This window comes from Canis lupus, chromosome 17 (genome assembly GCF_048164855.1).
Source record: "Canis lupus baileyi chromosome 17, mCanLup2.hap1, whole genome shotgun sequence".
Classification (NCBI taxonomy): domain Eukaryota; kingdom Metazoa; phylum Chordata; class Mammalia; order Carnivora; family Canidae; genus Canis; species Canis lupus.
The window spans coordinates 49,715,195-49,859,373 of record NC_132854.1 but is presented as its reverse complement, the minus strand read 5'-3'; the positions used below and the strand labels follow the sequence as shown (position 1 = coordinate 49,859,373).

The 144,179-nt window shown below is 35.0% G+C and overlaps 2 long non-coding RNA genes across 13 annotated transcripts; one reads left to right on the top strand and one right to left on the bottom strand.

Annotated features, from left to right (window-relative positions):
• Nucleotides 1-45,533: 45,533 nt before the first annotated feature.
• Nucleotides 45,534-57,725, bottom strand: LOC140608078 (uncharacterized). 2 transcript variants are annotated; one of them, XR_012010053.1, is made up of 5 exons: nt 57,629-57,725; nt 50,782-50,839; nt 49,645-49,685; nt 46,840-46,957; nt 45,534-45,734 (listed from the first exon to the last, which is right to left on the bottom strand). It is a non-coding gene; the product is annotated as an uncharacterized lncRNA (long non-coding RNA). The 2 variants fall into 2 exon arrangements; XR_012010052.1 differs by lacking the exon at nt 57,629-57,725 and adding an exon at nt 57,026-57,622.
• A 223-nt stretch (nt 57,726-57,948) lies between these two features.
• Nucleotides 57,949-114,147, top strand: LOC140608415 (uncharacterized). Of its 11 annotated transcripts, XR_012010440.1 has the most exons (8): nt 61,522-61,569; nt 68,316-68,553; nt 71,264-71,400; nt 81,056-81,169; nt 83,266-83,374; nt 83,832-84,015; nt 112,668-112,791; nt 113,906-114,147. It is a non-coding gene; the product is annotated as an uncharacterized lncRNA (long non-coding RNA). The 11 variants fall into 11 exon arrangements; XR_012010443.1 differs by lacking the exons at nt 61,522-61,569; nt 68,316-68,553 and adding an exon at nt 57,949-58,099 and having other exon boundaries at nt 71,267-71,400; nt 113,906-114,145; XR_012010441.1 differs by lacking the exons at nt 61,522-61,569; nt 68,316-68,553 and adding an exon at nt 57,955-58,099 and having other exon boundaries at nt 113,906-114,145.
• Nucleotides 114,148-144,179: the final 30,032 nt, after the last annotated feature.

Below are 144,179 nucleotides of genomic sequence, written 5' to 3'. Positions count from 1 at the left end.
ACAGGCAGAGGGAGAAGCAGGCTCCATGCAGGGAGCCCGACATGGGACTCAATCTTGGGTCTCCAGGATCATGCCCTGGGCTGAAGGTGGCTCTAAACCGCTGAGCCACCGAGGCAGCCCCCCTTATATCTTTCAATTCACTACATTAACCACTGTTTTGATATTTTAAAACCTTGATTTCTTGCAAGAGAGCTTTCTTGATGATCATATGTGTAAGTATCTTGGTAAAGAAGCATGAACAAAATCTGAACACAGTTGTATGTAGTAATAATGCACAAAATATTGCACATAATATAGAATCTACTTTTATTCAAGCACTTAAGGCATAGGCTGAGTACACAATGTTTGGATTTAAACTTGTATATTATGTACTAACAGCTTAGGTCCTTTTCCTTAGTACTTCCAAGGAGAATAGAATGATTTTCTTTCTTTATGTGAATGTCATGGAAATTAGAAGTTTCAGATAAATCATAAATATTCAGCATAGTTATATTATGGAAGGAAAATTTTATGATTATTGTAATTCATGAAATGTGTTCTCGGAATAACCATTGACCAAATCCTGTAAATGCAGCAGTGTTTGCTAAGGACAGCAAAACCAATACAAAGCAGCATAAATACCCAGACATTATCTAAAACATAAGGCTTGACTATAATTCATAATATTGTGAGATAGTTTCCTTTGTGACCCTTGTTTACACAAATGTTAACAGAAATGTAATTGCTCTACTCGTAATTTTTCTTTGAAAGATTCTAAGCATGTAGCACAGGATCCACAATGGAAAGGATGGCAAAGGCTATGACAAGAACATATAGAGCAGAAAAGATTTTCAACTCAAAATTTTAGTATTTAAAAGATGTCCAACCTCTTCATTAAGCAAGGAAAAGCTAATCAATGATAATTTTCATTGATAATACTGGCAAATAAATTAAAGATTAATAACATCCAATGCTGGTGAGGGTATCAAAATGGGCACTCTCATACTTTTCTGATGGAAATGCCAATTACAGAAATCTTTTGGGAAACTAAACTGGCAGACTCTAAAATTGAAATATGCATTCCATTAAACTCAATGTTCCCACTTTGAAATAAAAATATGAAAGAAAAGCCTTATCATATAAACATTTCCTGCAGAATTCCTTGATGTGATAAAAACTAAAAGTATCTAAAATACCCACCAACAGAGGAATGACTAAGAAATTATGGCATATTTATAAGAATTTGATATTATATTGTCATTAAAGAAAAAAATAAATTTCTATATAAATATAATGTTCTTTTAAAGAAGCAAGATGCAGAGTGATGTAGGTAATAGATGACATTTTTAGAAAATATTTTTGTGAGTATATATATGCTTTCTATGCTTAAATGGACATAGAAAATTACCTAGAAGGATGTACTTTATACAGTCAAGATTATTTCGTTGTGGTGTGAGAGAGGGAAATGGAGAGATGAGAGCTGAATTTTTATGTACTTTTTTTTATTTTAGCCATTCCAATGAGCATATTATGCTTTTGGAGTTCTAAAGGACAATCCAATAGAGCATAATTCTTGATTTTTAATAAAATATGCTTACAAATCTTACAAATATTGTAGTGTATAAGACTTGGTTTCTTGTGTAAAAGGAAGAAAAATTTTCTCTTTCATTTCACAATTAATTGAATATCAATCCAATAGCTGATATTGAGCTACCAAGGTTTATGAAATCTTCAAAATTGCCTGGGAACCTTCAGAGGCAAGTAATGCTTCCTTTAAGGGCATTTTAGCTATTTGGATGAGAGTTAACAGATTGTAGCTGTTGGAACATTGTGATCTAGTCTGAGTGATAAAGTGAAGCACTATAGTTCATGGCAATAAATGCCACCTGCAGTGACTTTATCAGTCAACTAATATTAAGAACATATTCGAGGGCACAGTATCATTTCTCAGTACTTGACATCCAGGCACGAAATATTTTCTAATGTTTATTAGCACCATATCACTTGATGGAAAAGGTGGTTTTGTTGGCTTCAGAGTGCTTTTTCCCAGAACCATAACAACTGCTGCCTTTGACAACGTAGAACTTCAGATTTTGTAAAACCACCAAATGTTTAACTTGAGTTACATGCATGAACCGATATTTCATGAGTACTTGCAGCTTTATAATTTACTGCAATGTAAGGCATGTGCAGAAAACATTTTTTTAATTTTATAGTTTAAAAATAATTAAAATAATCAGAATATTTAAAAAAAAATAAATATATAAAACTTACCATTCTAGGTATAAATATGACCTACATTGCCATTGATTAATAACATTCCAAATTGTTCAATAGTGAGAGAAAATATATAAGATCCTCATTAAGTTAAAATAAATCCCATAGGACAAAAATAGCAAATACTTTGAAAAAATGTGTTGTCAAACCTATCCATGTGTTCAAAAGCTTGATTGAAAATAGATGGTGATAATGATATCCTGAAAGACATTTTTGGATCCTCCTTCAGTTTGAATATTGACTTTAGAAAGCTCTTGCTTCCAAACATCCTTGTGCATAGACTGACTTTTCACACCATGCTTCTCATAGTACTAATTAACTCCTGTGAATGTAACTTGTTAAATGTATGCTTTGGTAGGTTATAGCAACTCTTCATACAATATTTCTCTCTGAGCTTCTGATTTCTATTCCTTTTCCTATTCTTTCTCTTATACCTCCAACTCTCTTAGTGGATATTTTCAGCGCAGCTAACTCAAACCTCTATTAGTGGTTGACAATGTTTATTCTAATCTACCCTTGTGCCAGAGATAAAGATTTTACCCTACAATTTTCATTAATTGTAACATTAATTAATTTCATTAATTGTAATTAATCAAAACATTTATTTACTTCTGCCAATTTATCCTATTTTTCTATTCTCTCGATTGCATAATGATTTTTGCTTGTATTCCAGTTTCTTTAATTATTTGTATGTTTCCTACATTTCCTAGAGAAGATATGATATAACTTACATACTCCTTTTTATTTGTATTTGCTTGCTTGCATTTTGTGAAATATGCTTGAGTAATAATTATGTGGATAGGGAGTATAAACCGTGTGCAGAGCACAAGAAAAATCCTTAAGTAAATATTCGAATTTAGTTTATCCACAATATTCAAGAATGACAAGTTCAAATACAGGGGAAATCCTTAATTAACAAAAATATTAATATCCCTGTTTCAGGTTTAAATGAAGAAGGTGAAGAGTCCTAAAAAAATGTACTTTGTTTAATCTCCCTAAAGGCTGTTGCCTGCTTTTTGAGATTGGACCGTAATTTATATGACTTTTTTTTTAAGATATCTTAATTGATAAATAACTATCATTTATATAATTAACTGCAACTCTGCAAATAAAAGCTCAAAACTATTCTAGCAAGTCCATTAGGAATCTGGTTTTCCTTCCTAGTTATAACACATATGCATTTCAGTTTAATCAATTTACAAATGCAGTTCTGAGGCTACAAAAATAAAGTACAGCCTCTAGTCATTGCTCCTCAAAGAAAGAACCCCTCAGGGCAAGCTGTCAGTTTACATTGTAGTGAAAAAAAAAAAAAAAGTTTTAAAAGCATCAGCCTCCAAGTAATAAGCGCATAGGAAACTATAATATAAAACCCATATCACAGAATTATCTTGATTTGTGTGAGTAGCACAGATAGAATTACCTAAGGGGATATGGAGTACCATTGAAACAGAAAACACTAAGTCTCAAATTGTGCTTTACAATAGTTTGCAACAAAGAGGCCTCGCTCAAGAGGGTCATAAATGGACTTAATGGGAGTCAGTAATTCATCTACTGCATGTTGAAACATCTAATTGTTGTTTATGTTGATGTAATTGCTATGATGAAAGTGGGGGTGGGGGACCCCAAACCACATTTTCAGAATATTAGACTCTTCTGAATTTAGAGTGTCTTATTAAATTAAAGATGAATAATAAGTTGGTTTGACTGGCTACTAAATTCTTTTTAAAATTTTGCACAATAAGATATGCTTTGTAATAAGAGACAACAGACAGAGAGAGAGAGAACAATGGCAAACGATGAATAATGCTCTCTGGAAGGCTGATTACTACTGATAGGTCCCTCTTTATCTTCTCTGATTTTCTTATTCATAATTTAGGTTCATTTAAAAACACTTGATGTTATGTTATTGAATCAAAATTATGACTGTGAAAACCAGATTGCATGGATGGGGAGGAAAATAGGGAACATGACAATAGTACATCAACAATCTCCTTTTCTACATTATAGTCAAACACTCTCATTAAATGTGAACTTCGGAATAAAAATTAGATGAAGCTTACTGTAATAATGGAAACCAGGAAAGGATGATAGTCACACCATGAAATTAATGTTTATACAATTGGATTTATACTCTATGACAAAAAGTAAAAATTCCCTCAGAAGTTCAGAACATGAAATTCTGTTGTGAAGTTTCAAGTTACCTAAAACAACATGTCTAAAAAACACCACATGACACAAAATGCTTAGTTCGCAGCCCCAGTGGTTATATATAAGAGTCATGAACTCATTGCCCCAAATAACTAATCATGGTATAAAATAAGACAAAGTATGTAATAAGTACAAGAAAAAAACAACTATTTAGGAACGCTTTAACAAATTTGCTCTTTGAAAGAAAAAATCTAAAATGCATAAGAATATATCTTAGAATAATATAATTTATTAAACTTTTTGACATTAATAGATACATAAGGTAGCATATAGATATATAAAATGATAGTTACATAAAATGATTTGTAAAAAGTTTTGCATATAAATAGAGGATACAATTTTCCACAATAAAATCAATAAATAAAACTGCAGTGATAATCCAAATTAATGTGAAAACAATATAAAAGGCCACATTCCTTGAGCTGCATTGTAATAAAACTAGAATTCAATAGTGAACAATTAATTATAAATCACCAAGTTATTGAACAATAGGTATCACCCTGTAGATTAATAGCCCAGAGAAAATCCAAAATATTTTAATATATTTTTATCAAAGGAACTCTCAAACTTCTTGACTTACTTTTTAGTTAGCTCTAACTTTTAAAGAACAAATAGTATCTATCCATAGATACAGTTTGAGAGCATTGAAAAAAAATTCTATGATATGTTCAAAATCCTAGTTTTAATGGAGAGAAAAAAAAAAAGCAAACTACACCAATCTTATTTATCTGTAGATTTTGAGGCCGGAACAATGGGGAGACTAGTATAGCTTTAATAACTCCTACCATTAGGAAGATGCCTAATGGCTACTGTGTGGAGGATAATAGGAGTGCAAAGGTTCTTGCACATAGAGAAGCACAGAGCTGTTGAAGTCATGTTGTCTGGGAGCAAGATGGTTAGCAGTGGAAGTCATAAGTTGTGGTTGGGTACTGGATATAGTTTAAAGATAAAGCTAAGTTGATTCTCTGAATAATTGGCTGCAGAGAGTCAGAGAGATCAGAGACAAATGGCTTTCCATATTTTATAAAATAATGACTAATTTGATTAGCTATGGGCTATATAAGATTAGACCCCACTTGCTGGGCCCAACTCAGCTCCTCTTCTTCTGGGCTGGTGCCTAACATCCCAACTTCATTGGCCTTTCACTTCCTAGAATGCAGTCTTAATTAAGTCTTTCTTCAACTGGGTGTTTTGGCCTATTTCTCAGATGATTATCTTCAGTTCTTGTCCTGGCTGTTTTTGTTGTTGTGATTGTTATTACATCATTCTGTAGGTCTCAGCTTAAATGTGTTATCTAGCAAAGACTTCCAGGGTATTATATTAAGTATAATCTGCTCTTACTCTTCTTCACCTTTTGCCAAAATCATTATCGTAACATATTAATTGATTTCTTTGCAATACTTTAAATTTTTGAGTCATTTATTTCTAGATTTGATTTCTTACCTTATTTTGCCTGTCTCACCAAATACTGGTAAATTCCATGAAGGCAGAAACTAATTCTGAATTAAGTTCTTAGTATATATTGGGTACCTGCTGAGCGGTTGGCCTATAATTGGCCCTCAGAAAACATGTAAGTAAATGAATAAACCCAAACAAAATTGGACAAATTGAATATCTATTCTTGATTAATAAAAAAGAGCTAATTAGTAATAGAGTTATAAGTTACTTTAAGTGATAAAGAACCTTTACCTAGGGCAAGTTTTTAAAATTATAAACACATGGAGAAAATTGGCATGTCCCTAATTGAGAAAATATATTTTTGTACAAAGAATTCAATTCTTCTTAAGTTATCTGAGAAATCAAGACAAAATCAATTCAAGCTCACCATGGGATATTTTCACCCCAAACCTGACAAAGGATTGTGAGGTTAATGTGAAAAATAAATGAACAAGTATTTATATTGAATAATCAAACAAAAAGAGAGCATCATCAAGAGGTTTGCCAGAGAGTAAAATACAGTACAAAGATGTAATAATTAAAATGTGATCCACATGGGAAAAAAAAAGAAGAAATAGACCATAATAAGTTCATGTATGTAATGGATAAAGGAAACTTAAATTTCTAGCAAACTTTCAGTGAAAAATTCCTGGATTAATAACTCATCTAAATGAAAACTAATAAAGTTGAATACCTACTTATACTATAAGAAATTCTGAATGGATCTGAGAGTTAAATATGAAATGAATCAATCCATCAATCAAATGAGATTATTAATATAATCTATCAGTGGGAAGAACTTTCTATGCTCAAGAAAAGAAATTATACACACACAGGCATATTTATACATATTTAAGTCAAATATATTTTAGTTTCATTATTGAAACATTTGTAAGTCAGTGTTACATATAATATTAAGCAAATAATACACTCAACCAGTTAGAAATACATATGACAAAGGATTAATTTCAAAGGACATGAATTTTGTTTTAATATGAAGAAGACAAACTCTTCAGAATAAAAATGGACAGGTAACATGTATAAGCAATTCAGAAAATTAGATTTAATTGTCAAATGTCTACACTGAATGTACTATACTTAACTAGTAAGTGATACATTAAGGTGAGATATTTCTTTCATACAAAAGGTTAAAAATCAAAGATAATGATATTATACCATTAATGAGTAGATAGTGAATTATTCTTTGTAATAACTGACACATATCCAAGTTGTCTTCACATCTGAACTACAACTATACTGAAAATGAGTCACTGAGTGTTAAATAAACATTCCTTAGACTACTTAGTAAGGAGGAACACTAATAAGTAGAAACAAAGTGCTTTTAATACCACAACCACGTTCTTAATCATTATGTTTTATACTGTTTATAATTTTTCCCTGAAAACTCTATTATAATGCACCAAAATATTAACCATGCTTGTATTGGAGAGGAGGGGAGAAAATAATTGGTAAGAGAGGAATATGTATTTCATTACATCGATACAAATTTAAGGATGTAATTTTTTAAATGTATTGTTATCTAAGCATTATAAATATAATTGCCTTGAAAATAAAAAGTAGATCTTCCCATATATGTTTTCAACTATGATTATCTTGGAGGGTAGAAACGCAGGTTTTAATTTTTGATCCTTTAAAAAGTTATTATTTAAAAATTTTTCCAGAAGGAGCATATGATGCTTTAAGACATATTTAAAGAAAATGGATACATTTAAAATTTTCTTTTTAAATTTAAATTTGTAGAATAATGTGTAGGAGTCACTAAATTCACAAGTACAGCATGCTTCAGCCGCAGATAATTCCTGTACAGGTTTACATTTTCAAGAGCTGTTTGAATGATTTTGGCTGCATCTCAAGCACAGGAGAAGGGCAAGGAGAAGCAGCAAGAGCTTCACAAAAGTATTTATTGACCTTTACAAGAGCAGTGACACCATCAGGTGAATGGAGATCTGGCAACTTCTAAAGCATTTGCATCACTGAGAATTACACCAAGATTGTGAGAGTTCATTATGATGATTTTGACAGCTGTGTGAACTACAGGAATCCCTTCATCACCCCACCTTTCATGTCCTAGCCTCATTCTTCTCTTTACTCTTCCATAGATCTTTTAGTTTGGCATTTAAAACTTTGAACTGGTGACGTTTGTTTTATTTTTCCAACCTTGTATCTCATGACTGCAGAAAAAGAAACTGCTTCTAGAGCAGTCATCTATGATTCTCCAAATATTCTATCAAAAAACTGCCTTTTCTCTTCTCACTCCTGACATTCTAACAATTTTTCAAAGTCAAAGTGTGATCCTACTCGTTTGGTATTTCCTTCCGATTTTGATAACCTTACTGTATCTGCCCTCCCAAAATAAATATAGTATAATCCAGTATATAAAATATTTAATACAAGGCCCAGAAAGATTGAAAACAGTTGTGAATATATTCTTTTAAATATGCTGGAAATCTCACATTAAATGCAAATAACAGCAAAAAGAAGTGAATGAAATAAACGGCACTAATTATTATTATATTCTTTCTTATACCTCCTTGATTTCTGTTTATGTCTTTTCAACCACATTTCTCAAGAATGGTTTTTCTTTGCTGCTACCATTTCTTATATACACAATCAATGAGTTACTCCAAACTAGATTAATTCATTTCCTTCACTTGAATTAACAGTCCTGGAAAAAGTTAACAAATGAGGCTTTTCTAAACTTTCAATTTTGTGTTGTCTCAGTAGAATTGAATATAGTTGACTACTTCTTCCTTCTTGAAACCCACTATTTCTTTGGACTTGGTGATACTTCCCCTTTTATTATGGTTATTTTCTGTCACATTCAAAGAATATTTGTCTTCCTCCACAACCTCTAAGTGCTATTCCCTTAACCCCTATCAACCGTGACTGTCTCATAAGACAGTCTCTTCCAAACACACAACTGTGGTTTTCACATAGAAGTTAAAGATTTGCAATTTTATCTTCAGCTGAGATTTTTTTCCCAGGGCTCCAGATTTATATTTCGACTGTTGTCTTGGTCTCACCACTTTAACACTCCAAAATCTCCCCAAACTAGTAAGTCAAGAATTGAATAATGCTCTTCCTCATTTCTCCCTGAGAGCCATTTCTCTTCTAGTGTGTCCTGTCATGATGAATGGCAGGTACTCTTAGGTGAGACAAAAAACAAAGAGTTGTTTGTGACAACTTTTCCTTCTTTTCCCATATCTGTGTGCAATGTTGTCCTGTTAATTTCATTTTCTAATTGTGTGTTGAATTCATTTTTTTCCATGTCTAATATTGTATCCAAACCTGCTGCTCTTGTTCATGCACTATTGCAATAGCCTCCCAATTTCTTTTTTTGTTTGTTTGTTTTTGTTTTTGTTTTTTTTTTTTAGCCTCCCAATTTCTTGATTGCTTCTATTCTAGCCTTAGCTACTGTACTCTTCTCTCTTAGATATTCTTCTCCAGTCATTTAGAGCTGTGGTTATAGTTGTGCAGGTTGTGTTTTGGACAACTTTAGATAGCATCCTTCACTTAGTAGTCTTGTTTATATAAGTATTTGACCATTTTCCTGCAAATGTCATTAAATTGTCTTGGAGAAAGGACCCCTTTGCTTGATTTACACAAAGTCACCCTTTGAGCTAGTAGTTGAGTGCATGTCCCTTGCTCTTTTGCTTAAAGCCATTCAATTTCTCCTCATTTATTAAGGGTTAGGTGTAACATACTAAACATGCATGCACTAGAAATTTTCACACATGGACTGACCCTGCCTTTCTTTCCTATTTTATTTTATACCATACTCCCCTTATTCTCTTTGGCTCTATCATCTTGACCTTTTTAAACTCCATGAAACGTTATCCACTCTGCGGTCACTTTGCGTTTTCACCTTTAACTTCTGCTCATGGAGTGCTCTTCCCTCTCTGTTCACCTAATTAACTGTAGTCTTTCTTTACATCTCAGCTCTACTTTCAGTTCCCCAAGAGGATATTCTCCAATTTTCTGTCTGGGTCAAATTTCTCTGTTATGTTCTCTGATTGATCCACAAAACTCCCTACTCATAATATTTAGCACAGTTAATAATTTCAAAAATTTGTATGGTTTTTTTTAAGCTTTATTTTTTAAAAGGTTTATTTATTTATTCATGATAGACATAGAGAGAGAGAGAGAGAGAGAGGCAGAGACACAGGAGGAGGGAGAAGCAGGCTCCATGCCGGGAGCCCGACTTGATCCCGGGACTCCAGGATCGCACCCTGGGCCAAAGGCAGGCGCTAAACAGCAGAGCCACCCAGGGATCCCCCTTGTATGGGTTTTTGATTAACATAATGTATTCCTTTCTAAACTGGAACATTCATGAGGGACAGTGACCATGTCAGTTTTGCACAACACTGTATCCCTAATTCTACCCAGTTCCTAGACCCACATAGATTGGGCCTCAATAAATATGGAAGGAAGGAAGGAAGGAAGGAAGGAAGGAAGGAAGGAAGGAAGGAAGGAAGGAAGGGTCTTTGCTACAAACCGTTGTTATGAGTGATAGAGATGGATAACTGAATTATATAAAAAGTTTTATTAGAAGTTTTCTGAAAATAATGGCATTAGTTAGAGAATAGATATTTATGTAAAATTTAGCATATAGAGAACATAAATAGGTAAAGGTTTCTATTTAATGCAGTTTACAAAGTAATTTTATGTTAAAACCATGATAAACTATTTAGAATTCCTCACACAGATATGAAATCGAAACTTTTCAATTGTGCATAATGTACTTTGAAATTAAAAAAAAAAAACATGTTATTGACAATAGACTGGCTTTAACTACTTAACACATTAAATATGTTTCACACATTTTCCATTGAGTATACTTATTTTTTTCATATAAAGTTTCCTAAGAAGACTTTCATTAAAATTTTACACTTCAGTAGCTGGAACATTAATAACAGGTGAAGATATCTTTTCATTATCCATTTTGGCTTCAGAAAATTAGTAAGAATGTTATATTTGAATAATACTCAATTTTTGTGGATGCTAATGAAATAAGAATTCAACCTGCCTGTGACTTCATTTTTCTTTATTATGATTAAATAATGTGTTAAAAATAAATGCTATGTAAATTCATTATATAAGATAGGTTTCCTTTAGATTTAAAACCTGCAAAATTAGAAAGATGCAATAAATTTATTAAAGGGATTACTAGGATTTTTATTGGCCAATAAAATGGACAGTATATTCTAATGTACATTCTTCTAATTGCTCAATAAATGTATACAAATTTAATATATAAAAATATTATCATACATGTATTTATGTACATATCTGCCATATATATATGTAACTATAGTCTATGCTATGTCATAGACTGGGTTATTCAGCACTAACTGCTTTCAGATAGCTTACAGTTTCATTAAAGAGACATGAAAGACTGCCATAACCAAGGTAAAGGGCCAAAAACATGAGATAATCCCATCTTAAGATCCTTGGAAGTCTAAGTTACCTATTAGAACCTAGAAAACCATCATGGTCCTTGACTGATTTGTTTGTTTTGAGGAGACCATGCAATTATTGAGTAAAAGGACCTTCATAGAAAAAGCAGATAAATAGAAAAAAATTAATAAACGAATCTTAGTTCAAGGTAAGGCTAAAGAAAGGATTTGAGAAAAATGTAAACACCATATTCATATTTAAATACAAAAAGCAAAAGTCATACTTCTAAGCAAAATTCTCTTAAGTGAAAATTTTTTTAAATGAAGTAGAAATCCGAAAGTAGACCCTCAGGGCTGAGTTCCTCAGTAATCCAGAATATCTGTAGCATTCTATTTAAAAATAAATGTGTCATTCCTTGACACATTTACTTCTTCATCTTGATCAGAATTTATACTAGCAGGACTTAGTAGTAGGTTAATAATAGGTTTTCTTTAGAGCCAGCAAGAAAACTTGAGTCAGTCTTGAAAAAAGGATCCTCAAAGAATATAGAAAGTAATGGTTGCTTTAAAGGAGAATAAAAGGCAGCTTTGGTACAGAAATAAGAGAGAATGTGTTGCCACCTTGGGGCTGAGAAGTAGCCCTTGGGCCTACTGGTATATAAACCCACAAGATTAGGAACTGCAAAGACAAATAGCTCCCCAAAGCCTATAAAGATTATGGAGAATTGAAGGCTACAGCCAAGCTAAGAACTATTCATGAATGATCAGCAATGCTCTTGCAAAAGATACACTAATTGACAGAGAAGGAGGGAAATTGTTAATGCTTTTTTGACAGAATGGCATCTGACGAGCCAGTGAGCACAAAAACAAGATAAAGGTCAATAAAACTGCAGTTCAATCCACCAATCATACAAATGTCAGATTTGGAAGCCCAATGTTGTTAGTTTAAGTGCCAAAGAAAATTCTGAAATCAACGTACTTGAGTGTGATCTGTAACCTGACATAATGCAATACGTGAATCTTCTCTTATATCAAGTGGCAACATATTTGAGATGTGTTATGTACTTTATAAGCTATGTAAGATGAAGATTTTATTTTAAAAAAAGCTAATCAAATGAAAATTTTAGAAAACCCACAGAACACCACATAATAGGATAAATTAATATAATGTTTATATATCTGTCAATATATTTTAATATGTTAACACCTTTAAGGTTAAATTCAGTAAAGTGAGTTTCAATGACGGAGGTGAGTTTTATGGGGACCTGAAGGATTATGGAGATAGACAGATGGCTAAATAAATAATAAATAAAAAGATAGACTATTAGGTAAAAAGGAGATACTCCCCAAAAACAAAATATTGCCTCCACTTAAATAGTTTTTCAATGACTATTAACTCCCAAATCAACTGCCAGGCTCTTATACTGGGAAAATGCAAAAACAGCTTTCTTTTGTTTAAAAAAAATCACTCTTACACATGTTCCCTTTAGAAGAATCTCTTTGTTAAGTGATTCTTTCCTACTGTTAACCCTTTGAAAAAATAAAATAGAATATTAGTTTTCTATTCTTTGAAGAGTTTATTTATTTATTCATGAGAAACACAGAGGCAGAAGCAGAGGGAGAAGCAGGCTCCCCGCAGAGAGCCAGATGTGGGACTCATCCCCAGACCAGAGATCAGAACTGAAGGCAGACACTCAACCACTGAGCCACCCAGGCGTCCCATCTTCTGTTTGTTGATCTCATCATTCATTGGTTCTAGCATATTTGGGACTTTTTCAAGATGTAGAATGTAGCAGGGCATCATTTGAGTATTCACCTTTCTCATAATGTTTATTGATGCCCTTCGATTTGTATTAATAGCATCTGAATTGGCAACTTTATTCATCATGAAGTGAATGTCAATACAAACCTTTGCTACCGCCCTGGTGTCTGATGTCCCTGAGTGGGCCCAGCTGCCTCCAGCTTTTGTACTCAGCACCCTCTATATGCTTATTCCCCGAAGTAGAGGGATTTTCTTGATCTCTAGTTTGTACCCTCTAGCCTATTTGTATGGGGTTCTTAGAACCGGTTTTGCCTTTTCGAGAGAGAGAGAGAGAGAACAGAGAGCGAGCAGAAAATTTTCCAAAAAAGCTTCAAGAACTGGTTGGGTATTACTTCTACCAAAACAAATTTTATAAAACCTTTCAACAGATGACTATCTTACTATATTTAAGACTTGTATACTTTTATGTATTTGTCAGTAAATGATACCTATGGACACTGGGATCTGGAAGGAAGACCATTCTCAAGGAAGACAGTCAATCCCACAACTAGGTTGGTTTATCTCAGATTCAGCCGTAATCTTCCTCAGATTATTCTATCTCCATACTATTTTGTCTCGCACATAGGACATAATAATATGTCTGTAGTTTTCAAAAACACTTGGGTCATGTTTCCGTATTGAGTCTTTGTCTTGTAACATTGTATAATTTATCTATTTATAAATATGTCTCAATCATGGGCTTCTCTAGGGTAGAGATATCTTTTCCCTTAATATCCACATCATGTAAGAGACAATGTGGTAAATATTTAATAGACTGCTAAAAGGATGCATGTCTGAAGTGTACAGCAATGACAATAATACTGGAAGAAATAAAATTAAATCTTTGTTATAAAAGTACTTAGATAACCAGATCTATTACATCTTAAAGTAATTACTGAATTTCGATAAGAGATCCATATCAAAGAGTTATCCTTTTTCTTTCATAGAACAGTTGTCTTTTCTTTTTGTTGAATCATTAATACATGTTGCTTAATTTCATAGCTAAGAGAAAATTACTATCAGAATTTTATTTCTAAATATCCATTCAGTTATTCTCTATGTATGTTACATACATGTGTGTATATATATATTGTGCAAATTCTAATTTATTATCTGATTTTTTAACGTAAAAATAAAATCCATGTTTTTCCCCCCGTGTCATTATCTTCACAATGTAATTTATAAACTTTGCTCTTAAGAAGTCTTTTATAGTTCATGTAACCAAAAATGAACTAATCACATATTGATGTATGTTTAGGTTTCTTAATCTTTCCATTTTTTTGAATAGTGTGTTGATGAATGTAACACAAGCTTTGACCTGAGCCTTATTCTTTCATGATAAATAGCTCTAAATGTATTGGTGGGCAAATGATATACATTTTTTAAAAATCTTAATATACATTACTAAATATATAAGTATGCTATCAATTTAAAAATTCCTAACAGCAGTTTATCTCTCACTTTCTATTTCCCTCATCTACTCATGCTCAGAAATACACACTTATATTGATCTATTCTTCAGATTATTGCACACTACAATCATTGAGTATCATTTGCTTTATTTTAGTTTTTCTTATTTCCCCTCCATCCAGACTCTCCAATCCTATCTCTCTCCCTTACACAGATACCCTTTTGAATATATTTGATGTGTGTATTTCTAAGGATATATTGAATATATTTGATGTATGTCCTTAGAAATACACACCTCTAAAATATTTCATGCCCCTTTGTATTTTTGACCTAAAGAAGTGATATCTTGCTATGAAGCTCATTCTTTTTTTATTCAATTACTCTCAACAATATGTTCTATAAAATCTATTGGTACTTCTGAGAGTTCATTCTTCTAGCACTGCATCCTTTATATTTGCTTCTCCAGTTCCTTTAGTAATAGGGAACCCAGTTGTCTCCAACCCCTTCCACCTGGAAGAGTGATGCAATAAATGTACAAATATACTTTATACAGAGCAATACGAATAGTTTTTAGGACAAATATTCATAATAGGGTAGTCATAGGTTTTAGATATATTTAGTTTGAATGATTTATCACACAATTTTCTCTAAGATGGATAATTGTCTAACTATGCTTCACTCTTAACTGCAAGATATTCATAGTTCCTTTCCCCCCATCTTTATCAAAACTTGATGTTATCCGACTTTCTCTTTTTTGCCAACTTGATGTATATAAAGTGGTATCTGATTGCCTTCTTATTTGCATTACCTTAATTAACAGTGGGAATGAACACTTCTTTATAAATGTGTTAGTAATCTTATTTTCAGTGTCTGCTAACTCTTATAGCTGAAATTGTTGAGCATCTTGCAGGGCAGCCCAGACCTGTTACACAGCTTTCTCTTGTGTGAGGCCCCAGTCAAAACTAGCAGACTTTCAGGCCACTTGCTAACTGGCTCAGAATATAAAACCAAGTGAGGGAGGGGATCCCTGGGTGGCGCAGCGGTTTGGCGCCTGCCTTTGGCCCAGGGCGCGATCCTGGAGACCCAGGATCGAATCCCACGTCAGGCTCCCGGTGCATGGAGCCTGCTTCTCCCTCTGCCTGTGTCTCTGCCTCTCTCTCTCTCTCTCTCTGTGTGTGACTATCATAAATAAATAAAATTAAAAAAAAAAAAAAAAAAAAAAACCAAGTGAGGGATACATTTCCACAAAAATCCAAAGAGGCCCACTAGCCACTGCTTCTTTTTTTCTTATGAAAGCAGAACAGATGCAACAAACTATCCTTCACCTTAGAAAAAATGTCTCAAAATGCCCCACATTGCAGGCCTCCTGGAAATTGTACTAAGGTAAAAGTCCCCTAAATTTTTGTGGAATGTATTTCTCACCTTTTGACATGCAAATGTTTTAACAATAAGTCTAGATAGTAGCTACTTCTTGCTCATTATACCTAATCAGCATAATATCATCAATATAATAGACTGGTATAATATCTTGTAAAAGGGAAAAGCAATCAAGCTCCCTACAGACTAAATCATTACTCAGAGCTGGAGGTAACCCTGAGGGAGGACAGTGGAGGTATATTGCTGGCCCTGCTGGCTGAGAGCAAACTGCTTCTTGTGATCTTTACTACCACTCCTCAAGGAAAAAAAAAAACATTTGCCAGATGGATAGCTACATACCAGGTACCAAGGGATGTGTTAATTTCCTGAAGCAATGAAGCCACATCTGGAATAGCAGCTGCAACTGGAGTCACCACCATTTGGTTAATTTTATAAAATTCCAATGTCATTCCACAAATCCATCTGTTTTCTGCATGGGACAAATAAGGTAATTTGAATAGGGATGTAGTGGGTATCAGCACCTCTGCAACTTTCTAGTCCATGATGGTGGCATTAATTTCTGAAATACTTCCAAAAATGTGATATAGCTTTTAGTTTACTATTAATCCTAAATAGAGACAGTTCTAGTGGTTCCCACATCACTTTTCCTACCACAGCAGTCCTCACCCCACAGATAAGGGATCCTGGCAGTTGCTAAGTATGTCTATTCCAATTATACATTCTGCAACTGGGGAAATAACTATAAGATGGTCTTGAGGACCCAATGGGCCCAGTGCAAGATTAATCTGACCTTAAACTCCATTGATCATTTGACACCCCCCCCCCATAAACTTTTGCTCTGAGTTATAAACCACAATGACATATGGATCTCCTGGAATTAGTGTCACTTAAGAACCAGTGTCTAGCAATCCTCAGAAAAATCTGGATATTTCCTTTTCCCTTGTTTGTAGTAAATGTACTAAAAGGCCATATGTCCCTTTTAAGAAGTCTAGGAGAAAAATCAACAGTATGAATTTTTGGCAATGCATCTGGACTCTTTCCCAAAGGAAGCCGGCCTTTTCTGGGTCTGTAAACTGGTTCACATCTGGGAATTGACCGAGTGAACATGGTTCTCCATTTTGGTGATTCAAGGTACTCAACATAGAACTCTTCCATTACACTTCATTAAGCAAGAATTTCATAGACTCCCTATCTCTTTCTCCACTATTCTTGTTACTGCTCTGACTCCACTGTCCATTTTGGTAACCAGACCCACCTTGTCTTTGGCAGTTGAGCTCTGCTCCTTGTTCTCTGGCACCCTGACATCAGTTATCCCCCTTTCACGTAAGGATCACTGTCCACTAGCAGCACCATCCACTGTAATTTCTGGCCCATATAAAAGAGAAACCAAAGACCACTTCAAAGAGTGAAGCTGGGGCTCACCTCAGAAATTATTTTTCAAGGTAATATGAGAGGCAGCAAGGCGTCAGGAGGGCCACACTCCTTCCGGAGGTTCTGAGGGATTACCCATTCCTTTCTCTTCTAACTCATTGTTGCTATTGTCTTTCCTTGGCTCCTGGCCCCATCTGTCTTTCCTTGACTCACTTTGATCCATCTTTATATCACTTTCTTTATGGATTTGTGTATGAAAACTCCTTCTGTCTCTCTCTCATTTATGATGGCATTTAGAGTCCACCTTGATAATCCAGGATAACCACTTCAAGATCCTTAACTACATTTTTTTTTTTTTGCCATATAAAGTAATAGTCACCAAAGGTGATATTTACAGGTTCAGAAACTGGGTTATGACATGTATTTTGAGGGATCACCATTCAGCCCCCTATACTCATATTATTTATAAGGCCCTATACCAGTCAGTTTCACCATTTTGCTTAAAGCATGGCATTGTCATTTTGCCTTAGTATTTGATAAGAAAAGTTGTCTGTCTGTATCAACTCATTTTATTAGGTTATAAATAATATTTCATTTTTAATTGACTATTGATGGTAGAAAAAACACAGATGGCGGGACGCCTGGGTGGCTTAGCAGTTGAGCGTCTGTCTTCAGCTCCAGGCATGATCCCAGGTCCTGGGATCGAGTTCCACATCAGACTCCCTGTGAAGAGCCTGCTTTTCCCTCTGCCTGTGTCTCTGCCTCTCTTTCTGTATTTCTTATGAATAAATAAATAAAATCTTTAAAAAAAAAGAAAAATACAGATGGCTTCATAAGTTGATCTTGCACAATAGGATATTTGCTAAATTTTCTATAGCTCTATAAATATATTTTGATCTAGTTGAGTTTTCTATATAGATAATCATATCATCTACAAATAGAACTTTGACTTTTCTATACCAATCCTAATAACTGTTATATCTTATTTTAAAAGATAATGTTGCTGGCTATAAATTTTAATCCTATGTTTATTAGTAGTTGCAATAGTGAGAATTCTTATCTTGTTCAGGACCCACAGGAAATATTTCCAACAATTTTCTATTAAGAATCATGTTTGTGGGCAGCCCAGGTAGCTCAGCGGTTAAGCGCTGCCTTCAGCCCAGGGCATGATCCTGGAGTCTCAGGATCAAGTCCCACATCGGGCTCCCTGCATGGAGCCTGCTTCTCCCTCTGCCTGTGTCTCTGCCTCTCTCTCTCTCTCTCTCTGTGTCTCTCATAAATAAATAAATAAATAAATAAATAAATAAATAAATAAATACAATGTTTAAAAAAAAAAAAAGAATCATGTTTTTTAGTCAAACACATAGAAGCAGAAAGTATAATGGTAGTTACCAAGGACTGGGCTGGGCAGGGGGGAAATGATGAGATGTCAGTCAAAGCATACAACATATCAACTACACAAGAAAGATAAATTCTGGTGATCTGTACAATACAGGGCCTCAGATTAATAATACTGTATTGCATATACTGAAAAATTCACCAGGGAGGTAAATTTTATGTTAAATGCTCTTACCACAAAAGGAAAAACAAAAAGAAAATCATTTTTCTTATTAATTTTTAATATACACATTAGGTCAAGTTAAGAAAGTCTCTTTTTATTCTTGGTTGTGTTTTTGTTGTTTGGTTTTATTTTTTTGGTTTCAAGGATATTAATCACATTATTATAATTTTGTATATAGATTTCTTTTTATTATGTTATTGGGCGTATTTCTTTCTGAGAGGTAAATTTATTTTTTTAAGATTTTATTTATTTATAATAAATATATAATATATAAATATATAAATATAAATAATAAAATTTATAATAATAATATAAAGAGACACAGGCAGAGGGAGAAGCAGGTTCCATGCAGGGAGCCCGATGTGGGACTCGATCCTGGGACTCCAGGATCACACCCGCTGGGCTGAAGGCAGGCGCTAAACCACTGAGCCACCCAGGGATCCCTGAGAGGTAAGTTTAAAACTGTAATACTTTATTTGTTCTTTTTCCCTCTCTAACTTTAGTTCTGTATTTATAAAATTGGGGGCTATATATTAACAATTTAAAAATGTAACTTCTTAATCTATTTTTCTATTCACATGTATTTAAAGTATTACTACTCATGATACTTTTAGGTTAAATTATGTTTCATTTGATATTAAAATTTCTACAATGAGTTATTTTGGGGGCTTATATTTGCCTGTTGTATCTAGCTATAACAATTTATTTATTTATTTATTTATTTATTTATTTATTTATTTATTTATAAAGATTTTATTTATTCATTCATGAGAGACACAGAGACAGAGACAGAGACAGAGGGGCAGAGACATAGGCAAAGGGAGAAGCAGGCTCCATGTAGGGAACCTGATGTGGAACTTGATCTCAGGACTCTAGGATCATGCCCTGGGCTGAAGGCAAATGCATAACCACTGAGCCACCCAGGCATCTCTACCTATCACAATTTAGATTCAGAATTTTGTATCTTTTTTTGCTCAATGAATTTCTTACAGACAACATATTACTGGATTTCTGGCCCCCACTTCTCATATACAGCTCTTCTGATTGATGGGGTCACCCTATGTAGTAGGCTAAATGATGGCCCTCAAAAAGATGTCTACATCCTAACCTAGGACTTGTGAATATTATTGTTCATAGCAAAGATGGAATTAAGTTAAGATTATAGAAAAGAGGAGCTTATTCTGGATTATCCATGTGGGTTCTGAATGAAATATAAAAATCATTAAACTGTTTTGTGTCCATTTTCTTATATCCTAAATGGGAATATTAGTGCCTAGCTAGTCTTCCTGATAGCTTCTTAGTTATTAAGATTCAGTGGTTAATTGGCCCCAAGTCATTTGGCTCTACCCCAACATGGCCCCTCTTCCGAAATCTACAACCTTAGCTTAAAACCTTGGAAAACATAGGCTTACATATTAGATATAGAGATGCTGATTGTAGAAAGAAAAACACTCTTATTCTGAGGTTAATTTATATGAAAAGTTAGTCATGAAATACATGAAATAACTGGGATAAATATGGAATGTATATATAAGTACAACAATATGGTAAAATAGGTATGGTAAAAGTATTCAAAGCATAAAATGCAGCAGAAATATAGTAACCTAAGCAAACCAATATGAAATAAATGAATATGATAGAGTACCCATTACAATTACTTATGGTATTTCATTGAAGACAAAGATTTGTTACAAACACAAAGAGTAGCCATGAACCTCAGTAACCAACATAGAAGCAACTTCATCAAAAACTATTAATATTATACTCTACATACCGCCACGCATTTCATAAATGCCTTGGAATAATCGTAGATCACAAATGTAACTATGTCATTGGATTTTTAAAAAAATAAAATTATGATATGACATTTGGATGAAGAAGAGGAAAAATTAAAACCTACATGTTTTAATGATCGAGAAGTGATAGAAAATTATTTTATTCTTGTTGGTTTTATCTCTTCTCAGTTATACAGAACAACATAATTAAATAATAAAAACTATTAAAAGTATGGTTTTTAGTACCATAAAATTTATGTTTCTTGGAATTTGAAATAATTAAACATATGTAGAGTACATGTTTTATCTCTAAGTAGATGAAAGCTTCATGAAAATATAAGAGCTAAATTAATTGAAAACTGTTAAATTTAAATTAAAAATGTTTAATATGTCATAAAAGGATGGGAACATATGCCCACATTTATACAAGTCTGTGAAGTTCAAATCATAGTGAGATCTTAAAATGGCACACTTAAACATAATTTGGTTAGTGTTCATAGATTTTTTTTATGTATATAGAAGTTTCAAATTTATACATAAACATAGGTAAATCTAGCCAGAAAAAAAATATTGCTAAGGATGCATTTGCAGAAAGTACTACTGCAAATAAATAAATATATATAAAGGTTTTATGTTCTTGGCAGATTTCAGTCTAAGCAATATGTAGCGTAAAGCCATATGCATATTACTAAATATCCACCATATTCACTATTTTTTGAAACTTGGTAACACTTACTCCTTAATTAAAATGGGCTATGCACTGTTATATTTTTTTATTTATTAATATATTTAATATTTAAAATAACCCTGTAAGATATCATCCACATTTTACAAATGAGGAAATAGTGAGAAAAAAGTTAAATAACAGCCGAATTCACACAAACTAGAAACAGTTGCCCAGATTCAAAGATTGGTAATTGGGTTCTAGAATAGACACCCTTTGTCATTTTGTGACATGGGCTTTGCAGGCTTTTAACAATTAGAGTCAGTTCTCCAGTAAAATGTTGATAGAGACAAAGTTTACAGTCCACACACTCAACATTTTTGTCAAACCCCTCTGCTCCCATAACTCGAAGTTGCTCTGAGGTTGCTGCCCTTTCTAATTACTCCCATGGTGATAATTAATAAGAGAAGTATCACTAATTGCTACATTTGTATTTAATAATCATACTAGAGATGTACCAACAGATTCAAAGAAATAGATCTGAAACTGTTAAATTTGAGATGCCATGCAAGTCAATAGGGATGATAAAGATAGAAGCTTGGCCGGTACATAACTCTAAGCAGATCTTATTTAGTTCTCTTGGACTACACCATAGTATTATTTAATTTTTTAAATTTATTTATATTATTTGGCTAGCACTGAAAGTATAATATTCTTGCATATTTGTGTTAATCAGGGTTCTTCAGAGAAACAAATCTAACAGTCCAGTTCAAGGATAGGAAAAGCTGATGTATGTAGCAGCTCAATCAGACAGGTAGGCAGGCAGGGAGGGAATAAATCCTTCCTTCCTCCACCTTTTGTCCTGTGCAGGCCCTCAGTGGATTAGCTGATGCTTTACATGAGGAAGGGTAATTTACTTTACTGAGTCAACCAATTTAAATGATAATCTCATCTGGAAATAGCCTCACAAACACACCAAGAAATAATGTTTAATCTGAATACACTGTGTCCTACTCACATAGACAAATAAAATTAACTCTTAGAAGTCTATCCCTTGTCAACTTGGAACTCATATGAATCTCCTTAAGCCATATTTTTTTTCCAAATAAATAAAAGAACAAGGTCATCATTCTGCCTAACATGTCACAGCTATCCAGCTTAAATTAAAAGTGCAATAATCCCCCTCCAGAAGAGAGGAAATAAAGTCCTTGAGTGATATTTAATCTTCAATTTGGTGCCTCTTAAGTTAAATAAATAGTACAATGTAAAATTAACAGTAATTAATGCAGTGATGTAAAGTCAATACATCTTTTATATCCGATGTTACATAATAAAGGAATAGGAGACAAGGAAAACAAATAAATCTAATCTGTGGGAGTCACATGCTCATGGTTAGTTACTGACAACTACCTTCTTTCATTACTCACTCTGTAGTCCCATTGATTTCAGCAAGCCTCAGGAAGTTGTGGTTCTTTACTGGGCATGGTGATCCAAACTTTCATTCCTGAAGAATTTTTGCCATTGGCAGTATTGTCTGGATTGAATTGCTATATTTTTCTATTGACCTTAATTGCAGAGCATGGTAATACTAAGAGATCCCCTAAGGAACCTCTTGTATTCCAAACGTCCTCTTCCTTTACCTACACTGGAGTAGTAGTTCAATTTCCCTTGGAAGTCAGAATCATTCCCCCCAGTCAGTACAGCATCTTCCTTATTTGCCTGATGATTCAGAGGCATGAGAAACTCAAACTGCTTGAGTGGCAGTCTTTACTTTTAGTTTAACAGATTATTTTTGTGTCTCCTGGTAGAAGCATTCCTCCCCCTAGGACTAAGACTTTTGGGACAGCAGAACATAAATTCGTGAGAAAAGCAAAAATTTTTGCTGCTTCAGGATGGTGGGGAACATGATGAGACCGGTGAATTCCATGAGCCATGTGGCAGCACATATTTTGTGGTGAAGTGAGTTCTCATGGTTAAGCATTCAGTCTCTACTAAGACCCAATAGCAGGCAAAAGCTATTCCTCAAAAGTAGAATAGTTATTTGCTGAGGATGACAGTTTTACTTCAAAATCCTAAGGGTCTGTCTTGCAATGCACTTAAAACAGCGTGCCAAGGGCTTCAAAAGCATTTCTATCTGCCACCAATTCTTAAAGCACCATAGAACTGCTGGATCCTATGACCCAAACTACAGAAAATCTTGTTCTGTTGCAAAGCCTTCTCTTTTTCTGGGTCCCACTCGAAACTATGAGATTTTCAGGTCCTTTGGTAAATGCACCGGAGTAACACATCCAAATGAGGAATATGTTGCCTCCAAAATCCAAAGAGCTCCACTAGGCATTGTGTTTCCTTTTTGGTTGTAGGAGGGACCAGGTGCAACAACCTATCCTTCATTTTAGAAGAGATATCTCAACATCACCCATACCAGAGGGCTCTTGAAAATTTCACTGAGGCAAAAGTTCCCTGAACTTCTATTGGATTTTTCACCCTTGATATGCAAATATATCACTATTAAGTCTAGAGTAGTCGCTCCTTCTTGCTCACTAGCTGCAGTCAGCATGTCATCAGTGTAGTGCACTAGTGTGACATTTTGTGGAAGAGAGAGGTGATCAAAATCTCTGTGAACTACATAATGACATAGGGCTAGTGATTTGACCTAATCCTGAGGTAAGACAGTGAAGGTGTATTGCTGGCCTTGTCAGCTAAAAACAACTGCTTTTGGTGGACCTTACAGAAAAGGTAGAGAAAAAGGCATTTGTCAGATCAATAACTGCATACTAGGTACCATGGGATGTGTTAATTTGCTTAAGCAATTAAACTGCATCTGGTACAGAAGCTTCAATTTGAGTCTCCACCTGGTTTAGTTTACAGTAATCCAATGCCAATCTCCAAGATCCATCTGTCTTCCACACAGGCTAATTAGGAGAGCTGAGTGAGGATGTAGTGGGAATCACCACCATCTTTTAAGTCCTTGACGGTGGCACTAATCTCTGTAATGGCCCTGGGAATGGAGCATTGCTTCTGTGAAGGCTGAGAATTCCCATAATCTGCTGTCTGGAAACTGGAGGCCCAATAAAGCCAGTAGTATAATTCTAGTCTGAGTCCAAAGGCCTAAGGACTATGGGAACAAAGGGTTTTATCCAAGTCCAAGAGCAGAAAACTAATGTCCCATCTCAAGCAGGCAGGCAAGAAGGAATCATGCCCATCCGTAGTGCTGGGGAGGCATTACGGAGTTCAGCTGTTCAAATGTTAGTCTCATCCAGAAATACCCACACAGACAACTCAGAAATAATCTTTAAACTGTGTACCCTGTGACCCAATCACACTGACACACAAAATTAACTATCACAGTATTTTAATGGCTATACAAATGCATAATTTAACCAGTTTTCCCAGCATTTAGGGGGAAAATGTATTTAACCAATGTCTAAAATAACTGTACCCTTGAAGTGGAACCATACTAAGACATTACCTGAAATGGTTACATGTCATTTTGCAATTGCACATAAAATCATATTTCTTAAGTGTCTTGTCTAAATTCAGTATTTGAACGTGCCACCCTCACCCTTGAAATAAGCTATACTCTGACTAATGGAGACACAGTAGCCATCACACAGACAGGCTTTTCAAATGAGGCTCATGTCCCTGCAAGTTTGAACAGCTCCAGTGTGTACAACGAAAGGCTTGTGACCTTTGCTATTGGGGAAAAAAAAAAAAAAGTCTGTTGACTCTTGTGCTCATTATTTCACACATACAGCCAGTTGGATTAAGGTTTCCTAGAATGGAAATACCAGTTTTCAACACAAAGTGATTTTTTTTCTGTTGCAGAAATGTGCTCTTTCTCTTACTGAGAGCCATTTTTTTTTAACTTCTGTGTAATAAACTTCAAAACTACAATGTATCTTCAGAAATAGGAATAGATAATTCAGCTTATCAAATCATATTTTTCTATGACTTCCAGGTCAGATAGTAATGAGAGAAATCAGCAGGTTCATAAAAATAATTTTACTTCACTTATTCTAAAATTTGTTTTAAATCTCTATAAAAATCCTGTGCTGCTCTTTTCAAATATACATACTTGAAATATACATATGTATTTAACATATACACTTTATGTTTTTTTCTGATAATTCTCATTGTTTTTAAAATGTATATTTTCTGTTTCCCTTTGTTTACAAAATGCATACTGTATTGATTCCCAAATGAATAGTACAGTTTTTTTCTTGTGGGAATCCTAGAGATTCTTTCCCCTGTGGATCTTAAAACATTTTCTGAAACATCCGAGGGGAGATGTTTCATCCTGGATTATACAAATATATAAGAGAAAACCTATAAATCGTATTTATGAACTGATGATAAAGAGGCATCCAGTTGACTGTAAAGATACCCTTAATTTCTTTCTACATGCAGATTGAAAAAAAAAAAAAAAAACAATGCCAATATTGTATACAAAAAAAAAAAAAAAAAGGAATCCTAGCATGTGGTATTATTTCCAAAATAGCAGCTGCTTGAACAGAGGTATCCAGTTCTCTTATTCCAAGATCTCTGTTGAAATACCAAATGTAATTTTCCAAGAAAACAAGAAAAATCCCATTTCAGCCATAGAAACAGAAGAAAAGTTTGTCTCATATCCCAAAACCTTTGGGCTTGAAATGAAAATGATAGCAGAGAAAATACTGGGGAGAGGACTCACTCTCCTGACATAAGCACCAGAGAGGAATCATGGAAAATGAGGGAAGAAAAGAGGAGGCTTTTGTGCAACTTCAGGTTCACCACTTTTTCAGTTGAAATCTACATACACACACCCTTGATTTGGAAGGAAAAGCTCAGGGAAGTGGTCCAGGTATAAGGAATGAATCTCTTGGGATCTCAGTGTGCAGAAACAGCTTTTCTTGCAGGTCTACATTTTGTGTGGTGGCTATCACGTTCAGGAAGCTGGTAGATTTTGTCCAGAGCTACCTCTTGATGTAGTGGCCTTGTTCTGTTAGCCTAATCAAGAAGGAGCCTGGATGTGGCCAAAAATGAAGAGGCTAGGACAAAGGATGGTGAAATATCTAACATTTCCTGGCTCTCTCACTTCACCAAACAGAAATAAAGATTTTTATGCTGTTTGGAAAGCTCATGGCCCTAAACCATTCTCCTCAATGTTTAATTTACAACAAGTAAACCATTCAGCTTAATGCCTATGTCTACATTTCTGAGAACAGTTAGGTAAAAAGGGAGAGGACAAGAGGGAAATAATTCATCATATTGATGAGTTAGAATCAGGTCTGAAGAGTATATTCTTTGTTTAAACATGAGTAAGCAAAAAGAATAAGTAAAGAGAAAGTGGAACCAGTGAATCATGAGAGTGGAGTCTCAAGGAAGCTAAGGAAAAAGTGTTTCAAGAAGAAAACTTTTCCTGGCCTGCATGGGTGGCTCAGTGGTTGAGCGTCTGCCTTTGGCTCACATCGTGATCCTGGGGTCCTGGAATCGAGTCCCACATCAGGTTCCCCGCAGGGAGCCTGCTTCTCCCTCTGCCTATGTCTCTGCCTCTCTCTCTTTCTGTGTTTCTCATGAATAAATAAAATATATTTTTTTTTTAAAAAAAGAAGAAAACTTTTCTTCTTACAAAGAGTTGTCAACTGATTCAGATACTGGGAAGGATATAAGGACTAAACACATTTGTGCATTTAGGGGAACCAGATCCATGGTAATTTATTCAGGGGGGGTTTTAGTGGAGTGATAGGAGCAGAAGCTAGGTTAGAGAGAATTAAGGAGTTGGTGGGAGGTATGCTGGGGGTTAAAAAGTGCTTCTCTCCAAGATGTCCTGAGATTAGAGATTTCTACCATTTGGAAATGTACTGTTTTGTTAAAGGGGGATAGCTCACAATGTATACATATGTTGAATGATCCCATTGCACACTTTAAATATCTTAAAATGTTATTTGTCAGTTGTACCTCAGTAAACCAATAAAAAAGAGGAATAACTGTTGGGTGACCAGAGATATATGTGGTTATGAATACATGAGTGCATATATGCATATAATTATATGTGAAAATATAAACATGTATAAAAATCTAAATTGTTTTAGTGGAACACTTATTTCCTTGAACGTGCTTTAGTAAAAAAATCTTTTTCATCTATGCTTTAGAATAACAACCAACAAAGAATAAAAGTAATCTGCTCAGTTATATATAGTCATAAAAATGAAACTAAAGCTACTAAACCCCTCTTCTACTTACTTCTCATGGTGTAAGGCTCTCAATTAGTGGAAAATCCACCATATGCTTATATCCTTCATTTGAGCTTAACTCCTATTGTGTCAAATTTATAAAATAAATTTAATTTAAAATTTACAGACCATATGTTGAGTTAAACTTGAAATCTCCTAGGACGCCTACAATAAGATAAATATTCAAATTGGTGAAGTAAGTTTCCACAGCATAACCCCTACTTCTCCTTATTGCATATCCAACCATTTTTATCCAAGCTGCAGTGCATAAAATAGACATCATATCATCCTAGGCCTGCCAATCATTTTGCTCTAATTGTTGCAGAAAACTTAATGTGAATTTACCTCTGCTAAAATTGTTACTCCACAAAGAGTTTCTCAAAGTACTTTATCAAGATTCTGTGGTATAGAACTTGACGATGTAAAATGACATTCTAAAATAGAGTCACTTCCTGAAGAAGCAGAGCTTTCACCCTCGTTTGAGTTATCATCACTCAAAGTTGAGAGAGAAAAGCAAAAGAAATAATTATCTTGCATGAATGAGCAGATTTCTCTTATTTAGCAAACTCTATTGGTGACCTCAGTTTGCCTACATTTTGCACACAAATGAGCTGAGTACCTTCTTGCAGGGAGGTGTTGGGAAAGTAATAAGAAATAAACGACTGAGGGGATCTCGGGGTGGCTCAGTGGTTTAGCATCTGTCTTTGCCCAGGGTGTGACCCCGGGGTCCTAGGATCCCGGGATCGAGTCCCACATTGGACTCCCTGCGTGGAGCCTGCTTTTCCCTCTGCTTGTGTCTCTGTCTCTCTCTTTCTCTCTCTGTGTCTCTCATGGTGAAATAAATAAAATCTTAAAAAAAAAAGAAATAAACAACTGAGGGTTAGGGTAAAGAGAACTAGAGGTGGAGGTAAAGAAAAACTCCCTCTTTAGACTTCGTAGAAAAAAAAAATCTTAAACCAATCTGATACCTTTTTCTGATGAAAATAATATATTTCTTTGAATATAGAAGCTGTTACAGTTGCTAAGAGAACACACTTGTATTGTTTTTGAAAGAATACAGGAAGTATCTGTGTGAGGTCTTTCTTCAGCCAATCCAAGCTGCAGGCAAACTGGCCTATCACTTGAGTTTTATGTACTGGAATTTTCTGGAATATATGGGTATTACAGGAGCCCCTGACAAGTCTCAATATGATAATCACAGTGCAGATGTCTTGGACTTTGGGATAAGGCCATGTCCTCCTCAGGAGATGCTATTCCATGGTTGAAAAGCAGCTCCATGCTTGCAATGGGGCCTCGACAGAGCCTAAATGCTGGACCATGGGCCACTACACAATGACAATATCCAAACAGCCCACGGTGGTCCTGGTATTATCTGATTTTACAAATTTGAAAAATAAATAAAAAACAATGAGAGTATCAACTGTTTTTTCGCTAAAAGGATAATCAATGTTTTCCACTGAGTGCTGCATTTCCTCTCACTCTGCCTATTTTCCCCGTTTCTATCCTACAAAAGAGTGTATCAATGGCAGCCAATGTTTCAATTTAGGTGTTGGGGTAGGATTGTGGTTCCATTGACATCAACCAGGTATAACATGATGACTAATATACAAAGAAATGTGTATCCTGAGGGGCAAAAGGAAGAATTGTACTTACCTATTCTTATTTTCCATTCCAGATCCACTCTCCATTGTTCTCCACAACTTTCTTGGCTCCTAGAAGTGTCCTCTATCTATAGATTCAAATGAGTTCCCTTACCTTATAACCGGATGGATTCAGAACTCCGCTCTAGCTATACTCTCTGAGTTTAGAGCTGTGGTGGCCACAGCTTTGCATGGCTGCTTCTTGTGGAATGTTCCAGCAGGCCATGTCTTTCCTTTAACCCTGCCTAAATATGTGTGAAAGCTCCTTTCTTAAACTCTCCTTAATTACCTTTTGAGGGTACCATCTGTTTTCTGATGGTCTCTAACAGAAGCAGCTGTTTTGATACAGCTGTAACAAAATGGCTGGTAAAAAATGTAAAGAAATTGTTCTTATGAATTACATCAGATAAAAACTGCACATCCCCTTAACTTCATGGTATCTCCAAGCCTTGCCCTACTTCTTACACTCCACTTCTTCTCAGACCGTTGGCCCACATCTCTCCACACTATAAGCTGTCAAGAATTCTCATTGCATCCTTGATCCCAGTGTTTCTGAGAGTTAGGGACGTGATGAACATGTAGTGAGGGGAAATTCAGGAGTGCAGTGAGGATGTCTGTTATGTACATGACATGGCCACTTAAAAAAACTAAAAAACTAAAAAAAACTTAATTTTTCAAGGTCTAAGCAGAATAATTCCAAGCCAAAGTTGTCGCTGTGCCAAAACAGCGACATCCAAATGTCACATACTATACTTAGAAGTGTTTCAAGATATTATTATCCAGGAACATAAATAGATAGACTAACTTCTATTAAACATACTATGAAATCAAGAAAAGGGAAGTTTCAGCCTTCAATTATGGCATGTAAGCTTCTAAAGAAGAGTAGGATTGTGAAAGGGTCTTGTCTGATGAGAATACATTTTCTTCGCGGATTTTTGCTGGGATACAAATCCACCATAACACCTTGATAGTATTAGAAATGCCTTTATTTACTTTTCAATGTTTATTTGATCCTGACTGCTTAAAAATTCATATGCACTTGGTCAAGCATATGCAAGAAAAAAAAAAACAAGTTTAGAATAGGTGAGTAAACACGGAGCATGTGAACTTTTATAAAGCAGAAGATGTGTTGAATTTAGATCAACTCTATTTTTGTAAAAGTTTATAACTATTTGCCAGCTTCTTTAAAAGCAAACACAAGCAAACATACATTTTCCATAGTTCTTATTAAACTTTGCTTGTACCTTTCAGGTGAGTTTATCATTTTTGTTTCTGACAGGTGGTATCTGTGGAACCATGATTTAATTGCATGCTTTTTAAACTGACAACCGATGGGCTGAAAGTTAGGGCTTGATAATACAGAAAGATCTTTGCACTCACTTTGCTCTGAATACCAACCTAACTTTTCTTTCTTTACATACTTTAAGCTCTTTCACTATACAATTCCAGTTTTGCGGCACAGAGCAATAAAACCATTATAGGCATATCTGCTTTCTTGGAATCTTTTTGTTAGAGTATTTGAGGCAAAATTTTTTTTTCCACACATGCCATTAAAATCAATTCATGTTTCTGTGTACGGTTGAAATTGGACCTCAATCGACTCTAAATAACAGTGAAATGGAAAGCTGATCTCCATCCACCATTTTAAACTTAATCTTTTTAATGGGGTCTTTGATCTCCTTTTGATCTTATTTTTTTTTTAGAGTTCTGCATTTGTAAACCACTTTCCTCAGTGCTTGATTTGACATATTTATAAAGCTGAAAAAAAATAAGTGCTGCGATAGAGAAATAATTGCCAGTAGCTTAACTTTTTTCTCCTCAAGTTTGTCATGCTTTTCCTCTCTCAATCCAAACTTACCCTCCTAGGCTTGCTCTCTCTCTCTTCTCTCCCTTCCTCCTTCCTGCCCGTAACTCACTCAATGTTACTCTTACTCTCTCTGTTACTTGAGTAAAATTTCACTTGTATGAGGATCCAACTAATACTATAGTGGTTGAGTCTGATGCAAACATGAGACATATATTTCAGGTACCTGGATCACACTCCCTCCTCCATAGTCTTCTAGTTCAGTGAAATTTAGAGGAAATTACTAAACTGATATTCACATATAATTCAATACACATCTAAAATAGATTGAAGAACTATTTACAAATGGCTCTTTTTCCTCTTACCACAGTTGTTTTAGTTTGAAGACTAGTCCTATAGAGTTCACGGTTAAACGTTCTTAGGACCATGCCACATTTTGAGGAATTTTTACCTGTGATTAATTTTTATGTAATTGTTCAACAGATAGGAGTCCTCCAAAAAAATGTTTTTATATGTAATTATATGCATAACTGTATTAATTATAGCACATAATAGATGCATAATAATGTATACACTTATTATAGATAATTAAATTACTGATTAAGCACATCATTGTATCTCTAGCGATCTCAAAATAAAATTCACTTTTATTATTAAACGATTCTAGGGATGCCTGGGTGGCTCAGTGGTTGAGCATCTGCTTTCAGCTCAGGGCATGATCCTGGAGTCCCAGGATCAAGTCCCACATCAGATTTCCTACTTTTCCCTCTGCTTGTGTCTCTGCCTTTCTTTCTATGTCTCTCATGAATAAATAAATAAAATCTTTATAAATAATAAATAAATAAATAAATAAATAAATAAATAAATAAATAAATAAATTTAGTCACGTACAAATTAACCAGCAGTGTGGCTTTTAACAATTGATAATTCTCTTACCTTCTCAGGGTTTCCTGATTTGTCAACAGGGAATAATGTGGCTCCTATGAATTTATTCGCTGAATTTAAATACAGAATATATGTGGCCAATTTTTGCAAAACGTCTGCACAGCTGAGCACAAACTAAGTGGTGGTGGCGGTGGTGATGGTGGTGGTGGCAGTGTATGTTGTCCTGATTTTGGCTCTCCATCTTTCCAGCAACTCCCCAAGGTAATTTAGAACTGAAGAGATGGATGTTTCCAATTGCTGCTGTAATAAGTGACCACAAACTTACTGGCTTAAAACCATTCAACTTTATTATCTGTAAGCTCTGAATGTTAGCAATCTAAACTGGGCCGTAATTGGACTAAAATCAAGATGTCAGACTTTTATTCATTCTGGAGGCTGGAGGGGAGAATCTGTCCCCTTGCCTTTTCCAGCCTGTAGGGGCCGCCTGCATCACTTTACGCATGTCGCTATGCTCCATCTTCAGGCCAACACACCTGGATCTCTCTATGCCTTTCTTCCAGACTCATACCTTCCTCTGACTCTCTCTTCTGCTTCCCTCTTCCACTTTAAGGACTCTGATTACATTAAGTCCACCTGAAGAATTCGGAATAATGTCTGATCTCCAGTCCTTTTACTTAATCACATTGGCAAAGTCCCTTTACTATGTGAGGTAATATCTTCACAGGTCGCAGGGATTATGAATAGGTGTTTTTGAGGGATCATTTTGTCCCAAGAGACCTCTCCCAGCTTACAAAAACTTCAGCTGCATCTTACATTGTAAGATGTAAGAAATGTAGAAATTTCATTTCCTATGAAATGCCTGTTTTTATGTTTTGCTTGATATGTCTATTTTTCTTATTTATTCAATTATTTATAAATTCTGGATAGTAATCTTATTCCAGTTACAACTGCTTAAATGTGTGTTCCTAGTTTGAAACTGATCTTTCAATTATCTTCCTTGACAAAAGATTGTGAAGTCATTCTCCTGTATTTTCTTGTATTTTAAACTTTTGCCTTCATTATTTAAGTTTTTGCCTTCCACTCAAACCTACAAAGACAAGATAAACACTACAAAATATCTCTCTAATCATGCTGCCAGAAGAACCTTAGTCTTCCAGACTTGCATACAAATTTGTTTTGTGGAAGATAATGAAATGAAGATCCCTGATTGGAAATGAACCTAAACATTCTACTTCCTGTTTTTTTTTTTTTCTTTTTCTATAGAGGGGCATACAGAATACCATACTACTGATGTATTGAGTGAGTCAGATGACCTGAATGAGTGACAGGTGCTACAAAGACTGTCGAGGTAGCCATCAGCACACGGGTTAAGATGTCCTGTAAATAGATGAGTTCATCAAGGAAAATCGCGAGAAGGCTGAGAAGGAGCAATCAAAGAAGGCGTAAGAGAAGATCCAGAAGAGCTTAACATTGAGAATGCTAAGGAAATTTTGGGTTCAAGGAAGAGGTTGTGGTGTACAATATTAAACACTCCCTGGAGACTTGACAAATGAAAACTCAGAATTCATTGCATATAGCAACAAAAATTTAGTACTAGTCTTCCCAAAAGCTCATTCAGTGAATGACTATGAGATGACATTGATATTGCCATGATCTGTACAATAAATGGAAAAAGAGGAAGCAGATATAGGGACTTGGATGTCTTTTTCAAGTAGCTTGGCAGTGCCAGGGAGTAGAGAGGGAAATAAAACTGGAGAAAGCTTGAAGTATAAAAACAAATGGAAAAGATATTAGGAGTTTGCAAAAATGCAAGTAGATAAAGAGAGAACTTATGGGAAAAAATAGGAGAAGTTCTAATAACTGGAATGAAATTCTTGAGGTAGCATTTATGGGATCTAGAGAACAAGTGGAGGAGTTAGCTTTAGTCAAATGAGACATTTACTATCACAAAGAGGGAAGTTAGTTATAATTCACCATCACTTTTACAGATGGGGTGTCAGAAATTTGAAGGAGTTCTTATCTGAGTGTTTCTATATTTCTGTGAAGTGGGAGACAAGATTTTCTGCTGAGAATGAGTGGGAAGGTATTAGGTTAGGACGGTTGAGGAGATAAGAAATGGTTTGATCAGATATTATGGAAAATGGAGAAAAACCTTATCAGAACAGAGAATTGGTGAGCCGGGTAAATGGCCCTATTGAGCTCAGAGAACATTAATTTATAGAGGCAATTTTCTGAGGATTTTGTGATTTTCTCCAGTTGGATTCAACTGCCCAGGTATAGGAACAAAGAAATCAGTCTGTTGGATTGCTTCAGCTTTGGTTTGTTAGGTGGGTTCCAAAATGGAAATTGAAAATGGAATTGAAAATATTAACAAAGATGTGGTTGAAGAAATTAATCAGAGTGTATAGGCTTACAAGGAAGAAAGTAAAGCTGACATATAAGATAGACAGTATATCACAGAAGTGAATCCAAATTAACCTGATTGAATAAAAATAATGCTTGTTTTGGATACACTTACTCCCCTTGGTCTATTTCTAGAAACATTAGAAAATTAGGGAATACTGAAGACACATGTATGCCTTCTCTATCAATTTCTTTGATTTGTTTAGTCATGTTCTTCCTAATGTCCTTCTGATGAGAGAATGTGAGTACATATTTACAAAAAGCATCATGACATATTTTCTAAACTATTAGTTCCTTTTCCCTGGATCACTAATCAATGCTATATTGTCCTTAGATCTTCCTTCAGCAAGTTTCTTGTGTGACACTTTTAATCTGGCGTTCAAGCTCATGTAACCAAGAATACATATTAAGGGGTAACATAATTTTAGAAAATCATTACCCCCTTGATCGACAAAATCTCATAACTTTAAATCAGATTAATGTCACTTCTGACATTTCTTTGTGAGATCAAATGTATTTTGGTCATTTATTCTCATTCAGTATATATTCTTACTCTCCTATAAACCCTTGCTGAAGTTTAGTTGATTAAGGTAGTGATTCAGAACTCACTGTAAGACACAGGTAAGTGTTGGAGGCTTCACATAAGATCCTTAAATTGGCTTGCACAGCAGTGGGAAGCTTGCTAGGACAGGACTCAGCTTACTGTGCGGCTGAGAAATGGTGCAAGAACAGAGGATTTTACTAACATTGCCCTTCAAAATCCTTACCAAGGTGTTAAATTACTACTTCTAAGGAAGTACCTTTGCTGTTGTACAGGCAATACCTTCAGATTGTGATCTGTCCTTCTGATTCCTGTGATGTTATTATACATTAACCAAACCAATTCTGATTTTATTTGCACGCTCTTGCACAGATTCCATCCCACCAGTATAAACAGAGAAGCCTAATGAAAACTGTATGATTTACTCTGGAGTTGAAAATATCCTCGCCCTCACATTTTGTATCTTCATCCTTCTTACAGATTATGAAATATTCAGTATTTTTATCCTGAGACACATTGCTCTTAACATATTTGGCACAGAAGGTTATCTTTAAAATCCCCTCTAAATCTCCCAAATTAATGTTCTGTGTAGTGAGCACCTGCCAGCTTTGATACAGTTATGGGATTAGACATTTTTGAATGATTTTTGACTCTGAAGGTTGTTTGCATGCTGTTACCAAATCTGGCTGTGTTTCAGCTCCAGTATCTCCTGTTTCATAAAGGATTTTCTGTGAACCTAATAAATGTTTTCATCTAATTTTATAATTATCATACCTAGGAAGTGCCTTTATTAGAGCTCGACACTTTCCTGCATATAAACTGTGGCCCCTGTAATTGACTTTAACCAAGTAAGTACTAATCCACAGTATTTCCTTGGAGGTGGGCTTGGTGGCTGGGGATGCTCTTTATTAAACCTCTTTTTCTCAAATAAAATAAATAAAAGTTTATTTAACTTCTATATATCAAAGTAGATGTCATAATGAGACAAAGTTAATTCAGCATCCATATGCTGTAACAGGTTATAATAATATTATTAAATGGGGAACTAAAACTGTTCAGAGAGAAAAATGTTAAGAAAAAAACACTAAGTCTGATGACAACAATACATTGTGTGTAACTTGCACATCACCATTCAAAGACTCTCAGGCCCATGTAGGCATATGGCTCATTCATCTTGCTCTATTTCCTAAACTAATGAAAGAATGTATTTTACTTTCTGAGACAAATTTTATCTCAAATAATCTGTATAAATTCGTTTCATGGGGTTTCTGGATCCTCTTGTAACATGGAAGAATTGTTCATCTGAAGACGAGTGCTCTCACAGTCAATCTGCATAATATTTTCTTAATAAACATTGAATATATTGAAATGAATATGTATGTTATATGATAACCAAAGAAAAAAAGAAAAAACTCATTTAGCTCCTTGTAAAAAAGCTAACATTAAAATATATGTAAGTAGAAATTGAGAATGAACATTAAAATTTGATTTGTAGACTCTATTTCTTGTATATCTAAAAAATATATTCAAAAATATTCCCAACTCCTTTATCAAAGCAGGTGGTTAGACCAGAGAGAGTATATCTCTCTCACATCTCCATTTAACTTAGTGGGACTAATTTCCCCCAATTTTATTTCATCAAGATTCCATTATCTTTAACTTATGGCAACAAGTTTTTAGTTTTGATTCTTAAACTATGGATACTGAGCTCTCCTCAAAATTGGTACCTGCAATTGAAGCTACCATATATGGAGTAAGTAAAATAACTAATTAAAATTTAATAAAACCAATGTCGTAAATTCAAGTAGGGTATCCCTGAATATCTGGGACAAATAAGTGAACTGGCAATTGCACTATAATCTACAATAAACAATGAGTATAATGGGGGTAAATAATGTGATGCTATTAGAGCGTAAGAGATTTTCAACCCACGGTACAGGGATCAGAGGCAGATTAGTGAGGAGGTGGAGTCTTTGCTGAATTCTGTAGTAGTTGTCCAGGTGAGGGGCGGCCAATTCTGATCAATAGAACACGCCGAATGATCACATGACAAGAAAATCAGCTTTGTGCAACAAGATAGTTCGTAGATGCACCTTTCATTGAGATGGGAATCGATACACGGTAGCATGAAAAGTGTGTGAATTTCCTTAAACTATTTTAGCCTGTAAACATTTAGAATGTGGGAATCATTGGGTCTCAAATCCCATGATGCTACATCTGAACTAGAAAAAGAAATGACTGCAAAGTAATATTTGTTACCAACATACCCATTTAAATTAACGATGTGTTGTCGTTTTCCCATCATACCAATTTCTTCCCTGCCCCTCACGGAACAGTTATCTCAATCTGTGTTTATTTTGCTCACGCTACTTCCTAGAAATGATCACCCCTTCTGAACTTGTGCAAAATGATGCATATGCATACACACGGTTCCTGTTAGACTCGAGTCCAGTTCTAATGCAGCCATTAACGAATCTTCAATTCTCACAGGTGAGAGCTTTGTTCCCCCCAACCCCACTCTTCTATTTCTCTCTTGCCTAGTGAAAGAGGACAGCATTTGAGCCATGCTACCACTCCATAGGTGATGCTAGACTCTGATGACACAGAGTAGAAAACCAAAAAACCTCACTCTCCCACATGGTTCCTTTTGGCCATGAGGTGTGCCATGAGGGGTCCATCCAAGTCGCTGGAGAGCTTTCCAGAACTCTCATGCTTCAAGCCCCAGGCCTGGGAATGTCTGTTAAGAAATAGGGTGGAAATTTGAAAATAAATAAATAAATAAATAAAAGTTCTCCAAGCTATGTTAATGTATTCTCCTTCAGTTAAGCTCCTTCTAACAGTTTAAGAGCCACTGGTTCTGAGCTGCAGAAACATTTGGAGAGCTACGCGTCAAGGGTCATAAACTTAGACGGTAAATAAGAAGGAGAAACCACAATTTGGAGTAAACATTCAAAGGTCATAATCTAACATTTATTTTTGGATCAAAGTGTAGTAGGGACTCATTAGAAGTCTGCAAAGAAAGAGGCAACATGAATAGCCATTTTAGGGACGTGGTGTAAAATGTCATAAGCAAAGAGAAAGCTATAGTTTTGAAAGCTTATTATAAGGCAGAGATGGACCTCACCCTGGGGAAAATGCTGTCAAGTCAGGAACTTTACAATACCATAGTAGGTATATGAAAATAGTAGGAGATGAGTTTGTTTCCAAAAAGATTTGAATTTGAAGCCCGGTCCCTTTGTTTATATGCCGTGTGACCATGAACTAACTACTTTCCTACTCTGAGCTTGCCTTATAACAGGTTAGACATATTGAATATAAATACACGTCACAATACTAAAATCAGATCATGCATATTCAAGAAATGGGAGTTTTTGTTAAAAGCTTTATTTTCAATATCCTGTGAAAAATAACAATAGGGCCATACTAGGAACATTGGACGATAGAAAAGTTATAAAGGGTATGCTTCATTTTGCACAACTTAAAATCTCTATGTGGGGACTCAACACAGACAAAACATCTAATCCTGTTTTTAAAATATGTTGAAATACGCAGTGCTCTCAGGTGTCACTGCCAGCACCAAAGCCATACTCTAAGTATTTGACTTCTCTATAACCTATAGCAATCCGAAAAGGAGCATCTTCCCTTCTCCACTGGGGAGAAAACCAAGTGCAAAGAGAAGAAGCGTTTTGCATCTGGCCACACAACCACTAAGCTGGGAGTCTGGGATCTGAACCAGAGACCATCTGCCTTCACTGCCCATCCTTTTCCACCATGATCCATACCTGAAATAATTGTTTGTATTTAAGTATTAATCTTTCCTGTCTACTCTATTCCCACCTAAGTTTAGCCCTTATTTTCTTTCAAATTATTTATTATAAGACACTTTCTTTTTTTTTTTCCATGAGAGATACAGAGAGAGAGAGAGAGAGGCAGAGACACAGGCAGAGGGAGAAGCAGACTCCCCACAAGGAGCCTGATGTGGGACTCGATCCCAGGACCCCAGGATCCCACCTTGAGCCAAAGGCAGATGCTCAACCTCTGAGCCACCCAGACATGCCTACAAAACACTTTCTAATTAGTCTCTCCAAACCTCTAGTTTTATGTCCATTTGCTTCTTCCTATACCTATGTATTGAGTAACTACTACATGCCTGGCACTGTTTAGGTACAGAGGATACAGAAGTTGCTCTGTCTTTTTGTTGTTGGGGCAGCCAGTCTAGCAGAGGAGACACAGCAAGCACATAAGCAAATGTGAAGTACATGGATGTACAGTATCTAGTCTAGGATGATAAGAGTGATAAATACAAATTGAGCAGGGTAGGAGGATTGAAAGTTAGAAGTTACCATGGAGTGATTATTTATAATAAAGTTAGGGGAATTGGAACAGACACTTGAGAGAAGTGAGGAAATGAGCCATGCTTAATTCCAGGGAGCCAGTGTTCCCTCGAGCAGGAATAGCAGGACAGCGTGTATGTGTGCTCTGGGTGCTAAAGGAGCAGTGTGGGTGGAGCAGAATTTTTGAGAGGGGGTGGGGGAACAAATGACAAAGATCAGGAGATAGTAGGGACTAGACCTGGAGTCTTAAAGGCCAGAAGAAGGATTTTGGCTTTTACTCTGAGTTGAGAAGCCACTGCAAAGTATTAATTAGAGAAATGACACCATCCAGCCTCTATTTTAGAAAAACAAAAAACAAAAAACAAAAAAACAAACAAACAAAAAAAAACAAACACCAGTCTATGCTGTTTTTAAATGAAATGTTTCTAGCTTCCTTTCCAAGATACAACATCAATGAAGCTTCTTTCTTACTCATAACCCAACAGTACCTCATCCTCCCAGCCCACTGGTTTCAGCTTCTCTGTAGTAGTGGCAATTGTGTCAGTGGTGATAGTGGTCAGAATAACAGTTCCCACTCCATGACCACTAGCCCTATTGATCTCTTGATCTACAGAGTTTTTGGTCTTTCACAAATGTCATTCTTCTGGAGAATCCTCTATTTCTAATGGAATATCCATTTTCATCTCAATAGACACTGATTGTTCTTCTACACAATAGTTTTGGAAATCCTGTTCTGCAGAGTTAAGATAAAACTCTTGGCATTCATCCTGTTTTCGTTCCTTTTGTTTTTCTCCCAGGGGATGGACTTCTTTTTATCCAGATCCTATAACTAAGTTCTTTCGTTCTTCAAATTGCTCAAATTCTACTCTATCTAGGAAGAGTTACTTGATTTTTCTTCTTGAAAGTAATCACTTTCTCTTGTGATCTCCCATGATGCAGATTCATACACTTTTTTTTTTTTTTTAGCTTAGTCTTACATCCTCTATGGGGGTTAAATTCATGACCCTGAAATCAACAGTTGCATGCTCTACTGACTGAGCCAGCCAGGTGCCCCTTGTACCTTTTTATATGCCACTTAATACTGGTTATATTCTGTCCTGCACAAGATCATCCACATCTTATTTCTAGAGCAAGGATCCATAGGGGAAGGCTGTGTGCCTAATTCATCTTTATTCCTAATACAGTGTCTTAAACTCAACAGGAAATAGATGACTATGTCAACAGTCAGTTAAGTCTTAATGTGATCATATCTATTCTGATTGTGTTTATCATTTATCTCCATGATTCAGTTGTAACCTCTTTTAAGTAAGAACGTACATTTGTCCCTTTCATATGTTCCTCATGTGCTCCATGTGGACATCTGTTGCTTTCCTTCAAGTCTTCAAAAGTTTATCAACTGAATAGTCAATTAATCCTCCAGGATGGAGAAATTTGCCAGCGCATTAAAAGATTTAAATCATCCCTAGAGCTCCATGCTGAAAGAGAGACTTCTTAGTTTCCAAATGTTTGTGGAATGCCTCGTGCACTGAAGAGAGAGAGCCAGATAGTGAGAACAGGTTCAAAGGCGTTCTCCAGTGGCTCTCTAAAAAGCTGAGATGCCACAATTGGGGTCAGAAACCTTAATCTTTGCTATCAGAGTTTTTATTGCTCTGGCGTGTTTTGATGCACTCCAGAGGGAACTGTCATCTTGCTTATTCCACAGGTTGGGAAACAGGCTTGTAGAGAGTATGTTGAAATAAGAGAAAGAGGTGAAATGAAATCTTGATTTTATTCAGTCTTAGAATATCATATGAAAGTGTAATACCTGGATTATTCAATTTTAGAGGTGTAGGTAAGTTGCAGAAAAAATCAATTAATTATGATATATAAATATATTTTTAGCTTTGATATTTTTACATTTCGTGTACAAACTAATGCTGTGTATCAAATAAGTTTAGCATAAAACTAAATAAAGGGAAGCCCCAGTGGCTCAGAGGTTTAGTGCCACCTTCAGCCCAGGGTGTGATCCTGGAGACCTGGGATGGAGTCCCAGGTCAGGCTCCCTGCATGGAACCTGCTTCTCCCTCTGCCTCTGTCTCTGCCTCTCTCTCCTTCTGTGTCTCTCATGAATTAGTAAATAAAAAAATATTAAAAAAAAAAATAAATAAAACTAAATAAATACAAAGTAACGTTTTCCTAAGACATTACATCAAATAATTAAGAACAAAACCTACATCTCCATAATGAAGTTACTGCCAACCTGCAAATAAACACAGGTAAATGATAATGAAAATGAAAATGAAAATGAAAAATGTCAGTTCGTGGTTTAGGTAGACCACAGCCTAATCATTTTATGTACAAATATTAGCTTTACTATTTAAGTCATACATTACTATAGTCTTATTATTTGCTCATCTACTGCCATACATCTCCACTTGACCCCTTAAGCCTTGTTTGAGATTCAGCCAAAGGGATGCTAAATGATTCACTGTCAGGTTTCCTGCATCCAGGAAAAAGTCAAAAGGTGGGATAGAAGGCAGATGTAAATTTGGAAAAGATTGAGAGATTCAAGAGTTCAGTCTAGATCATGGAAGTAAGAGCACAGATGAGAAAGGAAAATTTATTCAAAGATGCTTAGAGCAAGTGAGAATGATGCAATGTTTGGTCCAAGTGGTAAAATTATATGTCCTAGCAATGTCGGTCTGCCAAAATATTAGAAGTTTAGAAGTACTGTACTTTTTTTCTCCTTTAGAATCATTTGGGTTTACAATTCCATTAAGAGAATCATTTGGGTTTACAATTCCAATAAGAGAAAAATAGGAGTTTATTGAAAATTTGAATGGCGTAACTTAGTTCTTTTATAATCTAAGGGAGATAGCAATGATTTTTTTGGAGCAGAAAGAAAGGATAAAATGTATTTCATTTGATGGAAGTAAACTTAGAAAGGAATAACTTTACTAGAGTTATAAGAGAGAAGAAATTGGCTTATACTTAGCACAGAAAATAATGGGAGTATTAAAATACTTTTTTTTTTTAAGAGAATGAAGGAAACACTAAATCTCTTTGAATACTTACCTTTGGATTTATTTATCTGATCTATAATGAGGCTTCATCTTGAACTTGTTTCTCCTAATCTGGTAGTCTTTTTTCACTTAACATGCTGGTATCTTGTTATCTATAATTCATTAAACTACTGCTGTGTAAATATTAACTAACTTTTTTTGAAAGCCCTAGAAAACAGAAATAATTCTTCCTTATAATAAAATTCATTGGCTGCTGCTTTTTACTTTTTTCCTACTGTGTTCTTTCAGTTCTGAAAAAAATTAAATAAATACATAAATAAAGTGCCAGCGTATCTCAGGGTAATGTGGGAAGAATAAAAGACAACTGAACGCTCTGCTTTTTCTTGTCCCTTGTATGAAATGCAAATTTGTCCCATTTATCCTTGTAATTTTAGAAGACTAAATGTTACTTCGGTATGCCCCATCGAAACTTTTTATAAAATAGCTTTTTTTTTTCTTAATATTATGGTTTAGAGATTTGCATCTGGTTCTAGAAAGGCAGTATGACATTCATCTTGCATTCTTTAAGGTTTAGGGTACTCCTAATTTAAAAGGAGACTGAAGTAAGGTAGAAACAGGGGTATCGATATTTTTTAAATTTTTCTAACTTGGCAATTATTCAATAATGGTTATTCCCTTATCTGTAATTTTGAAATAAAATAGGAAAAGAAAATAAGTTTAAAAATAATTTAAAATGATGTGTTACTGGAAATTATTTTTTGTCAGTAATATAAATACATTCTTTACACTAAGTTAGGTTTTTATCAGATAAGACAGGCACTTTTTTTTTATCTCAGCAGTAACCAGACAATTGTTATCTACAGCAGTAACAATTGTCTGGCCTTGAAATAAATTCATGGTAACTACAGAGCATTACAGATGATTGCATATTCCTAGGGTTGGATGTGAGTCCTGGGCTGGAGAAGCTTAGATTAGAAACATTTCTCCAGAAGTGCGAGAGTGCAAAGTGGGAGGATTCGAGTCTTCATAGGTTGTGCTGGTTTAACGTGAAGGCTTTTTCATCCTGAGCTTATGAAACTGTGTACTAAGAATTGAAATTTCTTGAAATGTAAGGAGGCTAGGTTGGTTATGAGATTTTGAGCCTATGAAAGTTCAGATAAATATAGGAGATAAGTTCAAGCCAGCCAATAACAGATACATACTTAATGATTGAGCTTCTCTTTAGGCAAAGTCCTGTGCAAGGTGCTGGAGACCATCACAGATGAATGGACCATTTTCCTTCTTAGAAAGCTTTAAAATTGTTGAGGGAGACAACTCGGAAGGCATCAAAACCCAAAAGAGGGTGCATAGTAAAGATGCACTTCAAAGGCATATACAATCCATTTTTGCATATAAGCAGTCTTAAACAATATAGCATTCAGTAGCACCTTCTGAAGTAAAAGGAATGTCAAGTATAATTCTAAACACCTAGAATTTTAACTTTAAATTCTTTTTTTGTGTGTATGGAATAAAAAAAAAAAAAACTGCCCTCTAGATTTTTAACATCCTATCATTTTTTAGTGTTGTCCTTATCATCATCCATTTGTTTCCCCTTCTATTTACTAGGCTTCTCTGATTCTCAAGTCCCTACAGGAAAAATGAGGAGATGATTATGCTATTTGTAACACTTCGACAGTGACAGGGTAACTAATGGCACGAAAGAGTTAATTAATCGTGTTCTCTGATGTGCCTTCTGATTTCGAAAGTGTTGTTTTGGATTTAATTATTTCCCATTATGTGATTTCATTCATTTAGGGAATAAGTTGAGAAGACTCATGCTTAAAATCCATTTACATAGACAAGTATGAAGGGAAAAAAACAACGCAAGAAAGGGCCTGATTAAGCACAAAAGAAATAATGAAGACCATTGAGAACAAAGACTTCCAAACCTTTCGCATCATGGAATCTTTTCAAATACCTATCACATCATCTGTGAAAATTGTAAGTAGAAATTCCTTCACTTGTATCCAGAAATATGGACAGACTTCAGATAGAAATAGAATAAATTGAGTGAGTTGGAGAGCTAACTCTCTCACTCCTCTCTCATCTTGTATGACAAGGGACAATGATCTTTTATACCTTGTCATACAAGAGCTTTTAAATGATCTTATAGCAGATCATTTTAATTTCTCTCTCTCTCTCTATTCACCACTATAACATTTGGTATTTTATGTGGTTCAGTTTCAAACAACCTCTATGTAGGGAAAAGGCTAAAGGCATTTTACTGGAGAAGCACAGGTGGTCTTTATGCTTTCATTCGCTAGCTTTCAGGGAATCCTAAATTCTGTTGAAAAGCATTTTACGATGAGGGGTGCTCTTTGGGAAATAAGTTTTCTTGAGGGACACAGCTGATTTTGAAAAAAAATATTATTTAGCCCATAAAATTAAGTATAGATCAAGTGTTATGCCAACAATGGATCTACCCTCTGCGGGTTTTTTTGTTTGTTTTTGTTTTTGGTTTTTTTTTTTTTTTTTTTTTGCTATGAAGTCTTTAATTCTGTGTTTCATGTGTCTAAACCCAGAGAGACACATTGGGCCAGAATATCAGTTATCATTTGCAGTTAGTGTGATTTTAAAAGAGAGTCAAGAAAATCAAATTCTTTAGAATGTGCATGTAATTTTATTTTATTTTTTTAAGATTTTATTTATTTATTCATGAGAGACCCAGAGAGACAGAGACAACGGCAGAGGGAGAAGCAGGCTCCCCATGAAGAGCCCAATGTGACACTTGATCCCAGGACCATGGGATTACGCCCTGAGCCAAAGGCAGATGCTCAACCACTAAACCACCAGGCATCCCTGTACATGTAATTTTAGACTAAAACAATTTTACTCACTTTCATCGTCTACCTTGTTAAATGTGTTAGGGCACAATTAACTTTTGAATTCTTCAACATTTTAAATGTTTATTCAGAAGGCAAAATATGATCAATAAAGGTTTGTTTTACTTTGAAACCAGAATGTTTGGCTGCTGCTTCTTCTTCTTCTTTTTTTTTTTTTTTTTTTTTTACTTTTTATTTAAATTTCCATTAGTTAACTAACAGTGTAATATTAGTTTCAGGTATTCAGTATAGTGATTTAACACTTCCATATGTCACCCGGTGCTCATCACAACAAGTGCACTCCTTAATCCCCAATCATCAATTTCACTCATTCCTCTGACCACCACCCCTCTGGTAACCATCAACTTATTCTCTATTGTTAAGAGTCTGTTTCTTGGTTTGTCTCTCTCTTTCTCCCTCTCTCTCCTTTCTCCTTTGCTTGTTTGTTTTGTTTCCTAACTTCCACACAGGAGTGCAGTCATAATGGTATTTGAATGGCTTTAAATCTCAGCTATTCCATGTTCTGTAAATTCAGGCAATTATTTTTTTTTAAGATTTTATTTATTTACTCATGTAGACAGAGAGAGAGAGAGAGAGAGAGGCAGAGACATAGGCAGAGGGAGAAGCAGGCTCCGTGCCAGGAGCCCTATGTGGGCCTCAATCCCAGGTCTCCATGATCACACCCTGGGCCAAAGGCAGGCGCTGAACTGCTGAGCCACCCAGGGATCCCCGAACTCAGGCAATTATCCTAAATATCTGTGATTCAGCTCTGTGCCTGAAAAAAAGATATTGGAAAGAATAATAATAATACCTATCTCACACTTTGAAGATGAAATTAGTGTGATTGTGTGTGAGCAAGAAAGAGAAAATATATGTATATGTGTATCAGTATATTTGAGGGAGACAGAGAATGAGAAAAAGAATTTACAAGAATACAGACACAGAATGAGCTCTAATTTTCATTGAAACTCTGTAAAAAAAAAAAAAAAAAAAAGCCCTAAAAACAAACAAACAAACAAAACAAAAAGCCCTGCTTTTTTTAAAAAAAATGCAAATTAAATACACGAATTGATATTGGCAGTCATTCTCTAAAAGAGGCTTATTCTGGTCATTTTAGTAATCTAATAATGTAATCTCTCATTCTATAAATTTATAAGAATCTTTTTATCCTTTCCTACCAGAAATATGTTGAAGGATCTACATTATGTTTATATGGACATATACATAAACATATACATACTATTATTCTTTTTACAAAAATGAAGCCCTTTCTGGCGTAAACCTGTATATTGATACCTATATCTACTAATATCCACATTTCAATATCTCTATACATATTTTTCCTACTGCTGGATAACAAATTACCACATGTTTATCAGTTTAAATGTAACACGTTATCACAATGTGTAGATCAGGAGTCTATGCATGGCTTAGATGAGCCCTCTGCTCCCGGGAGTAAACAAGGTGCTGATGGGGGCTAGGGTCTCATGTGACACTCAAGATTGTCTTTCAAGCTCGTGTACTTGTTAGTAGAATTCAGTCCTTGCTGCTAGATATCTCATGGTGGCTTGTTTCTTCAAGACTGACAAGAAAGTCTGATTTTTGATCTTTTCACCCTCTTTTAAGGGTTTTGCCTGATTAAGTCAGGCCCACCAGGGATAATCCTTTGATTGTGTTAAAGTCAATTAATCAGGGATTTGACTTACATCGAAAATTTTTTTCAGCTTTGCCATCTGATGTATCATAATCATGGCAGTAATAGCCCATCACCTTTGCCCATATGATATTGGTTATCAGTAATTGAAAGTTTCTACCTACACTCATGGGGAATGGGATTATACGAGGTCGTGGATCATTGAGGATCTTAGAATTATGCCTACCAGAACTTTTCCGCCACCTGGATTAGCATATTTGAACTTCTTGTTGCTTCACTGGTTATTGAGTTTGTCACTCTGTTCTGACTCAGCTTTCTTCTTTCTTTTCCAATTTTGATTTAGGCTTTAAAAAAAAAAAAGATTTTATTTATCGACTCATTTATTCATTCATTCATTTATTCGAGAGAGAGAGATAAAGACAGAGAGCAAGTGTAGGGTGTAGGGCGACGGGGTGAGGAGCAGAGGGAAAGGAACAAGCAGACTCCTTGCTGAGCATGGATCCCCACCAGGAGCCAATCCCACAACCTGAGACCACCACCTGAGCCAAAATCAAGAGTCAGATGCTTAACTGACTGAGTGACCTGAGCATCCCTGACTTAGGCTTTTGAACGAACATATAAAAATGGGATCCCTGGGTGGCGCAGCAGTTTGGCACCTGCCTTTGGCCCAGGGCGCGATCCTGGAGACCCGGGATCGAATCCCATGACGGGCTCCCTGCATGGAGCCTGCTTCTTCCTCTGCCTGTCTCTCTCTCTCTCTCTCTCTCTCTGTGACTATCATGAATAAATAAATAAAATCTTTAAAAAATAATAATAAATAAATAAAATTACATAAGTAAGAATCCTATTATAACATATGTGCACCATATGAAATGTTTGAAATGTTAGGCAAGACTCAGCTATGTGTGTCTGTTTTACATGTGCTTATCATGGAGTAGAAGTCGTACAGTAACATGTAAAAGTAAAACAGATTATGTCACTTTCATATTAGATAATTTTAACAATGATTGTAAACTTTTGGTGCTTTTTGTCTGACTTTTTTGGTAAATAATGAAATCAGTTGTGAGGTATTATTAGTGATTTAATTACTTAGAGGCAAGCATTTGTTGCTATCCTCTCAAGCATCTAGACCAGTTTAATTGAAGAATATATTCAGTTTTCAATGAGTCCTGATAAAAAGAAATACCATTTGAAACTACTTATCTCTGTGAATCAGATTTCTCAAAACTGCAGTTCAAACAAGACCTAGAAATGTCTGACCTATCAGCAACAATAGTTCGCGAACGCTAGGTCCCTGACGTGGCCATTATTTTCTAGTTATATTATTCACTACAAGGATTATAAGTATAACCTTAAAGGTAAATATATGATCATAAGATTTGGCATATATCAACGGCAGGGGCAGTGAATGAGATGTATATTTTGAATGAGATATCAGTTGATTAAAGGGTCTATTGCTTTAAAAATGTTTGAAAGCCATAAAAGAGTTTGAACAATGATAGTATTAGAAAGACAGGATCCATAGCTAGTAAACAAATCTAGGAAAGTCAGGGGTTCTCATCAAATAATAATTAAATTCAAATATCTCTTTGATGGGACTTATGAAAGCTATTTTATAATCTGACCATGTCCATCCAATCAGATAAAAGGACTACTGATATCATCTTACTCCAGCTAAGGGCTTCATGGCACAATTAAGGCCCTGTTGGTACTCATGCTCTCCTACAATGATGTATGATCACGTATCTTGTGTAGCTGAGTAATCCATATATCTAAATAAATAACTCTCCTACCACCAAGATCAGACTGTATGCATTTTATCAGACAAGGTCAGGTCTTTCAGCTGTAGTTTCCAGTCAGCATAGGGTTTGTGATATGATTTTCCAAACACAGCAAATCACTTAGTATATGCTTCATAAGTGACAAATACTCCTGCCCTGGAACAGAGCCAGTAAAGCACCTACATCTAAACATCCTAAAGTTGTTAGGTTTCTTACTGTGCTTCTGTTTTTCAGTCTTATTGAAGCACACTAAATCACACACATTTAGAGAGTACAGTTTGATCAGGCTTGACCTATGTACATTCCACAACCAAGAACACAAATATATCTAGCAGCCTCAAAAATTTTCTTGAACCCTTGGTAATAGCTCAACCCACCTCCTCACAGAGCTACTGATCTATTTTCTTTCATCATAAATATTAATGATTAACATTTCTGGACATTTATATAAATGAATCATAGCATATGTGCTTTTTCCGTGCCCAGCTTCTTTCACTCAGCTGCTTATTTTAAGATTCATCCACATTGTGGTAAGCATCAATAGTTCATTCCTCTTTATTGCTGAGTGGTACTCCACTGAATGGATATAAAACATGTTTTACTATTTTTTAGGATATATCTTATAGATATATTTTAATGTAAACATCCAGAAAGCTACCTGATTATTTTGTAATGGATGCAGAGTATTAAATAGCATGAAGATACCCATTGTAATCCCTTGGTGCTGCAATAAACTTATTAGTACACAAATCTTTGGTGCATGTGGACATTTCCATAGAACAAATGTCAGGGGGTGGATGGGTTATCTCAAATGGTATGCCCAATTGAATTTAGATAGATCATGTAATACGACTTCAAAAAAAAAACGTGTACTATAAAAAATTCTGTATGTACTCTTGTCTCTAAAGGAATAATAACCAGAGTTTTAATAGTCATGCAAATGCATTCATGACACTGTATGGCATGGGATCAAATGAAATGCAATCCGAAGGATGAGACAGGGGAGTATTTTCTTTCTTTTAAAAAGATTGAAGTGGAAGCTCTAATGAAATACAATGGAACTCTAGCACAGTGATGATCAATAGCAATTATGTTTATAAAATGGCCCTAAAGTACTAAGAAGTTCTCTCAAGTGTCTTCTGAATATTCAAAGGCATTTAATAATAATTTAACTTAGTTTTAATATTCATTGCATTTCAAATATTTTTAGAATTCTTTTGGAATTTTATTATTTAAAATAATTGACTCACGAGACTTTCTGGTTAATCTCTTGCCGTTGGTCAACAGCCAACTGTTTGGAAAAAAAGATAGAAAAAAAAAAAGCAAACAAATAATATGAGAGGTTTTTCAATTTGGCTATATTTTACCAAGTTGGGACTATTTGATTTTGGGTGATTTCTTGTACTGTTTTTTCTAGTCTCATGAACCAATACAACTGCATAAGGTCAAAGTCAGATTTATTTAAATTACTTGGGTTAGTCAAACTTATTTGTCCATCTAGTGAAATAATTGTTTTTGACACACTTTTTTTTTTTTAATTTGAGACAGAAAGGGAGAGCAAGTGGGGCGGGGGGAGCAGAGGGAGAGGGAGAAGCAGACTCCTCATCACACATGGGGCCAGACGGGGGGCTCCATCCCGCAACCCTGAGGTCCCTCACTGGGCTGAAACCAAGAGTGTGTCACTTAACCGACTGAGCCATCCAACATATTCTTAGTAATTCTTCCTATGTGTTTTTTATTAGGCCTATCTCTGTCTCTATCTCTTTGTATCTATCTCTGAATCTCTGTCTCTCTGTCTCTCTCTCTCTCTCTCTGTCTTTCTCTCACACACGTTAGGACCATGTGTTAGTCCTCTGTCCAGTGGATGAGTATTCTAAGACTTTTGTTTAGTCCAATGGGGTTGACAATGTCCCACCCCTCTTTGAAAACAAAATGACATCCTAATTAAAACTCCAGAATAAAAAAAGCATTCACTTCTTATATTTCTCTTTTTCTGTTGATACAGGAAAGAGACAGTTTTCCAGTATACTATCCTCTGTAGCATTTGGGTGGGCAAGCAATCAGTGGTCTTTGTTTTGTATTTTTTGACAGCAAGGCATTATATGGGGGAGATAGACTCCATTCTAATTCCTTACCCTTTCTCCAAGTTTTATAACTAAATAACCTTTTTAAATAAAATATTGCAACAGTCCTGCATTTTGAGGATGAAAGTGCTGTTTTCTAAAAGGTCAATTCAATCTGGGAAATGTTTTCGGTTTAGACAATACATTATACACTGCAGAAACCCGTGGCAATTTTCAGCACCACTAACAACGGGAAGTAAACTTCAGTCATTCACAGTAAGATGGCAATGTGGTGACATTTGAAGCCTGGACGTGGCTTCTTACATTCATTGTAGGTGACTGATGCTCTGTGGCAGAGGCCTTTTCCAACGGCAGATGAATTCTAGATATAAATGAAAAAAGATGATCAGAACAATTTACAAAATGAGTGAGACCCCATCATCTGAGTGACAATATTCTTCCTTTACAGCAGGCAAGGATTAAAATACATCAAATTAATAAATCCCTAGGAAACCAATAATCTCACATTTGCTGAACAATTGTATCTTCTAGTAGTTATTATCTTTGAATTACAGTGAGCCACTATCTTTGTTTCATTTTCCAGATATATGTCCTTGTCCATCAAAAACTATGGCAGTTGTACTACACAGCTAGGCAATAAATTTATGAAACATCTCTCTGAAGTGCATGCTTGTTTCATAATCCTGATTCCATATCTTTATTTACTTCAAAATATATGGAACTGTCAGCATGAGGGTCAGAAGATTACAGCACTTTCTTTGTTTCTTTGCTAGTGTTTTTTATTTAACTTGAAAAATAAGCTGCAGCACCAAGGGAGTGATGAAATAAAGGATATATAGAGTCACAATGGCATAAAAACGGTAAACACACAACTGCAGATAAACCGTAAGAAAGATCATTGTATCAAATCATAAAAAAAAAAAAACATGTTTACTTCAGTAACTCACACAAAGAACTCATAGAGGTAACTCACACACCACTTTTTTTAAATTCATAGAAAATAGGAAATGATATATAAGAGCTTTAACATGAACAGACAAAGCTTTCTCTTTTTTCTCATGGTATTGCCTGGCTTCGATCTTAAGACATTGTGAATAGGATTCTCTTTGATATTTGGTGATGGCCTAATTTAGCATTTAATCTACCTGGGCTTAGAAACAGCAACACTCATAAATTAGCACATCACTTAAATAACATGAAAAAATTATCAATAACTAAGTAGGCAATTTTAAATTCAGGAGCAATTCCTTGTGAAACCAACAGAAGTGGGCATACAGATGGGCACCAACAACACATTCTTACTATAGAGTGCTTTGATTTGGAACTACTTACCATTTTAGAGTTCAAAATATCCTTTAGCTTAATTCTACCAATTAAGAAAGCAGGCTTTTTTTTTAATCTTCTTGACATATATGATATTGCATGAATTAAATATGTTGAAATCAATTTTATTACATGGTAAATTTCCCGAGGTGATGGAAACATATCAACTCTACACTGCTATGATTAATTTCTATAAATATTTGATGGAGTGTGTGTGGGGGGGGGAGACCGGGGAATATTTGTTATTGTTTTATGTCATTTGATTTTTAAAATACTGCTGTCATTATCCATAATTTACTAATACACAATTATGACTTCTGATTTTTCATCCAATCTGTATACATCCAAATCTGTGTAACATTTTGCCAATCTTTGATTCATCTATACAATTTTTAAAAGATACTGGCTTTTACAATTTGCCAAGGATTTCCATAACAAGAGTAAATACATTAAACATCCTTCAGGCTCCTCTGATAATTTATCAGCATTTCCCTAGGACCGAGGAGAGTTATTCAATTTCTTGGAGCCTTGGTTTGTAAAGAGTCTGGTTCACAACCTTATTATCTGGTTTCACCACTTACATTATGTTCCGCGTCTTTGGGGAAGCTATGTTGGGCATTCAATACACTTAGAGGTGAGTATAATTTTCATTCACAAGCAAAGCACAAATACGAAATGCCTGGAGGCTCTTTGTTCTCCATACTTAGAACTAAGTAAAGTGTTCAGAGAGTCTTAAGAGACTTTCAGGTCAAAGCTTCACTGATAATATTTTCTGAGCAAAATGCAATTGGTTTAGGAGCAGTTACCACTGCTACTAATTAATAATGACCTTTTGCTCCATTTTTTTTTTTTCTAATCGGTTATATTATTCTCCGGAGCTTAGTCCTACCATTTTAACGTTCCTAGTTTGCAATGGTCTCAATGTTTGTGTACTCCCAAAATTTATGTTAAAATCTAATACCCAAGGTGAGGATGTCAGAAGGTGGAGCTTTTGGGAAGTGATTAGATCATGAGAGTCCAGCCCTCATGAATGGTATTAGTATCCTTTTTAAAGAGGCTCTCCTTATTAAAGAAAAGGTCCCTTGCCCCTTCTATCACCTAAGAACACAAGAATTCTGCAACCTGGAAGAGGTCCCTCACTAGGCCATGCTGGTGCTCTGAGCTTGGGTTTTCAGCTTTCAGAACTGTGAGAAATAAATTTCTGCTATTGATAAGCTATTCTGTTACTTTGTTGTAGCAGCCTGAACAGACTAAGACAGTTGGATAACTAACTAGCATTTGAGACATAATGAAATGCAAAGAAAACTAATGACTCTTACTTCCCCTCCCCTATGTCCATCTCCTATCTCCTGACCTTTCACAATCTCAGTAAGTGGCATCACCTTTATTTACCAGATCATTTTTATTCTGCCCTTTGTCTCATATCCCATACCCAGTTCAACAGTATATTCTTTGGAATTTATTTCCAAAATAGGTCTTAAATTTTATTGTTACCACTGTCCTGTTCAAGACACCACCATCTCTCTTCTAAATGTCTGCAATGGTCTCCTGACTGGTTTCCCTTTGTCCATTCTTGCTCTCTTCTGGTCCCTCTGCTCTGTCTGTAGATTAAACCCTACCATGCCATCCTTCAATTTAAAACTCTCTAGCAGATCTTCATTATTACGAAAATAAAATCCAAAGCATTTATGGTGCCAAGTATCTCTTTTACCTCTCTCCTCCATCTCCCATTCACTGTATTCTGGCCATGGGGCCTCTTTTGTGCTTACACACATGGAGTAGGGCCCCCCTTACAGGACATTTGTAATTGTTGTCCTTTTTAGAGCAGCTTTAGAATTCACTCTCTCACATTACATTTCATCTTATTAGCATATATCTGCACTTAGTGCTATGTCTTATTAGACTATTTAAAAGATATGTAAACTCCTTGAAATCATCTATCACACTCTACATTGTTTATATAAAACTTAGAAGATGTTGAGTAAATATTTGTTGACTGAATGATTAACTCACAAAATTCATCTTGGGGCCATTTGGGAAAAGAAACATTGTCTTTCAAAACATTGCACGTGTTCTATTTCGGGAAACTAATAGATTTAAGGGAAAGCCTATTGAATTGAGAAATGTATTATGTTGGCAGAGTTGCATATACATCTCTATAGAAAAACTACTTTGTAATAAAAGGAACCAAAAGTATTAAATTGTTAATTCCACTCTCAAAATTATATTACTGTTTGCAGCAATGCATTTGAGTTTTTAAAATAATAAACATAGTAAAATATCTTGTTCAGTAGAAAATAAGTGTTTTCTTATGGAATATGTTAAATTGAACAAACAGGAAAACCATCTTTATGTCTTGCATCTGGGCTAAAGAATATATTGACACTTGTAACTTGTATAAGCTATTGTTTTGGTTTTGGTGGGGTTTTTTTTGGGGGGGAGGATTTTATTTATTTATTCATGAGAGACACAGAGAGAGGCAGAGACATAGGCAGAGGGAGAAGCAAGTTCCCTGTAGGGAGCCTAATGTAGACTCGATCCCAGGACCCCAGGATCATGACCTGAGCCAAAGGCAGATGCTCAACCACTGAGCCACCCAGGCGTCCCAAACCATTGTTTTTTAATTTCCGATTTTGTCAATAACATGATTAACCATACAGTCTTAAGTTAATGCTGGATCAACACTTATCTATTTAAACTTGCTAGTTTTTAAAAAATAAAGAATATTGCTACTGAAGGAAATATTTCCAAAGAAAAAAATACAATTATTATATAAATGTATCAGCACAAAAGGGTGTGCCTTGGCTCTTGGCACCTACATAATAAAGAATTAGAGATCTCTGCCCAGAGCAAAAGTAGAAGACAGTTTTATTAAAGACAGGATACTCTCAAGGTGGGAAAATGGACAGGCCCAGAGGTGGATCTTTTCCTTTTATGTGAGTGGGGGTCTTGTGTCATGGACAGGTTGGTCTCTAATGGAGGCAGCTTCCAATCTTTTGGGGGAGTCCTCCTACAAGTTGGGAGGGGGACTTTTTGACCCTACACAGTTTGTACAGGAATCATCATGGTAGCCTTCTTCCATGGTGCGGGGGGGAAGGGCTATGACCTCAAGCAATGATTATAGTGAGTGTAGGGGTTACCCTGAGACAGAGGTGGAAAAGGAGAAAGCATACTCTGGACCTGTGGCTATTGTCCTGTTAGCCCCAGTGTCTTGGAAGCCACAAGGTCAGAATGTTATAAGTCACAAAGTCAGGGTGTTGTGCTCTCAGGCTTCTGATGAGATACCTATACATCACCATCCTTGCTTCCAGCTGGTGTCTAACCACCTACTTTACTGTCCCCCCCTCAAGAATTTAGGACTCTATAATCTCCCTGGTCAAGAGATGAAGGTTTCTTAGGACTTTCCTTCCACTGCTCATACCTAGCTTCTTCTACCTAACAAACATAGTATATACTAGATAAAATGCATTGTTGAATTTTGTGCCTAAGATATCTATTTCTCATAACTTCATTATGAATCTCTTTTGAAGCATAACTTTTTTGCTTATCTTCACGAAATTTTTCATTTATCTCTAAAGCAAATCATGCTATACTGAGGATTTTAAGATGGGCAATATGATGAGAATATCTAATCCATGTTTATAACACCATATGTATAATACCATATATGTATTGCATATAGACAGTACGTCTATCACATATACAATGGTATTATGTAGGTAAATAATATGTATAAAAATCTTTCTACATAGAAGAATAACTGAACTCAAAACACACTAATCTCTGTACTGAAATGAAGCATTTCATTTTAACATAAATAAAAATCATACTTAAGGAGAAAGTTCCAGCTAGATGAATTTAAAGTGCTGAATATGTTCAATTCAAAATAATATCTGGATTTGAGCCTAAAGCATTTTCAGCAGATCACATATTGGACAAAATTCTATAATCACCATACCAATGCTTCTTGGTATTTTGTTCATCTAAGAGGGGGTGACATATATTGATAGTGTCTATCAAATTGTCACCATTAACCAAATAATTAAATTCGATCGTATTTTTGTTTTTAAAAATTTCTGCTAGCTAACCCATTATTATTTAGTAGCCATATAAGAAGTGTTAATCATAAGCTATATTGTTTCTCATACTGTCAGCTCAAAACCTGTTTCTGTTATAAAATAATCCAGACATTTTCCTTTACCCGATGAAGCCTTACCCTGACCTCACCCTAAGCCTCAGGTCACTTTCTGAATTTGCTACTTTTTGCTTTGAGGACTCTGTGACAATGAGCTAGTGAAGGGTTTCAATTGTCCATTATAGAAACTGACATCAACCTTTACTCAGCAGCTACCAGTTTTTTTTATTAGACAAGTTGAGTACCAACCGATTTGGCCATTCATCTGTCTTGACCTTAGGAATCCCATGATCTATTAGACATTGCCACAGAACTCTGTAGCTGTAGACACTGATTGCTCTTGTGGTTTTAATGCCTATTATAGTATAGCAATTATGTCCCTTTTGTCTCTAATAGGAATTCTAGGGAGTTTGTGTTTTGTTTTCTAACATCTATGAAAGGTAACTCCAGCTTACTAAGGTCACTTACCACAGTGCTTCTCAAAAATGCCAGTTCCTCTATTCCCTCTGTTGGTACAATTGATATGAGATTTCTGCAGGGAGATGGTCTGATCCTTCACAAGAGAACCTACTTATATGGCACATTTTGGGATCTTTCATAAAAAATCAATTCTGATTCTGATATATATATTTTTTTCTGATATATATTTTTTCTGATATATATATATATATATATATATATATATATATATATATATATATATCTTGATATAAGCTATTTGCCCAACATGGGGCTTGAACTCATGACCCCAGAGATCAAGAGTTACATGCTCTACTGACCAAACCAGTCAAGCACCCCCAATTCTAACAATCTTATATTCTTGAGACTCCCTATACATCTTATAACTTGCCAAAAATATCTGGATCTCTCTCCTAACTCACTATGGCTCATTGTCCCTCTGAGGTTTCAGAGAGCCATCCAACAAAATCTTGAGACCAATTTAGGTCCCCATGCTAAAACTCTAATTTCTGAATCGTGTTTACATGCTCCCAAATTTGTAAAACTTCTATCAAGACTTAAATTCTTTGTGACTTGGTAAAACATCCTGTGATCCAATACCAAATATATTTACAGGGTTACTAACATTACCTTTTGGTTAGGTCCTGAAATTCTTTCAGCATGTGGGCTATTCCTCTCAGAGCTCCGGTTCTGCAAAGACTTTGCTGTGGTTACCAAGCTGGAAACACTAGGGGTAAAAATTTAGAATCCAAAGAGAACAAGAATCTCCAGTAAGGGTACGCCTTTAGGAGAAAAGAGGCCACTCTGCTCACTCAAAGTGAAGAGGACTGTTCTTCCTGGCCAGGAAGATTCAGATGATGTAAGGAGCACATGAGTTTCAGGCTCAGCCAGTCAAATATTCCTACATAGAAGATAGAAATCTCCAGGATCTTTTTTTTTTTTCCTAGTAGAGCCCTGACTTAGACAGTGGAGGCTTTTCAAAGCTATATATTCCGTTTCCTTTGAGGCTCTTTGTAGCTGTGTAAATAATGGGTTCAATTTTAAGCAGTTTGGCCTGTGCTTGCAAGAAATGAGTTTCTCCTTCAGAATTGCCCGTTTTCACAGAATATCTTCCTTAGCAGTTGGCTTTCCTGACCATCATATTCTTTTTCAAAACCTCCTAATACTGTCATAAGAATAGAGCACAATTTATAAATAACCATTGTCTCCATATCATTTAATCACCACAGTTACCTTTCATGATGCTTCCTCTGTCACCTGCAACTCATTGCAATTAACCTCAGGCAAAAGCATAGTAATTATGATGTCACTGCATGTCAGGTCTTATCACAACCTCACTGACCACCAGCAATTAAGTCTTTATTGCCATTGCATTGGTGGGCAGTCTAACTTCGATATGGTTCTATGTCAGCAATTATCATCAGTGCTAAGTAGAATCTCTCATTATCATAAACAGAGAAGCCTGAGAATGGGAGACACAGGGTGAGAGCATAATGTGAGGCATTGTGAGTTTGTACTTGCACAGTTAATCAGGGCCCTTACATTTGTGAAACAAATACAGTTGAGGCAGATAGAATATGAAGTGGTGCAAAAGAGGCACCTGATTCAGTTAGTATCTCAAAAATGTCTCGTGAGTGTATTTGAGGAGACATGATAATAATATGAGGGATTTTTCATCTTATAATGTCAAGTGAGGAAAAGCAGGTATGAAATTTCATGTACATTTAATATATATTGGAAATACTAACTGCTATTTTTGTTCCTACCAAAATGACCTCATTGTACCTTCACTATCAAAACCGTTTCTTGAGCTCATTCTTTCATCGAATTAAAAGCATTCAATACCAAAAGATAATGTAAAATAATCTTTACAGACATAGCAGGGTCACATTTTTTGAAAGCTGAGATTTCTGAATAGCTACCATAGGTATTTGAAAATGAAAATAGCTAAACCCTGGAGGAAGCTAAATGTAGATTTCAAGCAATTAATAATAAATATGAGAGAAACTCATATTCCTCATTTTGGACTTGACCAGCTTTTTCTGAGCTGGAGAAGAAGGAGCTTTGAAGTGGTAGAAGGAAGTAAAGACATAAAAATATGCAAAGAAAAGAGATACCTAGAATCATCAGAGTGATTCCACCAAGAAGACATCTATCCTCAAAGGTGTGGCCAAACTTTCAAGTTTTGCAATCAGAAAGTAGAAAGTAGCTAGCTATTTCTATTTCAGCCTGAGTCAGGCTGAAACTCTAGGAAGCAGCATACCTGAGGCTATGGTTTATAAGTAGCATGTTCTATCTGAAGTTAAAAGAAGGTACCAACTACTGGCAACAACTGCATATCACCTCCATATTACCATATTACCTTTCAACAAAGCAGAATACAGTGGCCAGGTACCACTTTGTATGTATCTGGGGCTGTCTTATGGAAAGTCCCTTCAACTGAGATTGAGAAGCAACGAGTTGTTTTTTCCTATTCACTTTAAAATTGAATGGGAGGGAGGTGGGCGAGGGGTGGGGGTGACTGGGTGACGGCACTGAGGGTGGCACTTAATGGGATGAGCACTGGGTGTTATGCTATTATGTTGGCAAATTGAACTCCAATAAAAATAAATAAATAAATAAATAAATAAATAAATAAATAAATAAATAAGAAAAAAATTAAAAGCCAAAACAAACAAACAAACAAAAAAAACCCTAAAAAGTCTGGAGACAAGACTAGATATACTGCCTTTGAGAAGTAAAAGTTTGAGCACGAATAGAGGCTGGCATTTAAGGTTTGATGGGGAGGTAGTGGTGGCAATGGCCTGGGGAACAGCCACCATGAGGCTGGAAAAGCCAGTAGGTGACACATTGCCTGCCCAGGGTCTTGCATGCTCTTTTTGTAGGAATCTGGGCTTCAGCTTAAGGGCTGCACAGACTCCCTGAAGAAATTTCTATTCTGTTTAATTTTTAAAAATATTTTAATAGCTTTTGTTAGGTAAAATTGATGTATGATAAACTGTACATACTTAAGTGTACAATTTGATACATTTTGTCATGTGTATACACCAATGAAGCTGTCACCTCTATCAGTAATGAGTATATCCATCACTCTCCCCCAAAATAAATAATAAAATAAAATAAAATGAAATAAAATAAAATGGAATGGGTATGATTCTAATATATTATTAAACTTAACAGAGTCTTTCCCCTGGTGAAACAAGACCTAAGACAGAACGGCTATGTCTTAATAGTTTTCTAGGGAAGTTATAGACACACCCACTAGTTCTAACCAAACCAATAGCTTGGAGGGCCAAGGGAAGTTAGATGCCAGCCTACTGAAAAAGAAACTTGGATTGACTTGTCTTACCCAAAAGGGACCAAGTACAAGCCTGAAATAAATACATCAAATTCTCTGTCATCAGGCAGGACAGAGGCTAGAGTTAGAAGTGCAAGTCTGTTAAGGAGAAATAAAAAAAAATACAATTATTTCACACTTGAGTTCGCATGAATGTAAAATTCATATTTGCTACATTTAGTGAGATGTCAACTATGGAAAAACATGCATATTAAGATATAGGAGAAACTACAACTGAAATCAAGAGGTTGCATTTATCTTCCAAATTTTTTAACGCAAATACATTCATTTTATTATCAGAAGAAGGTTTTGTAAAGAACTTTGAATATGATTTTATTTTTTTCTTTGAAATATTAAAATGCCTGAGGAATTCAGCGTGGTTATAGACTGTGCTAGTTATTTTGGTGCTCCACAAAAAAAAATCTAACATTGGAGGGCACAAGTAAGTTTAACTTTACACAATTTCAGGACATAAAAATCATGTAAAATTTACTAAGCAAGGCCATGGAAGTCCCCACTGGCATGATGGATTTTTATAATGATATAATCTTTAATGAATTATACTTCCAGTTAACAAAATTTTAATAAGAAATTTCTTTTGCTTGCATTGTTATTAATTCTCTCATCTGAATTGCCTTGGGCATGTCTGCCGTAAAATTGTTCAACGTAATATTTCTTTCTGTGTCAATCATACAGTACATGCAAATCTCCCAACCATGAATAAAACAAACTTCATTTTCTTCAAAACACATACCTAGCTTTCAGAAAAATATTTACATTGAAAATTAAGATGTGCCGAAAGAAAACCATGACTCGTGTTTAATGGACTAATAGAGTTCTAACCACAAACGCATTACCTTATACTACTTTCTGCTACTTTTTAGAAATGAACATAGATGGAATCTACATTTTACTTTTCACATTAACTCCCTTTTTCGATCATGCATTTGTTAGCTTTAATTTAGTTCATACTTCTATGAAAGCATTTGTGTAGCTTCCATTTCCATCAATGACTAAAATAGACCACAGAAGATTGTAGAACACCTGCCAATAACAAAAATAGTGATGGGAGAAAAATTCAGGAATTGTTCATTATCGTCTATTTTCTGAGTCCTAACACTTTAATTTACGATTCCCTGTCAAAAGTTCATATCAAACAGAAGCAAAACCAGCGAATCACTTAAGTAGTAATTAGTGAAAGCTTATTGCACACACACCAAAAGACAGCTTGCAAACTGGGAACACTCAAACCAAAAAAATGAATGAGGCGCAGAGGTATATTGTTATAAGGCAGTTTTATAGTGTGAAGGCAGTGAGTGTTTAATTTTTTCGGTGATTGGTTACAATATTAGAATTTTCTGACATGAAAGAGAGTCAATTAGTGGTGACTTCATATCAATTTGGAGGACCTATTTAAGTTTTGCTAATGATTGTCAGACACATAAGCAAGAAGAGACTCAGGTCAAGTTGACTTCATTTGTCTTATAAAATAAGTGGAATTATACTTCACTTATATGACTAACTGGTTTTGTGTGCATAGGGAATTTTTAAGTATGCTTTTCATTTGTATTTAACTTTAACAGTGTCCTCGTTTTGGTCAAGTTCTCAGCAGGCTGAGAGCATGATCAACCAGTAGCATTGCTCTCAGTTACCCAGTTGGTGTAGTCTGGGTGAAGACTCATGTATTAGCTGTTGCCATGAGATGAGCTGGAGGCTTAGGTGGGAGGGTCACGTATGCAGTCACCATCTTCATTGTTTATGTGGTGAATGTCGACTTCATCCAGTTGCCTGATCCCTATGGACAGATGCCATTTGGTGTGTGAGTGGCTACCAACAGGTATTTAAAAAACCCTCCAGAATGCACAAAGGAGAGGTTAATATGAGGTCTATAAGGAGAACACTTGCCAAGAATTTAAAAATTCCCCAGAGCAGAGGTTACCAGGAGCCAAGGTTGGACAAATTGAACTAGATCTATAGAAGAGGTATCATTTATCTGATGAAAAAAATTTTCTAGTCTTTAAGATGCTTTAGATTTCGGATAACAATTGTGATAAATGATTTGTCAACATAGAAACCTTTTTCACCAATTATAGCACACACATCTCTTTGTTGAGCAGTAAGGACATCAAGGACTCTCCTGTTTCAGAATATCACTGAAGATAAACCATTTATTTCAGTTTGTACTGCTTGGAGAGCATTTAGGGGATTGTTGAAGGTTTTTTCAGTAGTTGCAGAAATATTAATAAGTGGCGTTTCTAATTCATCACCTTCTAATTGAGGAAAAAGCCTTCCGGCAAATGTGTAGAAACCAGAGCTTTTTTGAATAACAGGGTTTGGAAGCTCATGAGACTCTCACTTATGAGGAGTCATTTTATATACAAATGATCCTGAGTTTAGAACCTGGCCAGCATTTACGGATTCATCTCTAGTCATTTGAGGTGCAAGATAACCTAAATCACAGTGTCCACTTGAATAGGAAAACTGTGTATCTAATTACCACTGAGGATGAATAATCCAGTACTGTTAAGAGAGACCATTAGCATGGATCCCGTGACCCGCTAATCAGAGAAGAGGTGGAGGTCATAGCTATTCTTTGTCATATAGGTATCAGCACACTCCCATCTTAAAGGGCTGGTGTTTAAATTTTAATTGAAACAAGAACAGCAAAAAATTCCTATGAATTTGGTCTAGCAGTCCATTGTCATATAATTGTTTATAAATGATTGATTTTGTTTCTAATGGTGCCCTCAATATTGGTCTCTCTAAAAAGTGATTATTACTTATACTATAAGTGATTATTACTTATACTTATTACTTATAATTACTCTTATTACTTTATATAATGGAGGCATTATGGAAGCATTCCATTTATCTAGTGATTTTTCATTGAACCAGTGTATAGCTTCACTAATTTCCTTGAAAATTTAATTAAAGGTATATTGTTGTCATTATCTAATTGTAAATATGTTCCATTGTATATAGGAATCTAGTCTTCTTCATCTGAATCAAACTATGGGGTTTGGTTACAGAGTGAGTGTGGAACATGCTCCAGATCAGTTCCGGTACCATTAAGGTTTTCTATTAATAAGGACAGGATACAAGCAATGAATTTAACAGTGGTTATGGCCCATGCCTTGACTTCTGAGGCTTCTTCCCAATATCAGATTAGTCAACCATAAAGTTGCATGGCCAAGAAAAGTATATTGGACCTTTTCATAAAGCTGTATTCCTGAATTAGTCATCCAAATATATATAGGAGCTTGTTATAATATTAATTGGGATTTAAACAGCTACAAGACCAACAATCATTTTAACTAGTAGAAAAGCTACTCCTTGACTGGTAAACCTCAGTGGGCATTCAGTCTAAGTGGGAAGAGTTCTCAACATAAAGAAAAGCATAAATTTAAACATTTTGAGTTACTTTGCAAGGCAGTAATAACATAATAATCACTGTAAAATTAAGTCCTGGAAAAAAAAAAGGAATTTTACAGAAACTTGTTCCATGATCTTGGACAGAAGCTGTCTATATTATGTTATTATTTTTTTAATCCTTAATTTCAAGTCAGCTGTAAGGTGGCAAATCCAAAGTCCAGGGACGCTCTCTTTAATTGAGCGATATGGACAAAGTTAGATGGACCCGATAATTCACTATGTGACAAGTTAAGAAAAAAACTAGTAGGGCCCTTGCCACCAAGACTCAAGTGCTATTTTTCATTGATGTCTCTTCCAGAATAGCCACCCTCCAGGTTTCAGTGTACACAGTATGAAGTCCCCAACATGTGGGGATCTTTGAAAGCCTCTAAGACCTATTAAAAACAGGAGATCCCCCAGGTGGCTCAGTGGTTAGCACCTTCAGCATGGGGCGTGATCCTGGAGTCTCAGGACTGAGTCCCACATCAGGCTCCCTGCATGGGGCCTGCTTCTTCCTCTATCTGTCTCTGCCTCTCTCTCTCTCTGTCTCTCATGAATAAATAAAATCATAAATAAATAAATAAATAAATAAATAAATAAATAAATAAATAAATAAATACAAACAGTATAGTGCTTTATAGTATTTGGGTCAAATCAGAATTCACAAGAACAGGTTGTATATGGGTTCTATCATTAAGGACACTGGTCCCCAGTGATGATCTCATATAGTGTCAATTTATGTTTCCCAAAAGGTGCTGACCTTAAAGTCATAAGGGCTAATAATAACACTTCAAACCATGGTGATTCTGTGGTTTCAGTTGGTTTGCTGATTTCAGTTTCAAAATACCATTGGTTCAATTTCCCCTGAAGACTGAGGATGACAGGGACAATGATAGTGCCACAGTGTCTGAATAACCTTGTTCAACTGTTTTATGTCCTGTTCAGTAAAGTGAGTGCTTCAATCACTTGAAATTTTGCATGGAGTTCCCCATAGTGGGAAAACATTTTCTAATTTCTTTGCTATGGTAGCAGCATCAGCTTTCTGACAGGAAAAGCTTCTACCCATCTAGAAAATAGACACAACATTATAAGTACATGCTGATATCTTATATTAGGAGGCAATTGAATGAATTTCAATGGTAAATGTTCAGATGGTCCTGATAGGGAGGGACCAATGCCCGGAGGTACTTCAATAGTTTTATGTGGGTTTGTGGCTGACAGGTTGACTGATTATAAACCTGTCATGCCAGATTAAAACAATCACCCCACAATTGTTTTATATATAAAACAATCATCTCTCTACTGATAGATATATTTAAATATATAAATTAAGTAGGCTCCACGCTGGGTTTGGAGCTTGAATGTGAGGCCTGAACTCACAACTCTGAGATCAAGACCTGAGCTGAGATCAAGAGTGGAATGCTCAACCAACTGAGCCACCGAGCCACCAATATTTTCTATAATTTGGGTCATATTGTTAATTACATGGTGGGTTGTCATGTGAAATGCTCATAAGAGTGGCAATGTGAGAGATTCGGGAAGCAACAGACAGCGCTTTTTTCATTAAATTTGCAGCCTTCTGGGTGCCATTTTTGTTTTTCGATATCTGACACAATTTTTCATCTGTTACACAAGTTGTCAGAGTAACCTGATTTGGATCTATCTTATGAAGTTCAGTTAAATTACAGAGTTTGGGTGCATCAAAAATGTCTCAGCAGCCTTCCCATGAAAGTCAGCCATAGCATTTGCCTGATACTCTGACCAGCATGCATGAACCTCAATTTTGATAACAGCAATTTGTGAAGGTAATAACAATGCAGAGAGGAGATCAGCAACCTAAGATCCATTTTGATAGGTGCACCATTTGATGTTTAAAATCCTTTCTGTTTCCAGAGGCATACCAAAGTCATAGACCACTCTGAAAGCATACCTGCTGTGAGTGTAAACACTTGAAGCTTTGTCTTTTGCTAATTCATGCTTGAGTGATGGCAAAGAATTCTGCAGGCTGAGCTGAGTTAAACTTTCTAATAATTCATATTTAGTAGTTCTAGCATATGCAGCTTGATATTTCCCTTCAGGATTTTTGGCCTAAGAGCCATCACTATAGATTACTAAGTCTGGATTAGCTAAAGGAGTTTTTTGTAAGTCTAATAGAGGAGTCCGATTTGGGGAGACCAATTCAACAGTTCCTGATTTAGAAAGCAGATTTCTTCAGAGGAATTTGCAGGAGCAGTGTCACCCAAGAGAAAGGCAGGGTTTTCAGAAAAAGGGCTGAGGACAGAGGTTATAGGTTCTGATAAGGGGATGCTTTAAACTCGATTGGCTGGTCCCACCACTGAAAGATTTTTATTACTCCCAGGAAACTCTTGATATATCATGGTGAGTTTTTAAAGTGGAAAGAATCACTCTCGGACCTACTAACACAGTGCAGGCCTCTATATGTTTCAAATTCCATCCCATTCTCTTTCCCACTTTGGCTATTCCACAACTTTATCATTCTTCTTATGTTTTCCTTCATTGCAGCAGACAACAGTGTTTTCTTCATAGAGCTATTAAATTTTTCAAAAAAAGTAATTTCCTGTGTTTCCACTTTCAAGTGAACCAATAAAAATAATGATAAAATCCTTACTTTTCTTCCAGTTTCACCAGTATTTTCCTTTTTCTGTTCCTGGCCAAGGAGTTCTTCTAACCAGATTTTAATTTCCTTCCCCTCCTGTCACAATTGTGTTTTTTCTTCCCCTGAGTTAAATCCTTTTTATTTAAATGTACAACTCTGATACATACTACCCTTCAAGTTAAATATTTCTCAAACTTTTATAGAAAACAAGTTAAATGCACCATTCCTTATTTTCAGATAGCTCTTTAGTTAGTTACTGCCCCAAATCTCTTCCTCCTGTTCAACCAATGTACTTGATACGCATAGTGTGTTTACTATAAACTTCTCTTTATCCACAAAGAAGCCCTCTGCTACCTTATTGAACTACACAGTCAGTTTTCCACCCTTACTGCTGTATCTGTTTGTGATTGACTCACACTGTCCTCTCTGCTCAAAATGCTCTCACTTCCTTTCTCAGCCTGGCTAATTTCTTGGTAACCTAGATATCCATCTGGCAAACACTTACTTGGCATGCCTTGGGGGGTAATCTACTACATTCCAGACCTGTCTTTCTTTGGTTGCTGTCCTTATGAGAGTCATTTAAAAATCTATAGTACCTGGGACATATATGACAGTTAATAAATATTTTTAAATGAATGGAGGGAAATGCAATTCTGATACAAACTATGAATATCCGTGAAAACATTTTGGGGGAAATGACATCTAAATTGAGACCTGAGGCTTGAATGGGAATTCATAGATGTAAGGAAGAGTTTGGACAGAAAAAGTTTCAGAGGGAAAGCATGTTTGTGGGGCCTGGAAAAGAGAATAATAAAAGTGATGTGTTCAAGAAATTGAGCTAGATAAAGCCAATTGTCAAGAGCTGTTTAAAGGAGACAAATAAGAGTTGTCTTTGACAGGGTGTTGGGAGCGAATAGAGGGCTGAGTCAAATAGGTTTGAAGATAGAGAAATGATTCATTCAGTTTTAAACATTCTCAGTTTATGGAAAATATGCATTAGAGATGTAGAAGAGGCAATTGGAACTATGGACATGCAGCTCTAAAAAGATGCTTGAGCTATTGATCTAAATTCGGAAGCCATAGGCTTATGCTTAGAGGGAAAGAAATTTCCAGTAATGAGGAGATCAAGGGTGTGGCCAAAATGTCATGTATAGGAGAAAAGAGGAGCAATTCTTCCAGCTTTTCAGAATCTCTTTTACTAATGGAAGGATCAGAAGCCTTAGTGAGAGTATGACTTTTTTACTTTTACCCAGATAATGCTGGGCTAAAGTGAGAACTTTCAAAACTTTGATGATGATGACAATGATGATGATGATCTCAATGATGATTTCTTACTCTAACTTCTACATATCACAATCAAGATTTTTTCAAGCTTCATATTTTTATTATCAGTCACAAAGAAGTCTAACAACGAAGAGACCATGAGCCACATGGGTCAGCTACCTGGTTACTGAAGTTGTTCATCAAAAGATTAGACTCAAACATCATTTATCAAACAAATTCTTCTCTGTAATCCCTGGTATTAAATAGGTATCCTTTCCTCAGGCAACATTATTATTCTCTGCTGGCCATTGCCAGAGTGTTGGCTACTTTTTATTCTAATTACTCCTCATTGATGAGGGATCCTCCCAGACTCTGTGAAGGCAGGGACTCTGGTTTTCTCCTTACCATCCAGCCAAATGGTTGGCACTAGGTAAACTCTTATTAAACCGATTAATTTTAGCTCTTGATGTCCAGCATATCCTAATGCAAACAGAATCAGCCACCATCAGCCACCCGTCTTAAGATATTTATTTATTTGTCCTCCATATTTTTGCCTTTTAGGTCTTCCATTGAATTTTCAATCCAGTGCTATCACTTCCCAAGACTTCAAAAATTTTGTTTTTCCATGTAATCTTTGGGTCTTTTAGTTTCTTAAGCATATATTTTTTCTTAGTTAATATAAATCATTCCATGATAAAAGACAATTTTTTTACAATAAGGTGAGGTAGTATCAGAATGAAGAAGAGTAAGAAGAAGGGAAACCCCAAAGGCAGAAGGGATAGCTACCTTCCTCAGTCCTGCAGTAGGGTAAACATGCTCTATCTAGTGGGCTGAAGCAAAGCGTTCCTCCAATTTTAGGCAGATTTTCCAATCAGAGAAAAGTTCCTCTATCAGAGGAACTGGGTTGAACAATATAAAGCAATAGGAGGGAGTTACTGGGAACGCTAGGTGGCCCCAAGGTCCAAAAGATCTTAAGTGAAGGAAGCCAGGTGACATGATTTTCTCTGCCACAAAGAATGAGCAGCTGCCAGAGAAGCCAGTGGCAGGAGGAGAAATTTGAAATGTAGGCATTGTAGACCTAGAGTCCTGACACCAACACCTACCAGATTGTGACGTTAGTAAATAATTTAATCTCTGTAAACCTCTGTTGAGGTTTACTGAGGTGATCATTTTATTTTTGCAATAAATAATGTTTGCATTAAATGTTTGGCTACTATTAGCATTGATAATATGATGACTAACATTTACATGATGAAAAAATAGAGCTTTCTGTCTCCCTTCTTCTTTTCCAGCCACCAAGATTGGAATCATGGAAGAGTAATTTCAAATTCTATTTGCTAATACAAAGAAAAGTTATGATATTCCTGTTGAACACTGTTCTCATGGAATTTGGCATAGTATGGAGTCCTGTGTTGGTGTCAGTACAGTCACCACCAGGAGCTAGGAAGAGGTCAGCTCTGACAAGTAACTGAGATTGCAAGGACACTGCCTTCACCCTCCCCACCAAATGCCCTTATTAACATGCACAAGGTCTGCAAATTCTTTCATAGAAATTACATTACATTAGCGGCACCTTGCGGATTTTTTTTTCCTACTCTAAAAGCACAAGTAACTAATCTTATATGATTTTCAGTTTGTCTTGTTTTTTCCTCCCTCGCCAGCAAACATTATTTTATCCTGTTTGTTTATGGCTACTTTTCCAAACTTTTGAAGTTATTTTGATGTCTGATATGGTGCTGTCTTTCCAAAGTGTTACCCATTTCACCCAACTTGAGCTAATCAACACTTTGTAAGCATATGTTTTTTATGAAATCTTGTTACAACAAAGAAGAAAGTGAGAAGACTGAAAAAGGTTTCTGAACATCAGACAGATATATAATCATAAATAAAATTCTGCAGCACTGTTTCAAAAATATATCAGTTTCTTTAGAATAGTGGAACATTAAGCACTCTTGTGGCATTGTGAGATATCTACTTTTGTCCAAGCAAAACAGTATATAATCAAGTAAACACCTACACTCAGCTGCAAGTATTTTAATGCTTGATTCAAAGTATCAATATTTAAAAATCCAACTTTCTTTTTTAGTATATGTGCTGCCAAAGTGAGCTCTAAAAATCCAACGCTTAATAATTATGTGTATATAGACACACACATACACAAATACTTACAGATATATAAAATTTTCAATTCAACATTAAAAGAATGTGTGTGTGTTTTACTCTAGTGTTTAAGCATTCCCCCAAAATTAAAATGCTCATTTTCATACCTTATTCCTATCTCTCTTTGACTTACAAGATAGAGGAAGAAAAATATAAGGAGAGAGCATACCAAATTTGGTCTCAAACACGCTTGCCTTTAAATACTGGCTTTAGCACTTAGCTGAATGACCTTTTTCAAATTACTTAACCTCTCTTATCTTCAGTTTTCTCATCCACATGTGGGGATAGTAATACCTTTCTCATAGGGTTTCTGAAAAATTAATTAGATAGTCTATCCACAGTGCCTGCCACATAATAGGTACTTACGACATGGAAACTATAATTATTATTAGAAAAAAGACTTCTGGAGAATTTGCATAAGCAAGCCATTTGGCAACAATACAATTTCATGGTCTTATAAAACTTATCACAACAGTTATCAGCTAGACAAAAACAAAGTCAACCCTAGTCAATCAATTTTCTGACATAACACTTTATTCAAAATGAAGAAAATAGAGAATGAGTCTACAATTGGAATATTTTCCTGCTTTGCTCTCTCCCCATAAACAATGATAATTATTTTGATTACATTTCCGTATAGTAGGTGATTGTTATTTTGGCATGATTTTAGGCTCAAAATCCTTCCTGACCCAAAAGATTTTCTTCTACTTAAAATTTTCTTTTTTTCTTTTTTTTAAGATTTTTTATTTTTATTTATTCATGAGAGACACAGAGGGAGAGAGAGAGAGGCAGAGACATAGGCAGAGGGAGAAGCAGGCTCCACGCAGGGAGCCCAATGTGGGACTTGATCCTGGGACTCCAGGATCACACCCTGGGCCGAAGGCAGGCGCTAAACCACTGAGCCACCCAGGAATCCCCAAAATTTTCAACCATTGTATTATTGTTTGTGATTAAGGATTACTTCAGATGAAATTTAATATGTAAAATACATTATAAAAAGCTAGAATTATGACCAGGATCCATAATAATATATGCATAGAATTAGATGAACAGATTTTTTGAAAATGTTTCCTAGGGCAGACAAATTATGGTGACGGGGTAAAGATGATTTTTATTGTTGGGGGAGGGGATAATGGAGGAGGAATTGATATTCACAATCAATAATCACACCAAGGGAGGATGGTTAACTATATGTTCCAAAATTATGAATAACAAACTGGCCTAAGAAAACCACTAAGAATTCAGACTGAATCCTTTACCTCCATATACATAAAACCTCCAGATGACCCTGTTAATTATAATGAGATACCAAGAAGATAAATTTCCAATTACACCAACAAGCTAGGTCCATATATCATAATGACAGAACCAAAGACTTGGTACTTTTGGCTATGTAAAACTTAAAAACAAGCATTTTGATGTAAAACATCAGATATCAAAATATGAAAATAAACTTTATTATAAAAATGGCAGCATATCCTATACAAGAGGTAAAACTATTGACTTGACTAATGAACTCAGCTTGAGTAATTTATGAATAAATGCAATTGGAATACCTTATGCCCTGATAAAGAATAGACGAGATAGCCTAGATCCTACAACCTTAACAGATATGAGATGGCTGTATTTTTACCTGGATCCATAGAGTGAGGATTAATTTGTAAAGTTATTGTTTCATTGTTAGGACAAATCTATGAAGACATAAGTAAGAATTAAAATTAGACTAACAATCAGAATTAGAGTAAGGATGAAACAAAATATCTAACTTAAATCTATGATGTCAGCTTTTTTAAAAACTCACTTTAATATGAAGGTAAAAATCAGCTTTAATTAGTATATAGTGATGTTTCTATATTTTTTAAAAGATTTTATTTATTTATTCATGAAAGACAAAGAGAAAGAGTCAAAGACACAGGCAGAGGGAGAAGCAGGCTCCATGCAGGAGCCCAATGCAAGATTCGATCCCGGAACCCCAGGATCATGCCCTGAGCCGAAGGCAGAGAGGCTCAACCACTGAGCCACCCAGGTGTCCCATAATGTTTCTATTTTGAGTGCAATTGATTTTTTTTTTTTTTTTAAGAAGGCTCCACACCCAGCATGGAGCCCAACACAGGACCTGAACTCATGACCGTGAGATGAACAATGTATCTGGAATCAACAACAGACACTTAATTGACTGAGGCAACCAAGCACCCCAAGTACAATTGATTATTTAAGGTATCGAAAATGTTTAGTGTTTAGTACTACTTAATGCTAATAAATTGTACATTAAACAAAGTACAGAAGAAAAAAAAAGAAAAGAAAAAAACAATTGAGTATCTACTTCTTATCATAAAGACTTGGAAATTAAAAAACATATGTTCAATCATTATAACTTACAACATGACTAAGTTATATGTACAAAAATTTCTACCTGTAGAATTATTTCCATAGAATAAATTATCAGATAGAGGTATAAGCCAAAGATATGATCAGTATTGGAGTTTTTGTTTTATATTGCTAAATAGTTCTCCAAAAATCATGTTTTCATGTGTAATCTCCCAGCTGTATGTAAACCTACCTAATTTACACTTAGCTTATTCCTGACCCTTACTAGAACTTACTTTTTTGGAGGTGGGGGGCTTCTACATCGGTAATCTCCTCTCTCCTGGCCCCTTTCTCTGTTAGCAACCATCCTTAAGTCTTTCCATCTTGAAAAGGGAATCCTTGTCAGACCACCTGTTTCTCCCTTTCAGAGTTGGCAAATGCATCTTTGTTCACTGTCTCTACTTCCTTACTTCCCTCAATTCTCTATTCAAACCATCACTATGCCAGTGAAATACCCTGAATGCTCTGGGACATTTTTGTCAAGTTTGGTTTGACTTCTTAGTGACTATAGGCTCCCTTAACCATTTCTCTCTACTTGAAATGCCACCTCACTTTTGTTCTGTGATGTCTTTTTTCTCCTGGTTTAAGAAGAAATGCTTGAGGAATGTTTGTCAAAAGATCAAAAAGGTCTTAATTTACTAATTTCTTAAAATTAGTATTTTAAGCTTCACTTACAGATACTTAATCCCAGTTATCTTGTCAAAATTGGAATAGTGAGTACCTAACTATTTATATAAGTGATTTGCAAATAGTAAATGCTGAAGTGTTGCAGCATCAAAGTTTCTCAAACTGTGTGCTGCGGAAAATGAAATGAATAATCCATGCTACATTAGATGATGTCTTATAAAGGACATTGTTATAAAATAAGTTTACGGAATGTTGAGTTAAACAAGTAAGAGCAGATTTCTTTTTCTTTAGGAGTGAACTGAGCCTTTAATATGCAAACACCCAATTTACTATTCAGCTTTTTTGTTCCCCTAAACTAATTTAAAAGTGCAACCCTTATTGCATGAAACTCATTGTAATTATCTAGTTAGTAATGACCCAGGAAACCAAGTTCTGCAAACGTTGATCTAGAAGAAAGAAGAAATTGTGTACACGTAGGTTCATATCCTAACTTAGCCTATTTTTCTGGCTTTGTGATCTTTGGTAAATATATTTAACTGCTTAAAGTTTCAAGTTCATTATCTCTGAAGGAAGGCTAATAAGGGATAGATTAAAAGACTGTAGTGAGGGTTAAATTTGTTAATATAATGAGACTTGGATATAATTATAGTGCAAAGAAATTAGTTTCTTTCTCTCTTCTCCACACTATGAAATGGAAAATTTTTGAAAATAGGTTTAACATTTGACAAATTTGATAAGAAAGTAAGCTGATTTTATATTTTGTTTACCCTTTCTATTTCATTTACCCCTCACTCTATATATTTCAACCCCAGTCTAAGCACAACTATTCTTAAAAAAAAAAAAAAAAAAAAAAGATAAAATGTAGTATTTAATCTCAGGACAAATTTATAATGATGTATTCCCTTCTCTAGAATGATGAAGTATTTAATTTTGTTCAATTTGTTATAACATCTCTTGTGCAAGACTTTCACAGACCCTTTGGCAGACACCAGGTAAGAAAAAAAAATCAAAGTGAGTGAGCCCTCACGCGTCAGGAACAATAATCAAAAATATAAATTAAAAGATCGATTCCCTTTAAGAGAATAAGAAGTAGTCTTTTGATGGAGCAGAGAACATGAGATTCATTTTTCCTGGTCATCTTAGTACAGGATTATGGAACAAGTAGAAGAAAAAGGGAAATGGAGAAATGTATAGACTACCACCGTCCTCACATTCCTGCAACGCTGGCGACTTGCCCCCATTAACAAAGCAATGGTTTTCACAACTGCTTTAGTAATTGCAGAATTTTTTTTTTTTTTAGTAATTGCAGAATTTCTGATTGAAAATAGTCTTATCTCTATAAGGAAAAGGCAATGCTGATCTGATTAAAACAGCAATGGGGTGCCTATAGCCAGGCCTACTTGCCTTCCCAGTCTGAAATACATGGCCTGAAGAACAAAACTAAAACTCCATAGTATTCAAGGTTCCTTCACAATCTTTCCAGTCTATACATTTAGGCTTATCCCCACTCTCCTCCTCCATTATGGCTTTTAAAAAGCCAGCTGTATTGAGGTGTAAATGGCATGCAATAAACTACACACATTTTAAGGACACCATTTGGTCATTTCTGATTTGTTGCATGTATGAAACATGGGTTCTTTTATTGCTGAATAATATTCCACTATATGGACATATTGTATTTTGCATCTTTATTCATCTGTTGATGGGCATTTGGGTGTCAAGTTAGGTTTTAGTTATTAACATAAACGTATATGGACCTTTTAATTTAAAATAGATCTTTTCAGAATAACATATTATGGAACTGTGTTTCCAATTTTTTGTACCTGTTCTTTGCTCCCTTGTTTCTCTTTTCCTGCCTCCTTTTGCATACTTTTCAATCCTATTTTATTGCATTTGTTGGCCTATTCATTATAACTCTCTGTTGTATTATTTTAGTGGTTGCTTTAGGGCTTAGAGTATATATCCATAATTTATCACAATCTACCTTCAAGTGATGTTATATTACTTAAACTGATATGGTTTTATCCCCTCCCAAGCATGGTATACTTGGTGTCATACATTTTATTTCAACATATATTTTATAGTACCTAATATATTTTAATAATTTTTAAACAGTTGACCATTTCAAGTTGATTTTAGTAATAAGAAAAAAATGTGTTTGTGCACATTGTTACAATCTCTAGTGCATTCTATTTCTATTTGTAGATCTAGAACTATCTCTGCTATAGTTTTGCTTCTGTCTGAAGGACCTACTGCTACATTTCTTGTTGTGTAAGCATGCTAATTATTTGAGCTTTTGTATGTTTGAAAATTTCTATTTTTCTCCCCTGGGCAAAAATATCACTATATTGACAGTTTGAGTTTTGAAGTTTTTTGTTGTTTTTGTGTTAGTTTTTTTTTTTTTTTTAACCTTTTCATACTTTAAAGATGTTGCTCCACTGTCTTCTAGCTCATATTATTTTGAATGAGAAATATGAAATATGTTCCCATCCTCATCTTTTTCCTTTGTGTGTAATATGTCTCTTTTTCCTTTGGCTGGTTTTAAATTTTTTTACAAATGTGTATAATTGCTGATTTAAAGCAATCTTTTTATGATGTAACTGTATAATTTTCTTCATGTATCTAGTTACTGGGAGTTTTAGAGCTTCTCAGATCAGTGCTTTTATAGTTTTTATTAATTTGGGAACTTTTCTGCCTTTATTTCTTAAAACACATTTTCAGTTTGCCCCTATTTCTTCCAACCATGCTGCGTGAAGTGGTCCCACAACTCACTAAAGCCCTGTTCACTTATTAACACTTTTTTTTCCCTCTGGGTTTTATTTTGGATAGGTTCTACAAGTTCACTCGTTTTTCTCTCTGCCATGTCTATTCAAGCACAAATTCTATCCAGTATATTTTTCATTCCAGATATTGTAGCTTTCAGGTCTAGAATTTTGTTGTGGAACTTTTTATACCTTCCATGTCACAATTGAACATATTCAATCTTTCCCCTAGCTTCCAGAACAGGCAAAATTGTTACATGAGTTAATGTCCTTGTCTACTACTAATCCTTTCATCCATGCTGAAGGGGTACAGGATGAGATACCCCCAAATGTGCCATTTAAGCACATAAATTGTTTCAAATTAAAAGTAATTAAAACCCAGAAGACAGAAAAGGCTCTCTGCCTCCCCTGTAACTGCCTGAATTTACATTGGAAAGGAGAGCCTGTACTGGAAGAGAGCTATTAGTAGATGCTCCCCTTTACCTAAGAAACTTACATTAAAAATTTAAAAAAAATGGGGATCCCTGGGTGGCTCAGTGGTTTAGTGCCTGCCTTCAGTCCAGGGCATGATCCTGGAGTCCTGGGATCGAGTCCCACATCAGGCTCCCAGCATGGAGCCTGCTTCTCCCTCTGCCTGTGTCTCTGCCTCTCTCTCTGTGTCTCTGTTTCTCTGTCTCTGTGTGTGTGTGTCTCTCATAAGTAAATAAAATCTTAAAAAAAATAAAAATAAAAATAAAAAAATGATAAAAAAAAGAGGGCGGCCTTTGTTTTTCAAAACATCTTTCATCTTCCTGCTAATGGCCTTCCTCCCCTCTTATCCTCAGACCCTCCCCATCTCTTTAGCTCCTATAAGCTTTCTGTTGCCTCACTGTCTTTGGAATTTCTGGCCTGTGAGAATTCCCCAATTGTACATCTATTAAATTTGACTTTTTCCTATTCATTTGTCTCATGTCAATTTGATTCTAAATCCAACCCTAAGAAGGACCTTAGGGCAGAGGAAGCCTTCCTCCCTGGTAATGTCAATCCTGAGTCAGTATCAATTGACTGATTTTTCTCCTCATTACAGATAATAATTTCCTTCTCTGCATGTCTTCTAATTTTTGATTGGATACTAGCAATAGGGACTTTGTTGTATACTGGACATTTTTGTATTCCTAAAATTATATGTATATATGTAGTCAAGTTACTTGGAAACAGTTTGAAAATACATTGATGTCTGAGAGTTTAATCCTTCAGAGTCTTGCTTTTAAATTTTGCTATTTAAGAGAATGAGTCTTGGTCTAAAATGAATTTTCCCCACTAGTTAAGCAATAGAAGTCTGATGACACATTACCCTGAGAATTACAAGGTTTTCTACACAGGCCAGAGAAAATAGACACTATTCCCCAGTACAATGTAAGTGCCAGAAACTGTGACTTCTAATCCTTGTGGTTTATTCCTCCTACCCACCCCCCACCCCCAACCTCAGACAATTTCTTCACTTCCTGTAGTGATCAGTACTGTGCGAAATCCTCAAAGGGAGCTTGATGGAGTTCCATCCCTCTATTCCCTGAACCAGCAGGGTTCTGCTTGGGTTGCTCCTTCCTGCACTACAGTCTGGGATTATAAATTGCCAACTGGGACAACACTGAATTTCACCACATTTATTTTATGTCTCTCAGGCATCGTGTACTTTGTTGTTTTATGTTTAGTGCCTTTAAAAACTTATTTTCATTATATATTTTGTCCCTTCTTTTTAGTTTTTTCAAGCTATAGGATAATTTCTGTCCTTGAAAATTCATTTTTTTCCAGAAGTGTAGGTCTCCTTTGCAGCCTAAAATCTAGTCAAAACAAACTTTTAGCCCACTAAATCTACCTTGTTCTTATACCCGCAGAAACCAGCATACACCCTGTGCCCCTCACCACTCCCTCTCATACACCCTTGCTCCTCTCTCTGGATTAACATCAACTGAATTTTCAAACTGCACTCCAATTCTCTGATTAGTTTTTCTAAATGCTCTCAGGCACAGTTATTCCTTCTTTCCCTGCTCACACTGCACTTTACCCATTATTTTTTTAGCCCCAAGAACAGTTTTATAATTATTTATTTAGTTTTCTTCTCTTCATTCAATTAAACCATATTATACTGTCTTATGTATTCAGAATATAGCACAATGTCTGGCTCATTAACAGAACCTAGTAAAATTTGTTGACTAAATAATACATCCAAAGCGTTGCATCTTTCCTCTGTGATCAGGAGCTCAAATAGCATAAAAAAAAAGGAGAAACTGAAGCAAGATGTGTACATTTTTCATGACTCCTTTAAGTTTCAGTTTGTTATAAAATATTCATTTATTGGTAAATAGTAGTCAAATATATGTGCCTATTGTCTAGGAAAAAAATAATTGTTCACTTAGATTTTCTTTTTAAAAATTGTGTCCTGTTTCCATATATTTTTTTGATTTCTGGTATACAGAAAATTTGCATAAATTTATACAAACACCAACATAATATATCCTTCTGATTTATTAAAGCTATCACAGGCTGAAATATAAATATACTATCACGCTATATCATACTATACATAATAAAATATTTGATTAATGATCAAAAAGTACTTGGAGAAATATGTCAGTTGCCAGATAAATAAAAGCAGTTTTTAAGAGCATGATATTCTAGTACCATGACAAAATAAAGGGGAGGGAATATTTGATGAAACTCCCACAGAAAAGTAAGAAATGTGCCCTGGCATATTATTTGAGTGTCTCTGCTCAATATTACAACACTGAGCTAATCATTCCAAATCACTCAGATCAGTATTCATATTTACCTATATCTTGAACTATAAGCTATCTGTAGGTGTTCACTATCAACCATGCCTTTGTTCTTTGATTTACATTTTTTCCAATATCTTCAAGTAAAAAAATAGAATCCTCTACTTCCCCACCACCCATTCATATTCAGTATGTTTATTTTGGGATCTAAAAATCTGTTTTCAAAAGCACCATAAACAATTCTGATACAGATAATCTGGAAATAAGTGTCTGGAAACACTGTCTGCCTGAGGTTGATAATTTTAGAGTAAGTCCTACAAAGGCCACACGGCAATATTTGGGGAACTTACCCTCTAAGAGCAGTGAGAAAGGGTCTTGATTGAATTGTTAATTTAAAATTAAGTGATTGCTTATTTCTGCATTCTTCCTAACTTATGTCTCCATTACTGAATATTTTGTTTATGTGGGGTTGATTGAAACCTACAGGAAGAGAGTATTTCTATTAGAGGACTTCCTAGATATGAGGACCACAACATGAGTATGTGAGAAAGGGCATTTCGTGCTTAGAGATGATATCCTCTATAAGCTTTGAGTCACAACCATATGTATACATCCAAGATTGGAAAAGAACTCACAAAACTAAAAAAAAAAAAAAAAAAAAAAAAAAGAATTCACAAAACTAAAACTTTCACAAGATGACAATTTAATGATTTAACATTGCCATTATCACTCACTAAAATTTGCCCAATTCTTGCCTACGTGATTCTAGACCATCTCTGATTTTACCACAGATTGTTTTCTCTTCAAAGAAGAGTTTACATCTCTCATTGCTGAAAATCTCCATATTCTGTACTGGTGATACTTCCTGTCCATGTCTGTCATTCAAAAAGTTTTAGATGGTCGGGCAGATTCTGTTATATATATTCCATTAAAATCCCCAAATGTTAGTCAAATATATGTCAACTTGGATTCTCAACAGCCTTTTGAGAGATTTTGGTCAGAAGACTAATTTCTAAAAAGTAAAAATATTGTGTAAAACTACTTGCCCTTCATTCTTCCTCTTGGCTGGAATGTGGATATAGTAGCTGAAGCTCCAGTGGCTATTTTGTACTTTGCAGAAAATGACCATAGCTGAATAGTGAAACTAAAAGTTGTAATGAGTCAAGTTTCTTGCAACTTTGTGAAACTTATATAAGTCCTTGATTGCTGATCTTTGACCATATTATATGAAATAATAAAGTCTTGTGTGTTTAGGCCATGGCTAACTTGAATCTACTTTTGTCTATAGCTGAACCTAATCGTAACTGATACCCTGGGGTACCATATCATTTTACCTTTGGTCAAATCTTAAGTCTTTATAAGGAACAAGATACTCTAGCGCATAGACTCTGTCAAATAATTGGTGATTATTGTGCAGATATTTTACTATTATTACATCAATTACTGTTACTATTACCATTACATGGATTGACTTTAGCTGCTTTCACTAATGTAATCACTAATATATATATGAATATATTTGAATATATTATATATATTATATTATATTGGATATTTCTGCTTTTGTGTTGACATTGGAAAACACAAGTAGTTAATTCAGTATAAAAAGCCATAATATTATATTATATATTATATATATGAATATATTATATATATTATATATAATATATTATATATAATATATTACCTTGTATTGCATTTCCAATTTGTATTGCATTTCTCTGCATTTCCAGGCAGAGATGTGGTGGGATAGGCGTGAGGCTCAGATAAACAAACAGAAGAGGGATATGAGCTCAGTGGAAATATTCTCAGGACATAAGGCTGGGTGGGGATGGGCAATTATTTTAATTTGCTAAGAAAAAATAAGGAAGTCCCCAGAAGGAAATGAAATAGTTATAAACCACAAAATTTGTCTGATATCTCACCGGATTCCTGATATTCCATGCATCCTCTCGGGTTCAAAGCAGATTCCAGGCATGGGTGTTGGTTTGGGGGCTTCCTAGCCCTTTGGTGACAAAGAGGCCAGAGCTGGAGGTGCTGGCTATGATATCAGGTCTTATGGAAGCTTTTTCTAGAATCCTAATCCTATCCTTTTTCCAGAATCCTTGAATTCAGTGAACTATCTAGCTAGTTTTTCATTTATAACTGGAACGCTGATCATTGCTACAAATACAGCTAAGGAAACAACATTCAACAATGCAACATATACTGGACACATCATGTGGTCCAGGATGCAAGTTACAGGTCAATACAAAAAGGAAAGACACTTGGAGGACCAGATAGTGTTTGTATAAATAGCCAGAGACTTGTGACCACATAGCTAATCATATTCTAATCATAGCTGTGTGTATTTAACAATACATGATCAATGAAAAGAACTTCATGCTAGAAAGTAGAAGACAATGTCCTAGTACTTTCTCTGTCATTATCTTAAGATAGAATTGTTTTTAAAGATTTTATTTATTTATTCATGAGACAGAGAGAGAGAGAGAGAGGCAGAGACACAGGCAGAGGGAGAAGCAGGCTCCATGCCCGGAACCCAATGTGGGACTTGATCCTAGAACTCCAGGATCATGCCCTGAGCCAAAGATAGATGCTCAACCACTGAGCCACCCAGGCATCCCAAGATAGAACGTTAAAATTACTTAGCATCTTCAGGCATTGCTCTCCTCATCTGCATGTCAAATGTGTCACACTAGATTATGACTGAGGTCCATTTTTCCTCTGAAACATTTCTAGTATAGAGAGTTTAGATAATGATTTACTTTCTGCTTTTGTGTTGACATTGGAAAACACAAGTAGTTAATTCAGTACAAACAGCCAAATCTTGTATACACAGCCGGAATGGGATGTCCATTCCAGAAACAGGTTTTGATAGGCTTAGTATGGCTATTCCATATAATGAAATAGTTCAAGGCTTCAAATTCAAGCACCCCAGCAGGAAGATGCAAGTATCGTAATCACATACATCTTGACCTTATGAGAGGAGGAGGTGGAGGTTGAAAACCAAACTAAAGTGACTCTACAAGTCAGGAGGCATTACTGAGTCATTTTCTGCAATGGCCATCAGAAATTGCTAAGCAGAGTTCCTATTGTACTTGAACAGTTTCCAGCATAATGCATAGAGATTTTAAATGAAAATGTACCAGGCTTCATAAATGAATAGTAGCTAGGCTAAAATCACTAACAGCATATTTTTCTTGAGCTGTCAATAGGAACAATCATCAACATTGATTTTATTTGTCTTCAAATGATTTCCACCTTCCTAAATTCTTATTATTAGCTGGTAAATTACTAACAATATGGTTTAAATGCCATAGGCAACTAGAAGTCATTTGTATCTCTTGTATATCTCAATGACAGGAATGTCAACAACCTTGATTTCTTTCCTGAACCTATGGAGCAACAGTAACAATCTCTGATTCACTTAAAGGCACTTGCAGATTTTTCCCTTCTTCAGCAACCTATAAGCAGCAGGTGGGTTTCATCATTTATTCACAACTTTCTTTGCATCCCATGAGCAATCTCAATTAAGACTGTGGAGAATCTATTCCTAGAATAGATACTAGAAATTGGGCGAATGTTCTTAAAGGACAGATCTTGATCACCAGCAGACTTAAATGGTGTGCATGGGCAGGCTATTGATGACAAGATTTAGGTCATGAGTTTCTACTTGTAAGTTTTAAAATCTAGTGCAGAATTTTATCCCTTAAGGTATAAGTCTGTTGCTTTAGTAATCTTTGTTTGTTTATTTATTTTAGTTCACCTCCAGAGAATACAATGGCATATCATCTCCAGTCTGGTTTCGAAAAATCAAAGTAGATTTATTTAGTCTTTTTCATTGGAACACTTTATGTTATCTATAGTTAATACTATCTTTCAGGTACAAAAGAATTTTTATTTTACTTTTGTTTTCTGAATTCAATTATGTTTGGCTTTTCTTGAAATTCAGTTAATAAATAAATGTCTTGGGAATCCAAAGCAAGTTGGGAGAAAATCAAAGAAATAGACATAGTTTCTTTTCTCAAGAACTTTGCAAACTTATGGAGATCTATCTATCTACATAGGGAGATATAAAGATAGATATAAACACATATACATATATATACAGCTATAACATATAATAACATCACAAATACATTGGCCAAAAGAGACATTATATTACTCAAGGTTTACATTTTTTTAAAGATTTTTACATTTATTTATTCATGAGAGACACTCACAGAGAGAGGCAGAGACACAGTCAGAGAGAGGAGCAGCCTCCATGCAGGGAGCCCGATGCGGGACTCAATCCTGGAACTCCAGGATCACGCCCTGGGCTGAAGGTGGGTGCCCAACTGCTAAGCCCCCCAGGTGTCCCTAGGTTTACATTTCAGAGTCCTAATTTCACTATTTACTAGCTGTATGAGCATGAGAGAATTATTCCATTACTCAATTCCCCCTCTGTGAATGGAAACTCGGTAGATATTTCATAGGATGATAGGAGAATTGACTAAATAGGAATGAAGCAGCTAGCGTAGTATTTGAATATAACAACTTTTCTCTGTCAATTACAATTATATAGATAATCTATACATGAGAGGAGAGGACTATGGGTTAAAAGGTTAACACAAACTAATTTAGATTAGCTATGGGAGAAAGCAATACATTCAGATTTTGATCCTCAAGCATTAGAGAATAGGACACATCCTTCTTCTTTTGCAAGTGACAAGAATAAAGAAAAATAAACCAAAGGCCAAGGAGGCATTGTAGCAATTATGACATTGACATTCTAAATACCTACCTTAGGCATATGCAATAGACCCTGAAGTGACCACTCAAAAGAACCTTTGGGGTTACAAGGACACCCCAAAGTTTAATCACATTTCTAAGATCCCATAGCTCCTCCCATAGATCAAACACTAATGCCTTCACAAATCACATCTCTGTCAGGTTTGATTCAAATATACATGTCTTCTATGTCCTACCCTTCCAGATAACATTTCCAGGAAAATGCCTTATCAGCCCTTTTTCTCCCTCTTTTCTTGAACCAACTTCCCTTGCAAGTATTTTGTTATGTGCTTCTTTAGCAACCTGGTCTTTCCTGTGAAATAGCACCTATTACTGTGCACTATGTTTCTCAACTCATAGTTTGTTTCTCCAATAAACTATAATCCCCTTGAAGCCAAGGATAATATTTTGTCATCATAGTGCACACCTAGCACATAGTTAATTCTTAATATTTGTGTAAAAGAAAATAGCATCTTCACTTTCTCATCATTTACATCGGTATTCTGTTCATAGAGGAACAGGTCCCTTAGTTTTAACATTCTAATAAGATACTAGTCACAGTCATAATAATATCTTAAATTAATGTAGACATTCTTTTGGTTTTACTTTTCAAAAATGCAATCATAGCTAAAATCTGTGTTCCTGCAACATGGCCTATTATAATGAAAAGTAGAAAAAAATCACAAGAAGATTTAAGAAGACTGGAGACACATTAGAAACTTTTAAATTACTTTCTGTCTCAGATTCTAAGAACATGTATTTTATTACTTTAACACTGCTGATATTTGAAACTAATTCCACAGATATGGATGATATACATGACATCATTTTCTGTATTATCTACTGAAAACACAAAATGTCCTTTGGTTTCCAGAAGCAGACTAAGGGAAATTACACTAATTATCCTAAAGGGTAAGTACTTGCTTCTCATTTATTGGGTTTGCTTCATGTTACATATGTTATATTTGGCATAAAAGAAAGAATCTTAACCTGAAGGCATCTCTGTGATTGATACAAAAATAGAAGTTCACATTAGCCTTCACAAAGTATTTAAGCTTTATTGTGTACTGAAAATTCTTCCCAGATCAAACAGAAAATATTTTTACTGAGACATTATGTCAAATGTTTACAAATAATATCAATTTGTTTATTTAAACTCTGTTCTTTAAGGTTGGTATTTAAATATGTCACGTTTCATATATGTCTTCCTATATATGAAATAAGTGCAGTTGAATATCTTGGAAATTATGGGATGTGCTCAGTGGATTTTGAAGTGTATTTTTAATACTCCAGAGCAGCACTATCCAATACAAATGTAATAGAAGCCACAGATAATTTTAAATTTTCTAGTAACCACATTTTTTTTTAGCAGACAGAAGGAGAAAGAGAGAAGAGAGAGAGTTGGGAGGGGCAGAGAGAGAGAGGATCTTAAGCAGGATCCATACCCAGTGGGCAGCCTGACACAGAGCTCAATCACAACCCTGAGATCATGACCTAAGCTGAAATCAAGACTGAGCAATCTAGGTGCCCCTCTAGTAACCACGTTTAAAAAGGTAAAAATGATCAAATGACATAATACATTATCAATCCAATAGGTGAACAATAAAAAATATTTGTGATATCATAAATTCTTTTTTTCCTACTTAACTCATTGAAATCCAGTGGGCATTTTATCCTGACAGTACATCTCAATTCAGATGACCCCCATTTCAAATATTTAAAAATGCATGTAGCTAGTGGCTACCATATTGGAAGTAAGTGTAGAGCACAATTCTATATATATCTATATAGTAGCAGTTTACAACCTATTTTCCAAATATCTAGCTATCATCCATGTGTCTATATACTATAGTATGTACAGTGGAAGCATGAAAAGTGACATTAAGAAACTATATTTTCAGAAGGAAATGTTATCAGTGACATTGAAATTTTACAATTTCTAAGTATATTTTCTTTACACTTGAAAATGACAATGCATTTTCTTTACAATGAAAATACACTAATTTTTTAAATAAGGTGATAGGTAATTAAGGTAATAAGACTTACAATTAAGACTATAAGATAATAAGATTTATAGTTTTGGCCCCTCTTTACATCAGTATTTTTACAAAATCATCAAACACTTCTAGAATATATGAAATTCACACTGGATGAGCATGTGGAAAATATGATATCCTGATTCAACTATATATGTCATCCATTAACTGGTTTGGTTGATTTAATTATGTCTTTAGAAAAGCTGCCATTCTTTTCCTCTCTCCTTGGCTCAAGGAAAATAGCACTTGCTTAAAGAAAAATATTTTCCAGTGAAAATGGGAAATGTGTTCTTACTCAAAGAAATAATATCAAATGTTTACATAAAATAATAATGTGGGTTTTTTGCAATGTGTTTTTGAAGTATTTAAATATGTTTTGAAATTCAGAGGAGTTACTGGCTTCATGCCAAAGACAGTATTTATTCACATGCCAAGAAACACACTGACAAATCTATAAATACCAAAATGATAACTTTTAAATTGTATTGAGATACACTGTAAAGTTCAATAGCCATTAGGCACATGTGTCTAATATGACTGATAATTTACTTTTTTTGTTTTAAGTAACTTGAATGAATTTTTTTCCTAGCTTCATTGAGATATAGCTGACATAGAACATCCTGTAAGTTTAAAGTGTACAGTGTGATGATTAAATACGTGTATATGTTGCAAAATTATTACCACTGGTAATAATTAGTTTATACTAATTATAATGGTAATGGTTAGTTTATACTTCCACCACCTCACATAATTAGCATCATATTTATTTATTTGTGGTGAGAACATAAAAGATCTACTCTTGTTGTAATTTTCAAGTACATGATACATTATTATTAACCAAAGTCACTGTGCTATACATTAGATCCCCAAAAGTTACCCATCTTCAACTGGAAGTTTGTACCCTTTGACCAACTTCCGACCAATTTCCCAACCAGCTGCTACTGGCAAGCACAATTCTACTGTGTGTTTCTGTGAGTTCAGTTTTTTTTTTAGATTCCACATATAAGTGATATCAGACATCTGCCTTTTTCTATTTGTCTATTTGTCTATTTCTATTTGTTTTTTTGTTTGCTATTCAGTTTAAGAGTATCTTATATGCTTTGGATATTAACCCCCTTATCAGATAGATGGTTTGCAAAGATTTTTACTTACATTTTAAAACTAATCCTCCATTCAGTTTGATTGCTGGAAAACTTTTAAATATTTAAGGAGAATTTTTAGCATATGAATCTACTTCTTCACTCTAAATTTTATGAAACCTAAGTACAGATCAAGTATTTCCAATGAAAATGTCATGTATAAATTGAGATGTGTTATAAGTATAAAATATACACTTAGTACAATGAAAATTGTTTATAGGCTCATTAAAGACTTTTATACTGATTACATGTTGACAATATTTTGGGTTTATTGGGTTAAATACAATGTGTTATTATAATTATTTTTTTCTGGTTTCTTTACTTTGCTTAATGTGGCTTCTAGGATAGTTAAAATTATATGTGGCTCCCATTATGGCTCTGTTAGACAGCACTGGCATAGGGCATCACTATCCTTTCCATAGATATTCATTATCTCAACAAACAATGATAGACTTCATGAAGAGAAGGGTGATTTTTCCAAGACAGAATTATCTTCAAAGGGCACTAATTCAGGGCACTATTATGTGTTAAATTATTCAGTAAAATGGAAATAAGAAAAAAACAATTCTATAAAATAGTGTCATGTAATTAACATAAAGAAAAATCAGGTTACAGCTAATGGCTGACGATTACAACACAGTTAAGCAATAAAATCAGAAGTCACTGCTCACCATTGTAGCCTTATTAGAAAAGAAAAGAAAGCATAACGTGTCATCAATCAAAGCATCTTTTATCCACAGCTATTATTAAAATGTTTCATGCCTATTTATTGTTTATTTTCAAGGGAAAGAAAAACATACAAAATCATACTATTTTAAAGATAATATGTAGCTTACAACATGTAACCACATAGTATGATAATGATACTTTGACACCAAATATAACATAAGAAACATCAATATTTGGCATTTATTTAAAACTACCAAAATCCTATTATGTGCAAAGCATTGCAGTAGACACTTCGGAAAGTTAAAAAAAAGGAAAGGCCAGACTTCTGGAAGATAAAGACAATTAAAGCCAAAATAATTTTGCATGTTGTGTTGGAGGTGTTGTATTTTGGGAAATATTTTGAGCTAGAAGAATTGAAGACGGAGTCAAAACTAAAGTGACTTCTTTAGTTGCATCTTACTCTTAGCATATTCTATGTCTGCAAGATAACTTTTATAAATTAAATGTAGTGTCATATTTAATGTGGAGATGTATTCAACGCTTTAATCAATTCTTCTCCAAGTGTGCGTGTCCCCCAAAGGCTCTTTCATATGGTCCCTAAGGTCCTCCTTTTCCTCATTTACATATCTGCATAAGCCTTGATTTTCATCAGTTACAGAACCTGAAATGGCATACGATACAGGTCGTATCCAGGACCTGATATGAGGACCCAACTGTGTTCCATCAAAGGAGATGTTAGAAACATCTTTTCATTTTTGGGAGTGGTTGTGGTGGTGGTAAAACAATACCTCTTTTTCTGATTATTTATTTATTCAATTTATTTAGTTGGCTTGGAAATGTTTTTCATAAAAATGTATTATTTATGTTAATGTAGTGACTTTAGTATTTTTTTTAACAAATAAACATCTTTTAAATTCTAACAGGAAATTTTGACAGATATAATCCATGTAAAGATAAGCTCTTAGAGGTTCCTTATCATTTGTTTAAGTTTACAAAGGTCCAGGATGAAAGTGATTCACAACTGCTGCTTTCAGATGATTCTGTTTTTACTATGTGGTTATCGGGGTGGCAGAAGCCATGGAGGTCCACTGCTCCGATCTCCTTTCAAGACAATTTGCTGCAAAAGGGTGGGTGCCAGCCAGCTAGCCTCCAGCTGCTGCGTACCTTTGGATCATCCACAGCACTCATGCCAAGGCAAAACCTCTCTGGGCCCCAGGCAGTGAATGTCCAATGCGGTACTCAACACATGTGGATATTCTTTGCTTAGGCTCTTGCTAAGACTTTCTCAAAATTAAACTGCAGTCTGGACCCCCAAACCTTCTCCTTTTTCCTTTTATAGACATCAGGCTGGCCTCATGGTCTAACGATTCCCTCACCTACATCCTCCTTACCCTTCTATTGTTCATAGACATCCTACCACTAAGTGTCTTGCACATTGAATTTCATCCTGTCTGCCTCTTGAAGACCTTGAACTGATATATAAGGTTGGAAGGGAAGCTACTTATAATTAATGATTTTACAATTTTTACATACTAAGAGTGTAATATTATTTATGTAAGATAACTGTTCTCCACTTTTGCCATCTAGGATTTCTTGTATATTTATATGGAATATATGATTGAAAGTAGAAAACATTTCACTTCTTATAGGCTATAGCTTATTTACTTTGTATCCAAACACTATCTCATTATCTATGCCTCAATGAAGTAGTTTCATATTGTTTTACTTTTATTTGTTTATGTTCGGGGCTTCTGAGATGCATCTTCAGGAGTGACCATTGTTGAAAAAAATAAATAATGAAAGAACAAGACCTTAGTACGACAGTTCCATACTTCCTTTTCCAGTCCAACCAAAGTGGCTCTTCTTTATAGAATTCATAAATTTGAATTTGAGGAAAGATTTCATTTTAGGTGTGCAAATGCTAAGAAATGAATGAGTAAAAACACTGCCAGCTTGATGCGAATTGTACATTTTTAATAAATACCTAATATTGGTCTTTACTTTTTTAGACCACAGTAGCAAAATGTCAAACCTACAAACACAATTTAATTCCATTATGATTTGATTCATGGAAGACTGTATAATTATATCCATTGCCTTTTGGCCTGAATATGAAACATTCTCATCATTAGGATGAAAGTGTGCTCCTAAGTGATGCATAATGTACAGCCGGAAGAAAACTTTCTCCATGTGTGCAAGAAGTGAAAGAAATAATTTGTGTCATTTGACAAGATTGTCAAAATCGTTTAGTATTTTTTTCTTAGATGGCAGTGTGGCAGTTAATACCAAAAATCAAAGGATAAGCACAGGGAAAAGTGCTAGATCCTTGAGTTTAACTAAAATTCAATATCCTGACTAAAATTGGAGATGCAGAACGACATTGGTGGTTTTTCTTTTCCATCGTCTTTGATAAATGCATCTGAAATCTACTTCAGACTTAAAATTTTTGCGAGAATTTCAATCAAGTTAGAAACCTGTGTAGTTAATTTCCTGGAAACTTAATGAGCAGAGGCCTCTCGGTGAGGGCCTTATTTGTACACAGAACATATGTGCAACTTCTAATGATATTATTGCAAAAATACAAGTGGTTATATGATAGATTTTTAGTATTATAAAGATATCAATGCAGGGATTCATACTTAGTAGATGATCAAGAATGACACAAAGCAAGAAAAAAAGGAAAGATTACAATATGCAGGAAAATTAGACAAAACACATTTACTGATGATTCTTTTTGGTACATGTGTATCAAGTGGTTAATTGCTCAATGTGAAAACTTTCTATTCTTGTATCCAGGAGATAATTTGTCAATCTTCATCTGACCCACTGGTTACTGTTTAAAACCACTGCCTGATAATGCAGAAATATCTGTTTATTTCTAGTTATCCACAACAGAGAATCATAAACAAAAAACCACAGCTATTAGAATGTTAAAGGGACCTGGGATTGGAGCATCTGACTGTGGGGCAGCAAATGAATATGCAGTAGACCTGGCCATTGTGAGGTGGATGCTCTCAAGATCACCAAGTTGCAATAAGAATGAATGAATCAGCAGCTATTATCATGAAAAAGAATGAGTAAATATGGCACACAAATATAGGAAATACTGTTTAGCCACAGTACTAATCAAGTAAATGCAATTTAAAAGAACACGGCAACATTATATCTTTTCAGCAAAATTCACAATCATATGCATAGACATGAAATAGGTAATCTGAATACATTACTATTGATTGCTTAGATTTGGATGTCATTTCTGAAGGACATTTGAAAATTGGTATTAAAATTCTAAAAATCGATCGGTGCTACAATTTCATTTCTTGGAATGTATGTTAAGGAAATTATTTTTAAAAAATGGTTTGAATGAATAAATGCAAAAATATTCACATGGCACATATTTGATAGGAAACACTCTGTACAATTTAAAGTTCCAAGAAAAGGGTCAGAATTTGGGGCACTGAATTTGATTTTCCTCCTGGCATATGCATTCTTCCTAAATGTCTTGATTCTTTTGTATTACTTCTGTGATTGTGTTCTCTACCTCCCATTCACCTTACAACCCACTCTACCATGACTTCTGGTTTCACAACCTTCCCAAAACAGCCCTCCTGTCTTCATTAACAAGTATTATTTGTCATGTAAAGAGTAATACCAACCTCACTTGCAGGTTCTGACCATTACTTTTCTCTCCTGCCTTGTCTCACCCATCCCAAAGAGCTTTTATCTCCATCTGGCTCTCCTGCTCACCATCCACTGTAGTTCATTTGCTTAAGAAATCTCTTTCAGGGGCACTTGGATGGCTCAGTTGGTTAGCATCAGACACTTGATTTCATCTCAGGCCATGATCTCAGGGTCGTAGAATAGAGCCCTATATCCAGCTCGGCACTCAGAGGGGAGTCTTCTTAAGATTCTCTCTCTCAAAAAAAAAAAAAAAAAGGTTCTCTCTCTCTCTCACTCTCTCCTCCCTCTGCTCCCTCTCTCAAATAAAGAAACATATCTTAAAAAGAGAAATATCTTCTATATCTAGGCGTGTTTGTATCTAAGTTTGATTTACAGGGCTCTAACACAAGAGTATTTTCCATTGGACTTCAGATAAAGCACAGCATCCTTAAACTGATTGGCAGGACCCTTCCATAGCATGATCTCTTCCTGCTTATCCGATATCTTCCAGTCACTTTCTTTTACTTTCCCATAATAGCTATCCTTCAGTTTCTGGAACATGCCCTTTTCCTATCAATATGGATCTTCTTCACACACTCATTCCTTCCTTGTGAAGCTTAATTTTAGGTCATCCATTTGATCAGTGATCTCCTTCTTTTGCTGTGAACAGCAGCTAAATTCTGATTTATTTTTAATGCATTTCCTGATCCTCCAAACTAGGTCAATTTTCTTAGTTACACTCAATAGAATCATGTTTTCTGTTCCTCTTTGCCCTACCTTTTCTGGGAAGTAGCTCACTTCATAATTTTACAATAAGCCTTGGATTAATTGATTAAAATCTATTTAAATTATATATTTAAATATGTCTAAATTTTTACGCATATGGTTATTTGATTAAAATCTAACAGAACTAGAATTACTGTTAGAACTGATGTTTTATTTTTATTCAACATTTTATTCCTAGTGCCAAACACATAGTAGGGGAACAAAAAATATTTTTGAGTATCTTTTCCTTAGTTAGTAAGCTATGGACTTTGTTCCATGCACCAATGAAAAATAACTGCTTTTGAGGCTTTCTTTTGGTAAATTGGAAACATGCTCAGTTATCAATATAAGGACTATTGTAATTTATTGTCATGATTATAGCTGAGGGCACTAGCAGAAAGTATATAGAGATTTATTTTTATTTTTAATTTTATTTTTAGTTATTCGTGGGAGGCCTAGAGAGAGAGAGAGAGAGAGAGAAGCAGAGACATAGGCAGAGGGAGAAGCAAGCTTCCTGCAAGGAGCCCAATACAGGACTCGATCCCAGACCCCAGGATCATGCCCTGAAGACAGATGTTCAACCACTGAGCATCCCGAATATAGGGATTTATATAGGGGTTGATAATTTTGTGATTTTCTTCCAATTCTCCGTGTCCTAACTAAACTTAGTACTGCCATGGTCATTCCTTGACTGAGAAGATAAAAACTTTACCAAACTCTTACAGTGTTATGCCTACCAATATTATCAAGATCTCCTAAAGAAATAAGAGACTAATAATGTGAAACACTACCCTAAATGTTCACTAGTGTGTAAGAGTTTGTGTGTGAATGTGTGCTCCTGTTTTACTTCATCTTTTCTTTCTTTCATACTATTGCCTCCTGGAATAAAACTTTTTTAAAAAAAAAAAGATTTTATTTATTTATTCATGAAAGACACAGAGAGAGAGGCAGAGACACAGGCAGAGGGAGAAGCAGGCTTCATGCAGGGAGCCGGACATGGGACTCAATCCTGGGTCTCCAGGACCAGACCCTGGGCTGAAGGTGGCGCTAAACCGCTGAGCTACCTGGGCTGCCCAAATAAGACTTTTATAGAAATCACTTCTTTTTTTTCTTTTTTTAATGTTGTTGTTTATCTTTTATTCCTGTGATGCAATTAAAAAACCAAGGAGGTGAAACACTTTAGGGCCATAGAGACATCTTCAAAAGAGACAAAGACAAATGGAAAACTGATTTGTTTTCATGAGTTTCAAATGGTTGGGGAATATGATAAAAGTGCAAATTTGATAAAATGTACATTTACAGATAATTTAAAGTATGTTCACATTAACAGCATGAGCTTTATCAGAATCTTAGTGCTTCCTCTGATTTCCTGAATTTTAACAAGCATAAATTATATTTTCATTTGATCACTATCACAGGCACAAAGTTTTTTTAAAAAAAATCTTCACGGACTTCAGCACATTCAGAAATTTCACATCAGCTCTTGGGTAAAGCTGACTATCCAAGCTAGAGTCCCCATATGCAGGTCTTCATTGCTGCTCAACGTGTCACAAATATTTAATAAAACCTTTCAGAAAGAGCTAACTGCATGTGTAAGGAGAACCCGAAAATGCTCAGCACTTAAAACATCTGAAAGTTTATGGATATGAAAAAAATATATATCTCCTAGGAAATATGTCCCCTACATAGGGAGGTTTTAACTTAAGCAGTTAAACGTTATAAACAGATGGGATCACAGTGGCTTCTGTTTCAGGACACCGTGTCATTCTGAATGTGTCACTGTGCTACAGCATTTTCTTCCCACTAGCCCACTCATGCCAGTCATTCACCTTCTGCTACATCAGGGTTTCATTAGCTCATAACTGCCTGACCTTGTGTCGGGCACAAGTCGACAGGTAGTTCATAACCCTTTGCTGTCAGAATTAGCATTCATGATACTTCTTAAACTGTGGTGCAAATTTAGAGTTCATTATTAAATGATGCATATGTTACTACACTTATAACTGATTCCGTCTAGTTATTTTTAGTTTGACCTTTTCTGTATTCATCAAATCAGTTTTGAAATAGACATCGAGGTACCCTTTACAGTTCGTTATAAAAATTTCTATGGCTGATATTTTAGATAGAGTTTTCCAGATTCTCAATGGCTCCATAATAAATGTTAGACTTCAATGTTAGTTTAAATAAAAGTGAAGTAAGCATGGATCCCCAGGATATTAATGATCTTTTTCTCAGCCCTAGAACAGCTTCACTCTCCAAGTATAACTGGATTTGAAAGAATATACCTTCCCTTAAGTATTAAAAGTGACAAAAGTAGAACTAAAAAAAACAATTTATGATATGGATTATTATAAATTATTAATTCTTTCCTGACTTTCTCTACCTTTCCCTCATTAAGCTAACATTGAAAAATATCAAACCCAAAGAGACAGATAATATTCGGCACAAGGTATTACAATTCTTCTTCTTAACCATGGCTAAACCACATCTTAATATTTTAATTAGGAATTTCAAAAGGATGATTCCTAGAAATTATTCCTGGAGCCAGAAAACAGGACTGCAAGGAGCTCTGTTTCATCAAGGATGGAGTCTAAGAACCATAGGAATAAAAGCCAATGACAAGGGAGAAGGGGACCCAAGTGCACAATACAGGAGAAAGACAAGATATTATGATAAACGTGAAGCAGAAGATACAAATCTTAAAGGGTGCCTTTGGCCTTCCCCTATTTTTAGTGAAATTAGTTACAGATGCTATAGGGAAAGTGTCGAATTTTGCACCGATTCCCTACTTTATCAATTGTATGGATTTACACTCGCTTAGTAGCAGATCATATGTAATAGAAGTTGCATGCACCTAATTATTTTACTACTTTTTTCCTTCTTTACTATTATTGTACAGCAATTTAAATATGATTATGTGGATTTTATTATGCTTGTTACTAAATGAAACTAAAGGTGATGTTTGCAGCCTAGGGAAGTTCAGACAGCCCCAGGAAGTATTTTTAGATGCTGTAGGTGAATTCTTCAAGAAATAAGCAGATGGAGAGAATACTTCAAAAGGCAACTTTTCAGATAATAACATGACTCGATCTCAGTGCCAGCTTACTGAAGTAGGATCACAAGAGAAATGTTACTAAGGGGTCAGTAACAGGCCTTGGCTTTTTCTTCACTTGCAAAGTTACCAGTAAAGGACAGAATATTTGTTTTTAAACTTGCAAGATTTTCTTGCATTTCAGATAATGCATTGTCCATTAAGTTGGACACAGACACATAAGAAGGGCTTACTAATTCCTTATCAGTTCAGATGCTTTAAAATACACTGTGTTTGGAAAAGGAGTAACAGTGAAACTAAAATGGCAAGAACTGGGCGTCTCTTGTGAACCTGATTTGAAAGGGTGAAAGGGTCTATCGAAGTGGTTTAAATCTTCCTGCTTTTAAGGGTATGTACATTTTCTCACTACTCAGTTCTCCATGTTTGTTTCTCTTTGTAATGTTCATTGTCTAATATTTCTTTTCACATTATCCTTCCTGCTTATTCATGATGCAAAATGCCACAGCTTCACAAACACTGAAATCTAATACGAATAGTTTCGCTCTTCAAAATGCTGCACATTTGCAATTGTTGTATTTCCTTACCCTCTTGGGAAGGTTACTTTCACTTCAAGCTCTTAGTCCTTTTAACATCACTCTGAAACAGAAATTATTTTTTGCCATAACCCAAGAATTTATAGGGTGCACTGGGAATTGGTTTAAGGTTATCATGAGCCGTTTTACTTTAACCTTGCAAGAGGCTCAAAAACAACTTCTTAAGTATCAGCTAGATACAGTGCACACAAAATAGGGTAATTCAAATGCCACAAAGATGAGGTGCACTGTACAGTTTAAAATACTAAAATCTATTATGTTCTGAGATGATTTTTTAGGGAGCTAATGTTTTAATAATTTCTTCAGAGACAGAGATATTTCTAAACTGATAGTAAACTTCTCCATACCTGCCTAATCTATGCTTCAAGCCCAGGATGACATTATGGAATATGTTTCTTGACCATGTATCACTAAAGTCAATTTACTCTACTCAAAAATTAAGAATAATAGGGACACCTAGGTGGCTCAGCAGTTGAGCATCAGCTTTCAACTCAAGGCGTGATCCTGGGGTCCTGGGATCTAGTCCCACGTCGGGCTCCCTGCAAGGCTCCTGCTTCTCCCTCTGCCTATGTCTCTGCCTCTCTCTGTGTCTCTCAGGAATAAATAAATAAGTAATCTTTTTTAAAAAATTAATAATAATAAATGATTTATTTTTTATAGATGCCTGATAGTCTCCCATTCCCTCTATTTACATTACCTACAAATTACATGTAAAATGAAGCTGATGTTCTTTTTCATATAGAAATATGTAATAAATAGACTTTAATATTAAAATATATCCTATTGAATCATATTTTGATATTAAGTTGGCATTTTTATATTGGCAGAGAGACTCTAAAATCTCCAGTATTCCCTGTTTACATAAAACTTTAGAGAATTGATAATCACCACCTTTGTTTATTCCAGAAGTGATGATTCAGAGAAGTTTGCCAAATTCCTAGCAATTTACAAATCTTCTGTTACTCATTTGATACATGACAAAGATCCTGCATTGTTAAAATATATTCTTTCTTGAACACCCATGCTCATTGTAGTATTCTTCACAATAGTCGAAATGTGGAAGCAACCTAAATGTCCATTGATGGATGAATGGATAAAGGAATTGTTATATATATATGGAATATTATTCAGCCTTAGAAAAAAGGAAATCCTGTCACATAATACAACATGGACGAAACTTGAGGATATTACCCTAAGTAAAATAAGCTAATTATAAAAATCTATTTTTATTTTTAAATAAATTATTACTGTAATAGATCAAGGTAATCTGGCTCATTGACTCTATTTATATTCTATGAGAAATAAATTAATTGAACAATCAAATTTCAAAAGTATGACATAATATCAACATGTGACACCTTGGCCTAGAAATTGAGATTTTTGCCAAACTTACCCAAATGCCAACACATACATACACACACAACTTGTTTTTACCTGTTTATCCCCATCATCTGACTAGAAATCTTTTCCTAAGCACCATTATCTTTGATTCTTTTCAGCTAATCTGATTTTAATCACAAAAATTTTAAATGCAAGAAAATAACCTAAGTGTTTTTAATATTGTAAAATATAAAATAATAAATATTTAGCTGCATAATAAAAAAAGAAAAACTGGCCAATTTTGTACATATGAAATGATTATTTTAGCTTGTATTACTGAAGCAACAATAATGATAATATCAATAAAGCTGGTGATGTTTATTTTTAACTCCTTCCCAATTCCTCTTTACTCAATTTACCTATTTTTTGTGTAAAGCAAGTTGAAGGCTTTGTAAAAATTGTAGAATAATTTGTGTATTTGATGTAGAAAAGAAAAACTTCAAATAAAATCTATAATGTGTTTTAATTCAGAGACTAATTATGAAAAATGTGCATTTTTTATTAGATCTATTACCATGGCTAAGTTATAACTGTTATGATCCTTCCTACCTCTCAAGTTAAAAAGGGAATGATACTAAACTTAAAGGGCTTTTATGAAGTTTAAATGAGATCCTAGTTACATGTGTAACATGAAGTTTGTTTTTGTTTCTTTATTTCTTTTCCAAAAGTGAATATTAGATTTGATGATTTGAAACTTGGAGTATAGTTGCTTATATAAGATGCAGAATAAATATTTTATATTATAATAAATATTTATAATATAATAAATAGATACTTTTTATTTCAGATCTTCACAAAAGTAAAAGATCATGAAAAGATACCTATTATAATTATACAAACCACTATATAAAAACCACTGCTATGGAAAATCATTTCCAATTCATATATAGGACACTAGATATTTTTGTTTATGTATTATTTGTAGTTCTATTTAGATCACTGTCTATATGATGTGGTAGTAGATAAATACTTATAAATATTAATAAATCATTAATTCTATACATTTGCAAAAGCAGACTTCTTAATCAAATCTTAAGTTCAAATTCAATAATTATTTAACTCAAAAAAAAAGAAAAACAAAAAAAGACCTCAGACTCTGATTCTTAAGATACCCTTTTCCTCACACAGATTGATGCTAAATCCAGGGCTGTGAGTCAAGAGCAAGCTGTACATGAAATTGCAATTATGACCATGAATCAATTTACCAGGTCATTAAGCCTAATAATCACAGCTTCACTTTTTATTATTATTATAATATAATTATTAATATGATTCTTAAATAATGTTAAATATTATCATTAATAATTCCAGGTAACAACGCAATAGAATGTGAGTTGTGGTGTAGCCCTTTGCTGATTTGAAACAATTTGGAGAATGCTAAGGATTGTGAAATAGAAAGAACTTGAGTCACTGACCGCATTCATAAGCCACTAGATCCTTCCTAGAATGCCTCCTCCCAGAACTTCTCACATACATAAACACACATACACTTCCAGCATGCCATGCCAAACTGTACTTCCCCTTGGAATTCCATATTTCAAAATTATCTACCTCTACTTTAGTCACAATTTTTTAATGTATTCAAGCAGTATATCAGTAGTTATTGCCAAAGAAACAAACCCTATATTCAATGACTTGAAAGAATGAATCACTTATTCTCACTCATCTGCATATTTGCATGGGATTGGCTAATCCAGCCTGGCTAACCTGATGGCTCTCTTGATCTCACCTACACTTCTTTTGCTTTTGGGGAGTTGGCTGTCTTCAGCCAACTTGTTTCTGTTCTTCCCACAAAGATAGTAGAGGCTGCAAAAGAACAAGACGAATTGTGCAAGCGCATTTCAAATATCTCCTTGTAATAGGTCTATTAACATCCTGTTTGTGTTACAGAAAATCATAAGCTTAATCCATCATCAAAAAAAGTGAGAAAGTTTCATTTCCCAGGGTACTGAAGGGAAGAAAGTGAATATTTCTGAGCAATAATCTAATCCTTCTTTAGCATCTTCACATTAATATAAGAAGTGGTTAAATTTGTAATATGTATGTAATAAAGAGAGCATTAGACCTCCAGGTATTTCCAGTAGGATCTCTGCTCTGGCTTCCATACATCTAGGAGGAAAAATGGGGCCCTAAGCCATTCTGTGATCTTAGCCATAACTCCTTACCACTTGCTTGTACCTGGGTAACAGTCATCTGTTTAACTATCACAATCTGCTTGAGATCCCAAGGATTAACTTCATTTTGCCCTTTGTTGGAAGATTCCCCATAGGCCTTTTGCCTTTCCAAACATCTTGTGAGTAGAGTCACTGATTGCATTTGTTATAGATTTTAGTTACCTTTTCTTTTTTGCAATCATTTTTCAGTGAGGTTCACTTTCCCTCAATCACTGTAGGTTTTAGATTCTTACTAATTATAATTTTACTGAAAACTCTTTCTGCCATTATGCTTGGTGTTTGCAAAAAAAACACATAGATGCTTTTTTAACTAATGTGATCTCTCAGTAACTAGACCTCTATTTCGCTAACAACTTTCATAAATTCAATTCTATGAATCTGACTTTTTTTTTCATTTCCACTCTATCCCAGTTTCCTACCGGGCTCCAAACTGCTATTTTTTATTCCATCTAAACCTTTTCCCTTTTATGCTCCTCATTTCCTTCAGGTATTCATTTGCATCCTTAACTAGCTTCAATTCCTCAGTTCATAATTTAATCTGTGTTTTCAGCATCAATTCCCTCATCATGACTATGCTTCCTTTTATACTTATCCATTGTTAGAGCCAATTCTTTACCTACTCTTGAAGTTTTAACTGCTGCTGAAGAAAATCAAGTCCTGTTTAGTGGCTTTATTTTAATTTCGTGACTATTAACATCAAGTGGGCCCTTAGTGCTGCCAGGGGGACCTCCTACATTTCTCTAGGCATTCATTAGCCTGCTATTTCCCATCTTGTCCTAACCACCTCATAATTCCAACTAGTTTCTGCCCCATTCTCACCACTAGCTGATGATTTCACTTCTGAGAAAGAAGCAATCACAAATGGTATTTTTCTCACCATGCATATGAGCCGTATGTTCTGTGTTCCCATCTATGGTCAGGGATGAAAAGTCTGTAATCTTTCTGAAAAATTACTCCTCCACTTAAGTACTACACTCCACCCCTTTCTAAGATTACAATTCCATCCGTTTCTCCCTGTCTTCACTATCATTTCTCTCCTGGACTCCTTCAATCAATTCCATTAGCATACAATAATGCTATACATCCCCTTCAAAAATACAAAACAAACAAATAAAAATCTTTTGATCCACATATTGCTATAGCTACCGTCTTTTTACATAAACCTTGTAAAAGAGTTACCCACACTCATTGGTTGCAGTTCTTTTCTTTCTTAACCACTTCACTGAAGCTTTTCCCTTTACTGCTCTTCCAAAAATGTAAGTCTTTATCTCTGGTGATCTACACATTACTAAATCCAACAATCATGTCTTTGTCAGTGGTGTGCTGGTTGATATTAACAACGACTCTTAGTGGGAGAAAAATTCTCTAGTTCTGAGTCTGCTGATGCTCATGGTATAAATACTCCAACCAGGCCAATTTCAAGCTTCTAACATGAGGCTGATGAACACAGCATGAAGAAACATACAGGATTGGCTCTCATTTGCTAGTAGAGTAGGTTCCACTACCCAATGGGTTGATCTTAATGAATGTTACCTTACCTGCAATATTTCATGCAAAAAAAAATCACTCAAGACTTTTTGACTCAATACTACACACATTCCTGGAAAACTACTTTCTCCTCCTATTACTCTTATATTGTGGTTTACCTCTATACAGGGTCTTTTGTGGAACATGTTCATACCCTTGACCTCTAGATGTTGGAATTCTCCATTGCTATATATTGCTAACTGTTTTCTTTTTCTTTTCTTTTTAGTTTTTTTTTTTAAGATTTATTTTATTTATTCATGAAAGACACAGAGAGAGGCAGAGACACAGGGAAAAGGAAGCTCCTTGTGGGGAGCCTGATGCAGGACTCGATCCCAGGACCTCAGGATCATGACCTGAGCCAAAGGCAGACGCTCAACCACTGAGCCACCCAGGTGCCCCTCTTTTCTTTTTCATTTACAAACTAACTTGAAGATCTTCCTCCAGGCCTTGAAATTAAATAGCCCCAATATATCCAAATATCTTGTCCAGATTTATCTCAAATTATCTGAATTCATATTTTGAATTATGAACTCAATATATTCACTTGGATATTGAGAAATTAAACATGTCTACTATTAAACTCAAGGCATTCTTTTCCCAAACCTGCTCGAACCACAATATTTTCCATTCTTCCAGTTGCTCAGTCCAAATTTCTGAATGGCCTTCTTGACTCCTCTTTTATTCTCACATCTATATGTCAATCTTGAAATCTTTGTTTTCAAGCAATATTCAGAATTAGCTGCATCTCAGCATCTCTATTATAACCACTTTGCTCCACATCGTCATCATGTTTCATACACATTTCAATTTGTCTTCTAGTCTCCCTGCTTCCACCCTTTCCTATATATTCTAAAAACAGAAACAAAAACCAGCATTCTTTTGAATAATATGTCCTATTATACCACTGTTTCGTTCAATCTTTACAATGGTTTTGTAGCTCACTCAATGTTACATCTTTACATTGCCCTAGAAATTTCCATGTGGTCTGACCCTCCCGATCTTGATAAGCCTCATTTGCCATCACTCTCTTTTTTCACTTATGCAGCCTCAGTTAATCCGGTGCTGTGGTGCTCAAAGCATGCTCTCTTTCAAGTACCTGAAATGTTTTTCCCTGTATATCCACATGGTTCATGCACTCGCTTCCTTAAGATGCTTGCTCAAGTGTCAAATTCTCAGTGACACATTCCCTGACCACAATTTAAAATTGTCACACATCCATCCCAAGCCACTTGTCATCTTTTAATATAGCAAAAACACAAACATGTACAACATACACACAAACAACATAGATGATAGATGGATGATAGATAGGATGGAGATATATATATATATATAATTTTTAATCTGAGCCTACTGGACTCTAAATCCTATGACATTAGGTACTTTTTATATTATTACTATTATTTTGTCTACTGATGTATCTCAAACATCTAGAAAAGCACCTGGACATAACATAAATAGGAACTATAAGAACTGTATTGAAAACATTTTAAAGAATAATTTAACAATGTTTCATGCACTATGATAAATGCTGTTGCTATGTCATCTTACATACCTCTCACCAATAAAGAAGGTAGGGTGCACTACTGAAATTTAATGTTAGTTCTGCCTTCCAATCCACAAGTGTGTAATAAAAATGTGGTCCTTGATCGTCCATGACTCTTTGTGTTAGCACATTCAGCAGTTCATACAAATGTGTCTTTATGTGTATGTGATTATGACTGTTTTCTTTTACTGTGTATTCTGCAAACATATCAACTAAATATTTTTATATTCTGCAAGCACAACAACTAAATATTTTTTATTCTGGACCTAATAAGCCAAACTATTAGGATTAGATTGTCATATGGTCTAATCAACTTTTATCAAATCAATATGCTTTTCCCCAAAACATCCCTCCATACAGGCAAGAATATTTTGGATTCAGTAACCCCATAGTTTAACATTTTAACACCAAGCATTGATTGGGATTCATAGGCTCATGTATCATAGAGAGGTTGTTATTTGCTTAAACTTACCATCTTCTAATTCAGAATTTCATCCCAATTATCCTTTACAGTAAAAATAAGAAAAAGACTTGCCCAGTCCACCATACCATGATTTCTTTCCTTTTTTTTTTTTTTAAATTTTTTTTTTAATTTTATTTATTTATGATAGTCACATAGAGAGAGAGAGAGAGGCAGAGACATAGGCAGAGGGAGAAGCAGGCTCCATGCACCGGGAGCCTGACGTGGGATTCGATCCGGGGTCTCCAGGATCGCGCCCTGGGCCAAAGGCAGGCGCCAAACCGCTGCGCCACCCAGGGATCCCCCATGATTTCTTTCTGAGAAGATTACAAATCTGGGGATCATTTTCATTTCCTTTTAATTGGTATTTATCTGTGAACTTGATCTCATTTTCATTAGCTTCTCTGAATGTATGTTGAGGAGGAATGTGCTGAGAGGAGATAATGTTCACGTTTATAAATCCCTACAGCTATATGGATATGGAAGACCTTATGATCTACCATTGCATAAAAGCTCTGGTTCCTTGAATGTAAGGTTAAACAAAGTTTAATGGGAAATATAGACTATTGTTGTTTTCATGGCTCAAAAGTTATGGTTTTTAATTATAATCATTTATGCTATGGAGAAAAATATGGTTTAATAAAAAAAAAAGGTTTTTGTTTTGTTTTGTTGTTTAATCATCAGGTTGTCCAGGAACCTATATTACCTCCTGAGAGCAAAATAGGTCCTTAGAGAAATGAATTGACTCTTTCAGTCTACTAAGATACAGCTTTGTAACACTGTTGAGCATTCTATTAGCAGGCCAGAGGAGGAAACTGATATATAAATACAGAGAAAGGAAATTAATATGGAAGAGAATATAGAGACAGAAGGAGGAAGTCTGAATGTAATTAGGGAAAATGTAAATGAGATATAGGACCAAGGGTTGTGATCTCAATAACATATTTCTGTCTAATTCTCTCCTTTTTTGAATCTATGTTTTTTCTACGCATAGCTTTTTTTTTTAAGATTTTATTTATTTATTCATGAGAGACACTGAGAGAGAGAGAGGCAGAGACACAGGCAGAGGGAGAAGCAGGCTCCACACAGGGAGCCTGATGCAGGACTCTATCCCAGGACCCCGGGATCAGCACCAGAGCCAAAGGCAGATGCTCAACCATGGAGCCACCCAGCTGCCCTTTCTACACCTAGCTTTTGACCATAATAGGATGGTACAAAATACATTTCTAAGAAACTGACATCAGTTAAACCCTATTCTGCAAAATCCAAGCTAAAAATAAGGACAATAACATATGGACTTCTATAACAAATGAGCTTGCGTGATTATTGTTTTATATTCTCTCACTGTGAATGAACAAAGAGCAGAGAAACATCCATGGGCAATGGTGTATAAACAGAGGTGATGCAGAGTAGACTAGATCATACAGATGCAGCTGGAAGAAAATGCAATAAATTAAGCATGAGTCCACAGATCATGGTATGCAACAGGGAACAGAGGAATGATTTATTGAAATGTTATGATTTGGCAAATGTTATTAAGCCACAAGTCAACGTTTTGTATAAGATTATCTTGAAAGTTAAGCTGGCTCTCACTTCCTCATGTACTATAAAAGAAATTCATTTTAATTAAATTTGGTTGATTCATTGACTCACTCTACACTCATTCATTCATTCATTATTAATTAATTCAAAGTATATTCATTAAAAAACTACTATAAGCCAGATACTTTGCTAGATATGGGGAGACATGAATGGAAAAGCGGAATAGGTTCCTGCCCTAATGTAAAGACATAAATAAGATGATTTCAGATAGCCATAAAAGTTATGAAGAAATGAATTATGTGCTGAGATAGAGAGAAATGAGAAAGGTATGCCACTTTTTTTTTTAAGATTTTATTTATTTATTTATGAGAGACACACAGAGAGAGAGAGAGAGGCAGAGACAGCCAGAGAGAGGGAGAAACAGGATCCATGCAGGAAGCCTGACATGGGACTCGATCCCAGGTCTCCAGGATCACGACCTGGACTGAAGGCAACGCTAAAACACTGAGCCACCTGGGCTGCCCGAAAGTATGCCTCTTTAATTAAGACAGTCTGGAAAGCCATAAGTGCTGGACTTTTTTAACATCAGCTTGCTTATCCAGGACCTTTAATAAATGGTAATTGTGAATGTGCCAGAAAAACAAAAACAAAAGATAAACATGAGGAAAACGATTTAGGTCAATATTAATCTAAGTGTAACAATTTTTATGACACAGCACTTGCAGTTGGATAGAGAGTATTGGCCACCTGTACTCGAACTACTTGTGACAACTATGCAAAATTATTTAGAACCATAACTCAGAGACGTAAAATTACCTTGAATATGTTTCTTAACAGGTCTTTGTAGAGCCTAAGCTCCTCAGTTTTTAAATTGTATCATGTGTGTTAATTTCACTTGGAGCCCTCATTATAAAAGAAAATGTTGGTAATTTTATTGTTGCTTGGATTCTAACATGATCATAATACCATGTTTTTAAATCCTAGAAATCTCTCAAAGAGGAATTTTATAAGACGTATAATTTCTACAGTGTGAAGACATAAAAAGGTGACATTGGAAAATTATGCCAAAGAAGGGAAAAAAGAGGGAGGCATCTTCAGATTCACATGTTTAGGTTACAAAGGAAAATCAATTATGTAGAAGGGGAGAATTTTGAACCAAGTGTTGGTATAATTTGTAATGCTATGCAGGCCTTAGACTTAAAAAAGAAATAGTCAACCTATCATTGTTTCTAAGTCTTCTCAGCTTACTTTATTATTGTTGTTGTTATAAATGACTACCTTAACCTCCCCTTTCTTTTAATATCTAGGTTAAGAATCATTGCCCATATGTGTTCTTTAAAGTCATCCCACTTTTGTCTTGCTGTCCTTTTCATAGCTGTATTTCCCATTTGAATTCACATAAGTGTTATCTATTTGCTCTCTGATTTCTAAACTTACTCTTTGGATGACTTACTATATTTCTATAATAAAGCCCTGACTGTTTACTGTTGTTTGTGCCAAAAATTCTGTTAATGATGCTGATGGTGCTGATGACGTGTGTGTTAAACCTTTACCAAGAGAAGAAACAGGATGGATAGTACTTAGTGATTTAAGGTGTCTACTATTCAGATAAGTGATGAATTCCTGGCACTCATTTATTAGGATTTATTTGTTAGGACGAGTGAGCCCTTTATTGTCTTTCATAGAAGTTGAAAGAATGAGAGGAGGAACTGCTTATGGAAAGTTTGACTTGCTACAGATGGTTATTGGCTGAATTGGACAAGTTTTGGAGAAGAAGATACAGATAGAGATACAGGAATATGTTTTTCCTTCTTACAATGCTTTTACACATTTTTAAATTTAAAAAAAGATTGATTTGGAACATTTGGGTGCATTTTGAATAATGGCTATTGCTATGGATAGGGCAACAGATGGTCAGAATAGGATGAGGCATCTATGTGCCAGGGGAGGTGGTTTGTGGTAAGATCAATTTCTAGCTAAAAAGAAAGAAATGAATAAAAATGCACTTAAACTTGGAGATGAGTGGATTCTCCTGAATCTAATAGCCTATCTGCAATCTAATAGGCCAAATCCTAAATATTCGTTTTAAAAGTGAGAGATTCCCAAATAAAACGTTTTACGTAATGGAGATCTGGATACTTCTTTGGATTTTTCAAAACTACCCAGATACTTCAACAAATCTATATAGGTTGCTAGGTAATTTCACGTGTATTTTTCTTTTTATCTCTTCTTTCCTCATCTCTTCTTCCTGAGCGTAGTAATTCAGAACCAAAATGAATTAAATAAATCTCCTGGTATTGTCCAAGTTTTGACAGAGACACTGGCTTCTCTAGAGTTGGTTTTTGTTTTCTGTAGAAGGAGGAACATTTCTGCAAGGAAGATACTGAGGTTATTTTCATAGAAGGAATACAATTTAAATCAATATTGATAGTCTGTGTAGTGGCACTGGGTGCTTTAAATTCTACTTTCTGTACCCTGTCTTTGCAAGTCTACTTTTACTTTTAAGAAATGATTAGATCTAAGGCAGTCCTGTATCCATTTGGAGATAGATCTATATGTATCCTGAGGGCTGAACTGCGGTCTATAGAAATCATACCTTCAACCCAAGGTATGATGCCTTTTGTGACAGGTTCTTTGAAGTCTTTCTTCAATCTTTCTTTAAAGAGAAAAAAAATAGTTCAAACACACTTTTTTTTTTTTTTAAATTCAGAGTTAGGTTTAAAAGTTTACCTGATCATAAGATGGGGGGAAGGAGGAAAAATTATTTTTTCTTAATGACATTGGTTTCTCTTTGAAGTCCAGCTTCTAGACAAGTCACATCAATATCAAAGAATCCATAAGCAGATTCAGAAAAGCTCAGATTGGAAATATCAGGATAAGTCAGTTTTCTGTCTCTGAGCTTATAAAACTTTACAAAATCCTGAAGGTTTTTGGTATTTTAATTAACAATAGATGAATAATATTTTTATATTAACATCATTAAATAAATATTTTATAGATGAAAATACTTGGCTGAAAAACACAGATTACCACATAAATTAAAGCTTTTGATCCTTGGCTTCTCCTCTTCCTTTAGTAAAGCCTGCTGAAGTGAGTCAAACTCTTCTCCTTTTAAGAAACACGGAATCTAGATGCAGAAAACAGATTTAGGATTCTAATGCCAAATTGTTCTATCATATCTTACTACTAATCAGTTTATCTATATTTGAAAAATCCAAAACAAAAGTTCAACTTATTAAAATTCTAAAACCCCTTATTTAAGGTTTGTAGCAATTTTTTAGAAGGTATTATTACTAAGCCCATTAGGTAAGGGAAAACCTATGTGCATCATTGATTACAAAGAAAATGTCAAAGTCTTAGAGTTATTAACTGGAATTTGAACCAAAGATAGTTTAACTCCAATGCACATGCTATTTCCAGAATACAATGACTTTCTCAAGCATATTTAGTTTTCTTACCATGTGTAGTCTTCCAGTTTCCCCAACCTATCTTACTGACATTTTCTCCATGTTGATGTGATATAGCAAAAAACTTTAAAGTTGGATTAAAAATTAAAAGTTAGAGTATTGGCACGAAGTATTTCGAGAATGGTGAAATAAAGATGTGTGAATGTCTGTACCTCAATAAAAGCAATGACAACAGTGGTGAAACAGTCAAAATTAACATTTCAAAACTCACTTATTTAACCAAAAGCTTGCAACAATTCTTGGACAATCAATCCAAGATAAATAGCTAAAGCAGGGTAAGAATTTAAGTGCTCTGGCATTAATGCTCTCCCTATTGCCATCTCCCCTGTTCCCAACAGGCTCTGTGGCAGCCTTATAACACCTGCAGCCTAGAAAACACAATAACTGTTAAAACCAGCAGACAGAATGTTTTTGGAGTTCCCCCAAAAGCCTAATCCCCTGAAATATCTCACTATTTAATCTGTCTGGCAGTTCCCTGGAAAAGCCCCCATTCACAGGGTTTTGCTTGGAGATGACTCAGAGGTCAGTAAATGAAGAAAACCCTTATCCCCAGGGCATATATGAGTGGAAATTGCCTAACATTGCAGTGTGTATATGATGCAGCACTACTAGAAGGGACAAACTTTTAACCATTCTATAGTCAAAATCGTAAAAGGAAAACCTTGAAAATGAAATGTCCATAGAAGGCTTTGAAAGATATATAAGGCCATACACATATGCAGAGCTGTGCATATTCTCAGGAAAGACTGGAGAACGCCAGAACTGCTTACCACTGACTGATTTTAAGGATGCGTGCAAGCAGAAAGTCACAACTAAGACAGAGATGTAAACTGCCTGCCTGAGCCTTGAACACATGGGGCCCTTCATCAAACAGTGGGAGATTTACTAGGTCCAGGAACCTAAAGGAAGATCTGCCCAATCATTAGTGGACAAGTAGGCTAACTGGACAGGGACTTCAGAGGCCACTCTCAAACAAGAATAAACTTTATAGAATTAGTCTAGGAAAGACAATAAACAAAATAAAACAACATATGGGAAAAAACAGCTAACCTCAGCTAGGGTAAAATGTGATTCTCAGAATTGCCAGATTTTTATTGTTTAAAATGTCCAGTTTTTACAGAAAAATATTTATGAAAACTTAAAAGAAATATCAAAGTATGTTCCATACACAGGGAAAAAAAAGTGCAGTCATTAGAAACTGACACTGAGGAAACTCAGATGTTGGGCTTGCTAGACAAATACTTTAAACAGCTGCTATAAATGTGTTCAAAGAATTAAAGGAAACCTTACCTAAATAATTAAATTAAGTAGAAAACTATGTCATGCCAAATAGAGAATATCTATAGATAGATAAAAGTCATATGAAAAATAGATATTCTGGAGTTGAAAAGTAGACTTGAACAGACAGAAAAAAGAATACTTGAAGATAGTTAATTTATGTTATTCAGTCTCAGAAACTGCATAATAAAAGCATAAGAATCTGCATAAGAGAAACATAAGAGAAAAAGGGGAAACATGAACATTTCTCAAAAAAAGCGAATTATGATTAAATGTATGTACATCATCAAGAGAGTTTCAGAAGGAAAAGGGAGAGAGGAAAGAGTGGAGACAATGTTTAAAGAAAGAGTGGCCTAAACTTCCTAAATTTAATGGAAAGCATTAATCTACACATCCAGGAAGCTCAACAAACTCCAAATAGAAGAACTCAAAGAGATCCATAACTAGCCACATCATAAACTCTCAATAGCCAAAAACAATGAGAGAATCTTAAAAGTAGCAAGTGATAAATAACTTATCAAAAGGGATCTCCAGCAAGAATATAAGCTGACTTATCATCAGAAAGCACAGATGCCAAAGGCGGTGAGATACCATATTCAAAGTGCTGAAATAAAAGGACTATCAAGCAAAACTTTTGTACAGAGCAAAACTATCTTTCAAAGAGGATGGCTAATTAAGACAATTACAAATAAACTTAAAAAAAAAAAGCAAGAGAATGAATGTAAAAAAGACTAACAATGCAATCAGTAATGAAAAGAAAGCATGAACTGCTGCGCTAGTATCAGGCAAAATAGACTTTAATATAAAAATTGTTACTAGAACTAAAGAAGGGCGGTTTATAATCATGAAAAGATCAATCTATCCTGAAAATGTAATAATGATAAGCACATATTCACCTTTCAGTACAAACCCTAAATTCATGAATCAAAACCTGACAATTGAAAAGAAAAATAGACAATTCAACAATAATTGTTGAATTCAATGCACTTCTCCCAATAATGCATAACATAACTAGACAAAAAGCTAAGGAAAGAGAAGACTTGAACAGCACTATCAACTAACTTGACAAAACAGGTGTGTAGAACACATCAGCCAACACCCGAATACACATTCATCTCAAGAGTACATGAAACATTCTCCAGAATAAACCATGTTAGGCAATACAAAATGCCTAAAGAATTATACAAAGATCAAAATTATACAAAATATGTTTTCTGACAAAAACATAATTAAATAGGAAATATATAAGAGAAAGAAATTCAGGAAACTTATAAATATGTAGATATTAAACAATACACTCCTCAACCAATTAGTTTTGCAGGAGCTAGTGGGAATAGGGAACGACTGCTAAGGGGCATGGAATTTCTTTTTTAGCAGATGAAAATATTCTAAAATTAGGTAATGATGATTGTACAACCATGAATATTCTAAAATATTCTATTCTATCAATATCTGAATATTCTAAAAACCATGAATTATATAAATCAAAAGCTTATGTTTATAGTTAAACTATATCTCAGTAAGCTAGATAGATCATAGAGAGCTAGAGAAAAAAAATAGGTAGATGATAGATAGATAGATAGATAGATAGATAGATGATAGACTGACATTTGTGAACTATGGAATTCTGAAACTCAACCTGTCTGAAATTCTTAGCTGTAAAGTGGAAACATGAATGCCTTCTATTAACTCAGAGACTTAAGTGTCATGATAGTTAAAAATCTATGCAAATATGCTTTGCAAATTGTGGCACCTTCTTACAAAAAATTTAAGCTATTATTATGTTTGACCAACCTACCATATAAATACTCTTGTATTCTCATTTGCATGCTTAAATTTCTTGTGGAATGAATTTGTTCATGTATCATTTATTTATCTTAGAAAAGCATAAACAAATTTCTTTGGACTTTCATGAAACTGAAAGTCATATATATGTGAAGCCTTTTTGAGTCGATATCTTGATTAAAAGATATTTATTGAGTTTCTGTCTCAGACAATATGTAAGAACTGTACTCCTTGGTGGTTATAAGTGAGTTCAAATACAAAATATTAGACATACATATATATCTTTATACATATGTTTATACATACCTATAAATACAGATAATAGATAAATGAGAAGCACAAAATTAGTACCAAGCCACTCAAAAAACTTATGTGAAAACTCTTATGAATATTTAAGAGGTTGTTTTGTGGGCGGGGGGGGGATTACAGGCAGAGACACTTTATGACTTATTAAACTTTCTAATTTTCCATCCATTTGATTGACCTAACAATAAAAAGCTAAAACAAGTAAGTACTGATAATTATATTGAACATTGGAAAATCATAAACTCTATTGGTAAGTATATGGTTTTGTACAACTACTTTGAAAAAAATTTTTGCTTTATCTATTAAATTGTTTATCTATGCCCTATGATGTTGCAAGTCTCAAGAAATAGGATATACATTCTTTATATATCCTCGAGAAACTCTTCATAGCAAAATAAAATTACTTGTACAAAAGTTTTTATAGTGATATTATGTATAAGAACAAAATATTAATAAACCACCTACATGAGTTTCAAGGATTGGACTCAAATTGGTGGTGTGGGAAATAGGCATATTTGAGCACTCATAAGTCTCAGAATTTAAAAGGGGAAATTTGGAGGGATGGTGGTAGTGCAATAACAGGGTATATAAAGGTGCTGTAACAGGTATATATAACAGGGTATTTAACAGGGAATATAAGGTGTCTATAATGGGGATATATAAGATATATAACCGGGCAGCACCTTGGTGAGAGTTTTCAAAATATAATGTCTCCCAAGGCACAGCTGGATGTATGTGACTGATAGTAGTTATTCCTTCTGTCTTCAGACTCTGCTGTGTTGACAACCTTTAAGTCTCAAACTCTTATAAAGAAGTAGCGGACGCTTGAATGGTGATGGGCAAGTAGAATGTTGAATGTATGGAATTAGATTTCAGGATCAATCTCAACCAACGTTTGTGGATCTGCAATTGCTTTAGTCCTTAGTCCTGACAGTGCCCAAACCTCTATTTTTGTACTCCTCAACTTTCTTCCGTGGTTTCAGAGGGTCCCAATTACTTACTGCCTTTTTTTTTTTTTTTATGTCAAAGTTAATTCAGTTAGAACTGTTGAATTAGGCCTTATTTCAGTCAGGTTCATTTATTTCTAAATTCTACTCATCAGAAATATGGGCTCTTTTTTTATTCATTCAACTAATTTACTGTGATCCCAAAAGTATGATATTATCCTTAAAAATATAGGTTGAAATAATATAAATTTCTCCAATGCAGTGACTTGAAACTATTCTTCTTGATTTGGCTTGATCTTGACAATCATCTTTCAAAAGACATAGGGATCCCTGGGTGGCGCAGCGGTTTAGCGCCTGTCTTTGGCCCAGGGCGCGATCCTGGAGACCCGGGATCGAATCCCACGTCGGGCTCCTGGTGCATGGAGCCTGCTTGTGTCTCTGCCTCTCTCTCTCTCTCTCTCTCTCTCTCTTTCTCTCTGTGACTATCATAAAATAAATAAAAATTAAAAAAAAAAAGACATGTATCCCATAAAGGCCTGTGGACTTCTCAGGTGTGCTATTTATGATAATTATTCTGTAACTCTTTGTTAATTGTTTATCTGAATTATATTTAATACAGAGGCTCTGAATAATGTTCATGCTTTTGAGAAATACATAATTTACAGCATCTGAATGCAGGTCAGGATATGCCTTTGCAAATTCTTCACATTATTTCATAAAGATTAGTTTTTTAAAATGTGAAAATAAAAGTGATTGGACTATTTTTTTTACCAAAGAATATATAGAGATATATATTACATATATGTATAATTTATTTCCCTTAAATCAAATAAAGAGCTACTGAAGAACAGGCTTTGGATTTTTGTTTTGTCTGACTTCTTGAAGTCTTTTCTGTGAGTTTATTTCAAAATAATGCAATCTTCAACCTCATTTGTTGTTCCCACCTTGTCTCATAATATACCTAACTATATGAGTCGACTTTTCCCATAGCATGTCTGTATAAATGTGACATTCCTTAATCTCTTTGTCCCACAGTGAATTTTGGAGATTAAAGAAATAAATGGGATGCAGTTTAGAGATTATTTTATTGTGATTGTATGCACACCCTAGTACACTCTATGAAAGCAGAAGAGTGTATTTTTAAGCATTCTTTGAACTACCTGTCAAAGTTAATTTGTGTCAATTATACTGCTGTTGATATACACTTTCAAGGTGGAGAATCATACAGCATATTTTAGTTTTTCAGGACTTACTTTTTTTCAAGGAAAAGTATTTTTCTAGCTTATTTGTTTTTTAACTACTGAAAGTTGTCATACCTTGATCCACACACCATGTGAATATAAATGCAGATTTTAACGTATAATTACTTCCCAGTACCTTGTCTTTGTAGCCTCTTTGTGTCCTCAGGATATAGTGCTCAAAAGGTTGTTTTTTTTTCCTCAGCATAGCATCCCCAATTCTGAAAAGAGGCAGAATTTCTGAGAAGGAAGAGATATCACTCTCTACGAAAAACACTTGATAAGAACTCCTCGCATTCGAGGTTGGGAAAAGAAAAAGCATTATTTTTGGTCTGAAATATCACCCATTCACAACGTGTCAAAAGAGACCACTGCTGTCTGCATTAGTCAATTTTTTGGAGCCATCTGCCCTCACTGTGGGATATAGTATAGCCAGAATGAGCACTGCAGGTACCTGAGAAAATGCCAGAAGTGGTCTCAGTCAAGATAATTCATTGGCTAGTAGAGAGAGAATTCCCTGGCTTTAAGGAGATAGAGATTGAAAACTAAGAAAAAGTTGCCCTTTAAAAGAGTGTAGTGTATCCCAGAGTTCCTGTACTTGTCTTTTGGCTCATAAGATTTGCAATTCTCTCTCTTCAAAGTGTCAATAAGGCCGTGGAAAGAATAAAACATACTATTTGGTGGAAAGAGCTAACTATCCTGCTGCAAATGAACACCCTATGTATCTCTGACTAAATTGACTACATAATAAAAGCAAAGCAAATGGTGAGGAAAAGCACATTATATCTCTTTCAGGCTTGTTGCCTGATTTTACTAACTACAATATGTTTCCTTTTAATCTTTTAGTATATGTATTTATTTTTAGAATACTCAAAGAAACATTTATGTCAACCAATTAAAAATATTATTAGCAGGGAAACCTCTATATATTGGTTTCTTGACAAGTAGATAGCCCCAACTACGTCCTACATTTTAGTTACAAAACACTCCTGAAAAGAAATGTATGTTAATATGTTTACGCAGTTGTCCCCCATAATTAATTATTCCAGGTTATTTAATAGCTTGGAGGGATATCTTGTTTCATTAATTTACATTAAATTAGTTTAACAAGTATATCATGTCAATCTGAGCCATATGCTTTATTACTATCTTGGTATTAGAGAAGTAGATAAACTATTTCTGAGCTCAGTGAAATATAGTACATTATATTAGGTATTAGAGGTATTAGATATCTGTTTGTTAAGTGATTTACTCCCTTCCTGATGCTTTTAGAGGTAAGAATTTTATTGCTTTGTTTTTGTTTTTGTTATTATTTACTTTGTCTCTGTAGTGCTTTGGGAACTAAAAGGAATGCATATAGAAAACATAAAACATTATTCTCTAGATCTTACCACTTTATTACTGCATTGAATGGTCTAAAATAATATACTAAAATATTATAGAAGTTTGAAGTTTGTAAAAAATAAATATAAATTAATATTTAATATTATATACTTATACTATGGGTTATCATTTCTATATAAGAAAAGGGAGATCATTCCTAGCAAAGAAAATATAAGATGATTTTCTTGGTAAATGGGCAATTGCTCTGAACTTTCACTCTAACAAAATAGTGTACATTTAATGTTAAATATGTAGTTTGTCACAGTTTTTCTGTGATAAATTACTCAAGATGTTTTTAGCTACAGGGTTATATAAATCAATAGATATTTGACTTTTTTCAAATCTTTGTATAAATGTATTAAATCTAGATATATAAATATTCTATATTCTACATCATACATTATATAACATAGAGTCTGTGTGGGTGTTATGTATGTATCATCTATTGCTTGAAAACATACTTTGCAAAGGATCCTGATCATTTTATTTTTCTTAGTTGACAGATATTGGCTGGAAAATATGTCACGTAGAAAGGGGATTTCAATGTGCTTCACTACTGAAAATATTTTGCTGGATTTTGAACCAAGAATAAGCTAAGTCTGAATGATCTATTCAATTGTATCAAGCCCATCAATTTCAGAAAACTTGCTCTATTTCTATTGTTGGCAATTGCCAACACTAAACTCCTAAACTCACAAACTCACAAAAATTAAAGAGATAACCTTTCTCACACAATTCCTTTAATTAATATAACTGTAAAGATATTGGCCCCAAGGAATAAATGTTATTTCCTTACATACACTCTACCTGGGCCTAACAGAGGGTATGGTATCTCAATTTTGGTAATTAGGAAGTAATACCCACAATGTTGACATCATTCTTTCTTCTTTTTTCTTTTATCAAGTTTGATATGGAAAAAACATTTTTATCAAAACAATGGCAAAGGTAATAGTTGGTTACAAGTGCCTAATGGGTTGAATAATGTTTTTCTAAATTCATGTCCTACTTAGAATCTCCAGTGTAACCTTATTTGGAAATAGGGTCTATGCAGATATAATGAAGATAAGGTTTCATGAGGGCCCAAAATCCAATGTCAGTGCTCTTATAAGAGAGAGAAAAGGACACACAGAAACAAAGAAGACTATGTGGAGGCGAAGATTATACAGTGATGAAGCTACAAACCAATGTACACCAAAGATTACTGAGGGGTCACCCAATGCAAGGGAGAGGCAAGGAAGTATTATCCCAGGAAGAATTTTTCCCCAGGGACTTTATAGGAACACAACCCTGACAATACCTGGATTTCAGACCTCTAGCCTCCAGAACTGTGAGAAAATAAATTTCTGTTGCCGTAAGCTACCAAATTGCAGTAATTTGGTATAACGGCTGGAGGAAACTAAGAGTGACCTATTTGGCATTGTGGGGGTTTTGATGTCCCATTATCTGAATCTAATCATCTTTTATGGTTGAACTATATAGTTTTATCTACTGCTCCACCTGTGTGCCCAGTCCTATTTCCATTAGTCTCTATAAGAACAGGGTTCCAGCAACCTCCTTGCTTTTACTGAGCTTTCCTATCTACAGGACCCATCTCCTTAACTATAATACATCCTAAGAAAAAAATGGAAAATACTAAACCCATCTTTTGATTTCACATTGCTTTCCAGCTAATATTTCTTCTTTCTGCTCCTTTTATATAAAATTGCATCTATATCCATTGTCTGTAGTTTTCTTCTTCCCATTTTCCCTTGAGTGACTTTAATAGTTAAAATAGGTAAGCTTGTCCACAACATTCTAGTAAAAAGATCCTTTGTCAGGGTAATTACCACATTGTCAAGCCCCCTGGTGAATTCTCAGTACTTCTCTTTTGCTCTCTCAACACCATTTAGTACATTTGAATGCCACTTTGAAAACATTCTTCACTTTGTTTTGAGGAATCACACTCTCCATGTTCTTTTTATTTGGCTATCTTCTCACTAGCCAGAAATCTCATCTCTTGACCCCTAAATGGTCAAACTTCAGTCCCTATATCTTTTTTTTTTTTTTTCATGGTAATTCCATTCAGTGTCAAGACCTCTAAATATCTTCCATATGGGGGTGCCTGGGTGGCTTAGGTTGGTTTCACCTCAGATAGTGATCTCATGGTGGTGGGACGGAGCCCTTCACTGGGCTCTGTGCTCATCAGGGAGTCTGCTTGAAGATCCTCTCTCTCTGTCCCTCCCCCCATTCTTGTGAATGCACTTTCTCTTTCTCTAAAATAAATAAATAAATCTTAAATAAATAAATATCCTCTATATGCTAATATTTCTGAAATTTAAATAGCTAGCATAAATGGAACTAACTATAAATGAATAACCAAATAAGTGAGTAACAAATGAATTTTGGGGGTATAACCTAATTAAAACATTATAAGTTATATTGAAACTATAAATTCAGGTTTCTAGCTAAGTTTGTAATGACATGCCTGACCATAATTTGTTAAATTCTTTCACTTACTTATGGAGATTGATGTGATGAAAGGAAATGGAAAAGGGTTCTGGGATTTCATAGTTCTTAGAGATTTTAATTATAACAGACTGCAGAATTCTTGTTTTTCTACTCAGTGAAGGAACTTTATTTTTGTTTTCAGGTTTAATGCAAATAATGCAAATAACTGTTACAAGAATACATTTCCCAATCTTCTAGAATGTACATATGACAAGTGACTATGAAGGCCAGTGAAATATAGCTAACTTCTGTATAAAAGAAAGAATAAATCATTTCTCTTTTCTTCATCATTTCTGCTGCCTTGAATATAGATAAAATGCCTGAAAGATTAGCATCTGTCTTAGCTCAGGAAGAGCCATGAGGATGAAGGTCATGGATAGCTCACCAAAAAGAAATAGAGGGAAGTAGTGACTGTGATAAACTCAAGGAGTCCCCATGCCAGCCTTGAACTACTTCCTTGCCTGGTATGTCTGTATTACTGTCCTTAAGTCTCTATTACTTTAATCCAAACCTAATATTAACTGGCACTTTACTTATATTTGCAAGTAAAGTGCTTGAGTGTAAAAATACTAAAAATTCAGTTTGGTTAAATAAAGGACTTGAGACATTGGGAGATTATAGGACAAAAAGCTGGGAAGCTTTACCAATCTGTGATAGAACATTCTACAAGTAACTTACTATATACTATTTCTAAGAGCAATGATTGAAGAAATAATGAAATTTGGTGTATGTTTGCACTTCTTTATCAATAAAAATCTATGAGATAGATAAAATCAGATTGAAGCCAGAAGCTCTTCAACAAAGATGGATAAACTAAGTTAAGCCTATTTATAGCATGCAAAGTAAGTTAACTGAATATTCTATAATTGGGAATTCTGAAGGCTGAAAAAGTTATCAGTTCCTTAAATTAAAAGTGTTATAATGGATGGAGGTAAAATCACAGCCTTTGAAGATGTGAATGACATCCAATCATATAAAGGTCTGAGAAAGAAAATGGTAGCTGTGTTGGCTTTGCATTCAAACTATTATTTTAAAGGTCTCAACACAGCTACACCTTTTTTGAGAACTAGATTGAAGCAGAATATACAGACAACTAATACAAAATAATGATGTTCAAGATTAAAACCTGTGAGCGTGTAGAGAAAATATGTTTCATGATTCTGCACAGTGATTGCTTTTGGAGCAAATTTTACTGAAACTTAAGTTTCCTGGAACTTTTATCTATGACTGATTAGCAAATGGGGACTCCAAAGAGATTTACTTTCTTAGATTTCTTTCCTTAGAGAGATATTTCAAGAGAGGATAAGATTTGGGACTATGAGACACTATAGATTACAAAGCTGGAGACACTTATCTCTTCTTAGGAAAAATTTACTTATAATCCAAAGGATCACAGTAACAACTCAGAATTATCCCCATTGTGTTTCTAAAGAGACTCTCAGTTAAGGAGAAAGAACAATTGACCCTTTTTTCTTTATAAACACCTAGATTCATTTTATTGATATTCATTGCCTATAGTAATGAACCCATACATGGAGAGTGACAGCTGTCTTTCATTGCCTCGGGATAAGAATTTGGGCACAGAAGAACCACATAGTTATTATTTGTATTCAGCAAATAATAACCTATTCTACACCAAAAACCTTGTGTGTACACTTAGGATATTACCAATAAATAAAGATACTAAAAATGTAAAACAAATATCTTACAAAAGGTTTGATTGTCAAATTTTCCTGTGGAACTTATAAACAGCAAACAGGTTAGAAATTGGTTGGGTTTTTGATGGAATTATAGTGTCAGAGAAACCGAAGGCTGCCCTGAAACAGACCAAGACTATTCAATGTTTAACAGAGCACAAGATCTCTTTCTCCTATTAAGAAGTTTGCTGTTAGAGCTTTGAGGCCCCCAGGTAGCATATACTCTCTAAACCCAATCCAGATAAGGGCACAGAAAATAAAGGACAGGTAAATCCTTCCCAGTAAATGAAGTAAAGGCTGCAAAGAAAGTAGGAAAGATCAATGAAATGAAATATAAAAATCATATGATTATCTCAATAAATGCAGAAAAAAGCATTTGACAAAATTCAATACCCATTGATATGCCATGATAAAAATTCTCAACAAACTGGGTATAGAGGGAACATGTCTCAACATAATAAAAGCCATATATGGCAAGCCCACAGCTATTACCATACTCAATAGTGAAAAATTGAAACATTTTCTCTGAAATTAGAAACAATACAAAGGTGTACATTTCTTGTAACTTCTCTTCCACATTATACTGGTAATCTAAGTCATAACAATTAAAGAAAGGAAAAAAAGATTCAAATTGGAAAGAAGGAAGAAGAATTGTCTCTGTTTGCAGATGACATGATTGTATATACTGAAAATTCCAAAGACTTTACTGAAAACAAAACAAAACAAAACAAAACAAAATGAAAAACCCAAAACCTGTTAGAACTAATAATTTAATTCAGGAAGTTTCAAGAGACAAATCAACACACAAAAATAAGTTGCATTTCTATATACTAATAACAAAATCTCTGAAAAAGAAACTAAGAAAATAGTGTCATTTATAATACCATTTAAAATAATTAAATACTTAAGAATAAATTTAATAAGGTAGAAGATCTGTGCACTGAAAACTATAAAATTTTGATGAAAGAAATTGAAGAAGACACAAATAAATGGAAAGGAATTCCATTTTTACAGATTGGAAGAATTAATAATATTAAAGTAATACTAACCAAAGAGATCTACAGATTCAGTGAAATTCCTACCAAAATCCCAATGGGATTTTTCACAAAAATGGGAAAAATAATCTTAAAATTAGAATGAAACAACAAAAGATTCCAAAAAGTTAAAGTAATCTTGAGCAAGAAGAATAAAGTCATAGACATTATACTTTCTGATTAAAACTATATTTCAAAGCTATAGTAATCAAAACAGTATAATAAAATAATATAATATAAAATCAAAACAGAGACACCTGGGTGGCTCAGCAGTTGAGTGTCTGCCTTTGGCTCAGGGTGTGATCCCAGGGTCCCAAGATTGAGTCCCACATTGGGCTTCCTGCATGAAGCCTGCTTCTCCCTCTGCCTATGTCTCTGTCTCTGTCTCTCTCTCTCTCTGTGTGTCTCTCATGAATAAATAAATAAAATCTAATTTTTTATATTTATATTATATATATATATTTAAATCAAAACAGACACATAGATCAGTGGAACATAATAGCCCAGAAAGAAACACACATCTATGGTGAAATAATTTTTTAGAAAGCCACCAAGAATATATAATGGAGAAAGAATTGTCTCTTCAATAAATGGTGTTTAGAAAACTTTATATCCAATATTGGAGCACCATGATTTGCATATTCAATAGAGTACCACTGGATCATGCAAAAGAAGAAATTGGACCCTATCATTCATACATAAAAATCAATTCAAAATTGATTAAAGACTTAAAAATGAGATATGAATATGAAAACTTGTAGAAGAGAACAGTGAAAACCACATTGACATTGGTTTTGACAACGATTTTATGAATTTGACACCAAAAGCAAAGGCAACAAAAGTAAAAATAAAAAAGTAGGGCTATGCCAAACTGAAAATTTCTGCACAGCAAAGGAAACAATCAACAAAATGAAAAGGCAGTCATAGAATAGAAGAAAATATTTGCAAACCATATAGTCAGTAAGAGGTTAATATCCAAGATATATATAATGAGCACTTACAACTGAACAGCAAAAAAAAAAAAAAAAAAAAAAGTCAAATTTTTAGAGAAACAGAGAATTCAGCTAAGCACCTATCCATATTGAATTTGTCAATGGACATGTAATTGACTTGAACAGAGGTTGCATCTTGGTTAATTTTAACAAATTTATTTAGAACAAGTAAATGAGAGCATGAGGGAAATTTTATTTATTTCCAGTTGGTCTATTATAGTTTCTTGGTTGGGAAAATTACACATATCATTTAAGTAATAAAGCAACATATTTTTCCCCTCCTCCCAGTATATTTTCTATGCTGTAGTCAAAATTTTATTTTTAAAGTTGAATTTAATCTTGTCCTACTTCTACTTAATGCCATTCAATGTCATCCAATTGCACTTAGGATATACTTTTAAACTGTTAATGAAATCTATTAAGGATTTTGCCTTTCATATAAATCTGGCCATAGCTTCTCCTTAGCCTCATATCTTACTCCTATCTCCTTTGCACTACGTACTGCAGCAGTTTAAATATCTTTCAATTTCAAAACACACTACTGTATTTTTCTTCTTATCCATTGCACATTACTCTTTTCCACTTGTTCGTTGGCTAATTCATACACATTTTTCAACATCAGTTTAGATGTCATTTACTCTGGGCAGGCTTTTCTGACCCTAAAGTCAACATTATGTCATTCTTTTCATATACTGTTATAATTGCCTGTCCATTTTCCCTCTAGATTGTAAACACCGTATCTTATTTTCTCCCTGTGCTTGTTTCCATATGAATAATTGAGGATCAGAAAGGTTAAGGTAATTGATCTAGTTCACACAGATAATCAGTGGCAGAGTCTGGCCCTTTCACAGATTATTTAATATATATATATATATATATATATATATATATATATATATATAACTGTTAAACCTCTCCTAGTTTGTACACAATTTTTCTTGTATTTCTGATAGCTAAATATATCATTTGCTCTACATGTTTTACAGTGTATTTTATGAATATGTGTTTTTCACACTTGTCTTATGATCATGATTTTAAGTATATGGCCAAGAAATTTATCATTACATTAAATAAAATGCTATTTTTATGAGAATTTTTATAAAAAATATAGAGCCCTTTATCTTATCATGAAATCATTTGTGTTTTCCTAAATACATTATAGCTAATTTTCCATAAATAAATATTAATTACACATTCATTGAATTGGTTAGGAAAATTGAACTCTAACATATATGTTAAATTTGAAAAATCAGAATTTTTAATAGGTTATTTAAATAACTTTTATTGTGAATTCATTTTTCTTAATTTATTCAATATATAGTAACATTAGCTTCAGCAAAATATGTCACTTACTCCTTAAGTTTTTGTCTTTTTTTAATATTTTTTGTAAATGTAGTGTTTAGAATATAATAAACCTGCATATGATCCCAATTTTGGCATTTAATGACTAATATTATTTATTGACAAGAAATTCCATGTATTAGAGCCTCAGTTTCTCCAAATGTAAACTAGTGACATAGTTTAATTGAAAATTTATTTGAAAATTATTTGAAGATTAGTAAGCACATAAATTTGTAAGCTATACATAATAATGGGCCATAGATAACACCTATTCAATTAAAGTTATCTATATTTAGAAAAAATAAAATAAGATATATAGATTTCTATTTCCTTTTTTTTTTAATTTATTTTTTATTGGTGTTCAATTTACTAACATACAGAATAACCCCCAGTGCCCGTCACCCATTCACTCCCACCCCCCGCCCTCCTCCCCTTCTACCACCCCTAGTTCATTTCCCAGAGTTAGCAGTCTTTACGTTCTGTCTCCCTTTCTGATATTTCCCACACATTTCTTCCCCCTAACCTTATATTCCCTTTCACTATTATTTATATTCCCCAAATGAATGAGAACATATAATGTTTGTCCTTCTCCGACTGGCTTACTTCACTCAGCATAATACCCTCCAGTTGCATCCACATTGAAGCAAATGGTGGGTATTTGTCATTTCTAATAGCTGAGTAATATTCCATTGTATACATAAACCACATCTTCTTTATCCATTCATCTTTCGTTGGACACCGAGGCTCCTTCCACAGTTTGGCTATCGTGGCCATTGCTGCTAGAAACATCGGGGTGCAGGTGTCCCGGCGTTTCATTGCATTTGTATCTTTGGGGTAAATCCCCAACAGTGCAATTGCTGGGTCGTAGGGCAGGTATATTTTTAACTGTTTGAGGAACCTCCACACAGTTTTCCAGAGTGGCTGCACCAGTTCACATTCCCACCAACAGTGTATGAGGGTTCCCTTTTCTCCGCATCCTCTCCAACATTTGTTGTTTCCTGCCTTGTTAATTTTCCCCATTCTCACTGGTGTGAGGTGGTATCTCATTGTGGTTTTGATTTGTATTTCCCTGATGGCAAGTGATGCAGAGCATTTTCTCATGTGCATGTTGGCCATGGCTATGTCTTCCTCTGTGAGATTTCTGTTCATGTCTTTTGCCCATTTCATGATTGGATTGTTTGTTTCTTTGGTGTTGAGTTTAATAAGTTCTTTATAGATCTTGGAAACTAGCCCTTTATCTGATATGTCATTTGCAAATATCTTCTCCCATTCTGTAGGTTGTCTTTGAGTTTTGTTGACTGTATCCTTTGCTGTGCAAAAGCTTCTTATCTTGATGAAGTCCCAATAGTTCATTTTTGCTTTTGTTTCTTTTGCCTTCGTGGATGTATCTTGCAAGAAGTTACTATGGCCGAGTTCAAAAAGGGTGTTGCCTGTGTTCTTCTCTAGGATTTTGATGGAATCTTGTCTCACATTTAGATCTTTCATCCATTTTGAGTTTATCTTTGTGTATGGTGGAAGAGAGTGGTCTAGTTTCATTCCTCTGCATGTGGATGTCCAATTTTCCCAGCACCATTTATTGAAGAGACTGTCTTTCTTCCAATGGATAGTCTTTCCTCCTTTATCGAATATTAGTTGTCCATAAAGTTCAGGGTCCACTTCTGGATTCTCTATTCTGTTCCACTGATCTATGTGTCTGTTTTTGTGCCAGTACCACACTGTCTTGATGACCACAGCTTTGTAGTACAACCTGATGAACATGGATGCAAAAATTCTCAACAAGATACTGGCCAATAGGATCCAACAGTACATTAAAAAAATTATTCACCATGACCAAGTAGGATTTATCCCTGGGACACAAGGCTGGTTCAACACCCGTAAAACAATCAATGTGATTCATCATATCAGCAAGAGAAAAACCAAGAACCATATGATCCTCTCATTGGATGCAGAGAAAGCATTTGACAAAATACAGCATCCATTCCTGATCAAAACTCTTCAGAGTGTAGGGATAGAGGGAACATTCCTCGACATCTTAAAAGCCATCTATGAAAAGCCCACAGCAAATATCATTCTCAATGGGGAAGCACTGGGAGCCTTTCCCCTAAGATCAGGAACAAGACAGGGATGTCCACCTCACCACTGCTGTTCAACATAGTACTGGAAGTCCTAGCCTCAGCAATCAGACAACAAAAAGACATTAAAGGCATTCAAATTGGCAAAGAAGAAGTCAAACTCTCCCTCTTCGCCGATGACATGATACTCTACATAGAAAACCCAAAAGTCTCCACCCCAAGATTGCTAGAACTCATACAGCAATTCGGTAGCGTGGCAGGATACAAAATCAATGCCCAGAAGTCAGTGGCATTTCTATACACTAACAATGAGACTGAAGAAAGAGAAATTAAAGAGTCAATCCCATTTACAATTGCACCCAAAAGCATGAGATACCTAGGAATAAACCTAACCAAAGATGTAAAGGATCTATACCCTAAAAACTATAGAACACTTCTGAAAGAAATTGAGGAAGACACAAAGAGATGGAAAAATATTCCATGCTCATGGATTGGCAGAATTAATATTGTGAAAATGTCAATGTTACCCAGGGCAATATACACGTTTAATGCAATCCCTATCAAAATACCATGGACTTTCTTCAGAGTGTTAGAACAAATTATTTTAAGATTTGTGTGGAATCAGAAAAGACCCCGAATAGCCAGGGGAATTTTAAAATAGATTTCTATTTCCAATAATGGCAGAGTAGCTTTTACTGGATTAACTTTCCTACTAGGACAATCCCAAACACTGGCAAACACATTTTATTTTTATTTTTTTAAGATTTTATTTATTTATTCATGAGAGAGAGAAAGAGAGGCAGAGACACAGGCAAAGGGAAAAGCAGGCTCCATGCAGGGAGCCCGACATGGGACTCGATTCAGGGTCTCCAGGATCAGACCCTGGGCTGAAGGCGGCGCTAAACCGCTGAGCCACCCGGGCTGCCCAGCAAACACATTTTAAAAACTAATAGTTTTGAGGTCTTTGTGAGTGACCAAAATCAGACAGAAGCTCCACTAATTTAGCCATAAAGGGCAAACAAACAAACAAAAAGCCCCACTTCACTTGATAAAATGATGACTTTGTCCCGAGGACACTCCCAAATTTGAACAGTTAACAAAATCTGGTTTTATAACCATTAAAGCAAAATCAAATTGGCCTGAATAGTCAAAGGATGAGTCAGGATTGCAAAAGAAGCTGTAAATTGGAAACCCAAGAAATGAGAGAGCTACAGAGGATGAAGACCCCAAATCTTTCTTAACTCTTCCCAAATGCTTGGGTGAACCTTGAAATGTTAATGAAAGGGCAGGGGTCCAGAGACTACAGGGAAAAATGAGAAGAACAGGGAAGCTATTTCAGTCACTGCTAAATCAGAAAAGACATTCAGTATCACCAAGTAAAGGTGACTTTGCAAATAACTTAGGTTTTCTATGAAAACAACACAAGTTCTATGCCTTTAAGGTAAAGATCATCTGCAAGCACTAAGGGATTTGGCCAAGGAAAAAAAATCAATTTTAAGGTGCTCTGCTAGTATTTTAATTAGTTACCGGATAGAATAATACTTAGTAGTATTAAGAGACAAATATTAAATGCATGATACGTAATGTCCAGAGCATAATAAAGATTATTAGGCACACAAAGAAAAATATGAACTATAGTTAGGAAAAGTTAGCAGACCAAGAGTTAAATATATATTGGAGATTCTAGAGAAGAAGTAAAGGATATAATGTGTAAGGTAATGATAAATTTCAGGAAAGATTTGGTTCAAAAAGAACCAAATGGAAACGGTAGAAATGAAAATATAATATCTGCAATTAAAAGCATTTTATAGGCATTAATATCAGCCTGGACACAGCAGAAAATATAATTAGTAATAACTGAAAACAGATCAATGGACATTATCTGCATTAAAACACAGAGAGAAGAAAGATGAAAATAAATGATTCTACACTAACAGTAGTAGAGCGTAACTTCACACTCTTGAATTGAACACTTGATACAATGACTTTGTGCTCCAAGACTACAGTACCTGCAGGAGGTAGGCAAAATGGTGAACAAGGTTAACATCATCAGCCACATGTGATAAATAAATAAATATGTGTGTGTGTGTGTGTGTACCTTTGATATAATACAGTGAGAATGGCACCTTACCTTTGTGGACTTTCTTCCAAAATTTCATAACTCTAGTCAAAAAATAAGGAAAACAAACAAACAAAAAATAAGGAAAACAACTGTCAATCCCAATGGAGGGATATTGCGCAAAAATCTGACCAGACCTCCTTAAAACTGTGTAGGGCATCAGAAACAAGGAAAGCCTGGAAGCTGTCACAGTCTGGAAAAGCCTAGGAGGCCAAAGACTAACTATACTATAATATCCTGCATAGAATTCTGGAAGAGCAAAAGGACATTCATTTAAAAATAAGACAATCTGGGTAAAGAGTAGACTTTAACTGATAAGTCAATAGGAAAAGAGTGCTAAGATGTTAGCAAAAGGGAGACAGGGTCTGAGGTGTACAGGAACAGTATGTGCTACCTCTGCAGCTCTTTTGTAAATGTAATAATATCCTAAAATAAAAAGTTTATTTTAAAAAGCAAATGAAGAAAGCCAGTGCCTTGTGAGATAGAACAGAGAGAAAATAGGGCACCAAAGTGGTTTATTGTAATATTGGCTTCAGACATGCCAAATATGAACAAAAACATTAACTTCAATATCTCATACACCGAGCAGGTTAAATAAAAAACAAAATAAATTTTGAAAACCTAGGGCCATGCTGTTCAAACTGCTAAAAACACAAAGATAACAAAAAAAAAAAAAAAAAATTTAAAGCAGCAAGAAAAAAAAAGAGCTGTGTGTTCCGGGAAACAATGATAAGTGACTTAATGTCACTTAAACATAGCTGACTCCTTTCTAGAAACAGGAGAAGCTAGAACACCATGGAATGGCATATTTAAAATGCTTGGGGGAAAACAGAATAAAAAATCAAAGCAAAATAAGGCATTTCCAAATATACAAAAACAGAGAATTTACCATTAGCATCCACACATTAGACAAGAAAGGAAAAAATAGATTCTTCGTTAAGTCCTTCCTATGCCATGGAAATGATATGATGGAAATTTGGACTTATAGAGAGAAAGAAAGAACTAGATAAGATGAGTAAGCGGATAGTAAATATAATAGACTCTTTTCTTTCTTTTATTAAATTTATAAAACTACTTTAAGCAAAAATAGAAGCAGGGTATCAGAGATACACATATGAAGTAGTTTAAAACGGCACAAAGGATAGAAAAGGAGTATAAATGGAAACATAGCATTATACATTTCTTACAGATCAGAACTTATAAAAATAATCCAAGATATAAAGAGAAACTCATAAAGAAAAAAATAAAGAGGTTAAAGAGGTGTTGCTAAACCCTCATACAGAAGCTTGAATAGAAGAATAAAAATACTCAACTCATGCAAGACAGGAAATGAAGAACAAAGGAAAACAATAATTAATGTGTTAAACAAAAAATCTGACATATCAGTAATTGTATTGGATGTGAATAGACTAAAGATGCCAATTAAAACAAAATCTTGTCGTATTGGATAAATAGGAAAGGTCCAATTATATGCTGACTTGAATTTTATAAGGCATAAAATTTTCATAAGTGTATTTTAAAAGTAATATAATGAAACAAGGGTGATAGAAAAGCCAAACTAATCTTGAAAAAGAAGCACAAAATTAGAGGATTTATATTACCTCATTTTAAAAATTACCGTACAGTTACAGTAATCAATACTGTGTGGGATTGCCTTAAGCATCAATAAGCAGGCAGCAGAAATATAGTACAACAGAAAAGAGCCCCTCAAAATGTGAACAATAGATAGCTGAATGTTTTTTGAGAAAGGTACAAGACAATTCAATTGAGAAAGATATTATTTCAACAAATGATTCAGGACCAACTAGTTATCCATATGAATATTGATAAACCTCTTAACATTTACACACATGAATTTACAATGGGTGGTAAACTTCTTTAAGAAGACATAAACAATATGGCTTCTCACACAAAATGGGTAATTTTTTTACTTTTGGGTAGACAAAGATTTCTAAGACACAAAAGTCACAGCAAAAGAAAAAAACTAATAAATTGGACTTCAGCAATATTAAAACTTTTGTTTTTCAAAAGACACCATATAAATGGCTTATCTATCAAGAATGCTCTCATTTGTAGTTTCTCTTTGTTCCTCACTGAATGGATAAAATTCAAGAATGATAACTTCAAGTATTAGTGAGGTTGTGGAACAACTAAAATATTACATATTTGCTGGTAAGAGTAAAATCAAACATAACACGTACATTAGAAAACAGTTTGTTAATTTCTCAGAAAGTTTATCTTTCAATGACTGTATGACAGGAGAATTACACTTCTGGGTATTTCTCCTAAAGAAAGGAAAACTGCTGTACAGAGGAACTATTTGTAAAGAAGTGGTCAGAACAGCTATATTTAATGTTGCCTCGACCTGAAACAAAACAAATGACTATGCACAGGTGATTAGATAATTAAATCGTGGCAAAGCCAAAGTCATGGATTATTACTCAATATGGTCAAAGCAATAACATTAACTAGTCTTAAAAAACTGGTGAGCAAAAGAACCCAGTGAGAAAAGAGGAGAGAATCTTAGTTGTTGAGTCTTAGAACAGGCAATCATTCTAGAAAAAGTGTATTGGTTTGATCTGGACTGGATGTAATGGTGGTTGACTCAAAAGGCTACCAGTGAACTCACTTACAGATTTGATGAAAATGTTCTATACGTAATTGGCATGTGCTTATACAACGAATATATTCATTATATTGCATCTAACTATCCAGTTTCAAAACTGCATTTTATTGTGTATAAATTAACCTTCAATCTAAGAAAAACTCTATCAACATTATTAAAGACTTGCTCTCTTTTTTTTAAGATTTATTTATTTATTCATGAGAGACACAAGACTGGGAGGCAGAGGGATAGGCAGGCTCCTTGCAGGGAGCTGGATGCGGGACTCGATCCCCACCCCGGGATCACAACCTGCGTTGAAGGCAGGCACCCAACTGCTGAGCCACCCAGGGGTCCCTCATTTTTCATTTTTAACTACCTTTACATACATAAATATATTATCACTGTAATTTTAACATCTGTGCAGTATTCCATTTATTTTATTTTTTAAAAATTCTATTTATTTTGAGACACAGAGAGAGAGGCAGAGACACAGGCAGAGGGAGAAGCAGGCTCCCTGCAGGGAGCCCAATATTGAACTCCATCCCAGGCCTCCAAGAACATGACCTGAGCCAAAAACAGAAGCTCAACCACTGAGCCACCCAGGCTTCCCTCCATTTAGTTTAAATGGCCACATTTATTTAATCTTTCCTCTAGTGGTGAGTGAGACATTGAACACTGCTCCTCAGACAGGCTATCCTAGCCGATCCTTAGTAGATGCTAACTTTATGAAGCTAGCAGGTGTGTGTCTGGTCTTCACAATCTCATCTGTATTTACATCAACCGAGGTACGCAGAAAATTCCTCGTAGTCGTTGCTGCTGCGCAATGTCGTGCCCCTTGTACATACATGCAGTGAAATGGAGTGCGGATTAAGGAGGTGATGGACACAAAAGTAAAAGAGGGAATTGTGGATAAGGAAACCAAACTGGGGGCTGTCCTAAGCCCTAAAGGAAACTATACAAGTGCCTTGTACATTAGAGGCTCTTCTTTTTGCTCATTCCACCGAAGTTGTATGAAGAGTATAGAATCCTGACATCTTACAGACCAAGCCTTCCACTGTGTGCCTCCATAAATGAGCTAAGGGAGTGGTAAAGCTCGGTGCTAACTTTATCTCATTCAGAATGAGAAATGATAAAATAGTTGAAAGGGAGCAATTAGAACAACCAGAGATGTCAGCCTAAGCAGAGAAAATACTGGAAGGCACAGATCCGCTTTTAATATGTGTAACCAACATCCCACTAGTGGGTGAGGTGCTGTCTGAAGACAAATGGCAAGGGAGCACCCAAGAGCAAGAGGAGCTGCAGCAAATGGGGCAGTGCAGAGAAGCAGTAAGTCACAGCAAGGGATTTGCTGCATCCTGGGTGGTACAGCAAGCTGCATTAATTGGCGGAATATAATGCAAATATAATGTCTCAGCCTCCAGACAAAGCAGTACAGGTAGGTGGTAGGTGGCAGACAAGGGATAGTGGTCCTGAGGTCAGGCAGTTCTTTCCATTAGAGAAAGATGAATAAGTATCTTGCACCACGGGACAGTGGAATCCGAAGTATTTTGTCATCTTTATTACTTCAAAGAGGTTCTCATATGAAAAAAAAATGTTAGAGAACAATTATATTGGTGTATTCAGTTGAGAAATTATAATCACATGAACTCATGGTATATGTTAGAGGAAAACATAGGCATTTAGGCTTTCTTTTTTGGGTATGTATTATTTTCATTTTTCCACCAAATTGGAGTTTCAGCATGGAGATTAGTCTTTTTTGTGGAGAAAGAATAAGTGTGTATTCAAACTTAAATGTATGCTTGACAATACTTGCATCATATATAGTCACTATTGTAGATTCATACATGCATACGTCTAAAAATGTGTATATATGCAAATGTGAGCATTGGGTAACCGCGCTAGGATTCAATGTCTTCTTATTTGGCTTGCAATCTTATCTCCAGTGGGATTCCTGTTTTGCTTGTCACTTCTTGTAGCTTCTACTAAGTGAGAAGATAGAATCACTGATTAACTTTTAGGTGTTGTCACTTAGGAGCAAACTGTAAACACAGGATGTTTTCGAGGTTTTTCGAAGGGACTATTTTTCCAGAGTTTAAAGGACCTGTGCTACCTTTTTTTTTTTTTTTTTTTTTTTTTTTAATTTCCTGCTAAACTTTTTCCATAAGGAAAAAAATAAGTTTCTTACTTTAATAACACCTGAAATTGGTGTGAATAAAAGCCAATTAAGCTTTCACAATGGAATCCAATGTTAGTAAGCCGGAAGATAGCACATCTTCACATCTGAAAATGCTAATGAGATTCATTGTCATCATTAATAATAGTTTACTTAAAATATCATTATTTTAGGGTCAGACATGTCAAAGGAAGCATAAAATATTTACTAATATCTAAATCAAACAACAGTGCAAAATTTGCTTTTTTATCACCTAAATTTTCTTCTAGAGAACCTAAATGTGTCAGAGACTCAAAATTGGGATTCAGTCAATTCTCTGAAAACCTCCTATTATGCTGGCATAATGGAACAATAGCACTCAGTTGTTGAGCTCCATTTTAAATGGTACATCTATTATTATACTAATGATTACAAACCATATGGTGTAACCAATAGGGCTGTCTTTAAATACACTAATTACATCAAGTGCAGGCAATAAAACAGGTGCTAAAACAATGTTCTCACACACTGTTTTTCATTTACAGCTCCATAGAAGACCTTTAGTACAGAGATTGGAATTCCAATCTATTTCCATAGACTCCCATTTGACGTTTAAAGATCCTGCATAACTATCCAGTCAACACCGATTTAAACAACAAATATGCTATTTGTTAGTAAACCTAGATATAGATTTTTGTTTTTTTTAATGGAGGAGAAGAGCAATCTAAAACAAATAATGTCAATTTTTATTGGGAGTTTTAAAGCCAATTTTATCTATTATATGTTGTGCCATTCTGCATTTATGGAGTATCTAATTTCTTACATATAGGATAATATGTAAATAATCCAATAAGAGACAATAATAGTGTAATGGCAAAAGCATAGGGCTAAGTCATTGTCTCACGTCTTCCAACAACCGAGTGACTTTGGGCAAGCAGCTGCACATGAATGTTCAGCATTTTTCTCTCTAGAGAGGATGGGTTGATTCAAGTTATTTCTCAGGTCCTCTCAATCTATAAGATTCTATTATTATTATTATTTTTTATTTTTTTAGAGAGAAAGAGCACACACACGAGCACAGGAGAGGGGCAGAGAGGGAGAAGCAGACTCTCTGCAGAGCAGGAAACCCAATGTGGGGCTCCACCCCAGGACCCTGAGATCATGACCTGAGCTGAAGGCAGACTCCTAACTGAGTGAGCCACCCAGGTGCTCCTACAATTCTATTATTCTTGTGGTGAATTTGTTGGATGCAGTTAGTTTGGTTCTATCAGGTTGCCTAGAGGCCAGCAGAAAGGAAGTCAAGGCCAGCTGTGGGAAAAGTCAGAAGCCTATCCCAGCAGCACTCCAAAGCAGAGCCATAAGAAGCCAGGTCAGACCAGATAGGCCCAAGATGACTGACAAAGTAGGCTGGAAACCACTGACCAGATAAAGAAGAAAAGGCAAGGAGTTTTGCTTCTAAATCTCTGCTCCAAGTAATGAATATTCTATCTGCAGTTAACAACTGTCAATAAAAGATATCAACCCAAGCCTCTGGGCACATAGCCTTCCCACCCTGTACTCACATCTCAAGAGAGAATTTGGCTTTAATAAACTTTCTTGCTTGTGTCACTCATCTGCTGTGCTGTGTCTGTCTTTGAATTCTTTCTCATGACAATACTAAGAACCTTCAGCTATATCTTCGGGATGGGTTGGATGATGTCTTCAGGGCACAGGGTGGGTGGGCAGGGGTCTCCCCAGTTCACCTGGCAACACATTGATAAGATGCTTTATTTGGCCAAACTTTAGTTAGGGCCCTTTAAGACCTTTTCTTAACTAGGGCTCAACCTTGGCCTCTATCCCTATCAGGCCTACATAGCTCAGTTTTAGCAAGAATCTTGCTAGGTCAGTTTAAAGGGAATCCTTCCATCCTTGATATCCGATCAAACTCTTCATTCCCCACCATTGATACCTGAGTACCCTGGCTTGCTCTCAGTAAGAATCTTAAATGAGTTTGGCCTGAATTGCCCTACTCTTGATGTCTCCTCTTAGTATCTCCCATCCACTGCACTCCACACCACAACCTGCACTTTGGCTGTAAATCCCCACTTATTATTGTATTTGAGTTAAAAATGATCTCTCTTCTAATGTCAAAGTCTTGACATCTACCACAATAGTTGCAATAAAATCTTCCTTATCATGTTAACAAGTGTCAAAATAATTTTTTCCCCTAACAAAGTTAGTGATAGTATTCTTGAAGCCCAAATGCCAAATTTTCCCAAAGCAGTGAGTGAACCTGGAATAATCAGCTTGTGGTCAAATTCCACTCTTGCCTTCATTTTTATAATCTATAAATCGTTTAGAATATTATTCAGTATTCCCTGCCTCAGTTTCTTCACATATTTAACACACTAAAAATATGAATACCTATAAATATATTCTACAATAAAAATAAAAAAAAGTTAGCTAAAAAATGTATTAGAACAGAGAAATTGGGAAGCCTGGGTGCCTCTGTGGTTGAGCATCTGCCTTTGGCTCAGGGCGTGACCCCGGTCCCTGGATCAAGTCCCACATCAGGCTTCCTGTGAGGAGCCTTTTTCTCCCTCAGCCTGTGTCTCTGCCTCTTTCTCTGTGTGTCTCTCATGAATAAATAAAATCTTAACAACAACAACAACAACAAAAAAAAAACCCAAACAGAAATTGTGGATGACATGCTATCTTTTTTTTAAAAAAGTAATATTTACCTAAGAGCTTATCCAGATGCATTGTGTACATATATATGTGTGTGTGTGCATGTGTGTATATAATATTTTTCACCAGCAAATAATTTAAGGTAAAACATGTACAGTCTAGATTGAAAAAAAAAAAATGTGCTTTAAAGAATTAGCAAACTAAATTACCTATTTGCAAATTACTGGTTGGTGTATGTTAGTGGCCTAAAATGAAAATTGGTTCTCAAATTACTAGTCTTTAATGAGATAAGAACTTTAATGAGAGAGTAAGTAGTTACCAGCATGTTGGGGAATAGGAGAGCACAGTTGGTCAAAAATCTCTATTAAAGGATATTTCTGTTTATTTAGGCTGAAATGACACGATAGGGAGGAGGTCATGGGGTTTCTGGCAAAGGGATGAACTTTCTAAGCCTGCCTCATCTCTGGCGTCCATGGGTTTGCAAGCATTCCTGCAGGCTTTGCTTCTGGACATGATGGTGCCTCCAAACACAGCCTCTCTTGCAAGCAGAGCCTCAGCATCCCTTTTTTCAGACCTGCCTGACATTGACCTCTTCCCAATGAGAGATGAGAAAGTAATCGCTATGTCAAAAGAATATTCATGGAAAATCCATTTAGCTGAAACATTAAGTTAGTAAAATGAAGCTCCAGAATCGTATTAGGAAATTAAAAGTGATTGTCAGGGTTTAGAAATTTCCAGTCCATCAGATGTCAGTTAACACGAAGTAGCAGATTCAATGAACTTCCAGAACACTATGAAATCACTTTATGTGAGGCAGCAGCAGGAGGCCCTTCACTATCTTTTAGCCATATTCTCAATCAGCAGGTAATATAATCAGCACTGCCAGTATCTTCTTTCCTTCCTTCTTCTCTCTCTCTCTCCCTCCCTCCTTCCTTCCATCCTTCCAATCAGTGCTACTCCCTACATAAACTTTTTCATAACCTCTACGCAAGTTGCCCTCTGCCTAATTACACAGCATCATCTATAAACTGCTCTTGACAATATCATCGTTTCTAGCCATAGATCTTTTTGTCTCTTGAACATGTAACTTAGAGTCTTTGTATTTTGTATTATCTGTCTTGAATATTCTTCCCCCAGAAATTTCAGTTGAGGTCTTTTTAAAATTTAGGACTCAATTTAAAGTTTATCATCTCATAGAGAACTTATTTTCTCCCCCCAGCTTTATTGAGATACTATTGGCACAGACGTCTTATTTGGTTGCACTCTGGAGAGAAGCTCACAAAATCAGAGCACAAAATTAACAACAATGAGTAACTTATTCTCAAGCACATAATTAATTCCTCTGTGCTTGGTACATAGTAGTTATTCAATGATTATTTGTTAAATAAATGGTTTTTCTGCCATGCCTTGTGATAGCACCGAATAAGCACTATGAATAAGTTAGAAGTAAAGCTCATAGTTGAATAAAAACAAGCCATATATATGTATGTATACATATATACATTCATATACATATGAATATACATACATGTATGTATATAATGGAATATACATATATTCCGTTAAAAGTAACAAGTGTAACAAAATAAATAAATTGAGAAATAAATTGCTGGAGTAGAGAATCGAAAGTTAATTTTAAACAGGGAAAAAAATGTATGAAGAATTTAAGTTAATACTTGAAGATTCTTGGCCAGCCACCCAAAGAAAATATTACAAGGACAAAAACAGCATGAGCTAATTCTCTGAGCAGATAAAAGTTTAGTGCACAATGGAGAAAATGATTCATAAGCATGAGGAAATTTGCTTCGGCAGAACAATGCAAACATTTGGGGCCTTGTAAGCCATGGAGTAATGTTTGCATTTTATCCCAACTGCAATATGAAAATATCAAAGAGTTGAAGCTGGTGAGAAACTGATTGAATTTTCTTTTTTTGTTTGTTTGGTTTTTTGTTTCAAATTTAAAAATCCTTCTGACTTCTGTATAATGGAAGATAAATTGGAGGCTAACCATGATTGAAAGAGACAAACATGTTGGGGTTCCTGGCTGGCTCAGTCAGTAGAAAATGTGACTTTTGATCTCAGAGTTGTAAGTTCAAGCCCCACATGGGTGCAGAGGTAACTTAAAAATTAAAAACAAAAAACAAAACAAACACTTTTTTTAAAAAATGGAGGGAGAGCAGCCCCGGTGGCCCAACGGTTTAGTGCTGCCTTCGGCCCAGGGTGTGATCCTGGAGTTCTGGGATCAAGTCCCACGTTGGGATCCCTGCATGGGGCCTGCTTCTCCTTCTGCCTGTGTTTCTGCCTCTCTCGTTCTCTGTGTCTCTCATGAATAAACAAATAAAGTCTTTTAAAAAAGAAAAGGAGGGAAACATGTTTAGAGGTCACTGCAATAATGTAACCCAGATGTCATACATATAGCTGGAGAATAGTGATTGGAAGAATCAGCAGAAATTAATGATAAATTTGATAGGAAGTTTGTGTTAAAGGGAAGAATGAGGAACCTCAGATTTCAAGCTTGAACAAATAACTGGACATTGGATAAGGGTGCCTTTTATAAAACAGAAAAGAATTTGGGAGGAATAGATGGGGCAATTGTGAGACAACTTATGAAAATTTACATTTGAAAGAGCAGCAACTGGTCAAACAGAAATGTCACGTGAATGATTGAATACATATGACCAAAGCTCAGAAAAAATATATGGGCTTAAAATATAAATGTATGAGTCATTACTGTATTGATATTTTTAGAGCCAAGGGAGGTATGTTATCACTTAGGGGAAGGGTATAAAGAACAAAAAGAAAAGTATTGGGCCCAAACTTTGAGGAACATCAATATTAAGATTTAAGTTGCAACACAAGAACAATCAAAAAAAGATGGCAAAAAATAAACAGTAAGAGAATATCACATATTGTAAAAGAGAAAACTGTCTCAAAAGTGAGTATGTTATGAAATATTTGAATAATTTTGATGAGGTACAAAAAGATGAGAGTATAAAAGATTCCCTTGGATGTGGTAAATTTCAGAGGATCTATGAAGACGGAAGCCAGATTGGAGTCAGTACATAAATCATCCTTTCCCAAAGCATGGCTTTGAAGGAAGATAAAGAATTTAAAGGGCTGAGGAAAGGGAAAATTGGAATCATAAGGGCTTTTTTTTTTTTTTTTTTTAAAGATTTACCACCCCCTATCTCCCAACCATAACAATCTATAATTACTGTTCTGTTTGAAATGCTACAGTTGGAAGAACGGAAAGCTCAGATAATAGTGCTTTAAGCCATAGAGTTACTTAAGAAGGATTCCTGATGAGGGTAATCTGAGGCTTGCTCAGCAGCTCAGTATCACTATCAAGGACTTAGTTTATTTCTATCTTTCTCCTCTGCTTACATTGGCCTGTTGTCCTTGAACGCTTTGTGACTGCTCATCATACACTTCCAAAGACCTGATATCACATCTACTTTTGAGGCAGGAGGAAGGGAAAAACTCAACGCTTTTTCCGTTTATAAGGAAGCAAACGACTATCTTCTCGAGCCTCAACATGGACTTTCACTGGGGTCTTGTTGCCCAGAACTTCGTTACACAGCAATTCCAAATCTAGAAAAGTGAGTGGCATTCTTAGCTTCTCATTTATTATGGAAATAAGCAAGGGAGAAAAAAAAAATACTATTGATTAACAAAGAAAATCTACATCAGCTGTGTCATAGAAAAATATCAGCAGAATGGAAAAAGTAACTTTAAAAATTGGAAGATGAGTTTTATATATTAATATAAAAGGACTTTTGAATCATCTTTTTTCTATAGGATTTTTTTTTTTTTTCTATAGGAAGAAGAAAGCATTTATCAAAAGGGCTTGTCTGTGGGGTTCTAGTCAGTATGTTTCACCTATGGGACATACTACCCAAAAAGATCAACATCACTTATTTTGGGAAATTTCTAAGAATTTTGAGGGCAGACACTAACTTCAAGCCCAAAGTGACCACTGTTTTTCAACAATGATGGCTGATTGATATAACTCACTAAACCCCCTGTACTTTTAGATTTGGTTTAGGCTTCCTTTTCTGTACTTCTGGATATTACATTTTATGTTTTATATTCTTTTTGAATTATTTCACACATATTCATTGTTTTCTCATCAACAATACTGGTTCCTTGTGAAAGTTCTTTATCTTGTGTGTGTAAGATTCTCTTTTATGCTCACAGGACACTTTATAAATCTCTGTCAGTAACTGAGAAAATGATTGATTTAATTAATGAACAATTCTGACATCACACTGCATATTTTAATTAGGTTTATATGTGAGCAATGGAGTTTGAAAAGCATGTTTTCATTATCCAAAGAAACACTTGAAATAATGACATGAAAAAGCTCCAAGGAATAAATGCTTATTATATTTCCCATGTTAAATTAACTGCTAGATGTCATATAATAAATGTTTTTGGACTTGCCACCAGAACACCAGCATATAACTTTGTATTTCTAGGTCCACTAGCCAAAGAAGGTGCATTCAAGGACCACCGTCTTCCCTGGCTTTTTCTCCATGTAAGGTCTACATAAATTGTCCACTAGCATGTGAAACTTCCTGTATGATTTTTATCTCACCAACGTGATCTTATTTGTTTTGCTGTGGTTGGAACTAGATAAATCGCTTAGACACATTATAGTATATCTGCATGCACAATAGTAATAGCAAATGAGCTCTCTTGAAAGAAAGAAAAGTTTTTAATTTGTGTTATTTGCTAATTTGTCTGCTATGAAACCTCCAGACATGATCAATTTCAAGCCAAGAATGATTTAACAATGGGCACGCCAAATTCCTGGCTATTTGACAAGCGGCTCTCCAGAGCTCCAGAGCTAGTACCAGCCAGATCCAGTTCAAAGGTAGTTCAAGTTCAAAAAAAAAAAAAAAAAGGTAGTTCAAGTTCATTAACCCATATGGCTGTCTGTCAAACTCCCCAAGTTCTACAGGAAATAGGCAAATGCAACCGTTCATTTGTAAACACAGTCTACCTTTCAAGAAAAAGGAAGAATTGTCTCAGAAGCCAGAGCCATAGGTGAAGAACCTGAAGTCATGGGTGCAGAGGGTAGATCTTAAGCCACAAAGGATTATTTCTAGGCCTTGAGACCTAGCAGAATTTAACCCTGCTAGATTTTTTAATTTCTTAGGAATGGTGATCACTTTTCTCCTTCCATTTTCTTCCTTTTGAAATATAATCTATGATTATTATCCTATGCCTGTTTATAACTGTACTTTGGAAGCAACTAACATGTTTTTTTTACATTGACAGAGTCTACAGTTGGAAAGGAATTTTGCAACAGGATGGATATTACCCAGAGTGTCACCCATATGTGAATTAGATGATGAGAGTTCAGACTTTTAAACTGATGGTATTCAGATGTGATTTTGGATTTTAGTTGATGTTGTAACAGTTTGAGACTTTGAGAATGTTGGAGTTGAGATTAATCTATTTTGCAATTGGATGGACATGAATTTTTAAGGGTCAGAGTGCACTGTGGCCCGCTGGAAAGTGTCTCCTCAAAGATATCCATGTGAGTAAGGGACAGGCAGGGCTAGATATGGGGCCACAAAAATCCTTGAAATGTGGAGATGAAAGGAAATCAGGGATAAACAAACAAGACCATCCTGTCCCAGGTGCCAGAAGGTGGGGTCTTGTTAAAACAGCTACTTGTGACCAACAATTAATTACCTGATCCTAAAAAGGAAGTGTTAGGACCCCTCTCACTTCTGAAAGCTCTCTCTGTATCCTCAATAAACTTCTATCGCTTTACTCACTCTCCTTTGTCCCGGAGACTTATTCTTCGACTCCATGAGACAAGAACCAACCTCTCCTGCATCATATGTCTAAATGATGAGACTTGTGAGCATTACTTTGTACGGCAAAAGAAACTTGCACCTATAATTAAATTAAGATAAGATTATCTCGAATTATCTGGGTGGGCCCCCTAAGGGCAATCATGAATATCTTTATAAAAGGGAATCAAAGGAGGATTTGACACAGGAAAAAAAAAGAAGGCACTTAGTCAATAACTAAGGAGTTGGAGATTGGAAAGATTGGAATAATGTATCCACAAGACAAGAAATGCCTGCCTTCATGAAAAATCAGGAGAAATAGATTCTCTCCTAGAGCCTCCAGAGGAAGCAAATCCATGTCAATATAATGGTTTTGAACAAGTGAAACTAATCTGGATTTCTGGCCACCCAAATTGGAGAGAATAAATCTCTGTTGTCTTAAACTATCTGGTTTGAGGTAATTTATCACAGCAGCCACAAGAAATTAATTAAATGACTAAATATGATTTATCTCAAGAATACATGATTGGTTTGAGATTTGAAAACTAATTAGTGTAATTCACCGTATTAGTAAACCAAAAAAAGGAAAACCAGGATATTCTCAGTAGATGTAAAAAGAAAAGAAAATTGGCAAATCCAACATCCATTCCTGTTTTTAAAAACACTCTCAACAAACCAGAAATTTAAAGGAAGCTTCCTTAATGTGACAAAAAGCATTTATGTAAATCTACATTTATTTCTCCTTGATGAGAAAAGAATGAATTCCTGTTAATTAAAAAACAAAACAAGGGAGGGGTACCCATTCATCATTTCAAATCTAAGATTTCTGGCCATTGCAGTTAGGCAAGTAAAAGAAAAAAAGAAAAAGCATACTGATTATAAAGGACGGTACATCTGATGTAGTTTTGGCACATAGGTAAGGTTTGCTGGGCTGAGGTCTGGAGCTGATGGCCCAGAAAGAATTATTGAGCTTTCTTTGGTGCAAAATAGTGGTTTTATTAAAGAATGAAGACAGGACCTTTGGGCAGAAAGAGCTGCTGCCCCCGGGGTCCTGAGGAGTGGCTGATTATACACTTAAGAATTGGGGGAGATAAGGAAAAGGGAGGTTCTCAAAAGGATTTTCATATGCTAAAGAGGACCTACAAGATACTGGAGGCCTTGCCATAGTCAAGCTAAGGTCATTTTTCCCTGAGTAAGGCATTGACTTTAAGACAGTTGGGAGCTTCCTGGAGGAATGTCACACATGTCCCACCCAGGAGTATCAGGGAGGGTTTGTGGAGTGTCAGCTATGCTTTGTCCTCAGCTTGCCTTCAAAACAGCTGTCTTTATTTACATATAATATAAAATTTAATGTAGAAAATGACGATATCTAATATCTAAAAAAACACTGCTAGAAACAAGTGAATGTATCAAGGATGCTAGGCACAAAATCAATATATAAAAGTTTCATGTTTGTAACAAACAATTAGAAATTAAGATAATATCTTTTAAATACTGTCAAAATATGAACTATTTAAGAGGAAATGGTAACATATATGCAAGGCCTTTACATTTAAAACTACAGAACACTGCTGAAAGAAATTAAAGATGAACTATATAATGGAGAGTTATAGCACATTCATAGAGCAGAAAACTCATTATTGTTAAGATGTCAAGTCTTTCTAAATTGAAGTATAGATTTAATGCAATACCGAACAAATCCCAGGAGTACTTTTTTGTAGAAATTGATAAATTGATTCTAAAATTTCGTGGAATTGTAAAGGTCATGGCATAGCCTAAAAGACTTTTAAGAAGAAAACCACAATTGGATTATTACCTGGTTTTATGAAGTACTTTAAAGTAGCAGTAATAAAGGCAATGTGGCCTTGGTGTCAAACAGATCACTGAAAAAAAAGGGAGGGTCTAAAAAATAGACACATGCATAAAAGTGATGGAGAACCGAGGGCTAGCTGAGGACAAAGCTGATACCCCACAAAGGATCCTACCATTATGGGGTGGGATATGTGTGACATTCCTCAGGAAGTTCCCAACTGTCTTAATGTTAATGCCTTGTTAGAGGGAAAAACAACCTTTAACTTGACCATAGCAAGGCCTCCAGTATCTTGTAAATCCTCTTTAGGATATGATAATCCTTGGAAACCTCCCTTTTCCTTACCTTCCCCCAACTCTGTAGGTACATAATCAGCCACCCTCCCGACCCGACCCGGGGCAGCAGCTTTTCCTGCCCGTGGGTCCTGTCTCCATGCTTTAATAAAACCACCATTTTGCATCAAAGACATCTCAAGAATTCTTTCTTGGTGGGCGACTCTGAACCTCAGCCCAGCAAACCTCACTTATATTCCAAAACTGCATCAAAAGGACACGTGATTTTTGGCAAAAGTGCAAAGGTAGTGTAGGGGGAAAAGGATATTATTTTCAACAAATGATTCTGAAACAACTGACTATCCTCTACAAAAATTAAAATTAGTTTTAAATTAATGCACACTGCACACCATAAAAAAACATATTTCTAAATAAAAATAAAGAGGGGCACCTGGGTGGCTCAGTGGTTGAGCATCCACATGTGGCTCAGGCTGTGATCCTGGGGTGCTGGGATCAAGTCCTGCATCAGGTTCCCTGCAGTGAGTCTGATCCTCCCCTGCCTTATGTCACTCTATCTCTCTGTGTCTCTCATGAATAAATAAATAAAAATCTTAAAAAAAAATAAATGAAAACAAAGAAAAAATATAAACATTTTTATGACTTGGGATATATAAAGGTTTCTTACATACAATACATTTGATAAATATTTGTACCCAGAATATATAAATTCTTTCAAAACTCAGTAAGAAACAACTCAATTAAAATGAGCAAAGGGTGTCTGGATGGCTCAGGTCATGATCTCTGGGTCCTGGGATAAAGTCTCAGCGGCTCCCTGTTCAGCGGAGAGTCTGCTTCTCTCTCTCCCTCTGCCCCTCCCCACCCTTGTGCTCTCCCTCAAATGAATAAATAAAATCTTAAAAAAAAAAAATTGGGCAAAAGATTGAACAGATACTTCACTAAAGAAGGTATATAGACAGATATGCACATGAAATAATACTCAGCATTACTAGTGACTATGAGTATACTTACTAACTCTGTAATAAAATCCCAACACACAACTATTAGAATGGCTAAAATTAAAAACATTAACCATGCAATGTGTTGGAAAGGATGTGGAGAAACTCGAAGTCTCATAAACAGCTGACCAGAATACCTGACAACTGCTTGAAAGCCAGTTGGCAATTGCCTAAAAATTTCCCATATAGCTAGCTACTCCATAATCCTATCATTCTGTATATCCATACAAAGACTCATATATTGAAGGTTCATAAAATTTTATTTGTCCTCTTTTGATTAGTTTAACTTTTTTTAGTTCCACGTATAAGTGATACCATGTGGTATTTGTCTTCCTCTGCCTGGCTTATTTTACTTAGCATAATGGGCACTCAGTTCATCCATGTTGTCACAAGTGGCAGGATTTCCTTCATTCTAGTAGTTGAATAATACCACAATGTGTGTGTGTGTGTGTGTGTGTGTGTGTGTGTATGTGTGTATGATATATATTAAATACATATATATATATATTTCCTTCTAATAGTTGAATAATATCCAATATATATATATAGAAGATGTGATATGTGGGATGCCTGGGTGGCTCAGTGGTTGAGCATCTGCTTTGGCTCAGATCGTGATCCTGGAGTCCCAGGATCCAGTTCCACATCAGGCTCCCCACAGGGAGCCTGCTTCACCCTTGCCTATGTCTCTGCCTCTCTCTGTGTGTCTCTCGTGAATAAATAAATAAAACCTTTTAAAAAAGGCATGATATGTCATATCACCTCTCACACATTACGTCTTCTTTATCGATGCATCAGTTGACAGACATCTAGGTTGTTTCCATATCTTTCTTGGCTACTATGAAATAATGCTGCAATGAACATGAGTGTGCAGAGATCTCTTTGGAATTGTGTTTTTACTTCCTTTGGACCTATAAACACTTTAAATATGTTTCAATTTAATTGTCAATTATACCTCAATAAAGCATTTATTTGTATTATCCCATATCTAGAAAAAATTGAAATGTCCTCCAATGGGTAAAGGTATAGATAGACACACTGTGTTGTCTGTACAATGGGATTCCACTCTATGATACAAAGGAATGTAAATACACATTACAGCATAGATGAATCTAAATGAATTATGTTAAGTGAAATAAGCACACACATACAAAGAACTGATACTGTACAATTCCATTTGTATACAATTATATGAAATATCAACTAATCTATAGGGACAGAAAGCATGTAAGTGGTTGCCTTAGAGTAGGGTAGGGAGAATGCTGGTGAGTTGGAAAGGGCATGTATATTTCAAACCATATACACTTTAAATATGTGTAGTTTAATGTCTATTGGTTATACCTCAATGAAATTTATTTCTTTTCTGAGTCACCTCATGAGCAGTGCCAAAAAAAAAAAAATCCTAGTCAACAAGAGAAGCTTGTATAAGACTCAAGAAGCCATTTCTGTCTCTTAAGGAAGAAAGATGTGAGGGCTGAGCAAATAGAATGGGAGATTAGATTGAGTCAGTTATGGATCTCAGGTTGAAGAGGAACAGTGCTCCAAATTTAAGAGTGACGGAAATATTATCGTAATTCTGGTGATGGTTTCATACGTAGTGATATCTTAGTGGTATATCCTTAAGAGCTCTACTTCGTATATTCTTTTTCAGAGAGTGATTTTGTGAGCTTGGTTTTGTTTCATTTGTTTGTCTCATATTTTCTGTGCTTTACTTAAAGAACCCCCCGGACTTTAGGTTGTCCCATTGTCACTCAATGACAATTTCTCACTTAGCATCCAGCTAGGGTCTGTTGAGAAACTGGAGGGAACTGGGTCAGAACAGCAATGTCAATGCGCTACATATTATGTGAGATAAACTCTTGGTGGAGGCTAAGACCTCACCTTGAAAAAAAAATAGGATGACTTTTCTCTCTCTGTCATAACCTTCTAGAAATCATGTTTCTCTCATTTTCTTTTTAGTGTCAATTTCAAATTGTTGTTATTTAAACACAAATATAGCATTAAAAGGATGTAATTGTCAAGCATAATATGACCATACTCCAGTTAGGACACAATTATGAATCTCTGTGAATCTGAAACATAAATGCATTGCTTACTATATTTTCTTTATTTTATTATGAATCACTAATTGTCCACATTGTGTTTTGTCACCCTCTGTAAATTTCCTATCAAAACTTATTTCCATTTAATATTGCAAGATCTATACACACACACACTGTACAAACTCTTTCCCAACAACACACTACAACTACAAGATTTCATACTACATACAGTTCAACATTGAAAATAAACTATGCATTTTTCTCAGGTGCTGATAAATATATGTAAGGCACTTATTACAATGGGAAATTTATCAGCTACAATACATTGCAAAGATAATGTGGGGGCATCTGGGTGGTGGTTAAGTGATAAACCGTCTCCCTTCAGCTCAGGTAAGGATCCTTGACCCTGGGATCAAACCCCATATCTGGTTCCCTGAACCTCTCCCTCCGCCTGCCACCCCTGCTTATGCTCCCTCTCTGTCAAATAAATTAATTAAATCTTAAAAAAAAAACAAGTTATTGTGGAGACCCAAGAATGTTAATTGGAAATTAGACCTGCTGTTGAAAAATGGGGAAAACTAAGCATGAATTAACAGCTAATGAATCTATAAGTGTATTTATGTTACTATATACTAATATGACCATGCAATTAATGAGAAA